The sequence below is a fragment of the Rattus norvegicus genome, chromosome 1, assembly GCF_036323735.1.
Source record: "Rattus norvegicus strain BN/NHsdMcwi chromosome 1, GRCr8, whole genome shotgun sequence".
Classification (NCBI taxonomy): Eukaryota; Metazoa; Chordata; class Mammalia; order Rodentia; family Muridae; genus Rattus; species Rattus norvegicus.
Genome location: NC_086019.1, coordinates 163,090,136 through 163,204,565, shown reverse-complemented (window position 1 = coordinate 163,204,565; position 114,430 = coordinate 163,090,136). Strand labels below are relative to the sequence as shown.

At 50.9% G+C, this 114,430-nt stretch overlaps 3 protein-coding genes, 1 long non-coding RNA gene and 2 other non-coding genes across 13 annotated transcripts; 4 read left to right on the top strand and 2 right to left on the bottom strand.

Moving 5' to 3' along the window:
- Window positions 1–8,680: 8,680 nt before the first annotated feature.
- Window positions 8,681–14,090, top strand: Rps3 (ribosomal protein S3). 2 transcript variants are annotated; one of them, NM_001009239.1, is made up of 7 exons: window positions 8,790–8,831; window positions 9,761–9,891; window positions 10,104–10,197; window positions 10,692–10,786; window positions 12,872–13,059; window positions 13,472–13,668; window positions 14,019–14,090. In NM_001009239.1, exons 1-6 carry the CDS (start codon window positions 8,802–8,804, stop codon window positions 13,663–13,665), a joined length of 732 nt encoding a protein of 243 aa, NP_001009239.1. In that variant the 5' UTR covers window positions 8,790–8,801; the 3' UTR covers window positions 13,666–13,668; window positions 14,019–14,090. The 2 variants fall into 2 exon arrangements, with proteins under 2 accessions (XP_063126321.1, NP_001009239.1); XM_063270251.1 differs by having other exon boundaries at window positions 8,681–8,831; window positions 13,472–14,088.
- On the top strand, window positions 9,518–9,665 carry Snord15a (small nucleolar RNA, C/D box 15A). The gene has a single exon (XR_005500004.1). It is a non-coding gene; the product is annotated as a small nucleolar RNA SNORD15 (small nucleolar RNA).
- Snord15b (small nucleolar RNA, C/D box 15B) lies at window positions 13,228–13,372 on the top strand. Its single transcript, XR_005500003.1, has one exon. It is a non-coding gene; the product is annotated as a small nucleolar RNA SNORD15 (small nucleolar RNA).
- A 4,812-nt stretch (window positions 14,091–18,902) lies between the features above and the next one.
- Window positions 18,903–31,755, bottom strand: Klhl35 (kelch-like family member 35). 2 transcript variants are annotated; one of them, XM_218953.8, is made up of 6 exons: window positions 23,627–31,755; window positions 22,391–22,575; window positions 21,726–21,844; window positions 20,872–21,060; window positions 19,919–20,107; window positions 18,903–19,212 (listed from the first exon to the last, which is right to left on the bottom strand). In XM_218953.8, exons 1-6 carry the CDS (start codon window positions 24,508–24,510, stop codon window positions 19,024–19,026), a joined length of 1,755 nt encoding a protein of 584 aa, XP_218953.4. In that variant the 5' UTR covers window positions 24,511–31,755; the 3' UTR covers window positions 18,903–19,023. The 2 variants fall into 2 exon arrangements, with proteins under 2 accessions (XP_218953.4, XP_038957028.1); XM_039101100.2 differs by lacking the exon at window positions 20,872–21,060.
- On the bottom strand, window positions 31,007–112,722 carry Gdpd5 (glycerophosphodiester phosphodiesterase domain containing 5). Of its 6 annotated transcripts, XM_017590190.3 has the most exons (19): window positions 112,042–112,181; window positions 107,054–107,139; window positions 81,909–81,990; window positions 69,068–69,244; window positions 55,528–55,631; window positions 51,977–52,070; window positions 51,286–51,345; window positions 45,089–45,187; window positions 44,727–44,820; window positions 44,229–44,374; window positions 41,593–41,675; window positions 40,198–40,348; window positions 39,348–39,566; window positions 38,717–38,874; window positions 38,293–38,440; window positions 36,386–36,468; window positions 35,912–35,926; window positions 33,920–34,032; window positions 31,902–32,847 (listed from the first exon to the last, which is right to left on the bottom strand). In XM_017590190.3, exons 4-19 carry the CDS (start codon window positions 69,182–69,184, stop codon window positions 32,699–32,701), a joined length of 1,833 nt encoding a protein of 610 aa, XP_017445679.1. In that variant the 5' UTR covers window positions 69,185–69,244; window positions 81,909–81,990; window positions 107,054–107,139; window positions 112,042–112,181; the 3' UTR covers window positions 31,902–32,698. The 6 variants fall into 6 exon arrangements, with proteins under 6 accessions (NP_001102622.2, XP_017445679.1, XP_006229876.1 ...); NM_001109152.2 differs by lacking the exon at window positions 35,912–35,926 and having other exon boundaries at window positions 31,007–32,847; window positions 112,042–112,722; XM_006229814.5 differs by lacking the exon at window positions 107,054–107,139 and having other exon boundaries at window positions 112,042–112,183.
- Window positions 65,297–66,498, top strand: LOC134483762 (uncharacterized). The gene is made up of 2 exons (XR_010060700.1): window positions 65,297–65,466; window positions 66,190–66,498. It is a non-coding gene; the product is annotated as an uncharacterized LOC134483762 (long non-coding RNA).
- Window positions 112,723–114,430: the final 1,708 nt, after the last annotated feature.

The following is a 114,430-nucleotide window of genomic DNA, read 5'->3' as shown; positions in this document are numbered from 1 at the left end:
TATCACCCCACTACTTGTCCTCCAGGGATTGGCGGAGAATGAATCACCCCATTAGCATGGTACCGCCCCTCATTAGCATATTAACGGTCAACTGACACTTGGTGCAAAAACCGCACATGTGCAGTACCGTTGTTCACCACTGGAGGGCGCCGCTCTCTACACCTCCCTCACTTACTCCTTCCCTCCTAGCCAATCTTTGTTGTTCTAATTCTCTTGGTTGTGTGGCCTGCCCTGGTCCATGGCTCACCTACCAGAGGTGAAAGAAATAGCATCTTCCCTTCATGCTGGTGAGGTTGTTGTATGACTTGAGCTTATGCAGGCCTTCCACATGTGTGACACCCCTATCCACATGTGTAGCTGCTCTGCTGTGCCTGGAAAACACTGTTTCTGGATGAAAAAGGAGAGAGAGAGAGAGAGAGAGAGAGAGAGAGAGAGAGAGAGAGAGAGAGAGAGAAACGGGACAGTGGACTGTGCCAGGAAACTTGGTAAGGTTGGGAGGGTTCAGAGTCCCCAGCACCCAGGCACCTACCTACTCGAGATGGTAGGAGGCTCCCTGCTCCTTGTTCCCTACCAGATGCCTGGCCTGGAACACAGGGCACACTTTCCACATAGGAAATTCTACCTGTAATCGTGTAGATCAGAACGGAGTTCTCCATGCTAATGAGGTACCTAGAGGCCCTGAGGGTTTAGCTAATAATCACCCCTTCTTGGATACTCTTCCCTACAAAAAGCATTTAATCTCTGGTCCACCCTGAGGAGGTGGTATGCACCCATTTTTTATGATGAACAATTAATAAACAGTTTGGAACCAAGGACTGTCTCTTTGATCAAGAACCACCGTGAGAGGGGGTTGGGGATTTAGCTCAGTGGTAGAGCGCTTGCCTGGGAAGCGCGAGGCCCTGGGTTCGGTCCCCAGCTCCGGATAAAAAAAAAAAAAAAAAAGAACCACCGTGAGGAGCATGGGAACAGTCTTCACCTATAGAGCTGCACCATCTCAATCTCCCATAGAAGGCCCCTCTGTACTCCCAGACAACTGCCACTAAGCTAAGGACTTGCCAACCCTGAGCTACCACTGAGTGACGCCCCCATTCCACTCCGGGCTCCTCCTCAGCCCTTGAGCCTCTTCTGTTCTCTGCTCCTCCGAGACTTAAGAGACTTACAAAGATGGCTGGATGTCCAGGAGTCTGAGAAGCCCAGCCTCTGTTCCTCATCACAGGCTCCTGGACCCCGACCCTCTGTTTCCAACTCCTCCTCGGTTTCCAGCAGCGACTGGATGCCTGGGAGTCAGGGAACCCCAGCTTTGACCTCCCGCATCTTAGGCTGTGTTTTCTCACCCCCTGAGCAGTGTATAGAGCTTTCCTCAAGCCCAGCCCCCACAGTGGTTCAGGATAAATGTACTCTAGCATCTCCACATCCTGCCTGCCCACAGCCATTCCCACCCCCCAGCGGTAGGGCAGAATGCAAAACCACAGAAGAAAAGGACTGACTGTATGGTGGAAGACAAAGTTTATTGTAGATAAAAGGGAGAGCATAGGAAGAGACAGGGACATTTGGGAGAGTTCATAGTGGACATGACCCTGTCTGAGCTGGGCCATGTGAGAAGAGCGGGGAGGGAAAAGAAGAGGGAAGAGGAGGACTAGGTATAGTGGTCAAGAATGCAAAAGTACAAGGATTTGAGACCTGGTAGTTGTCCATCACCTCCAATCTTACACCTCACCCCCACCTCTTCTGGTGTGTGTGTGTGTGTGTGTACTGGGATTATAGCTATGTGTCACCTAGTCCTTTGGAAGGCATTCTAGATGGCCCCAGGCAAGGTTTAAATCCATATCCATTAAACCAAATCTATTTAAATCCAAGGATTTAAATTGACTGTGTGCCCTGGCTTCCTGCCAATTTGGTTCTGGAAAACTGAACAAGGCCAAGGGACTGACATCACTGAATTTACCTTTACTCATTCACTGGGTTGGCCAAACTTCAATTCATAAAAGAGAAGAGGAGTGGGTATGGGGAAGGGCTCTGGTAGTCTCATCTCTCCAACTCCAAGGCTCAGTGAATGGTCCTGGATTCCCCTTAGTCAGCTTCCTTGTTTCTTCTACATGGCTTGTCTGGACCAAGGTGAGATCCCAGGAATTCAACCAAGCAAAAAACTCATTTTCCATATGGTATAAACAAGATTGATATTTTTAACTTTATTGTGGTTGTTGTTGTTAGTGGTGGTGGTAGTGTGTGTGTGTGTGTGTGTGAGAGAGAGAGAGAGAGAGAGAGAGAGAGAGAGAGAGAGAGAGGATGATGTCACAGGTGAGGCAGGCACAAGATAGAAGGAGCCTGTCATTGGGTGAGAAGGAAAGATGGGCGGGAGAGAAGTTTGAAGGAAGAGGAGGAGACTAGGACAGAAAGGTAGAGACAGGAGAGAGGAAGGAGAGGGAGAAACCGTGGCAGGACGATGGAGGCTGACGTAAAGATCTCGCTCTGTGTATTTACAGGTTGTTATTAATGTTCTCAAGGAATGGATGGTACCGGCTTTGTATGTTTAAGTGGGCAATTATATCTTACCAATTGGGTCAAAGGTTATTGTGTTGTGTGTTCTTTTATGTGACGGTTTGAGTGTAGGAAAGTGTGTGGCGGCAAGAGACACTGGGCCGCTGAGGAGTGGGGATGTGTTTCTGCCAAGATGTCTAGCAGATATCTTGGGACACCGCAGCGCGGACCAAGCGAGGTAAAAGACAACCAAGACAACCATACTTTTTTATTTTTGTATTTTTACAACAACTGAGAGAGAGAGAGAGAGAGAGAGAGAGAGAGAGAGAGAGAGGAAGAAGGAGGAGGAAGAGGAGGAGGAGAATTTTGTTGAGGCAATTCTTTTCTCCCATGTTTCTGTAGGCTCCAGGGTTTGAACCCAGGTTCTAAGGACTGTGCTGTAAGTGCCTTTACTAGCTGAGCCATCTTGGCAACTGCACATGACTGGTTTCTGCTGTTATTGTTTGGTTCGGTTTTGATGCTCCTCAGAGCCAGGCTTGGTGGTGCTTGTCAATAATCCCTGCACTGGAGAGATGGAAGTAAAAGGTTCACAAGAGAGAAAACCAGGATGTATGTATTTAGTTGGGCTAAAAGGCATCGAAGGGCTACATTTCTGTGAATACTCTCAGTCTTCCCTGCAAATAGGCAACACCGATTTACACCCCACTGACAGCATGAGAAAGTCCCTTCCCTCACTCTTGCCCACCCCAGAGCTTAGTTTTACCATAAGTAAGGAACTCAGAAGTGTCAGTCTTTTAGCAACGATAAACACTATCTTTTACATTTATTCCATGGTCTTCTTTTATTCATGTGCAGAGACTCAACTTGAGACTCTGAGCAAGTTGACGATCAATTTTAGTGTAATCAATGATTATCTATGATGTCATGATGTCTGGTTGTGGTATTAGGTGCTCTCCTGGGGACAGATGATCCTTCCATGATTCAGGTCTTCCTCCAGGTTAAGCAAACACCCCTGGTTCTTTAGTTGAACCTCAGATAAAATAGTGCATTTCTCAGGGTTCTCTAGAGTCATAGAACTTATGGAAGGTCTCTATATATTAAGGGAATTTATTGGAATAACTTACAGACTGAAGTCCAGCTAACCCAACAGGTATCTGTCAATAGGAAGTTTAAAGACCTAGTAGTTTTGCAGTTCCATGAAGCTAGGCATTTCAGCTGCTCTTCTTTATAAGCTGGAATCCTGGAGAAGTTCCAACAGATGTGCTGGTAAGTATGTTCAGGCAGGTGAGGAAGAAAGAGTCTCCTTCTTCCTTTGTCCTTAGCAGGCCTCAAGCAGAATGTATGACTCAGATTAAAGGTGTGTACTACCTTTCCTGGGCCTAAGCTTTTCATGGCCACTATGCCTCAAGATCTGGATCACAGGTGTGCCCTCCATTTTTGGATTGTAGTTCATTCCAGATGTAGTGAAGTTGACAACCAGGGACAGCCAACACAAGTAGTTCGCTTATTCAGGAGTCTTGCACAGAGCAATGCAGGAGCAAAACACGTTTGAACACTGTCCGGGCTGGTCTTATGCCAACTCGGCACAGGAACCAGCGTTTTCTGAAAGGAGGGGACCTCAATTGAGAAGATGCCTCCATAAGATCCAGGCTGTAAAACATTTTTTTTCTTTTTTTTTTTTCTTTTTTTTTTTTCTTTTTTTTTTTCAGAGCTGGGGACCGAACCCAGGGCCTTGCGGTTGCTAGGCAAGCGCTCTACCACTGAGCTAAATCCCCAACCCCCTGTAAAACAGTTTTAAAAATTAGTGATCGATGTGGGAGGGCCCATCCCTGGGCTGGTGATCCTTGGTTCTATGAGCAATCCATGACAAGCAAGCATCATGGCCTCTGCATTAGCTCCAGCCTCCAGGAGCTCCTGGCCTGGTTGAGTTCTGACCCTGAAAGTGTAAGCAAATAAAGCTCTCCCTCCCCTACTCGCTTTTAGTCATGGTGTTTCACCACACTGATAGAAACCTTAAGACAAACACTTAGTTCTGCTCTGGTCACCCCATGAAAGCTCCAGTGGTAGGATGAGGCCACACAGGATGCTGCAGAAACATCTAGAAGAGGCACAGACTAGAAAAGGGTGTGTCATGGTGATCATGGGAGCACTGAGGGAGAAGAGCCAGGATGAGGGAAGATCCCCATAGGGTGATCGAGAATGAGAGAAGAGCAAGTCCTTAAGAAACAGTGGACACAAGCCAGAACACAGAAGAGAGGTTGTTCTTGCCTGGATCATCTATTTGGGAAGGGGACAAGGGACTAATTAGGAAAGGAGGTTGGCTGCTAAGAATAAGGAGTGAGGGGGCTGGAGAGATGGCTCAGCGGTTAAGAGCACTGACTGCTCTTCCAGAGGTCATGAGTTCAATTCCCAGCAACCACATGGTGGCTCACAACCATCTGTAAAGAGATCTGATGCCCTCTTCTGGTGTATCTGAAGACAGCTACAGTGTACTTATATATAATAAATAAATAAATCTTTAAAAAAAAAAAGAATAAGGAGTGAGTATTTGGGATTCAAGTCTGTCTGTCCTCCTCCTTCTCCTTCTCTTCTCCTTTTCTCCTTCTCCTTCTCCTTCTCCTTCTTCTTCCTCTCTCTCTCTCTCTCTCTCTCTCTCTCTCTCTCTCTCTCACTCAATGTATATGAGTATACTGTAGCTGTTTTCATACACACCAGAAGAGGGCATCAGATCTCATTACAGATGGTTGTGAGCCACCATGTGGTTGCTGGGAATTGAACTCAGGACCTCTGGAAGTTCAGTCAGTGCTCTTAACTGCTGAGCCATTCCTCCAGCCTCCCGCCTCCTCTATTGTTTTGTTTTATTTTGTTTTTGAGGCAATGTCTCAAAATGCAGTCCTGTCTGGCCTTGAATTCAACAGGTAGCCAAGGATGATCTTGAACTCTTGGCTTCACCACCCAAATGTTAAATTGTTGTGGGGAATTTTTCTGGGATAAGCCCCCTGACACCAATGAGAGTGGAAGAGAGAGGCCACCAGATGGACAGAAGCCAGGAGAGATCCTGAAAGGCTTTGGTTCCCAGGTCCACTTTGCATTCTCGTTTTATACCTTAAAACACAAGGTCCTTACAACACAAGGTGGGGGCAGGAACGCAAGCAAGATTTCACAGAAGCGTACTTGACAGTTAGCAAGTGAAGTACAATGACCCATTGCTTCATTCCACTCCAAGTTGCAAGTGAAGTCATGCTCGGCAAATAGGCAGTGCAAGCAGTGCTTTAAGTAAGTCACTAAGTAAATCTCTAAACACATATCTAATAACAGGTCTTTTCTACCTTATGCTACTTCAAGATTACAGGCATGATCTACCTTGCCCAGTTCAGAGGTTCAACTTTCGACCAGGATTATATTAGAGGGCTCCACTTTGCCTCCTGTCAGTCAGGAGGTGGGCAAGCCCCTCCCACATTCTCCTGCCACTGTAGTGTCCTGTTCAAAAAATGGAGCACTCATATAAAATGGGCCACACAAAAATGTTACCTCAGCATCAGAGGTGGAGACAGGCAGGTCTTAGAAGATTGATGGCCCAACTGAAACGAAGAGCCTACATTTGGTGGTACATGCTTTTAATCACAGCAATCAGGAGGCCAACAGAGGTGGGTCACAGTTGAGTTCAACTCCAGCCTCCATCTACATACTGAGGCCCTGTCTCAAATAATGATTGTACTAATAACGTGGAGTACAGTAGAGGAAAGCATTGGTGCCTCCACATGTGCACACACCTGCAGACACTCATGCACATACACCCTCCCACTGTACATAAACAAGTGAGTTATAAAGATTAGGCTAAGGTTGTTTTGGGTTTCTGGGATTATTGCAGGTGTGAATTAAGGAAGAGTATATCAGACCGTGAACCCCTGGAATTTACCTAGGACTGAAACAGGCCACTGTGGCCTCAGCACGCAAGGTCAGGTGGCCTCCAGCAGTATTGACATCCAGAGTATCAACGGAGAAGTCACGCTAACCATCAGCACAGTCATTTTTAAATTTTTATTTACTTTTATTTCATGCACGCTGGTGTTTTTCTTGCATGTATGGGTGTGTAAGGGTGTCAGATCACCTGAAAATGGAGTTACAGTTGTAAGCTGACATGTAAGACTGGGAATTGAACCTGGGTCCTCTGGTGGACAAGCCAGTGTTCCTAACCACTAAGCCATCTCTCCAGTCCTGGCTCTTCAGTGAGAGGTATCATTGAATTTTCTGAGCTGGAAGGACAGATGTTTGAGGAACATAGAGAAATGGCAAACAGGAAGAAGAAGATCTCCACAAGGGTGTTCACAGGCACCCACCACTGACACCAGCAACTCCAGACGTCTTCAATTCCACTCAACCTCAATTTTGTTGTCACAATTAGGACCCTGACTCTCTTGTCTCTTTGGTTCTTCTATTTTTCCTCCTCCTCTCTGGTCTCTTTGCTCAGCTCTCACAGAACATTTATTTTTCAACAATTTTTTTTTGGTTCTTTTTTTTGGAGCTGGGGACCGAACCCAGGGCCTTGCGCTTCCTAGGCAAGCGCTCTACCACTGAGCTAAATCCCCAACCCCATTTTTCAACAATTTTATTTTACTTTTTTTCTCTCTGTTGGCAGCACTGTGATGTGAGGAGCTCATGGTCATGCCTAGAGCACTACCATCAGGGCAGCTGGTACAGGTCTTCAGACACAAGGAGATAGTTATAAGAAGACAGCCATAGCTGTGGTGCACTACAAATGGAGAAACATCTTTGTCAGGTGACAGAACAACTTGACTCCATCCAATAATTAGAAGCCCTCTTGTAACAAGGTCAAAATAAGTTCATTCCTGTTTTTTGTAAAACTTGGGTTTGACCCTGTCGTCAACCCATTTTCTGGAATTTGACATGTTCCATACTCTATACCCTGATTCCACCCTGATAAGATGTTCTGCTAAGTTCCTGCGTAGCCAACATTCCTCTAGGAAATGACACCTAGTCTTGCAAATTTTGAGCTATATAAATTTCACTTCTATGTTTGATGCTATTCTTTAAAACCCCACTTTAGGGAGACAGCCCTGTCTGATAGAAAATAAAGCTTGCTTGTCTCAAAGAATTTAATTAATGGTTTTTACTTTTGTTCGGTGGGATTAATACAGGGTGAATCAGAGTCCTCTGGAGATGACTGAGCCACAAACACTGTAGTACAAGTTACACCGGCAGGTTCTGCTTCTGGGCAATGAACGATTTGCTAATGTGGACATCAGGGTTCGTGTGAAGGGGAGGTCCTGTAGCTTAGATTTATACTATTCAACAGTCTGTCCCTGAAGCCCTGGTGGTTTATTACTTTGACAGGTCCCTGCTGGTATCCCACCCTGTTTCGAGTCCAAAACGTTCATAGGTCCGTGTGGATGTGCTCACTACCAGAAACCCTACAAAAAGCCCATCTCATGGATCAGGGTTTACCTTTGTAATAAAGATCGTAGGATTTTAATATTTTAAAAAGGATGTGTGTGTAAGCTGGAGAGATGGCTCGGTGGTTAAGAGCACCGACTGCTCTTCCAGAGGTTCTGAGTTCAATTCCCAGCAACCACATGGTGGCTCACAACCACCTGTAATGAGATCTGATGCCCTCTTCTGGTGTGTGTGAAGACAGTAGTGTACTTATATATAATAAATCTAAAAAAAAATTGAAAAAAAAAGACGTGTGTGTATGTATGCGCGCGCGCGCGTGTGTGTTATGCTTATATATACGAATATACGTCCATGGTTTTTGACAGTCTGTAACTTACTGTGCCATCCCCTAAATACATTTCAATGAAAGTTTTCATTAGTATAGATGTGAAGGAGGCTAAAATCTGTTATATTTGTTAGTGTGTGCTTATGCTTGTGGTTTGCATCTCTAGTCTCAAGGTTTTTCTGTTCTAAGTTTTTTTATTTATTTACATATTTATTTTTGAGTTGGAAGCTCTTACAGCCCAAGCTGGCCTCGAATTCGCTACATATAGTCAATGATGACTTTAAACTTGTTGTGATCCTCTACCTCTTTAGTGCTGGAATCACAGGTGTGCTCCACCATTCTACGTAGGTACATTGATCATTTTCAGACCAGAATTAAATATGCACTTCCCGTTCGGCCCACACTACAGGTTGCTAGGTTACACTTTTTTCCTTCCTTTACGACTCTGTAGACGCAAAACTTCACTTCCCAGGAACACTTGCAAGTGTGTCCGTCGCGTAGCGTCGCGTCATTGCTCCCGCCCTATATACCTACTTCCGCCCGCGAGCCACTTCCTTTCCTTTCAGCGGCGCGCGGCAGCAAGATGGCGGTGCAGATTTCCAAGAAGAGGAAGGTAAGCGTCTGGGTTCTGTCCGGGAATCCGCCGCGTGTTCTAAAGGTGCCCGGGAGGCCCATGGCTCCGTGGTCGGTCCTGAGGAGCGGCTGGGCCCTCCTGCGGTCTCTGCGAGCCGCGGATGGCCGTAGATTGTGTGCTGGGCCGGAGCCGGGCGAGTGCAGTGTGTCTGGGGAAGGGAGGCACAAACTCGAGTTCTGGACCGACACGAATACCGGGCGTCTCCAGTTCCGGACTAGACAGCTTTGAGCGTTTCTTGGTCTGCATAACTAGTGATCCTGTGGCACAATTAGAGGGCCTGCGCCATCAGATCTAATCCAGTTTCTTTGGTAAGTGAAGTTTAGCAGTCCCTTGTTCTCTTATCCTTGTCATCCTGCAAGTGGCCATAGTTGAAATCCTATTGACTTGGCTTGTTCACTCGGGACTTGAAGCAGCAGCGTCCCCTGGTTTTTTCGTTTTTTAAAATCATTCCATGGGGGAAAAATGCACAAATTGTCAGGTTTAGAAGTAGATGGCCTGTCGTGTTTGTGCTTATGCACACTAATGGTAAAGCTGTTGTCCACAGTGTTGTTTGGAGTTAGGATTCCCAGGTACAACTTACACAGCCCCAGCTGTGCAGAAAGAACTGTAAATGTGCTACTTGGGGACAGAGTTTGTCTTTTGTGTGTAGATTATGTGGTAAAGCCCTTCGATGAAGAGGTGATGACGAGTCTGACTAGGAGGTATTTGTCTTTGCCCAGGATGCCTCACTGCGCTGCGTTCTGTGGCACAGTTGTGAGCACTGTGGTCAAAGAAACTTCCTAAAGATGACCAAGAGGCATTTGTCTGAGAAGGGTTGCTGCACTCCTGCAGGGCCATTGGGCTTGCTCTGGCTAATGAGAACTCTTAGCCCTGTTTAACTTCAGAGTTAACTTGTTTCTTTGGTTTAGTTTGTAGCTGATGGCATCTTCAAAGCTGAACTGAATGAGTTTCTCACTCGGGAGCTGGCTGAAGATGGCTACTCTGGAGTTGAAGTCCGAGTTACGCCGACCAGAACAGAAATCATTATTTTAGCCACCAGGTAAAAATACCATTGACTGGTTATCCCCTCTAAATACTGTGTGTATTAAGATGCTATGTAGACCAGGGCCAACTTAAGTAGTAAACCTTGTCTTGGTGAGTGTAGCTACTTTTTAAAAATTGCATTTGAAAAGATTTCCATTTAATGTGTGTACTGATCTTGTAGTAGATGGCAGGTGGGATTTTGAGTAAATTATAACTTCCTGTCTACAGAACACAGAATGTTCTTGGGGAGAAGGGTCGTCGGATCAGAGAGCTGACTGCAGTTGTCCAGAAGCGGTTTGGCTTCCCTGAAGGCAGCGTAGAGGTGAGTTCCCCTGCTTTATTTACCGGGACTTTAGACTGAAGATGTGGCTTCTGCTATAGAATGGTACTTCTGAGAACCTGACATAGAGCTCAAACACAAAGAAAACCTGACATGGCCAGTGAATACAGGTGGATTGGTGCTCTGCCAGTTTCCTTAAAAGCAGAGTGATCGCCATGCGTGGCAGGGCCACATCTTTATCCTGGCACGCAGAAGGCAGGATAAGGGCAGTGCAGAGCTAGTCAGGGCTGCCCTGTGAGACCCTGTCTTAAATCAGAGACAGTATGATTAAGTGTGTGGGATATTCTGGTGAAGTATTTTACATTCCATTTGGATGCACAGGTGGGTTTGCTGTCCTTACTGTGTTGTGGGGAGCCAACATAGAAGGGCAACTCAGCTGCCTTCTGTGGGGAGTGGGAATACTTTAGTATCTAAGGGATATCGCAGTGGCTTAACTGAAGATTGGTGAGTGATGGAAATGTACTTTTTCTTTAAAGCTGTATGCAGAAAAAGTGGCCACAAGAGGTCTGTGTGCCATTGCCCAGGCAGAGTCTCTACGCTACAAACTCTTAGGAGGGCTTGCAGTTCGAAGGTAAGTGTTCTGAGACTTGGTGGCCATGCCCTTCTGTGGATCAGTGTGTGTCTGACATTTTTGTTGGCAAATAACTTCATTGACAGAGTCATCTTTTTGCTGGTGTAATAGGGTAGTCCATGGGCTGGAGAGATGGCTCAGTGGTTAAGAGCACTGACTCCTCTTCCAGAGGTCCTGAGTTCAATTCCTAGCAACCACATGGTGGCTCACAACCATCTGCAACACAATCTGATGTTCTCTTCTGCTGTATCTGAAGAGAGTGACAGGGTACTCACTTATATAAAGTAAATAAAATCTTTTAAAAAAAATAAGACAAATTATAAAAAAAAATAGGGTAGTCCATGCCCCCACTGAACCACTAGGCTAACTAGACTGGTAGGCTGGTGACACATGTATCTATGCTAAAGTTGGAAGACTTTGATTTGGGAGGACCAGCCTGGGCTACAGGATAGACCCCTAAAGAATGGTCAGTGCTATGATGAGATGCTGTGGGTATGTTGAGAATGAAAGAATATATAGAATCCTACAGGGAGGGACATCTGCTTTGTGAGGTTTAGTGAGGACCCTGGATGGGTGAGCAGTAACGCCTCCTTCCTTTCTGCCTGTGAGGGAGGACATCTGAGTGCAGCTTTAGTGCTTCCGGACAGCACAGGTTTCCAAACAAGCTAGAAGTCATGTGACTCTGGTAGTGCGCCCACGGTGGGAACTATAAAGAGCCGTTCTGATGGGAAAGCCTCCAAACGAGACAGTTATATCAGTGATTGGCTAGGTGCCATTGCCTACCCTTACTCAGTGCTGAGGGTAGAAAGTCAGCAACTCAAATAGAGGCTAGTCTGGGGGGGAAGCTTTGTCTCAAAAAACAAAACAACTTTTCCTGTAAGTTGTATAACACTGAGGAATGATGTAAAGATTGTCTAAGGGTTGGGACCCCTGCCTCAACTGTAAAGTTATGTTTTTAAAAATTATACAGTCAGGTTGGAGAGATGGCTCAGTGGTTAAGAGCACAGACTGCTCTTCCAGACATCCTAGTTCAATTCCCAGCAACCACATGGTGACTCACAACCATCTGTAATGACATCTGGTGCCCTCTCCTATCTGAAGACAGCTACAGTGTACTTGTATATAATATATCTTTAAAAAATCGTACAATCTTGCTTTGGTTATAAGGATTAGATGTTGAAAAGGTCAGTTTGCTTCTTTGTCATTGAGTCAGGATTTCACTGTAGTCCTACATGATGGCCTCCAAATCAGAGATTGCCTGCTGAAATGTCTGCCACTACCATACCTCTTGGTTCCAACAGTATTGTGTTTCTCTGTATGACCCTAGGCTAGGCTGCCCTTGAACTCAGATCCTCCTTCCTCTGCCTCCCTAGTGCTGGGATTAAAGGTGTGGGCCGTCACCCCCAGCTTTCTAGTGTTTCATAGGCTAAAGGATTTTTTGGAGGTGGTGGTGCACTATTAGTGCTTAATTTGCTGGTGGGATGGATTCTGGAGGCAGAGGAACATTTCCATGACCTGCACTGAGGGGCTTTTCGTGTGCTTCAAAATTAAGGTGGTACCTGGTTGCCCACTCCTGCCAAGTGTGGCATATGGTATTGCATACTCTTAATCCAGGACTCCAAGACAGGCTGGTGGATCTCTGCAAGTTCCAGACCAGCCAGGACCATGTAGTGAGACCTCGTCTTCAAAAAACCTATCCTGACAGCCTGAGTTTAGGTCTGTAAGAAGGGAACATGGCTCCATAGTTGTCTTCTGGCCTCCGTGCACTCACATCCCGTGCATACTGCATGGTAATAGATTAACTAATACGAGCTGTGGAAACATACCTATGTTGGAGCTTGGCCAGCGCAGATAACTGACTTGGAGAAGAACCTGGGCATGGGGGTGTAAAAAAAAATTTAGAGGTGATTCTAATGTGCAGGTCAAGGCTGAAAGTCATGTGGTCAGTGGACTGCTGTTTTGGTATAACTTGTGGTTTCTTCTGTCTACCATTGGAGAGTTATTACTGTGAAAACCAAACCGGGGTGGGGGATTGGTAGACAGGTTGTGTTCTTGGTAATAACAGATGAATCCCTTCTTCCAAAGGGCCTGCTATGGTGTGCTTCGGTTCATTATGGAAAGTGGGGCCAAGGGCTGTGAGGTTGTGGTCTCTGGGAAGCTCCGAGGACAGAGGGCCAAGTCCATGAAGTTTGTGGATGGTCTGATGATTCACAGCGGAGACCCTGTTAACTACTATGTTGACACTGCTGTGCGCCATGTGCTCCTCAGACAGGGTAAGTAGCTGTGCACGGAAGGGATCCAGGGTAGCTAAGAATGCCTAGGGCAGAGATTAGCATTTCTATAGGCTTTCCTTCAGTTAACGCTACTATGGAAGGAGTTATGTATGGATTGGCTTCTGGAGCAGGGAAAAGTTGCATTCTTAAGCCGTAGCCTTCTGTGTCCTTCGGTGATGACACGATGACGAGTCAGAAAGGCCACGTCTTGCTCTTGGGCCCTGTCAGTGCCATGTTCTGTGGTGCTGTAAGTGCGTCCCTTGGCAAAAGTGTCCTGCATACTGATTGATTTAGAGGCATTTGTCTGAGAAGGGAACAGAGCTCAGTGCTTTTGAATAGATGCTGCTCTCCCCGCTGTCCTCTTGTGTGGTGGGAGAAAGCCCAGTTCAGTCCTAACCCTGGTGTCTTTTAGGCGTGCTGGGCATCAAAGTGAAGATCATGCTGCCCTGGGACCCAAGTGGTAAGATTGGTCCCAAGAAGCCTCTGCCTGATCATGTGAGCATTGTGGAACCTAAAGATGAAATCTTGCCCACCACCCCCATCTCAGAACAGAAGGGTGGGAAGCCAGAGCCACCCGCCATGCCTCAGCCAGTGCCTACAGCATAACAGGTACGTCTGCAGAGACCTTCCTGGGCCAAACTTTTTACTGGTTTTTCCTCTGATGTTTCAGTGTGTAAATAGGGTATTTTTAACTTAATGTGGGAGAATGCAAGTTGGGATGTGGTATCTGATTGACCCACAAGTCTGTCAGTGGGCAAACACCCACTTACTTCATTGCCTTTGCTCAAGAGTTTCCAGCTCCTCTTCTGGGCATTCTGCCCTTCAGCAGCCTTATAAAGGTATCAGGCCTTCATGCTGGTTTCTGTTAAAGGCAAACTGAGTGGGAGTGTGTGCCCATGTAGTAAATGAAGGTGCTCAGATGTGTTTTTCTTACCATTGTTTATTTTATTTGGTTTCAGGGTCTTGGCAGCTGCATCTGGAGGCTGGATGTTGTCTTGTAAAGACGTTTAATAAAATCTTGAACAAAGACACAAGGCCTGACTGGATTGTGTCCAGTGTTCAGCTGACTGTTATGGTGGCCTGTGGAGCAGTGCTTGTTCTGTTGGTTTAAGCTGTAGGGCTTGAGTAGAGCTGACCAGAGAAGTCATGGGTCCATGAAGTTGGCTACAGGGCAGCATCCTGACCGTGTTGAACAACCAAGGGTTAGAAGAACAGTTTGGTTTGGTGCTCGTAATGGAACCCAGGTCCTTGGACATAGTACATATTTATAAGTAAGATGGCTATGTCTCCGACCTGGAGTGGTCTTTTTTTCTAAAATGAAAGAAGATAGCTCAGGGTAAAAGGTACTTTCTTTTTTTTTTTTTTTCTTTTGGAGCTGGGGACCGAACCCAGGGCCTTGCGCTTGTTAGGCAAGCGCTCTACCACTGAGCTAAATCCCCAACCCCTAAAAGGTACTTTCTATGAAAGCCTGTGTACTGTATATACACTATTCATTATACACTACCCTGCACGTAGGGAGTAAATTGGCCTCTGTTTTGCCGTGCTATACTGTTTTACTCTCAGCAACCCAAAATAAAAAGGGAATTTCTGATACCATTTGAGCTTGGAAGTTTGAGATGTAAAACCTGTTGTTAGGATCCATATATTTCTAAATTCGATACTTGGATATTGTTTTGGAAAGTTCAGAAATCTGTGGCTTCTTTGCTGTTATGTGTTTTGTGGGAAATTAATGTTAATGTGGGAATCCTGTGTTGTTTGAGAGCATTAATGAAGCTGTCAAGGGCCAGGGTATAGCCTGGCTGGTGCCCAAAGGCTTCATGAGCCACCGATGCTCTTTATTTCATTGTCTTCACCAGTGTAGCTCTGCATGGGGTAAGGGCTTAATTTATTCATGTTGGGTGCACCCTGACTGTCCACAACCCATTTTTTTTTCTTTTTTTTCAGAGCTGGGGACCGAACCCAGGGCCTTGCGCCTGCTAGGCAAGCGCTCTACCACTGAGCTAAATCCCCAACTCCTGTCCACAACCCATTAACCAACTCGTACAGATGTGTCTTTTTTAGATTTGTCTATAAGTACACTGTAGCTGTCTTCAGACACATCAGAAGAGGGCATCAGGTCCCATTACAGATGGTTGTGAGCCACCATGTGGTTTCTGGGACCTCAGGGCCTCTGGAAGAGCAGTCAGTGCTCTTAAAGGCTGAGCCATCTCTCCAGCCCCAGACGTACCTTTTTTTTTTTTAAAAAAAAGTTGTACTATGTAGCTCTGGCTGGCTTCTGCTTTAGGTATTGTGAATAGGGTGTCCAAACCATAAACCATTCATGGATATATGGCCAATTATTGACATCTGAGGTCTCTAGTTATTTTTACTGGGCTCTGGCTAAGTGCTTGAGAGACCTCATGAGAACAATTGGTTGCTCTTCCAGAGGACCCAGGTTGGATCCCCACACATCTGTTAACTCCTAGGACTGAAAGCTCTAGTCTCTGGTTCTGACAGCCTCTTCTGACCTCAGCAGACACATAGACAATGCAATTATAAACTTAGAGCAGAGGGAGGCTGCAAGCAATTCCTCAGGGCCAGTCTGTCCGGGACTCAGAGTGGCACGGTGACTGGTGTCCACGGGGTGTCAGCTTCTGAAACTGTTACCCCACTCTTCCTTTTAGGCCACAAAAGCAAGGCCTTTTGAACTGATGGTCTGGTACATCAGTCGTATGTATTCTGTTCTTCTTTCCCAGTAGGTGGCACTGTATACCAGCATTGCTGTAGAACAAGTAAGATCTTAGTGGATTTGCCCCTCTGGCCAACAGGAATCTCAGGGCTGGGAAGGAAAAACCAAAAACAGGACTTGAACTTGGAAATAAGGTTGCTGGCAGCATGAGCTCAATACTGAAGTGTTTTAGGCACTTTGTTAGAGGTGGTGCTGGTGAGGCTTTTGGTTTGGAGATAGGATTACATTCCTGGCTGGCCCAGAGCTCAACACCTACCTGTGATTGTTTCTTAGGACTATTAGGATTTGATGGTAAAATCAGCTTATCTGATTTTCACCAAAGCCATAGTCTGAATGAGGTGGCATTGTAACCCTAGGTCACAAATAATATTGAGTATCTCTATAACAGACAATTCCATCCTCTCTGTCTAAGGGGATGTACTGAGGGTTTACCACAAAATCTTCATTTCCAGGCAGAGAATGTCTTCGCTGCTCTCAAGACCCCCCTTGTAATTACAAATAAAACTGCAGTGGTAGCTATGGAACACGAACATCTTGGCTGTTTAAACTGGGGCAACTGTCCATTGGGGTTGGAGGGGGCACTGCTATAATGGATATATCCTGGCTTCTGGTAAGCTACCAGTGCTTCTAACAGCCCTCTGTGTAGATAAGGGTATGGCTGTTGCCTGGGATACCTTGAACTCAGCATCCTGCCTCATGAATACTGAGAAGGATTTTCTTTTTGTCCGTTTCCCCCACCAACCTACCAGGAAAAAATAACACTGGGTGCAGTGAACAACCCCCCATCCCCTCACTGGTTTTTGTTGGGTGCCTTGAGGCAGGCTCTGCATGGTTCAGGTTTGCCCGGGTCTCACTACATAGTCTAGAACTAATGTTCTAAGTGAGCAGCACTCATGCAATTAAATGCTCATGAGCTGAACAATAGGTTCCAGATTTCAAGCCTGCAATAGGCTCTTAGCCCCATGGCTCTCAGCCTGTGGGTCATGACCTTGGGAACAAACAATCCTTTCACGGGGATTGCCTATCCGATATCTACATTAGGGTTCATAAGAGTAGAAACACTAAAGTTTCATAAAATGGATGGGGTCACCATGAGCTCACAGAGTTAGGGTTGAGAACCAGACTTCTAGCTGCCTGCTCTGCTTTGGAACTCTTATCATTAGTTGTGGAAAACATTGGTAGCTCCCTTTGTCAAAGACTTTGTTCTACAATTGAAACAAGTTTGTAAACATCAGTTACAATTACTGTAGCTTTATGAATTCTGCACCTCAGTGATAAAGGATGCCACTTTGGCATCCTTGAGGTCCTGGCTTCGGTCTCTAGTAAAAATAGTGCCAGAAGCTTAATTCCCTCCAGTCACCACTTTGCAGAGGACAAGGGTCTCAGGTTGTCAGGTGGCAGTACATCTTTACCCACTAAGCCATCCTGGGTTTTCTTTGTCTTAAATTGTTCTTACCTACTGAAGACCTTGCCAGTGTGATTCGTTTGGCTAGCATGGGGCTGAAGTGCTGCTCTGTCCCCTACATTCATTTGATCTGACAGATGAGTGAGATTTCCTGTCAGTTTTCCTGCTACAGTGGGTAAAAAGAGATTGTGAATCCCACCCGATGTTTCCAGGTTAATGAAGGATATGCAATCCTGAGAAATGAAGCAAGGAAGAGGCAGGGTGCTGTGATGGCCCCATTGTTCATATCCTAGGCTGTCCCAGTCTTGCATGTTCTTATCTCACTTGCCTGTGTCCAGGCAGACACAGCATGCACAGAATCGTATCACAGAGTGAGTGGGAAACGGGGTGACTGCTTGGTCCTCAGGAGGTGTCTATCCAGGGGAGACATCCACATCCTTTAGAAGAGCTTACACCCTGGATGGGCTCCTATTGTTTCTGGGTAGACATGTGATAGGTGCCAGTGCTTTGTCCTGTGTCCTCTTGGGTTGGGAACAGGCAGGATTCGTTCCCCCACTCCCCATCCCACCACTAGTCTGCTGTCATTATCAGCTGTGTCCAGATGGTCACAGTTCCCTAATCCATGCTATTGGGAGCTCAGCTGGGACCATAGCCTTTGTGCCTGGCTGTGACAGGGCAACCCCAGCTGGAGAGACCCTGCAGACACGACCCTCGGGCACTGAGGATGGGAGAGATTGGAAAACAAACAGGCTCTTCAAAAGGCAATCTGAGTGCAAATGAGTGTCTGCAGCTGGGGCTGGCCATCACCCAGGAGGACTGCAGCCTCAGCGTTTCCAGTGTGTTTCCCCTTTCTCCCATCCAGCAGTCTCTATTCTGGAGGCCAGGGCCATGTGGAGTGTATTGTGGCATCAGAGTTGTGCCTCACGTTGATGCTGGGGATCTAGCCAATCCAGGTACATCCCGGCCTGTGGCTGTGGTGCTTTCTAACCTGAAACTGCTGAGCCTGGAGGGGTGGCTCAGTGGCTAAAGGCTCTTGCTGCTAATCCAAGTGATTTGGGTTCAGTCCCTGGATCCCACATGTTAGGAAAGAACTAATTACCACAATTTGTTCTCTGACCTCCACACAGGTACCATGACACAAGTTTTATTATCTACAGTAACAAAAGTAAACGGGGTAATAGGTGTGCTAAAGGTTGAATATAAGTGTTCCTCCAAAATCAATGTTAGGACCTAATATCCAGTGTCAGCACTGAAATGGGGGCTGGTGACATGGCTCAGCTGGAGTGTTTGCCATGCTAGCCTAATCCCCAGAGCTTACGTAAAGGTGGAAGGAGAAAACTGACTCCACAAAGTTGTCCTCTGACCTCTGTATGTACTTCATAGCACATGTGCACACACATAGAAATGGGACCCTTGGGGAGATGAATAAGTCACCTTATGGTCCTTAAGTCCTTTTGGGAGGTTGAAGGAAATGTCTTCTGCCAAGTGAGAATAAAGGAAAATTCTATTTCTAAAGCAGAGCCTTTTCCAAACAGAATCTGATGGCACCTTGCTCTTGGCCTCTCCAATGTCTAGAACTGTTCATATATTCATATAGTGGTCTAAGGTGAGTATGGCTGCTTGAGTGGCCCAGGAGTCCTGGCAAGCTGCAAAAGCAGGGAGAGAAAGCTGGGGATCCTTCTCTGGGCAAAGCAGGCATGAGCTGGATCACAACTTTTGAAAAAGGTTTTATTTCTATAAGAGGGGAAATAAGTTAAAGGGCTGTTCACATGGAGGTTCCAGCAGGGGGGCCAAGTGCCATGCCTCCTGGCTGAGGCTGTCCCAGTCTGAGTCACCTGCTCAGGCTCTGGACGATGGTGACACAGCCATGAGAGCTGGTGCAGCGCTGCAGGGACGGCTGGGCCTCCACCTGCCCACTGCCAGGGTCAAAGGTGAAGACACTATTGGTGCTTTCTCCATGTTCGTCGCGCCCACCAAGGATGTGGACCTTCCCATCACACACTGTCACGCCACAGCTCTCCTGAGTAACAGACAGACAGTTAACTGGGATGCACCAGGGACTTCTGCTATGTGGCTGAGCCTTGCCCTACACACTGACCAGGCAATCTGGACGGCAGGGAGACAAGTCGACTGCTTAAGTCTCATCTGCGCAGTTCGGAGAGTAACTGCCCTCTGGTGAATATGGCATACCCTGTATTTGGTCTTAGTCAAAAAGCTAAAGCTATGCTTGGAGATCATACCCATCCCTGGAAGACTGAATACACGGGAACAGTACCACCATCCTACAGTCTTCAGGGAAGCTGGAAACATCAGCTTTGAATCATCCAGGGCCCAAACTGACAGGAACCACCAATCACCTAGTACATAGTTTCTTTGGAGTCCTGGGGCAACAGGTGGGTGCAGGGGCTGTGGGAGTCACTGAAATCACTTAGCAAGGCCCTTGCCCACTCTTTGCTAATTGATACCTTTGGGACAGACTAACCCCCCTACTCAGTTGCAGCATTTGAATTCTACGAACTGTCTTACTACAACTCAATTGATGGCCCTGGGCCAACCTCTTTAAGGCCATTCTCATCTGAATGACAGGTGTTTGTCACTGGGAAGACAACCAAGGGGACTAAGTGAAACCATTTACAGTGGAGGCACACAGGACTTCAAACCTGGGAGCTCCAGAGCCCTGGGAGTGACTGGGCCAGTGCAGGAGCTTGCCAGGGAGCCCCACTTACCACAGGGCTGGGCAGGTCAGCTGCCTCTCTCCAGACATCCGAGCCAGGGTCATAGGTGAAAATTTTGCTCATGAGGCCTCCCACCACATAAATGGTGTCTCCCAGGGAGACAGCCTCAAGACACCGCTGCAAGAAAGGTGCCGGTGACCGCAGACTCCACTGGTCCTCCTTGGGGTCAAAGCACTGCACCTGCAGGAGGGAAGACAGTGGTGAAGGAGCCTCACCCGAACTTCCTGCTTCTTGGCACAGCACCCTAATTTTTATCCTGCTACGATCGGCTTATACAGTGCTGAGGATCAAACCCAGAGCTTCCTACCTTCTACCGCCCCAGCTTTTAATAGATCATCATCTTTCTAATAGAGGAAAAGCTTTTTAACTAGGTCTACCTCTTCCTAATATTTAAAAATATTGGTTTTTTGTTTGTTTGTTTGTTTGTTTCTGTGTGTCTAAGGGTAACTGCTGAGGCCAGAAGAACCTGGAGCTAGAGTGAGAGGCAGTTGTGAGCCACTTGACACGAGTGCTCTCGTCTTTTGCAAGAGCAGCCAGCACTCTTAACCGCTGAGCCACCCCTTCAGCCCTGATCTTTTCATTTTTAAAATCTATGAAACCCATATGTATGGTACTGATCGAAAGAATCCAGGTGTTCTGCTGACTCGCTGAGTAACCTAAGGAGTGCCCCTTCCTCTCCCGGTTTTTTTTGAGACAGGGTTTCTCTGTGTGGTGGCTGCCCTGAAATTTGCTCTGTAGGCAAGGCTGGCCTCAAACTCACATTCACCTGCTTCTGCCTCCCCAGTGACAGGATTAAAGGTATGTGCTTGGCTGAGGTGAAAATTCCTCGAGTGCTGACAGGATTTAGAAAATAGTCTGGCTCACACCAGATCTAGCCTGCACACAGTAGGCTACGTTGTTTCCTGCAGCCTCTCCTGTCCCCTAACTACAAAGCCTGAGCCCACCTTGTCAGTATTGACACCGTCCTGCCCGGCGCCTCCAATCACGTAGAGCTGGCCAGCGCAGGGCGCCACGGCTGCAGAGCTCACGGCCTCCGGCAGGGGCGCTGTGGCCGCCCAGGTGTTGGAGAACGGGTCATAGCGCTCCACGCTGCGCAGGCGTCTCAGGCCATCGAAGCCACCCACTGCAAAGAGCTGAGGGCGAGGACAAAGGCCAGGGCCCCTCGTTCAGGGCTACAGACGACTCCAACACCCCCACTGCTTCAGTCTGTGAGCCCACCAGGGGCGTCCCAGCACAGCTACTGCCTGGCTACTTCCTCTCTCCCTAGTTCAGGAGCCCTTCCCAGTTCAATGCAGGTGACAGGAGGCTGGCGTCTGAAGGAAGAGGATTTCAGCTGCAAATGATGCTTAGTGACAACCCGAGTGGTTACTAAGGGTTCACCATCGATCACTTCCTGTTTTTGAATGCAGAATGATATTTACAAAGATAATGATATTTACAATGATGTTTATTTTGTGGGAGAGTCAAGATTCAAAACCTTGTCTGTTTGGTACCTACGCTTAACTAAACCTTTTGACACTGTATTCCTCAGTGCTGGTTATTTATCTGGTAGGGGTGGTGATGTCGAGGCAGGGTCTTGCTCTGTAGCCCTGACTGGCCTAAAACTCATAACCTTCTTGCCTCAGCCTCCCAAGTACTGAGATTATAGGTGTGAGCCACTAAGCCCATCTGCAGTGATGACTGTTAACCCTATTATGGGATCCTAAGCAAGTCTTTACCCTTTGGGGTCCTCCGATCCCTCCTACCCCAGACCCTCTCTGCCTTGGATCCTAGAGCAGCAGCCACAGCATGTGCCTACCTGTCCCTGCAGGGCCACCATCTTGTGCCTCCACCTGCCCTTGTGCATTGAGGCAACCTTGATCCAGGTGTTCAGATGGGAGTTAAACATCCAGACATCACGGCTGTTGATGTGACCTCCTATGGAGAAAGCAGCAGCTGTCCTTCCCTTGCCCTCTTACTAACACCCAATGCCCCCAAAGAACCATAAACACTCCTGAATCCAAAAGGACAGTCCTGAGATCCAGGGAGGGGGAGGTAATGTTCATCAGGTGCCTGGCTGTGATACATCTTGTGTTCAGGGAAGCAAAGAAGCAGTGTCGCCAAGACAGCCATTGTGGATGTGTGCTGGGCCAAGGAAAGCAGAATGTCTGCACAGTTATGGAGTGGAAGGGGGCCCAGCCATCTTTCTTTCCTAAAGCTTTACTCATTCCCATCCTAATCTCTCTGAGGTCTTGGATTATTATACTGTCTCCACATAGGGAAAGAATGGTCCACTGAATACCAGGTGACCTTTTGTCAGAGCAAAGACTAAGGCCTCTGGCCTTAGCATCAACACTCCCATCGTGACTAAGCTTTGCTGGGCCACACAGTTTTAGCCACTAACCAGCCCTCATCTCCTCATTGGAGGGACAAATGAGGAGGTGGGTGGGAAAGTAGAGGCTGCTATCTCACATGTACACTCACCAGAAACGTAAATGTCATTTCGAAGTGCACAGGAGGCAAATTCTGAGCGCATATAGCCAGGCAGGCTAGGCAGTGGGGTCCAGCGCTGACTTTCTGGGTGGTAAGCATCCGCAAAAGGCAGTTTCAGGAGCCCCTTTCGGTCACACCCGCCAATGACCACGATCACTTCAGCTAAGTCCATGAACCTGGGGTGGGGATAAACCCAATACCACTAGATCCACACCTACAATGCTGCTCTCATGCGTCCCCCCACCGCGCCTCCCAAACGGTGCTGGGGTACTGAACCAGAGTGCTAGTGCGCTTTGCCTCTAAGCTATATCCCTAGCACATGGCTATGTTTTTTTTTTTTTTTCTTCCTGTAGCCTCTGTTCTTGAATTCCCTATCCTGTTTCTGCTTACTCAGCACTGGATTTACAGGCCTCCTGTACCAAGCCCAGTTCCTTTATGCCGTTTTGATCACAGCAGACGATGCTGCTGCCTTTCTGCCCACTGCGGCAGCTGCCACTGGAGCTCACCACTTCCATCCTGACTCTGGTTACTAAATAGTCACTAAATCTTACCCCACTCTGCTTGCCTCTAAGTTATGGGGGAGGGCTTTTCCTTTCCTTCAGACGGTTGTTAGGATTATTGTCCCTTTTACAGAGGAGAAAACTGAGGCTTATGGATTATGGCCTCTCAAAGTCATGCTTAGTTTTGAATATGAATTCTCTGTCCCCAATGGCTAATGTACTGTATCCTTTCCCTAGCCACCTCCTAATAGGGAATTGCAATGAGCAAGATAAAGCAGGCTTTCGCCAAAGCTCTCCACCACTGACCCTTTGGGCTCCTGGCCCCATTAGGTTATCCAAACTCTCTGGCTAGTGCTTTCCTAACCCATCTTGTGTGTCCGACCTCATACTCAGCATTAGAGACAGCACAGTCCCTATCTTCAGTCCTTTGGGTATGAAGGGCCATTGTAGACTATAGTTTCTGGGTCTGGCATCGCACGGGTGGAGTGGGTGTTCATATGACTTTGTATGTTCAGTTGTCTTACTAGCCTGTGGGTCCCCAGAGAACAGATCCCTACAGGACCTGTTTGTGAGACTGGCAGATGGGGCATGGAATGGAATGCATTCCTCCTTCACAGGCGCCGGGTCTTATGAAGCGGCGACATTTCAAGATGGGTAGTGAAGGAACCAGTGCTGGGAAGACACGAGGCCTCGCTGGGGCGCAATGCAAGCAATCAGGAGGCCATACCTCCGCGGCCGGGCCCGCAGCGCGCCTGCCTCGGGGCCCAGGATGAAGCAGGCACGGGCCTCAAGCAGCAGTGGGCGGCAGTCGCCGCAGGCCTGCAGCAGCTCATCCGCCTCCACCTTCTCCAGGAAGTAGGCGGGCGCCAGCAGCGGCAGGCGCACGTGCTCCAGGAGGCGACGAAGCTGCCCGCGGCGGGCCGGCGCGTCGTGGCGCACCCAGCGCATGGCCGCCTCGAACACCGCCTCCTCGCGCGCCACGCGCAGCGCGGGGTCGGCCAGCAGCGCCGCCACCTCGTCGGGCGCGAGCTCCAAGAAGTCGGCATGGCGCGTCACCTCCACGAAGGCCTGGCGCAGCACGCGGCCGCAGCGCTCGGCCAGGGAGGCGAGGGAGAAGGCGGCGGCGACCCGGCGAAGGGACAGGCTGTTAGCGGCGCGCAGGCGGCCCTCGAGGAAGCGCGCGCACGCCTCGCGCAGCCCGGCCACGCCCAGCCGCTCGGCCAGCGCAAGCACGGCGGCCGCCTCGTCCTCAGCGCGCAGCCGCACGCCCGCGCCGTACACGTAGTCGAGCACCACAGCCAGTGCTGCTGCCGTCCCCGGCGTCTCCGGCCCTACCGGGACCACGGCCGCCGTGCGCTCTGGCAGGCCGGCCGCGAACAGGCCGCGGAAGTGGGCGCTGGCCGCGCTGAGCGCCGCGCGATGGCACGGGAAGTCGCGGCCTCCGGCGCGCAACACCACGTCGGTGAGGGTGCCGCTCCGGCGGTACGCGTTGAGCGTCTGCAGGATGCGCTGCGCGTGGCAGGACGCGGCACACGGGGCCTCCATGCCCGCCTCCGACTCCTCGCGCCCCGGGGACTCCCTCATCCTGCCGGGAGAGAACACAGACAGCATCGAAGATGGGCCTGCTGGTGGACATCCCGAACATTTAGGCTTTCCCTAACTAGTTCATTCACCATTCACTTCCGGTGCACTCACCATGCACCTACCAACCCCACCACCCCATCTAGACTCCTGATGGCCATGAGCCAGCCCTGCCTTCTGTGTCCAGTCTTCCTCTCCAATTGAAGCCATATTGCCTTTTTCTGTTCAGGTTTGGTAAGCTTTTTCCTGCCAGGCTCTGCAGGAAACAGATGGCAGACTCAAGATAATTTGAGGAGAGTTAAAGTGAGGGGGTGGAATGATTTATACAAATCTAGACTATGCAGTGTTTAGGGGTGCCAACTAGGATTGAGTAGTGTCACACGGCTACACGGCTACCACCGACAGGAAGACTACTCCCAAATTCTGAATGGGGAACTTCAGGAAGTTGGCTGGAACCTGGGCAAAATGTCCGTAGAGAGATGGTTTCTTTGCACGAGCTGTAGTCTCTGAGTAAGGGATTCAGGGTACCCTAGACACGTGTGTGTGTGTGTGTGTGTGTGTGTGTGTGTGTGTGTGTGTGTGTGTGTGTGTGTTTTCCTCTCACTTAAGTGTTACCTTTAGATCTCCTGTAGGTACTTCCCCTTGACCAAACTCTGTTCTATTTAGACAGCACAGTAGTATACCAGGAGCTCAATACTTACTCAAGGTCAAGTGCATGTGTTACTTAAACTGGTGTTTATTAAATATTTATTTATTTATTTACTTATTTATATGTAAGTACACTGTAGCTGTCTTCAGACACACCAGAAGAGGGTATCAGATCTCATTACAGATGGTTGTGAGCCACCATGTGGTTGCTGGGATTTGAACTCAGGACCTCTGGAAGACCAGTCAGTGCTCCTAACCACTGAGCCACCTCTCCAGCCCTAAACTGGTGTTTATTAAAATTGGTGTGTGTGTGTCCTGAACAGTCATAATCTCTGCCTTTCTGGAGCTCAGAGCTTGGGCAGAGGTCCTTTGAGAGAACTCAGGAGAATTGGAGGGAGCTCAGAAAGAATAGTAAACACAGTTGGAACAGAGCTAGGAAAGAGATTCATGAGATGGGCAGAATTAGCTGTGTAAAAGCAAGAGAGTGAGACATGTTTCTAGTTTCCAGTGGAAAGATCCAGGCTCTAGGGACCACGTGGGCTATAATCCTCCTTTAGTCTGGAGTGATCTCACCAGGGCAAGTCACTGGCTCCATTTCTGAAACAATCATAATACCTAGCCACAGAACTGTAACTATTAGATGGGGCATGTAAAAGTGCTGGGTTTGTAGTATGTCCCAGTCATTTGCTTACCTTTTTACTGCATGGGGTGTGGGTAAGTTGACCCTCAGAGGAGTTTGTTGTGAGGAGGCAGTCTGGAGGGAGCCTGCCCCTCAGATGTTTGCTGTGAGGGTCAATGAGATTGCAGGCCATTCACCCTGGTTAGCATTTGGTCCTTCCTTAAGAACACAGAGCCAATACTTGGCATGTTCTGAAGATTGGCGGCGTTCTCCTTTCTGTGGGAACTTAACTCCAAGACTCATCTCTGTCTCTGCCTCATTCCTTTCCCTACATTGTCCCATCTACAGATCAGCCTGCCTTTCATAGCTTATGCAGGACTATGCAGTGCATCCCCTGCCTCAGAGACACAAGAAATTAGCTCCCGGTGGACAATGATTGTTGCCCATATAAAGGTTACCAGTCCCAACCCACCATGCACTGGGCTATTAAGTCTCTCCTCTCTAGCTCTCACCAGGGGGGAGGTGTGTCCTCAGGGAACACAGGGATCTACAGAGGGGAACGAGACAGGCCATCAGAGTGCAGCAGGGCTGTCCTTAGCTAGCACAGGACACAGCTACTCTCTAGGCTGAGCCCCAAGAAGGTAGGTCTCAGCATAAGGAATCTGCCTGCTAGTGTGATCCTTAAGTTCACCTCCTAGCAACTGTGCGGATACTTACTCATTCTACTGCCACCTTTTCTGTCCCAGGCTGAGGGAACTGTGGACACACAGTAGTGGAGACTCAGTTTCCACCATGGAGTCCTATAGTCTGGGAGCCCAAGGACACATGGGAAGTCAGGGATTCCGTCAGCATTTTCCCATCTCACAAAGTCACGGACTGAGATTCAGCCTGTGAAGCTGTCCCAGTGAGCCACTATCCTGCACCTCCTCCCGACACACGCACACACCTCCACCCCCACATACACATTGACAGCATAGGCTCACACTTCGGGTGGATGCTCCCCAGAGCAAGACAGCCCTTTTGCCAAACCCTAAGGTACTTGGCTCTTACCTGTCCACACCCTCTTCCTGGGACTGGGAACTGCTGCTCTGGCGGAGACAGGAGACCTCTCCTGCCTGTGCCCACCGCTTACTTGCTGGCTTTGCCCGCTAGCCTAGCAGCCTGAGCTGATTTTATTCTCGCTTGCCTAGACTCCCACTTGGGCTCAGCTGTGGGAGGACAAAGGGTCTGTCTGGACGCCAGGGGGGAGGGGAGGAGAGGGAGCCGGAGGAGATGGGCACTGGGCTTTTGTTTCACTCTTGGGCCAGTCTTGGAAGGGAGGAGTGTGGATAAGCATGGAATTGACTGCGTGTTGTGGTGGGCTAGGGTGTTTTGAGGACTGGGGGTGACTGGCGAGGGTTTGTATGGTCTGTGTATGGGGTGTCTGCCTCGGGTAGATGGGGTGGTTGTCAGTGTGTAGGTGTTTCTAGAACTTATATGTGTGTGACTATGTGGAACACAGTAACTATAGTCCTGGGATGCCTAGGCTCTGTGGACATGTGACTACGTGACTTCGGATGTAACCAAGAATGTGGCTGCCACTGCTGTGGATTCAGTTTTCTCTCCTGCTTCTTTGTGATCAGCTCATACATGTTCCTGCCTCACAGCATGCCTGTCATTGTATCTGTGACTGGTCATTTACATGCCAGGAGCCGTGTGTGTGTGTGTGTGTGTGTGTGTGTGTGTGTGTGTGTGATGAGTATAAGGTGCCTGTGTGGACAGATACTCATGCAGATGTGACCAGGATCATCTGTGCTGTGTGCGTTGTGGGGTCGGAGTGGAGTAGTGTGGGCCTCACGGAAAGGACACAGTGGAAGGACATCATTTTGGCACTGAGCAGATTGAGTTGGATGGAAAAGAGAATGATGGGACAGCTCTGAGTCTACCTGACCTTCTGGAGCTGGACGACATTTGGAGGTTGGCATGTTGCTGCCTCTGGGAAGGACTACAGGGCTTGTTAACAGGAACACAGCAACCGGTGGGGGCGGGGGGATGGCTTCCAAGAGAGCCTGTCCTCTTGTGTCAGGACAGTGTCATCAGCAGGGGGGTAATGGTGAGTCTACTGTTTGTGTGGGGTTGCCTCTGTGTGTTAGAGCCTGATATTGCCAGGCCCAGGGAGGCTGATGGAAGATGGGAGGTATTATGGTTTGGTATAGAGTGTCCCCAGAAAGGCTTTGAGATGGCTCAGAGATAAAAACACCTGCTTCTATGCCTGAGGAGATCTGAGATCCACATGGTCGAAGGAGAGAACTCACTCACGCACATGCTTGTAGCACACAGGTGCCCAATGAGCAGGAGACAGAAGCAGGTGGATCTCTGCAAGTTCTGGGACAGCCTGGTCTACATAGTGAATTCTGGGATAGCCAGTGCTACACAGTGAACCCCTGATTCTAAAAGAATTTTTTTTTAATCTTTAAACCTCTACAAGTTGGGACTTTGGTCCCTAGGCTGGTGGTGCTTTGGAGAATTGATTAAGCACCTTCCTAATGGGTTTATCCATTAACGGATTAATAATTTGATGGTATTATTGTGAAGTGGCAGAGAGTAGAAGTCGGGGTCTAGTTGATTGGCCCCATATTTTCTTGATCTCCGTCTCCTGCCCACCACAGAGTATGCCATTTTTTCTGCCACATGCTCCCTGCCACCATGGTATTCTTCCTAGAAGCAACAGTTAAGTTACCAAGTATTGAAAAATAAATCTTACTTCTTATTACATTGTTTTGCTCTGGTACTTTGTTCCAGTAGTAAAAATCTAACTAATAAATCATGTATTCCGAATCCTGGCTGAGGTCTGTCTACCGACCCTGCTCGTGCTGACTAGTTTATGTCAACTTGACACAAGCAAAAATCACTTGGGAAGAGAGACACTCAACCGAGAAAATATCCCCACATAATTGGCCTGTGGTACAGTTTCCTAAATTGGTGAATGATGTGGGAAGTCCCATCCCACAGGGGTTGGGAGAAGGGCAGGTGGTCCTGAGTTGTATAAGTAATCAAACTGAGCAAGCCATGAGGAGCAAGCCAGTCAGCATTGTTCTTCCACCGTCTCTGCTTCAGCTACTATCTCCTGGTCCTGTCATGACCTCTGTCCTGACTTCCCCCAGTGACCTGAGAGCTGTAAGGTGGAATAAGCCCTTTCTTCCCCAAAGTTGCTCTTGGTCGTGGTGTTTATCACAGTAGAAAAGTAACCAGGACACCGTTCCGGGAAATGGTAAACTGCCCTTATACTGGGGGAGGGAAAGAACCTTTCAATATAGCCATGAAAGGGTGTCATCAGGGCCAAGGAGATGGCTTAGCACGGAAAGGCGCTTGCTGCCAAATCCCATAGCTTAAGGTCAACCCGGGGTAGGGGTGTGTGGCTGTCATAGGTAGTTCCAGTTATTAACCTGATACAGACCCAGGGTCACCTGGGAAGATGGAGCCTCAACTGAAGGATTGCTTTGTGACTGGCTTCTGGCTTGTGGCCATTTTTGTTTTGTGTGTGTGTGTGTGTGTGTGTGTGTGTGTGTGTGTGTGTGTGTGTGTGTTGATAATTGATGTAAGAAGATTCATGGGCAGTGTCATACTAGACAGATGGTCCTGGGCTTCATAAGAGGCGTGTGAGTGGGGTTGGGGATTTAGCTCAGTGGTAGAGCGCTTGCCTAGCAAGCTCAAGGTCCTGGGTTCGGTCCTCAGCTCCGGGGTGGGGAGGGGGGAAGAGGTGTGTGAGTGAGCCAGAGGGAGGCAAACCAGTTAAGGTGTTCCTCCATGGTCTCTGCTTCAGTTCCTGCCTTGAGCTCCTGCCCTGGAAGAACTAACTCTGATGAGTTGCCCATCTGTTCTGTGACATACACACAAACATACACACGAACATTTAATTAAAAAAATGTAAAAGGATGAGAGTGCTTGGAGACCTTTATACTTGGGAAGGAGCTGAGGGTTCACAGAGGGCTTGCAGGAGATAGGGGGTCATCTGAACAGGAAAGGCACTAGAGAGGAAGGAGTGAGGCACAGGGGTGTCCAGAAGGTAAAAGAGACTCTTTTCTGGGCAGTGAGGTGTCCTCTATAGTCAAGGGGATCTATCGGGGGCTTTAGCAGAGCAGAGTTTTCAGTAACCCCTAAGTGTGGGAAGAGAAGCCAGGGTGCAGTATGGGCTGAAGGCCCACTGGAAAATGGAGATAGAACTGCCATTCATTTTCGGTGACAGGGAGGTGGCCTGACCATCATTGGGCAGGAGAGGATTGCAGAATCACGTTCCGATGATGATGGGGTGCAGCTGGTGATTCTGAATGGGTGATTCTGCACCCTTCTTTATCCACGTTCCCGAAGATTGCAAGGTGTCTCAGGTGCACCAGCATGGCCAGGAGCCTTGAACACCCTATCCAGTTGGCCCAGGGGAGTTGACTGGACAGGGAGAGGATTCCACAAAAATGTGTTATCTTTTCTGAATGGCTTTCCACAGGCTGGACAGTAGCCGTGAAATCATATGAGTAGGACTGTGCACCCAGTGTCCAGGGTCAAGCAGGGATGATCTCTTCCACAGAAGATCTTGTTAGATGTTCAGTAGTGAGAGAAATGGTGGGCAAATCTCCCCATACTCTGAAGGGGCCGTGTAGAGAGGCTAATGGGGGACCACTGAAGGTCTGAATTTAGAAGGGGTTCGTTTCCTTCCTCCCAAGAAAGTGACCTCAAGTCTTTCATATATCAAGAATTCACTCTAGAACATCCACATTTGGAGGTGAGACAGTACACTGTCTCTTCAGTGGCATTAACTAGTGTAGGCTGGGGCAGGGGTTCCGCCTTCTTTCCTTCAGGATGCACTCAAGACCATGCAGATTTGGGCAAAGCCTCAAGAGTTAAAGGCTTTCCCTGTTTTCCACTGCTGACCCTGCCCACAGAGGGCAGAAGGCAGAGCTGGGAACACTGAAAGGTGAGAGGGGACACGGACACCTGTGTTCCCTGGGCTGTGTTTGACTTCCAGCCCGGGTTCCCTCTCTCATGCTAAGCAAGGGTCTGAGCCTGCCTCAGCCAGACCCACAGACAAATCTCACCAAGGGGAAGAGGCGTCCCGGCACTCAGGACTTGTCCTCCATGTCACCACAAAGGACCCCCAACCCAGGCTCTGTAGCCTTCACTCTGCTTTGCCGTTCCTAGATGGTTTCAAGAGGTGCATGCAGGCTGGATGTGAGGTCCTCCCCTCTCTCCCCTCCCTCTCAGTAGAATTGAAGGGTTTTTTTTTGTTTTGTTGTTTCGCTTTTTATTAAGAGCCAGGAATGATGGAACACACCTTTAACCCCAGAACTAGGGAATCAGAGGAAGGCAGATCTCTGTTCAAGGCTAGTCTGGTCTACATAATGAATTCCAGGACAGCTTGGGCTATACAGAGAGTCCCTGACTCAAATTATTTTATGTAGAGTGTTTGGCCTGTACTGTGTCCATACCACGTGTGTGCAATGAAGGCCAGTTGCAGGCAGCTGTGAGAGTTCTGGCATTGGGTACTGAACTGTGGTTCTTAACTGCTGAGCCATCTCCCCATCCCACTGGAGTTTATTTTTCTAGAAAGACACTTTGGGGGCTGAGGGAAGGCTCAGTGGTTAAGGACCTTGGCTGCTGTTCTAGAGGACCCGAGTTCGGTTCCTAACACCTCTATCAAGTGGCTCACCACTGCTTGTACCTCCAGCTCCAGGAGATCAACACACTCTTCTACACTCTGAGGGTGCTCCTCATGAGTATGCATACCCACAAATACAAATACATACTTCTTAAAATTCAAAAAGGTAATTTAAAATAAAATCACGTGCCACCACCCCACACCCTAAAAGACATTTTTAAGCATGAGAGTTAAGAGTGTGGATGTGGGCTTCTTAAAAAGAGTAGCCCTGGCTTTGCCTATGTGACTTTGGATGGTCACATTGGCATCCTGCCTCCCATAATGCAAGGGTGTTCATTGGTTTTACAATCCAAGGGCTGCTGAGGTCCCAGAATCATGGCGGATCAAGGGTAGGACTCAGACATCCAGTCGTTTTTACTTTTATCTGTGAAATGGCTCATCCTCAAAACCCAGGGCCAACACCTGACCCCAACCCCTGCTTGCTGGTTCCCCAAACTGCCACTGACAATTCAGAGACAACACACATCACGATGGCAGATTTAATTGTTTTTGCCCTTAGGTTCCTTCTACTATAGGCAACTTTGGCCAGAGGCCCATGCTTGACTGAGCCCAGAGCGCTTTGCCCAGGTGGCCCATTGCCCTGTGGCCACTGCTGTGGGAACCTGAGGTCATATCAGTCTGTCGTTCACCTGGTCCTCAAGGCTTCTTCTGCCCCTGCTGGACACCTGGGTGTGAGGCAGAACAGCCCTGAGTGTGTGATTCTGGTCATCTTTAGCTGCTTCTCAGGGACAGAGAGGCCTGTGGTGGAGGGAAGCTAGTTGGGAGGAACATGTCTCCACCGCAGCCACTGGTTTCTCCTGAGATGAACTTCCTTGTGCTTTGAGATAGGTGCCAAGAGTAGAGCCCCCAGGCAGGGGTGAGAACAGTTAGTCATCTTACAGCACAGACAGATAAATAGGTGTGGGCACAGGGGGACATCCACGTCCTCCACTTGCATGGGGCACATGGCACAGCCCAGTGACTCACCAAACCTTCCAGGCTGGGAGGCCAAGGATGACTGAGTGGAGAGCAGGCCCTCATTTCCTGGATGAAAAGCCCCAGGCCTGCAGGGGCATCTGAGAGGCTGGAGTCCTGGTCCAGCCTCAGTGGAGAGGGCTCCCCTGGTCCCCACCACTCATGCAAGAGAGGCTGGAACAGACAAAAGAGCTGGGAGCACACAAGTGGGTGCCAGCTCCCAGGCACTCGAGGTGCCGTTTCTGTCGTCAGTCCTTCCTCTCTTCTAGATTCTACCTTGGGTACAAGTTGGGTAGACAGATCTTCAGCTAATGCCCACCCTGCTCTGTGAAGGTCTTGGCACGGCTGCCAGCACTTTGAGGGCCCATGGGGGTGACTGTGCTGTTGGCATAGGTGTCGTAACTGCTGTCTGAACATACGGAGAGCTCATCAGAGACTTCCACACCATCACTGATCTCTGTTGGACCAGAGGAGACAGAAAGTGAGTGAGGAAGACTGGCTCTGAGGACAGGGAGACAGGCAGAGGGGAAGGAAGGCATTCAGAGACAGATGTAACTACTGGTTCCAGTTAGCATTGAATCCGTGGGCACTGAGCCTGCCGTTCAGGGGCCTCTTTGGTCCCTCCTAGGTCCTTAGTCCTCTGCCCTCTGGAACTCCTGTCACAGAAAACTAATGCACCCTCAGGTGCCTGTTACCTGGTGTTTACTTCCCCCCAACCCCCAGGCATTTGCACATGCTGGCTTCTCTCTGTTGAGTGTCTTCTCCCCCCAGCATCAGCTCTTTTCCTAAAATCTGCCTCAAGCCTCCGCGTCCCTGGTACGTCAGCCTACTAGACACCTCCTCAATTCCCCAGGCTAGGCTGGGACCTCCTATTTCAACCCAGGCTGGTTCATCCAGCCCTCTCACAGTCTGCAAGGGCAGGGGCCTGAGCAGAGCCCCTCAAGGACACCTGTGTCCTAGTTCTGGGAGCTGACTAGGCAGAGCCAAGGTTCTGGAAGGTGGTTCTGTGGACAAGCAGCGCAGCCTTGGGGCACACCCGTTTCCACAGGAGCACTCTTGTGCCTGACCAAGCTGTTACTCAGGCACCTCCAGCCATCCTTCACACCCCAGCTACATCACCACCCCAAACCTTCCTTGCCGCCCCAGGGAGCTCTGAGCACACTTTCTGACTCTGTTCTCCCTCGAGGAGCTGCAGTGACACCCAGTTTTGTACACATCTTTACAGCTACCTTCATAGACTGGTAATGTCACTGAAAAGAGCACAGTTGTCACTTGTGGAAGTCATGTGTGAACCAAGGAAAGGCGTTGGGCTTTTAAACAGGGTTTAAAAGATCTGTGTAGGGTTACCCCACACTCCAGCTTGTCACGTTCGCTCACCAACCAAGGGCTAATGCTGCGCCCCAGGATCTGGAGTTGTGTGATGTGGACACTCGTGTGTGCGTGGGTGTGAACCTCGAGAGAGGATACATCCACCTGTCCTTGTATGTTACATGTGTGCCACTTAATCCGGGGCCCACGCAGGCTGTCACCTGAGAAGATGAGTTTCTCTTTCATGATGCTGACATCCCGGCTGGTCCGGCGTACGGCGGCACTCAGCATGATCTGCTCTGGGTTGTAACTCCGTATACCACCCAGGCGCCACCTGCAGAGACGGCCCAGTGGGCATTAGGTCCTCCTCAGCCTCCCAGGAGCAGAGACCCTGCCCGTTTCCAGAGCCTCTCCTGATGTGGCCTGAGAGACTCATGATACAAATGGGGAAACTGAGGCCCAGAGATGGGTAGTCTACTGATTCTAGCCTTGGCTCTCCTGCCTCTCTTCCCCCTCCTTCACCAGCCACCCTGGCCCTGAAAGGCAGGTGGTTTTTTTCTTTTTTTCTTTTTTTCGGAGCTGTGGACCGAACCCAGGGCCTTGCGGTTGCTAGGCAAGCGCTCTACCACTGAGCTAAATCCCCAACCCCGAAAGGCAGTTTTATATGTTATTCCCTGGCTCTCTTTGAATGGGACAGTCTTGGGAGGAAAGAGCTTAGCAGATATGACTCTGATGACCTCCTATAAACCAACTAACACAACAGGCTGAGCTAAACCAGAAGGGGCCGAAGAAGTCAGTGATGGTGAGGTTGTTAGGACTGGTCCTCACAGGTCCACAGACAAAGATGTTAGAGGAACGTGGTTTGTAGTTATCTGCTTAGAAATAAGCACCCCTGATTCCCCAGAGATGGATCCCTGCTGTGACTGGAGGCAACTAAGACTCCATATAAAACTCATTGTGAGGTTATAGATGGGCTGACACAGCAGAAATGGACAGACAGGGTAGTAGGACAGGCAGACAGTGGGGGAAGCAGGAGGCTGGAGGGGAAGGCACTGTGCCTTGGTTGGGCCAGTGCTTGGCCAATTCTTGAGGGCAGTGCTTGTTCCTCTGGCTCCTTGGCCAGCCCTCAGCACCAGCCCCAATGCCGGGCATGTCGTGAGGTTAGGCAAGTGCTTGTTGAATCAATGAATGAAAGGATGAGGCCCACAGAGAAAGTATCTGTCTCCTGATTTATCTCCATGGCCCCTCTCCTCTCTCTGGCTATTCCTGACCCTCCTCTGCTGGGTCTGGGTCTGATGGGCTCGGTACCACACAGGCAGCCCCTGTGGACTCTGCAAATGGAAAAAGGATGCATGAGCTCAACTTCCTGCCCAGAGTTCAGTCCTGTAGTCAAGGTCTAGGTTCTCTTAGGCTCAGACCTAGAAGCTGGTCAACAAAGCTGCCTGACCCAGCAGGTCTTAAGATACCTGACCATCCCTAATACTAAGGTCTCATCTAAGAATTCATGTTAGAACCCACTGGGGGAAAGTATCAGTCCAGGGTCTCTACAGCCAGGTACATCAGGGTCAGGAAAGCCACCGGGGGTTGAGGGTGGGATCAGTCTCCCCAGGGGAAAGGAAAGGAGAAAGGAGCGAGGGTTTGGATGTAGATAGCAAAAAGGACTGGCTGTAGGAGAGACACAAAGAAACAGCCTCTGGGAAGGGAGGCCCAAGAGACAGGAGCCAATGGAGCAGGAGAGAAACAGAAATCTGGGCTTTGCGCTGGTGGCAAAGGGCCCCCTGAGTGCTGGACTTGGGGAGCCCTCTCCCCAGGGGATACACTGAGGTGGAGGGAAACTGGGTCAACACCCACCAAGAAAACCCTGGTCTACACCTGTAGACACTGCAGTAGGGACCGAAAAGTACAGCACACATAGCCAGACAGGAAGAAGAAATCCTGGCACTCAGGAGGCTGAGGCAGGAGGATCAGAGGTGGGAGGACAGCCTGGGCTACAAGGTGAGACTTTGTCTCAAAGGAAAAAAAAAAAGAAAGAAAGAAAAAGAAGGAGTGGAAAGGAAGGCGGAGGGGGACGGGAAGGAGGGCCTGCGCTTCAGGCAGAACCGGGCAAGGGTGACCCAGGCTTAGGGCTCGGTGCACAGCAGCTTTTCAGACAGACCTGGAAAGGGAGTGGCCAGAGGGGAGAGAGGAGCAGGAGGGGAGCACACCAGAATTACCTGATCAAGTGATAGCTGTGAGATGCCAGAGTGCAGCAGAGAGGGGGAGGGGAGAGAGGAGGGACATGCGCCATCAGAGCAGGATGGGACAGAGAGAGAACGTCAGTCAAGAGCCAACCCCAGCCCCTTGGTTCCTGGTTGCCTAGGGCCCCAGGCTGGCCCATTATCTTCCCCTCCCCAGACCACCCATTCCACCCATGACAGCCTCATGCCAGCTGTCTTAAAGGGTGTGAGGGGTTTCAGCTGGCAGAGTAGCACTCCGCCCTACTAGGAGTGAACGCTTGTGCTGGTTCACGGTGGGCAGAATGGCCACAGAGGGGGCAACATCCACCAGATACCACACAGCAGATCAGAGCAAGGTTTGGCTCTGAGCCCTGAGCTGGGAGCTCATTCTAGAGGCCATCTGGCTTCTGCTGAGGGTGGAGCTGGGCCTGCTGGGGTAGGCAGGTTATGGAGGTGTTGGGGTCTACTCACTTCTGGAGCACGAAGATGCCAATGATGAGGCTGAAGGAGATCAGGTCAGCAGTGACCCACATGAGGCAGTACTCATCTGGGGGCTGTGGAGAGATGACCCAAGAGCGACTTCCAGTCACAGCTCATCTATAACAAGGGGCCACATACTGGGGAACCTCTTACGAGGATGGGCAAAGGAGGAGGCTCCTCACTGTTTTATTTCACAAGAGTGGGCTCTGGGCATAGTGGGTTGTGTGTGTGTGTGTGTGTGTGTGTGTGTGTGTGTGTGTGTGTATGTATGTGTATGTATGTGTGTATGTATGTATATGTATGTATATATGTATGTGTATGCAAACATGTATGCATTCGTGCCTGTATGTGTGTGTGTTTGTGTATGTGTGTGCATCATTGAGTGTGTGTGTGTGTGTGTATGAGTGCATGTATGTGTGTATGTGTGTATGCAAATATGGATGCATTGATACATGTATGAGTATGTATGTGTGTATGTGTGTATATGTGTATGTGTGTATATGTGTATGTGTGTATTTATGTGTATGTGTGTATTTATGTGTATGTGTGTGTTTGTGTATGTGTGTGTATGTGTATGTGTGTGTATGTGTGTTTGTGTGTATGTGTGTGTATGTGTATGTGTGTATTTATGTGTATGTCTGTGTTTGTGTATGTGTATGTGTGTGTATGTGTATGTTTGTGTGTGTGTATGAGTGTGTATTTATGTGCATGTGTGTGCTTGTGTATGTGTGTATATGTGTATTTATGTGTATGTGTGTGTTTGTGTATGTGTGTGTATGAGTGTGTGTATATGTATATGTATGTATATGTGTATGTGTGTATTTATGTGTATGTGTGTGTTTGTGTATGTGTGTGTATATGTGTATGTGTGTATTTATGGGTATGTGTGTATTCAGTGTAGAGGGGTATGATGAAACTCAGGTGTGTATAAGCCTACAGAAGCTCAAGGCAAGTGCCAAATGATGATTCATGTCATGTAAGATACCATGTGCCAAGCAGACAGACATATGACCCTACAATTAGGTCTGGGGCACCTGTGTGAGGCAGTAGGACACTGATCACAAGGCCTGGGGGGAAGACGAAAGCCCACATATGTAGCTCAGTATCCTTAGACTAATAGGGGGGCACTTTCTTCTCTCCATCAACTCCTGGGCCCGAACACTTCTGCACTCTTCTGCTCCTGCTATTGCTTATTTCGTGTCACCTTAGAGGAGGTGTTTAAGGACCATGGGCAGATGGAAGCTGGAAAGCAGGGTCTTTCAGGCCTGGCAGGGTGCATGATAAGTTGTTGTATGAGTCTGAAGCTCACGGTCTCCATAGCCTCTCCATGACTACGGCCCTCTTCTGGCCTTGCACACACCTCTCTTCCATGAAACCCTCAGTAATGTAGCTGACTTACCAACACTGCAACCCTCTTAGCTATGGAGCCTTCTACCTGTCTTTGTGTCCTTGGGGACATGGCAAGGAGCCTCTGCTTCATTCCCAGGGTTATCTCAGGGGCAGGAACGGGAGCTCAGCTGGTCTCAGATGCCCCAAGACTGATCCCCACACACTCCTCACAGGCCTCTGAGTAGACCTGCCCTGTCCTCCAACCTCTTCCTGGGAATCTTAGGAGGAACCTGTGACCCAGGAAACTGTTAGCTTCTTGAGAATCCTAGGCAATGTGATCTTTCCTGTGGGTCAGGCCCAGGGTCCCTAGCACTTCAATGCAGACCCCAGAAGCTGTGACAATTCCATTCTGTCTTAGCCTACTCCTCTGCCCCCCACCCACATACATACACCATGGATGCCACCAACCCCTGATGCCCCAGATTCTCTCTGGGGAGAACCCCACAGGTAACTGATAGTCCTCCTCATCAACCCCTATATGTCCCCAGGTCTCACAATCTCCAACTCACCATGATCCAGAGTGGAGAAGGCACCCGAGAAAGGGTATGGGAGTTGTCGGAAGTGACAGAGGGGACCCCGGCACACCACAGCAGGGAGAAGAGCCACGGGGCATTGACAGTGTAGAGGTTTACACTCAGGTTCCAGGATGCATAGTCCCTGGGCAGGGGACAGAGGTTTTTAGTGACTCTGGAGGAGCACCCCCTGGTAGCCAGACACCTTCATAGCCACCCCGGGAGGAAAGTATCTTTGTGTCCAGGGGGTTTACACTCAGGCAAGCCCAGCTCTGCTCAGTGCTTCTCACTTCCAAACCCTGTGTGCCCAGGCTCCCTGTGTACTCTGCCCTGTGCCCACATGGGCTTGTGGAGGGTTGAACTGGGAGATACACAGTCCCTCCCTCCTCCAGGGCCACTCTGGGTGGCATAGGGCAGGCACCTGAGCTCCTGGTGGGACACCTGAGTATAGTGGAGGTTGAGCTTCTGGATGTGACCTCTCCGTAGGCTGGCGATGGCTTCTTTAGACCCAGATGTTTGCTGGAAGCCAGGAGCCATCTTCCGTACCAAAGGCCTCTGCCTGTTAAACAGCCACATGACCTGCCGGCAGGAGACAGGGTGGTCAGGCCAGTCAGACCTCTCATCTCCAGATTCAGGGAGAGGGACCCTAGATCTGCTAAACCCTTCAAGGATCAAAGAGGGGACTGTCTGTAGCAGTGGAGCCCGTAGAGAGCAACTCGGGCAGCTTGCCTGGTCAAGACAAGATAAACAACTCCACACTCCCCTCCTCTGACCACAGACAATAGCACCTAGAGAACTGTGTGTCACAGAGTGGCATCAGGTTCCCAAACGGTCACACCACAGTGATTTGGGCCAGATCCCACTCAGGTAACCAGAGAACATGGGCCACCACCCTCCTCTGAGAGATTCAAAGGATTGGTTGTCCCCACAATGGGCCAGTCAGGAAAATAAGGTGCACACAGCCGTGTTTCGCCAACAGGGAAACTGAAGTCTGGGAAAGGGAACAGGTCTTGTTGCAGGGGGCTAAGCCGGGGTCCTCCACTGGACTTCACCTGGTGCTGTGGAAAGCCTGAACGGAGCACGGCCTCCAGTGTGATGTTGAGGAAGCTGCCACGGTACGGGTGATCATGGGGTGGGTCCCGAAGGTTGAGCAGCAGAGTAGCGTTGCCTTTGGCTAGCTCCAGGAGCTCTGCCAGGCTGCAGATGGACTGGTTCTCAACCTCCCTGTGGTCGGAGGGTGACAGGGAGCTGGCTGTCCAGAAGGGGTCAGTCTGGCAGAAACAGGGACATACACATGCTATCATTAGTTCTTCGGAGCTTTCAAACGCCTTCCTGGCAATGGGGCAGGGAGACCCAGGGCTGACAGTGACCGAAATTATGTTGGGCAATTGATCACTGTGGCCCAGCAGGCGTCTTAGGGGTGCCTAACATTTGCCTCTATGACCCCCTCTCTGGCCCAGCCCCTCCCTTGCTTCCCAAGTGAATCCTTTGCTTAGAGCCAGCCCAGCGTGGCCTTGAGTCCATTCTGTAGTCAAAGATGACCTTGAATTGTTCCTCTTTACCTCTATCTCAATTGCTGGGATTATGCTACCCCATTAGGTTTATGTGGGGCTAGGGGATAATCCCAGGGCACACCTGGCAAGCATTCTGCCAAAGGAGCTATATCCCCAGCCCTCTATCTACAGCTTCAACAAGCCTATTAAGGATCAGCATCCTGGAGAGAGAAAGCCAATCACCAGAGACCCCAAACAAGCAGCGACAGCTACGGGGTCCAGACGTACAAGCCCCGAGGGGGTCACTGGCTAGCCTAGTTAGGGTCATCTGAGCTGAAGGCCACCTGCCTCCTTCTTTAGGAGCCTTCAATGTCTCCCATGCCTAGGGCAGGCCCAGGTACAGGCAAACCTTGAGGAACCACTGGCCGGCATTGAGCCTCTGCAGAGAAGTCCAGTTGAGCATGGCAGCAGGCCTTCGGGCAAGCTCCGGGAACACCTGCTCCACATTGGTGGTCCGCCTCAGGGTAGTGTCATGCATGAGAAAGGGCACACCATCCAGGCTGCAGGAGAGGGCCATTGTCACCATCCACTTGGAGATGTCACCTGGCCCCCCATCACCACCCCCCTACTCCCCACTCTCAAAGGACACAGCTGCTCTGTTCCCATCTCAGCTACAGACTCCCCATCCTCCCCACCCGCCGGGGCCAGTGGGGACCTCAAAGGGTTCAAGGGACAAATCCTAGGCTCTCTATGGAGGTCAAGTGGGGAAGACTGCTAAGGTGGGGAGGGCTGGGGAAAGTGGGTCTGTGCACTTAGCAACAATAGAAGGTAAGTACTGCTTTGCTTGATAATGGGGAAACTGAGGCTAAGCAGGAAGCATTTAGCCCAAGGTTCAAGGCCACTATATGGTGGAACCTGGCCTCCAGCCAAGTCCTTGAAATGCCACATTGATAACAGTGCCAGCACAGGCCCCTCAGACAAAGTCCACACACTTCCCTCGTCCCAGGGCTGGCCACAGCTCACAGAGCTCCTCGGTGTAGAATAATAAAGGGCTCCCTCACTCCCTGATCCTCAAGGCATTTTATCAGCTCCTTCAGAGTGGTGCGGGGAGTTTAATCTATGCTGTCTACACCAGGAGTGGTAACCTCACGCACGTGGTAAAGCTATATATTGTACACCCCGTGGAGTAGTATTTGGTGACCCTGGCTTCTCTTCTCCTCAGGGTAACTTTTGAAAGGTAGGGATGGGTTTCCCCCGGCGACATTCATACTAACACATATGCTGTATCTAGAGATGGAAATGTGCACTTCACTTCTATATGGTTTTTATTTTTAAGTTTTTTGTTCGTTTTTGTTTTGTTTTGAGGTGGGATTTCTCTGTGTAGCCTTGGCTGTCCTGGAACTCACAGAGATCTGCCTGCCTGTCTCCAGAGTACTGGGATTAAAGGCATGAGCCACCACTGCCTGGCTTCTTCTATCTAGCAACCATTGCATTTCTCCGTCCCTGCCTGCTTCATTTAGTACTCTACCCGGCAGAGACTCACAGATGTAATTTTCCACTGTGTCTGTGGCAGGGTTCTAAGTCCCTACACCTAAACCCTACCTGAACAAGAGTCTGTTCTCTCTACTCTGGAGTCTGGCACAAACCTCATTTGCACTAAAAGGTGTCTGGCCTGTTGTGGAGCATCCAAACTTCCACCCACCCCACCCCCATCACCAAGGCAGGGGCAGGTTTTATAAGGAGACCCATATGCAGAGGTGGGGTTGGGTTGGGGATGGCCTCCACCCTTCTCCAACATGCTAACCTGATGGTGATGTCAGCTTGCAGCCCATACAGCTTCTGCTCCAGGGCCTTCCGGAAGGACATCAGTGTGTGTTCTGGAGCCAGCTGGAGAGGAAAGACAAGTGAGGGCAGAGCTAGGGTCTGGTTGATGACCCTTCCCCAGACAGTGGGAAGTCTCTCCTGCTGGGAGGTCTGCCTCTCATTCTGGCTCCTTTGTGGAGTTGCTATGGGAACCCCGGCACCCACATAGCTGCTTCAAGGTCCCATTCTTTCATTTGTTATGATATGCATACTTCACAGAGGTTTGGAGGGGTGAAGAGGCAGGCAGTGTGTTAAGTACGGACTCATATGAATGCCTGACACAGCTAGGACTTAGCAAATTATAACTCTGACCATATTGCCCTAGCCATATTATAGGCACTGAACGAGACCCTGGAAGCAAATAGCCTTTTCCACAGGCCTGTGGCCCTGGGAAGCCTTAGGCAGAAACTGAGTGCTTGGTCCCTTCTGGATTAATCTCAGAGCCCAGGCCAGGTGGAGATTCTGGAGGGGGAGGAGAGAGCATGGGGTTGCTGTGGTATGGTAGTTCCATCTCTATAGCAGTGACAACATTCTCTCCATCACCACACTGGTCCACAGACTAAAGTTAATATCTGACGCCCAACTTAATACGTTTGCAACCCTACAGCAGACCACCACCCAGAAGGTTGGTTCCAGCCACTGGGCTGCATGAGCCTGCTTTGTAACCCTGGGTGAATCCTCCCTCCTAAGGACCCACCTCCCCTTCTGACCTCTGAGGATATGGGATCACTGTTCTCTGTGGGTATTTAGGTGGGCAGTGAGCTGAGAGTCTCCTTTGGTGCCGTGCAGAGTAAAGTGCCATACCTCTTCCTACCACTAGAGGCCAGGGCCAAACCAGAGATTGGATTTAGACCAGGCAACTCGAAAGGCTGACAATGATTTGAGAAGCCCTCAGGAACACACATTTGGTGACCCTGGACACAATTATTCACAGTGACATGGAGAGAGTACTGGCTCCCCCCTGCCCCCGCTGCCAAAACAGCACTAAAACATTTGCAAGATGGCTTAGTAGGTAAAGGTTCTTGCTGCCAAACCTGACAACCTGAGTTTAATTCCCAGGACTGCATGCATGGTATGAGGAAACTGACACCTACAGAGTGTCTGCTGGTTCTCCACACGTGTCCTGAGGTGTAAGTTTCAAAATGCCACATTTTTTTTTAAAAAAAAAAGCGTTTGAGACTTGTTTGTTGTTGTTTAAAGTTGACTTCACAGGAGAAAAGAGCAGAGTAGTGATCAACAGAGGCTAGGAGTGGGAGGGCTGGTTACCAGGTAGAGATGATGGGCAATGTGAATGGGTTCTAGCATTCTACAGCAATAGGGTGGCTGTGGTAACTTCCTGTGCATTTTGAAACAGGCAGAGGAGAGGACTCTGGATGTTTCCACTACGATGAAGCAGTGTGTGAGGTGACAGGTGAATCACTCTGGTGTACACACATTTAAGAACAACACTGAGACCTGCAAATGTGCACCATTTTTCCTGTGTCAGGTTAAAAAAAATAAACATAAAATGAACACCACGACCAGGCACGGTGGCACACACCTGTAACCTTAACGCTCCGGAGGGCCAGACAGATGCTTTGTGAGTTCCAGGCTATTCTGGGCTGCACACTGAGACCCTGCCTCAAAGACAGGACGACAGATATAATGTGCAAGCCACCACAGGATGGAGCAGCCAGACGCACAGCTTGAGAGGCTGCCTAGAGACAGCTTCATCAACAGATAAATAGCACAGAGGAGACGGGGGAGGGGCTGTCACAGACAAAGTGGCACTCGGGAGACATGTGTCAGGCAGATGGGCTACATGAGGTCATTTGGATGGTGATTTTAAAAGTCTGCTCGACAAAAAGATATTTTTGGAGACAAAAGAAAATAACTATGATATTAGGTCATATTAGATAATTATTAATTTGGGGGCTGGGGAGACGGCTCTGGCTGCTCTTCCAGTAGACCTGGGTTTGATTCCCAGCACCTGCATGGCAGTTCACAACCATCTGTAATTCCATTCAGTCCCAGGGGATCTGACGCCCTTTTATGGCCTCCCTGGTGTCAGGCAAAGCAACCATACACATAAAAGTGAAAATAGTTTTAAACATTGTCAATTTGGTGCTATAATTATCACTGTGTATCTGTGTGTGTACGTGTGTGTGTATGTACATGTGTGTGTGTGCATGTGTGTGTACGTGTGTGTGTACGTGTATGCGCATGTGCATGTGTGTATGAGTATGCACACGCAAGCTTCAGTGCACATGCAGAACTCACAGGACATCCTCTCCTTTGTCTTTATTTCGGTTGCAGGGATTAAACTCATGCCAGGCTCTCATGGCAAGTGCTTTCCCTGCAGAGCTATCTCCCTAGCCTGCTGTTTGTTTTTTTTAAGTCCTTATGTCCTGATCATGGTGGCATATGCCTGTGATCCCAGCACTCAGGAGGCAGAGGCAGGAAGGCTGGTGGTGGTTTAAACCCCAGCTTGTCTCAACCAGGAAGTCCTTCTGTGCTGGCACAGACAGGACGTTCACTTCCCACGGGCTCCTCTCCTGCAACGGCTGTTGCCCCATTCCACCCTCCGGGGGTACTTACCATGGGAGCCCCTCGGTGGCCGATGAGGGCAGGTTTGGGGCCCAGGTCTTTTTTCTCCATGATGCAGGGAGAGGAGATGGTGAGAGGGACCAGGTAGAAGGTGAAGACCACGGCGAAGAAGGTACAAAGAATTGTAAGCTGAGAGGCTGCAGACACGGGCAGTAGGAACATCCCATGAGCCACTGTGTGTCTCTCACCAGGCCCAACCATGCCTAGCCAGCCAGACTGGAATCAGGACTTGGTGTTCTGTGGAGTGGCCCTCGCTCTGACAGGAAGTGAACCCCACTTATAACTTATGCATACATGTACATGAAGACATGGGAACCCAGGGCAAGAATCCAGAGCATCCTCTGGTAGCATCAACAAATGGCCTGGAGCCAGCCCCTGATGGCCCACCTCACACCCAGACCACCCAAGTAGAGTCCCAGTGGGGACAGTCTAAGCTTGCCTTGGGATTCATGGAGGTCAGGACAGGTGGGCCCTCTAGGGGGTACTCACAAGAGCGCTCTGCACGGGCGAACTGTCCGGCCACGATCCAAGAGAGCGCAGTGATGGCCACCAGGGCCCCTATATGCAGGAATGGTGCTGTGCCCTGGGTGTGAAGAGAGGCAGGAGGGACCAGGGACTCAAAGGCAGGTTCAGACCCTCAGGTCACCAGCATGCTGCTGACCATCTCTACCTACAAGACAGGCAGTCAATCCTATGTCCATTTGCCAGTTGAGGACACTGGGAAGCCTGCTATGCAGACCCCTGCCTGTTCCTCTGCACCTTGGTGCGGAGAAAGAGGAGTGATAAAGGCTCTGCCTGTCGTGAGGGTCCTGGGGGAGGCAACATCCCTGTCCCTCGCCCACCTTACTCACCTGCAGGGAGATCAGCAGCACCTCCCACTCATCCTCCCATAGCTGGGCCACTGCAGACATGGCCACCACTGTGGAGGCCAAGATGACCACCAGCCCCATCTGGAGAGGAAAGTACCAGACAAAGGGTCAGGGCAAGAATGAGGGGAACCTCTGTCTGGGAAGAGGAGGAGGAGAAAGAAAGCAGAAATGCACACAGGCCGGGCAGTGGCAGAACAGCGCCTTTAATCCCAGCACTTGGGAGGTAGAGGCTGGTGGATCTCTGTGAGTTCGAGGCTAGCCTGGTCTATAGAGTGATTTCCAGGATAGCCAGGGCTATACAGAGAAACCCTGTCTCAAAACAAAACAAACAACAGAAAAGCAGAAACAAAAAAGGATGAGGAGGAAGAGCAGGAAGAGGAAGGGAAGAGGATGTGGGATGAGCTGAAGGCAGTGTGGATGGTGAGAGGCCAGCCAGAGACAGAGGCTGGAAGGTAGGCAGATCTCAGAGGAAAGAGACATGGAGAAAGAGAGGGGAAGATGGAGACAAGATGAGAGGAGAGTGGAAAAGAAGGGGCCTCTACCAGGGCAGGAGCCTGTGAACTGTGCAGTGGGAGGGGCTGGGCTCACACCAGAGGCTACTACAGCAAGAGCCCTCACTGAGGCAAGCTCAGCTCACGCTGTTGTCTGCTGAACTGGGTGTCTAGGTCTCCTGCATTTGGCTGCTTTGCCTTGACATCAGGTCTGGTGTAGCCTTGGTCTCCCGATCCCTCTGCTGCTTCCCCAGGGCTAGGATTACAGATGTGCATTAGCAAGCCCAGTTTATGCTATGCTGGGGACTGAACCCAGAGTTTTGTCCATGCTAGATAGACACTACCAACCGAGTTACATCCCCAGCCCAGCTCCTAATACGTTCCACTGGAAGTGTGGGGCACAGCTGTGGTGGGCATTGAGGTGCCTTCAGGGACAAAGATCTGTGGTGACCGGCACCCAAAACGCCAAACTAAGTAAGACTAAGCCAGGGTTCCCTGCTTCAGTCCTCTCTGGAGTCCTAGAATTCTTCATGGTCCAGGCTCTTCCCTCATTAACAAAGGCCCCTATCTGTGGTGCTATGAGATGGGGTGGTGGTGGGGTGAGGGGGGACTCTAAGGAGCTCTTTCTGAAGACATCTTATTACAATAGGAGGCCGACAGCGGAAGTCCTTGCAATAAAACTGATTCCCCATAATCCTAATACAATTAAAATTCCATCACAGTTTTATAGTCGCTGCTGTGGTACTCATCATGCAGGCTAGCATTATTGAAATGTTCAGGAAGGGACTCTTCCCCACGGTGTCATTCAGCTACAGGAATAGCAAAGGCTTGCAACATTGTGACCCCTCCCAAACCTAATGTGGAAGGATCCATCTGAAGGCCTGGGGTAGACCTGGTGTAGCCTTGGCATTTCTGTTCTTCTGGGCTATGACTCACGGTGGCAAGGGAGGAATCCACTCATTCATTCATTCATTCATTCATTCATACATTCATTTTTGCCTGTGTGCTGAGAGACCCAAGGAGAGTTGGAATCCAGCCCTGTAGATTGGTCAGCCTCTGGGCAGAGTCTTGGGTCTCTACACCTGAGTCACACCCCTGGGTCAAACCCTGCTGCACCGGAGGAGGGTAATACCCTCAGGGAACAGCCCTGGGCAGGGATATAGGGATGGTGATGAATGCCTTCCAGGAAGGGGTTTGAGGCATAAATAAGAACATGCATGTAAGGTGCTTTGCACAGTGGCTGTCACCAAAAGGAAGTGAATAGGAGATTCAAGTGCTGCCATTTTGAATAATTATAACTGAAAGGGGGACAGAGAGGAAAAGGACACCAAGTACTCAATAAATGTTGCTTAATGCTATTATGACAAAGAGGGCATCTGGCATTCTGGAAGTTCTCAATGTGCCTTCCTTTTCTTTCCTTCCTTCCTCCCTCCCTGCCTCCCTCCCTTCCTTCCTTTCCTCCTCTTCCTCCTCTTCCTCCTCCTCCTTTTTTTTTTTTTTTTTTTTGGGACAGGATTTCTCCATGTAGCCCTGGCTGTCCTGAACTTGCTCTGTAGACCAGGCTGGCCTCCAACTCAGAAATCCTCCTGCCTCTTCCCCCCAAGTGCTGGGATACCACTGCTGCCGGTCAAATGTGCCTTTTTAGAGCGCAGCTAGAAAGACAGAAACTGGTGCCAGAAAGAACTGTCATGAGCACCAGCGTCTGTAGAACAGGCTGGGTTTACAGTCGGGGACTCAGAAGACCCCAGTCCAGCTCATCTGCACCTCCTGCGGCCGGGAAGAACCGGCTTCTTTCTGGGCTTCAGCCTGGGTGGTTGATAGAACCCTCCTGGGTATAAACCTTGAACCCCAGCTGCTGCCTCCCTGGGGTGGGGGAATTAGGAGCATAGGCAGGAGCAGGGTAGAGTGCTCAGAGCACAGCATCCCTCAGAAGAGGTATTTGAGATGGCTCTGAGTGGTGGCTGGGCACAAAAGTCATTTTACAGAGGGGCCTTCTGTTTGCCACAAAGCAGTTCCCTAAAATGCCGGACTTTCCCCACCTCCCAGGCCCCTCACAGGCCAGAGCTCTGGGCCGCAGTACTCACCTCCCTGCCCATTCCCAAGCCTTTCTGCTGTCCCCTCCTTGGGACTCAGGGGAACCAGGGACTCTAAATACAGACCAGAATTAAAATGTCCCATAAAACTGACATCTTCAAAGCAATATGACCCTGGCAAAAGACCAGAGGGATAAATGAAAGCATGTTCAGAAAGAGATCCGAAGGCATTAAAGGAGCATAAAGGCATCTCTGATGCAGAGGGGAGACCGCTGGGGATACTGGGAAGCATCTGTGAGCCTGGGAAGATCGTACCGGGGCCCAAAATAACTTCCAAAAGATTAATGAACATTTAAATGTCAAGGAAGCAATGCTATCAATGCTGATTATTGTGATATAATCAAATGATATCATAAAATATCCTCACAGCATCTTGGAGTGAGAAGGACCCTTCTAAGTCTGACCCAAATCCAAGGGCCATAAAGAGATGATAGACTCAAGGGTTGTTTGTTTATATCCTGAAACTCGTTTGTAGACCAGGTTGGCCTCAAACACATGGCGGTCTACTTGCCTCTGCCTCCCGAGTGCTGGCACTGAAGGAGTAATAATTGTACCCAGCCAGATATAAGTATATTATTTTCAGAATTAAAAAAAAACCCTACAGCACAAACACAATAAACAAAATCAAAAGATGAAGGATGAACTAGGTAAAATTATCTGCAATTCATCAACCAAAGGGTCAGCTTCGCAAATCTACAAAGAGCTCCCGCAAATTAACAAGCAGACCCCACAGCAAAAGGACAGGAGACACAAAACTCCGGTGACTTGGGTCTGTGAAAACTGAGCCCAGAGGAAGTGCAGGCTGGGAGTACTTAGGGGAACCTCTGACCTTTTGGGCGGGTCTTTCCCAAGGGATCGACTCCCACCTGAGGGCAAGGGGACCTGCTGGCACAACCATACACTGCCCAGGGAACGTGGTTGGCTCCATGTGCCAAAGGGCATTTGTCAAGATCAAGATTATGGAAGTATACCTTCTTGTTGGACATGCTGGCACAGGTCTATAATGTATGCTCTCAGGAGGCTGAGGCAGGAGGATGATAGTTTAGAAAAAGCTGAAAGTAGTGATGTACACCCTTGATCCTAGTATTCAGGAGGCAGAGGCAAAGGGATCTGCCAGTGTGTTCTATAGAGTGGGTTCTAAGAGGCTACATAGTGAGACCTTCTCTCAAAACAACAATAAAAGAAGAGAACAAGTGATCTTTTCTCCTGGATCACAGCTACTCGGCCCCAGAAAAGGACTGAAAACAAGTAGATTTCTAACAGGAGCTGGGCTGATGACTCGGGAATGAGAGGGTGACAAAAGCAAGTGTCAGGCATCAATAGCCATGGCCTTACTGTGTCCAAGAAGACACTCCTGGCACTTTTTAAAAAGGGCACGGTGAGGTAACTGTGTGTGTACAAAGAAAGGGAGAGGGCTGGAGAGATTGCTCCCCCTGCGGGGGACCTCAGAACTGGAATTCCAGCTCTAGAGAACCTTACACCCTCTCCTGGCCTCTGGAGGCGTTGCATACACATGTGTTATATGTAAATAATTGCAGGCAAAACACCTGTGCCCATAAGATGAATTTAAAGAAAAGGGGAGACCGGTGAGATGGCTTAGCATGTAAAAGTGCTCGGTGCTAAGCCTGATGATCTGAGTTCGAGCCCCAGGACCCACATGGTGGCAGAAAAATATCTGACTCTCAAAAGATGTGATTTGACCTCCACATATGTGCTGTGGTATGTGCATGCACATGCACTCGAGCGCAGACAGACAAACGACAGACACACACACATACATACCACTCTCAAGTAATTAAAATAAAAAGGGAGTGTATCTAGGAAAAATTTCATCGAGTATGATTTTTCATGTCTGAATTTTTGGTCGCATAAAAAATGAATTAAGATATGGCAAGCAGACAGAAATCACCAGGATTCCTTAAATACAGCCGTAGAATTTCCAGGCCCTGTCCTAATACCCAGAGCCTTGAAGCCAGGCCAGCATGGAAACAGATCCAGATTGGATCATCTGTGTTTGGCAGGCCCTTCTGCTTCTGAGATCTCACAGGACAGTGTGGAAGGAAGAGAAAGGGCCTGGAGCGGGAAGCAGGTTAGCTGAGGGACTCTCGGCATGGACCCTCCTGATCTGGCTGGCTCTGTAGCACTGCAGGCATCTCCCTTAGGATCAAGCACGTGTGACCTGACCTGCTGAGAGCCAGGCACAGCTCCAGGAGGTGACCACAGCATGTGTGCCCCATCCCCAGATGCCAGCTGACTCCCTCTTTCAAGTGTCAACTATGTATCTGAGAGAAGAAAGCACCTCCCAGAGGGGCTGAGGAAGTCCCAGAGCAGTCCTCAGTATGGAATCGTGAGCAGGGACTGTTCTCTTCCTCCCTGCAAGACTTCAGTCACCGAGGCATGGCTCCCAAGGTGCCCCCCACAACTCCATTCGGCACGCCTAACCCAAGTTCATCTGCGCCTTCTCTCCCTCTTTGTCTCCCTGCTAACTGGGTCAGTCTCATGGGTCCTGCATGTTTCCAGACATTCTGCCTCTTCTTAGAATGTGTGTCTACTCCTAGCCATGTTGTAGAGAAAGTGATGACACTCCCCACTACACACACACACACACACACACACACACACACACACACACACACACACACATCTAATCCTCCATACCCCCTGGAGCTCCTGAAAGAGGACGGCTTTACCTTGGCCAGGACTGGCCCAGTTCTACCTACACTTGGGATAGGAATGTGTGTGTGTATGTGTGTGTGTGTGTGTGTGTGTGTGTGTGTGTGTGTGTATGTGTGTGTGTGTGTGTGTGTGTGTGTGAGAGAGAGAGAGAGAGAGAGAGAGAGAGAGAGAGAGAGAGAGAGAAATGAATATTGCAACAGAGGGAGAAGCCATCAGTGCCACTGTAGTCTTCAAGGATCACCAAATTAGAGTGGGTTGGGATCAGGCACTTGATAGAAACTGATAACACAAATGTTGTAAAATACATCTAGGAGGGGAGGCTGCCGGAGCTGAGGAGAAATCCCTGCTTTGGGACATAGGCTGAACCGAGAGGGTTCAAATACAGGAAAGGGGCTCAAAGAGAAAGAGCAAATGAGGGCCAGTGGGAGGGGGTAAAAGTCAAGGAAAGGTGGCCATGCCAAGGGTCGGAATGGCATCTCCCACAGCAGAAGCTGAGGTGACTGTCCCATGGTGGTAGCAGAAAGTCCTCAGAACCAGACCAGGACAGTCTGGGCCACTCCAGGCACCATCACCAGAACTACTAAAGACAGTAGAGAAGGTGGGAGCCAAGGCAGAGCTCGTGCTATTGAGTGAGTGAGCAGGGCAGAACCCTGGGCCTCCCACTCGCCCTGTGAGAGAGACCATAGGCATGTTGACTAACCTCTCTGGTTTTCACCCCCGCAGAGCAGGGTGGTAGCAGTGCCTACCTTGTAGCCTTGTAGGGCTGTAAGGGTTAAAGGGGTGAATGCAAACTGGGCAGGATGAAGAGTTCAGTGGAATACCAGAGCAGTTACAGAGGTGTCCTAGAGGAGGGACCACCCAGGCTACCCTCTGCTTCCAGGCCTCTGCTCCCCTCCCCCTTGGAGCGGCCTTCCGTTACCTTGTGTATCCAGTGCAGGTTCATCTGCTGCCCCACAGCGATGTGACATAGTGCCAGGACCTGAAGAGAGGCCCAGGGGGCCAGTCAAGCCACGTGTGCCTGGAAAGCTTGCTAGCTCCCCAGAACCCTGCTCCAGGCTCCTGCCCTTGGTCTGACCCTAGGCAGGCAGCACACCCTCCCCACAGGCACCAGGAATGTCCAGCCCAGCCCCGTCCAGGCCTGACTTCCTTCCATATTACCCCAGGCCTCAAGCCTCCTCTTCTGGGAATTCCCCTGTGAAGGGTCCCTGGGTTTGGCGGCACAAAAACTGCCCAACTTAACACTTCGGCTTGTTGGGAGATTTCCAGGCCTCAGCATTCGGAAGCAGATCTGAGCCCTGTCCCCAAGGAGCTCCCGGTGCACTGTGCTCAACCTGAGTCTCTCACTGTGGAGGACACTGGGGGTAGACAGCCTAATCAGTTTCTGGAAGATGCCTGAAGTAGATGCCGAAAGCCAGAATGGGTCCTCTGGCCTGGGGGGGGGGTGGGAAGGGGCTTCCAGAGGAACAGCCAAAGGAGACCTCCTCCTTCCAAACAACATCCAAGGGGTCCAGGCAGGACAATGTCCCTACCTCCCATAGACCAGTAGAGACCAAGCCTGCCCCTCCTGGGAGCAGACCCACATGAGCTTAAGGGAGCCCCTCCATCCATACCAGGAGTCCTGCAATGTATGTGAAGGCCGCAGCTGTGGTCACCAGGATGGGCACAGACCAGTCGCTCCAGTAGCCCATGCGGTTGTAGAGGTACCTGGTGGGAGAAGGGCAGAAGTCAGATCTCCGCTGAGCCACTGCCCAGCCAAGGATCTAGGGCAGTCTTAGCTCTCAGGAAGCTACAGGCAGGGAACCACAAACGGCCCTCCCTGCCTTCTATTGGCAATCAGTGTATCCTTTCTCGACAGTCATGCCTACTTCTGGTGGGCACTCAGAAAGCAAGAAGCAGAAGAGCCCTGAGTCACCATTCTGAAGGCCTTCCCATTGAACCCCACACTGCACCTTTATACGTGTGTGAACAGCGGATCTGGGATAACCACCCCAGGGCTGCTCTCCACCCTGTCATCCTCAGGAGCATGGCCAGCACAGCTCTGAGGGATGGACACACTCTGGCATCTAATCCCCACACTGCCTCTCGCTGGCTCAGGACCTTGATGAGGTGACAGGCATTAAAGATCCCAAGGTGCCCTTGACTGTGCCGTTCATCTCAAGTTCAATGGCGAAGTGTGGAAATGGGGAGCCTTAGAAGTGATGAGCTGGGCCACTCTAGGCCACTCACCTGTAGGATGGAGATAATAGAATGCCCTTCATGGGGCTTCAGGGAGTGAAGGGAGGGAGGCTTTCGACAAGGACATAGCGAACTCTTCCTAACACGAGCATTCACTGGAACCAGTAAAAAAAAACGCTGAGAAAATGTGATTTTTTTTTTAAAAGCAGCATGTGGTCTTCTTGCACTCGTGCCATATATAGCAGCTTCCCATTAATGGCGCGTCCTAGCTTGCAGTGATTCACTGTATAAGCTAACAGAGATGAGAAGATGGCTACGTCTCTTTGCATTTCTATGTCCTTGGTTGTGTTGCTATAAACAAATGGGCGGGGCAGAGAGAGCAAACTTCTTACTGGTCCTGGAGGCTGCAGCTTAGCTACTCCCCAGAAAGATGGCTCACTCTCACATAACCTCCTTGTGTTAGTGGGGAAAGAGGCTCAAATGGTGAATTAACTCACTCGATGTATTAGAGTCTGAACCAGTGCCAGGACACTTAGTGGCAGCCTTCTTGGAGCAGGGAGGTGATATCAGGAAGTCTCCATGAGGCATCCGCCTCCCCATCCCCTCCCAGGGCCTTGCTCTGAACCTGTGGGGAGGCCCACTCCTCAGAAGGTCACAGGGTAGGCTCACCTTCTTGTATGACTTGGGAAACTGAGGCCCAAAGAAGGGAGGGGATTGACCCTGGACCAAAAGATCTTCTGGTCCCACTGGCCACATGGAGCAAGGACACCTCCAGGATAAACACACAGTGGCCTACCAGGTGTGTCCAACCTGCAGCCCATGGGTCATATCCGTGAACTTTTGTAAAACATTGCCTGACTTTTGTTTGGGTGTTTTTATTATTTTTTTTTTAAGATTTATTCATTTATTATATATAAGTACACTGTAGCTGTCTTCAGATACACCAGAAGAGGGCATCAGATCCCTTTACAGATGGTTGTGAGCCACCATGTGGTTGCTGGGAATTGAACTCAGGATCTCTAGAAGAGTAGTCGGGTGCTCTTAACCGCTGAGCCATCTCTCCAGCCCTGTTTTTATGATTTTGTTTGCAATCCCAGTGTACTCTCTGGCATGAATTCTGCAGATTGTCCTGTCGTCTCAATGGCAAATGGCTGGACACTCCAGGCCACACGTGGTGGTTCTCTTTGCCTATCCCCATTCAGTGCCCGCTTGTGGATCTTGCTTACATCCGTGTGTGTGTGTGTGTGTGTGTGTGTGTGTGTGTGTGTGTGTGTATGTGCACTTCAGATTCCCAAGAAGCAGACAGTGGCCTCTGTGGCTGCCTTCAAGGCAGGGTGGACACTCACCTGTTGAATTTCCCCAGTGACGGGGAGCTATCGAGGGTCAGATGTCTTTCTCCATCACTGATCCATCACTAACTTGCTGTGTGACCTCACAAAGGTTCTTTTACCCTCCTGGGACCCTCATTTCCCCAGACTACCCTTGACACATGTTCTTGACACCGACCGGCTGTATGATCATGGGTGAGCATCCTTTCTTGAACCCCAGTTCGCCCATATATTACAAGGTATGTGCATCTGTCTAGGAGTTGCCACCGAGGCTGGCAAGCACTGTTCTCATGCATCCAGAGTCTTACCCATGCTTTAGGCACTTACAAAGATGCATGATTGACCTGTGATATTTAATAGAGACCAGGGCCCAGCTCCGGCACGTGAGTGGGCCTGGCTCATCTTGCTGGACTACAGCGCAGATGGAGGCAACAGTGTGTCCTTTACTGTGTCCATTAACGACAGCGTCCAGGCAGAGTGTGACAGTTCATATTGTCAATCTAGAATCACCTAGGAGGTGAACCCCTGAGGGAGCTTCTAGATTGGGTTAAATGGGGGTGAGGAGACCCATCTTAAACGTGGGTGGTGCCATCCCATGGGCTGGGATCCTGGATTGACTACAAAAGAGGAGTCAAGATGAACCCCAGTCTTCATCTTCCTGGCACAACATAAGTAGCTGCCTCGAGGTCCTGTACCAATGACGGTGACAGGTTGTACTCTGGAATGGGAGCCAAAATAAGCCCTTCTTTTCTGAAGTTGCTCATGTCAAGTATTTTGTCACAACAATGGGAAAGTAACTAACAGGCAGGAAGGTGGACAGCAGGCTTCATGTCCCTTTAACAGAGTCCCAGGATCCTAGCAGAATCCTTGAACAGCAGTCCACAGGAAGCTGTGGGTCAGCGGTTCCCCCTCCTGGAGACTCAGCCTCCTGGGAAGCAGCCCTGTGTCCTGCCCCAACTCAGCCCCCATGTCCTGGTAAGGACTTGCCGAGGCTGGAGTTATCCTACCACAGAGGGAGAACAAAACCCAGAGAATACCAGAGGCTTGCTCCCTAGCCATGACTCCCCATGCTGAAGTTTTCAAAATCTGTTGGTGGAAGACTTCTCCAGAACACAGAGGGTCTTCCTCCCAGCCCATGCCTTTCATTTGTCAATGAAAGCTGACTAAGGAGAATGCGAGGGAGGGCCCTGCCCTTGGACCTGCAGTGCCCCGAAAGGAGGCACAGCTGAATCAGACAGCTGCTTGCATGAGCCAGGGAGCCTAGGCTAGGGACAGCCTCTTCTGCCCAGGCTCTGGTCTTTCTGGGCCTTGGAGCTCTTGTCTACAAAGGGGGCTGGTGACCTTCCACCTCAGGCTGATGCTGCCCTGCCTTCTGCTCCTACTCCTCACAGCCTGGACCTACAGAGGATCACCATGTCTCCTTGTAAACTAGCTCAGGCTAGTTCCCATGTCTCCTCCTCCAGAAAGCCCTTCTGAAATCTCAGGGGCACGGAGCTCTCCCTGTTTTACCAGACTGTGACAGGCCCTTCACTAGAGGCCTGCAGATACACAAGAGTAGGGCTCCGATGGGCCTTGCTCAAGGCCCTAGGGTAGAACTCTCTCAGGGCCGAGCTGTGCAAGGAGGCTCCAACTTGAGCCCTGGGACTCCCCCCACTCACCAGTTGAACTCATCGTAGTCGTTGTGGACTCCCCACCAGAAGTAGAGCCAGGTGAGCGTGAGGCTGAAGGTGCAGACAAGGAGCAGGAACCACAGGCGTTCCCACTACAAGAGCAGAGCAGAGGGTGGCGTCAGTCACATCGGGCAGTTCTCTCCCTGCCCTCCCTCCCTGAAGCCTCAACTGCCAGGGGCTGAGACTCAAAGAGGTCCAAACCTGCCCAGTGTCACAGAGCCAGGTTACAGAAGAGTGGACAGCCAGGAACAGATAGGGGTCCATGACAGAGCTGCAGGCTAAGGTCTTTCTGCTGCATCTGGAGGCCTGCCACTGTGTCTTAGCCTCTTATCTGGGGAGCTGTTCCCTAAAAACCTCTCACAGAGTTTCCTGCAGCCCAGACCAGCCTTGAACTCCTATGTAGCTGAAAATGGCCCCTTGATCTCCACTTCTACATGCTGGGATTATAGGCATGTACCCCTAGGCCCAGTTATTTTTAAGGTTTATTTTATGACTACGTGAGCGTGTGTGCATGTGTGTGTGTGTGTGTGCGTGCGTGCGTGCGTGCGTGTGTGTGTGTGTGTGTGTGTGCGCGCGCAGCTCTGGAAGCCAGAGGCATTAGGGATCCATCTGGAGCTGGAGTTCTAGGCATCTTTGAGATGCCCAACATGGATGCTGGGGAATCAAACTCGGGTCCTCTGCTAGAGCAGTGTGTGCTCGTTACCCCTGAGCCAGCTCTCCTGCCAGCCAAGAAGTCTTTAAGGCAGTGCTGAGTATCGAACCCAGGGCTTTGTGCATGCTAGGCAAGCACTATCAACTGAGGAACACCCCAGCCCTTTCCTCTCTCACCCTCCATCCTTTTAGGCCCACACAGTAGGCACAGCTTCCCACTTCTACTGACAGAAACACTGATGTCCGTAAGACCAGCCAGCCTGCCAGAGTCACTCAGATAGGTAGCAGGCTAGGAGCAGTGAGTGAGTTCTCTGACTGGATGAGGTGTAGTGACTGCCTTCTCCCTCTGGGGCTGGGGCTTTGGGGCTGAGCTGGGGTGGGGCGAGGGGGTCACACTTTTTTGACTCCAGTGGAAGTGGGTGAACACAGACCCGGCCATGCAGCTTCTGGGAGCCTGGGCTCAGAAGCTGCAAATGCACCTAGCCCTAGGTTTTCCCCTCTTCCATCTCTCTGTTGATCTCAGCAGCACACACTGGGGCAGATCATCTTGCTGCACCCTAAGAGAAGCTGCTGAGGTCAACAGAGATGATTTGCAAATGAGATGAGAGAACTCAAATTAGTCAGCCAGGAGCGCTGAGTCTCCAGCACAGAGCAGCCAGCCTGGCAAAAGTGTAAAGAATTCCAATTGGCTAACTTCCTCCTGTTCCTCACCGTTCAGGCCTTCCTTCTGTGTGTGACCCCTGACCCCCAGCTTTACCTCTTCAACTGAGAAGGACCACAGGCTTGGGCTTTCTACCCCAAGTTCCTATTTCCTATGGAGGACCTATGGAGTTGGGTCACATGCCGCCCCCTCTGGGAAGCCTTCCTGGATTCACTTCTACTCCCTCAAACCTATTGTGCTCCTCAGTACAAATGCTTGTCTTTTCTAAATCCACCCTGTGCCCCCAGAGCATGTGGGATCTGTTAGTATTGATGACTAGGAAAGAGGGTGCCAGGGGAGAAAAGACATTCCCTAGCTTCCTGGAATCCTTCCATCCCTCATCAGTAGCTAAATATTGTGTTTGGAGCCAGACTACATGGGAATCTCAAATCCCCATCTACCACTGACAGGCTGTGCATCCCTGGACAGTTTACTTAACCTCTCTGTGCTCTCTGTGTGCACATGAATGACATACAATAACAGCACTCACATCACAGGGTTGAAATGAAGGGCTCCTGGCCACCATGCGGAAGAGGTTCTCAACCCAGAAAAGTTATGGCTCGGTGCACACTGACACCCTCCTGCCAGCATGAGTCACTCAAGTTGGTGACCCATGCTTGAGTGAGCAGTTGCCACCACTCATAGTCATGTGCAGAACCAGGCTGCTTGGCCTAACCCTGCTCTGCCTGTGACAGCAACAGTTCTCGAAAGCCTAGTCTCCTGCAGGTTCAGAGGTGGGATAGTCTGGCCCATTGCAGGTTCAGGGGTGGGATAGCCTGGTCTGCTGCAAGTTCAGGAGTGGAATAGCCTGGTCCACTGCAGGTTCAGAGGTGGGATAGCCTGGGCTACTGCAGGTTCAGAGGTGGGATAGCCTGGTCTGCTGCAAGTTCAGGAGTGTGATAGCCTGGTCCACTCCAGGTTCAGAGGTGGGATAGCCTGGCCCACTGAAGGTTCAGGGGTGGGATAGCCTGGTCTGCTGCAAGTTCAGGAGTGGGATAACCTGGTACACTACAGGTTCAGAGGTGGGATAGCCAGGTCCGCTGTAGGTCCAGGAGTGTGATAGCCTGGTCCACTCCAGGTTCAGGGATGGGATAGCATCTCAGAGAAAAGTCTGCCTGTGTCTGCCCCACCTGGGCACGGGCCAGCATAGCCCCAGACTAGGAGAGAGAGAGAGAGAGAGAGAGAGAGAGAGAGAGAGAGAGAGAGAGAGAGCCCTCGCTAGGACCAAGGCAGGACACTTGTCTTCCTGTGTGGACTGATCTCGGGGCTGTCCAGATGGATGTCATAGTAAAGGAGCAGAGTGAATGGTACTCAGTCTTCCTCCCCACATTCTGGCCCACATGCTGCATGAGAGACTGCACCTCCTCCATCCCCCCACCAGGCCCAGGGCCAGTCCTTTGGGGGTTTTGCCTACTTGCTCATGGAAGACTTGTTTCTTGCAGTCTCACTGACATCTGACTCCCACTCAGTATGGCATATACCTCCCTATCATGTTAGCACAGACTCCCACTAGCCTCAGTTCCACGGCCTCCAGCTGGGAATTGACAAGGTTAGAGCCAATAATAGGTAGGCAAGGCACCTGGGCAAGGTGGGAAGGGCAGGACCTCGGAAACCAGGAACTAGGAACCTCATTTTCAGAAGCTAGGGCTGGGAAACCTAGTGGTTAAGGTCCTTTAGAAACTGGAGGTCATTAGGCCACAGGCAGCTGATGGAGGGGAGGAAGAGAAAGGCACGTGGTTGTACCAAGAACAATCAGAGGGAAAAACTGAAAAGCAGGGATTGGAAGAAAGAGGACGAGGAAGGAAGGTGAGGAGCGGGAGAGGAAGTGGCCTTCCACTGATAAGAGGTTCCCAGGGGCACTAATGGGCTTGGTCTGGGAGAAATGCCTGGGCATGCTCTCTGCCCATTAGCAGGGTCTGGCTCAGCTCCTGTGATGTGTAGAGAGAGGGCCTGCTGCCTCACCGGTCTCGGAGGCCACACCAGTGGACCTTGAGGCCCTGGCCCTCTGCCTCTCCACATTCATAGGAATGTGCCGGAGCACGTGATGATTCAGAAAGGGAAAGATCATCGAACCACCTACGGGTGAGCTACTGAGCCCTACCATTCGAGGCAGTTACCACGCAAGTGTAAGTTTATCATGACAGTCATCTGTCAGACAGCAGTCAAGGCTTCAACATGGGCAAGAGGTCACCAAGCAGGGGAGGAACGTGGACCCCAGGAGTTTTGAGATGCTCGCCTGAACCTGTCCTACCACTCTGGGACTCTGTATGGCAACCCCCCGCCGAGGTTCTGTTCACCCTTCTCTTTCTGTAGGCTGTACCTCCAGGCCTAACCTCTGGCTCCTCGGGGACACCATTGTGTCCCTGTAACACCTGACAGCAACCTCCCACCTCTGAACAGCCTGTGCTGGCCCTTGGCACCCGGCAACCTGCCCTCCAGCTGCACGTAGCTGCAGAGATAGGAAGGGTGTCTGGGCTCCAGCTCTGTAGGTTAGGCTGTGGGCTTTAACCTCAGAGCCTGGAGTCCTCACATATAGGATGGGAATGCGAAACCTTACCTTGGAAGGGTGCTGTTGAGTAAGCTAAGCAGCTTCCAGTGGCCCACGGTAGGGGTAAGAAAAGGGAAGGCTCACCGACTAGGTTGTATATTTCTTGGGAGTGCTGGAAAGAAGTGTGGTCTGGGTCCCCAGGGCCTACCTGCACACCAGGACACAAGGTGGTACTCTGATACAGTGTGAGAAGGCAGGAAAGGATGGACTCGAGACTGAGACTTGAGGAGACTGGGTTCAGACTAGCAGACTAGCCTCAGGCCCAGGGGCCCACTGAGGGAAAGAAACCATGTTTCCTTCTGAGCCTGGGCAGCTGGGGCTGCACTAGGGACGACCCCTTTGTTGATTGGTAGTTCCAATGATCCCACAGTGGCAGGTAGCAGCATCTCCGCTGGGAGAGAGCCCAGGCCTGGTCAGGCAGTATCTTGTATCCCCGCTCCATGGGATGGATGCTGATGGCTGATAACTGACAGAGGATCCCTAAAGTTCCAGCCCCACAGCCTTGTCTCACCTCCTCCCAGTCTTGCCCTGGCCTCCCAGGACCTGAGACCCTTTGTGGCAGTCAGGGCTACAGGACTAATTTCACCAAAGGTCATGGTTCCTCCTCCCTAGCTCCTGTAAATGGTTATCCTCCTTGCCTGACCCCCACACCAGAGCACTCTCCCACGCTCGCAGAAGAGTTCAGTAGCAGTCAAGCTCTAATAGTCCCCAAGCCCAGCTGGACACAGGAAGTATGGGCACCAGATGGGGTGGGGCGACTCTGCTACTGTTGGCTTCCACTCACTGTCAGCTCCTGTGTACCCCCAACTGCCACGGGGATGCATACAGCCACCCATCACTGCTGGTGTAGTCAAACAGAGCAAAGTCCACCTGGCTTCTGAAGTCTATGATCTCACAGTGCTTGACAGGAGGTGTAGGCCCCACACCGGCAACATGGAAGACTCAGACTCATACGCACTACAGCCCGAGATGTCACCCTCAGCTCCTGCTTCCTGTATACTGCCCCCCCCCCCAGACTGAGGGTAGGAAGTCAACCTACTTCAGCTCAGGCAGCCTCAGCCTGACCAGCAGTTGGACTCGGACACACAGCCATGCTGGGTTTGAACCCTGGGATGGTCAGAGCTGAGTAGCCTTGGAGACATCCAACCTCTTTGAATGCCAGCTTTCTGCTCTTAGAATGAGGGCAGGTATAGTGTGTCACACAGGGCACTGAGAGCTCTCCTGCAGTGTGGCACTGGCCAGGCAGGGGAGCTGTCCCCTTAGGTCCCTCTCTCCTGCCTCCCTACCTCCATCCAGGGGAGCTCCACTTTGGTGGAAACCATGCAACCCATCCAGCCAAATGGGTCAAACAATACTGGGGTTAAATGGGGGGAGGGGAGAGAGAGAGAGAGAGAGAGAGAGAGAGAGAGAGAGACCACACACACACACACACACACACACACACACACACACACACGGACAGACTGAGGGGAGGGGGATGGGGAGACTCGAAGAGAGAGAGAGAGAGAGAGAGAGAGAGAGAGAGAGAGAGAGAGAGAGAGAGAAAGGAGAGAGAGAGAGAGAATGAATACCACATATCACAGCTGGGCTTTAATTCCAGCCCTTCTACCCACCGGCTGGGTGGCTGTGGGCCAGGCATTCAGCACCTCAACCCTCAGCTTCCTCCCTTTTCATGGGGATGACGTCATCACGAGCTCACAGGAAAGCTGTCCCAGTGATTACACATGTAAGCTGTAAGTCGCCAGATCCACCATGGTTCCTATAATTACCATGCGCGTCTGACAGCCCTTTAATTATGTGAAGACAGCGATGAAGTCTTCACCCTCCCGAGCTCTACACCGAGCCTTCCTCTAGCTGCTGAGGACAGCAAGCCCATTGCCTGCACCTGGCCCAGGCTGGGCACCATAGGCAGCCAGACAAAGAGATGGCTCAGCAGGCTTTGGACTATGGGCCCAGGAGCAGGCTGAAGGGCAGGAGGCTGACCGTGAAAAGACCCTGGCGTGGGGCTCTTCAGCCCCTGCCTCACACACAGGCTTCAGCCTTCACGTTGGGACACAGAGGGCTGCGGGACTCTTCATAGCATTGGGGATCCAGCTCTCGACCTCCTCCTCCCACAGTGCCTCAGAGCAGATGGAGTCGTCTCGGGAAACTGAGGCTTAGACAGGGAGAGTGGCAGGCCTAAGGTCACAAAGAACAAACCCAGGTCAGCCAGAATTGGCAACCGGGCCTGAGTCCTCTGTGGTCCTCAACTGTCTCAATGAAACAAGGACCAGGACGTGTAACCAACCGTGTCTGGCCACAGAGCAGCGGGTGAAAAGAATTTCGGATTTCACCATCTCTGAAGAAATGGAGACACTAAGAAGCAAGGTAAAAAATGGCCCAGAAGCATGACCGTGGGGCTAGGACACCAGCAAGGGACTGCAGAGCAGTGAAGAACATGGCACACGGGGTTGGGATGCAGGGACGTGCACTCTGAAAAGCTCCCTACCTCACACCCCACTCCAAGCCCCACCCCCACCACGACTCTCTTCCTGTCACTCCTCTCAGGGCTGCTGAGCCTTTCTTTCCCTGTGGAGACCCAGCAGTCTGCAGCAGTGACCAGGGACACTCGGGTCCTGGGCATGAGTGAGAGCAAGAACTGCCTAAAAGCACAGAGGACAGTGGGTTTTACTGTCTGCTCTGGGAGAAGGACACAGAGGGCTTCCTGGAGGAGGAAAGAGGGCTGGAAGGGAAGGGCTTGCTGTGAGGACAGGGCTGGGGAACCACCATCTTGGCAGGAAGGAGCAGATGATGCAGACGTGGAGCCGTCAGGTCTCATTCAGGGAAATGATGTCTCCTCTTAATGGTCATTTATTTTTATTTAAAAAAATTATTACTGGGCATGGTGGTCCATGCTTTTAATCCCAGCACTTGGGAGGCTGAGGCAGGTGGATCTCTTGAGTTCTAGGACAGCCAAGGCTACACAGAGAAATCCCATCTCAAAAAAACAACCAACCAACTAACACGCACGCACGCACACACGCACGCACGCACGCACACGTGCTCAGATGCCATGGTACCTATGTGGAAGTCAGAGGATGATTTCGGCAGTTGGCTCTCTCCTTCCACTGTAGGTTGCAGACTTGGACTAAGGTCACCAGGCTTGGATGACAAGTACCAGCACCTGCTGGCTATCTCACTCACCTCCTCTTATTTTTTAAGCCAAGGATGACTCTGAACTTCTGATCTCCTGACTCTACCTTGCACGCACGTGCTGGGATTACATGGTGTTAGAAACGTGAACATCAAATTCATCAAGGCTGGCACATGCCAGGCAAGCACTCTTCTTACCGAACTACACCTCAGACCCCCAATTTAAATTTCCACATAGTCAGGTCTACCTGCCCCTTTTACTTTCTTCAGTGCCGCCTCTGTGCTTGAGGAAAGCATCTGAGCGCAGACACTACACTTAAGCCATAGTTACAGCAGGGAATCACGGCTGTACCTTCAGCGCGGAGACCCACCCACCCTCCAAGAGGGTCTCCAGAGCCTGCCTAGAGCAGAAAGAAAGCCTCGAGTGTCTCTCCATTTACATCTTTACAAACCCTCTGACTTTCTCAACAGTTTTCTCCATGCTTTCTAGATAGAAGAAAAGTTTAAGAGTAGGGAAGACACATTTCAATCTGTCTGGAATCTATTCTGGTGTGTGACTTGGCCTTGAGCAGACTTTCCTTTGGCTTAGCTGCCCCCAGTGTGTGGTTCAGCTCTGCTTGGGAGTCCCAGAGCATGCACATCTCAGCATCCAGTGACACTCTTGTCCCATCCTCAACTCCTGTCCCATGCTCAACTCACCGTCCCATGCTCAACACCAAATGAGGGATGGGGGTATGTGGGCTGGGAAGGGGCAGGGGTTCCCGGGAGGCAGAGATGGGCATACCCTGGCAGGATTATGCTGGCTCTGGCCCAGGAGATTTGGAGGAGGAGCAGCCAGGCAGGGCTGAGATAGACAACAGCATTAGGACAGAGTTGGGAGGGGATTATTAGAATCCCACTGCCAGCCAGTTCCTGGCAGCCTAAGCGGCTGGATTTATTTCTCCAGGCTACAGAAGGCTGGGCAATTAGGCCTCTGTCTGTCCTCGCTTCTGCCAGGGCGCCCTCAGAGCAGCTCATTAGGTGGGAGGAGGGTCAGCTTGCAACTCCTCTTTCCTCCTGCCACCCCTCGGGCACAGAGGAGCTGGAGGACCCTCAGGCCCACCCGGTTTTCAGACCCATGCTGGAATAGTTCACATGGCCTCCCTAAGGGGTGGTCCAGCCTCTATCTACTCAGGCCCAGGGGCTGCCAGTCCCGTTCCCAGAGGTCTTCTCCTGGCTTCTTCCTCACACCCTTCCACTGTAGAAGGAAAGGATGAGGCCCAGAGGACCATTCCTAATCCTTCAGGGTCTGTCCCTGTAGCCACCAAAAGGTGAATGTCATCATGGGACACCTGTAGGAAGGGCACACTTTTTTCAAGGTTAGAGCAGGGTCTCTTCTTCCATGGATAGGAGGCCCATGGGTACCTGCCACCTAATACCCCATTTAACTGGCAAGCAAGCTGAGGCTGAGAGACCTGGGGCTTGCCTGAGGGCCTGGGCAGTATCAGAAGGAAGGAAAGAGTTGGAGACATAGATGTCTGGCCAGGACTGCCCGTTTGTGTGTAGCTGGATCTAACCATATCCTGGAATCTGTTTTAAGGGGCTTCATTACCAAGCCAACCCTGCAGTCTTTCTTCCCCTACAAAAACCATCCAAGACTCAAACCACAGGCTGCCAGGACAGGAAGCTGGGAAATTCCCCTCGTCCACCTGTAGAACGAGCCAATCTCAGCTTCTAGGGTGGCCTGGGAAGACCCAAGGCTTGAGTCAGCATCCTCCCCTTCCAACCACAGCCAGAACCCAGAGAGGCAGCCTGGAATACAGCAGGCCCTCTATCATAGGTGTATCTTCCTTCTCCAGACCCTGGCACTCAAGAGTTTAGAGGTTCCACCCCAACATCGGTCAGCAAAATGCCAGGCACCCCCCCAGGCAACATCCTCAGTCACTGTCCACTATCCAAGCCGTTGTCTATCCTCTTAGCACCACCTTGCCAAGCCTGAGTCAGGCCTTGAGTCCACTGGGAGGACCAGAAACCTTGTCCTTATGGCCAGCACTGGACCAAAGGCTTGTGGTTGTGAGAGCCACATGATGGGGGAGGAGAGTGACAGCTTGGTTTGGTGGAAAGTTCTCAGTTAAGTGAAGGGAGAGAGGTGGGGGTTGGACAGTGGGAGCCATACCTCTGTGGTGAGAGGACGAGGTATTCAGGATACAGAGAACCGCTTGGTGTGGTCAGCATGGTTTGTGTGGAAGGGGGAGGGAGGGAAGCACTCATCCACCCCAGGAGGGAGGCCCCTGGGACTGAGGACACTGACTGGTCTGTCCATTCCCAAAGGCTCACTCACACCCTCACAGTACAGTCTGCCATCTCTACAGTGGCCTCCAGCTTCCTGGACTAAGAGTTATGGTATGAGAGGAACTCTTTCCAAGGCCCTGCTGGGGTCAGCCTGTGATTGGACCTTCAAAGTGTCTGTGACATCCCTTCTCTTGCCTACACTTTTGCACATGTGCGTGTGTGTACGAGCACATGTGGGCATGCAAGTACGTCACCTCACCAAACTCTTCTGGCTCCCTGGCTCTCCTCTCAAGGGCTGTCTGGTGCTCTGCACAATTTAACACCTGGGACCTTCGCATAGCTTGGCCCAAGGCTAAGGCCTGGGCTGCTCAGCACAGTTGCGGGCTCAGGCCTCCCTGTAACCTATTTTCCCTTCCCCAGATGAGGTGCAATGCCTTTCAGCTCCCAAACATGAGTCAGTAGCAACAGACACCTTGCCCCATACATGTACCACACACTCCCAGCATTCCCGGGACCTGGCTTTGATTTTCCTGTATGTCTATTCATATCTGCCCTCTGACCTTTCCCAGCCTGGGTTCTCTTTCAAGGGAGGAGGAGAGAAGCAGGTCGGACACAACTGTGATCTGTGAGTATGTACCAGAATAGGTTTGTTGATCGAATACATAAATGCCTAGCACACTGGAGGTGGAAGAGGGGAGAAGATACAGGCTGGGGTGGGGGGGCGTGAGCAGGGGGTGTGCACTGTGCCAGTGGCCCCTCGGTGTGAATCAATCATTCCTATTGGAGCCCCATTTACAAGCTGGGAGGGGTCAATTAAGGTCATAACAAGCTTTTAAAAAGCAAGTGCAGCACAGATGTGCAAGACAGCTGATTAGCATACTCTGCTGGTTGGTGCCTAGCTAGGAAGTTCCTCCAGGCCTCTGACCTAAATCCCTCTCCGTATGGAAGTTGGTTTTGACACTGCTGCCTTCAGGGGACCAAGGGATTTATGGGGCTGGTGGGGGGAAGGGGGCATTGCCAGAGGTGGGAGGGCCAGGGACAACCAGAACAGTACTGTGTCACTGAGTCCTTAATTGGCAGTATTAAAGTAATGACTCGCAAACAACAGCCAATTAATTATTCCCAGTTATAAAAAGCTCTGCTTCCCTTCCCTCAGCCTCACTGCTCCACACCCTCAGCTGGGGGCAGGAGAGGCCAGTCCATCTTCTAGCTCCCTGCCTCCTGCTTCCATATGGTGCGCCCTGTGAACAAAGGCTTTGGGAGTGGTACCGAGGCCGACGTGGGTGGGCGGAGAGTGGCCTTCGTGGAGGAGTTCTTTTCCAAGCTCTGGGATCTTGCTCATACCCAGGGACTGCTTGGAAGCCAGTCAGGCCTGACGAGACTGCCACTGGGGATCCCAGCCTGGCATCGGAGAACCACCCCGCCTCGCCCAGGACCCCCGCTCCTCAGTCACAACTTCCTGACTCTGCTCCTAGCCCCATTCTCCATGAGCTCTCATTATCTAAGCGCCAATGCAAGCTGTCTTTGTGTGCCTCCAGCCCCCAGCAACCATGGCTGCAGACCTGTTGTGACCTCCTGCACATCTGCTCTGTGTCTGAATTTCTCCATCTGTGAAATGGGTGCACAATTAAATGTGGCCAGCAGGGGCGTTGGAACAATTAACCAGGCATTGTTTGTAAATAATTTGCTCCCTGCATGCTAGTGGGTGGCTCTACAATGCTAACTCTTACCATGACTATCTGCCTTATTTCCTAGTTCCAAGGATGAGAGGGGCACGGCTCAGCCACTCACTGTCTCCCATTGCAAGGTGAGATATGGAGTGGGGGAACCCTTGCAGAGGCCTCTCCTCCCTGCTCCAGAGTCAGCAATAGCCTCTACTTGTCCAGCGGGTGTACCTGTAGCCCCAGGTTCTACACCAGGTGCTTTTGGTTTGTTTTGAGGCCAGGCCTCAAGTAACTCAGGCTGGCCTGGCACTCTCTGAGTGGCTGAGAATGACCTTGAACTTCTGATCTGTCCGCTTCTACTCCTGAGTGGTGGGACCATACACACAAGCCGTGTACCCCCATGCCTGGTTTATCCAGTGCTGGAAAGCAGACCCAGGGCAAGCACCCTACCAGCTGCCTACGCCTAGCCTGTACCAGCTGCCTGAGTCCACAGACCTCTGTGCCCTTTACTGCTCCTGGCAAGAGCGCTCAGCATAGCCTCATCACTGCTGCCAACTGTGGCAGAAGAGGATCGGGAGAGAGGAGGGAGAGGGAAAGAACATTCACTTGAATAGGAGAGGAAGCAGGCTATGAGCCTCAGAGGCTCAACATCAGCTGACTTTGGGGTCCCCTGAGGTGAGCTCGCCATCTGCAGAAACGGAACAGACTGAAGTCTCAGCCACTCCTTCAGTCCCAGTTCCATACCCAGCAACCCAGACCCTGGTGTCCCTACAACCTGAACCACCGAGGCTCCTACTCATGACCTCGCCTGCCTTCTCCACCCCTCAGCTCACCGCAGTCAAGCCCCTTCCCTTCCTGACTCATGGCCTAGCAAGGCTACCTAGCCGGTGGCCTTTCTATTAGGAGTTTGGCCATTCCTCAACTGCTTCCCACCCCCGAGGTCTGCTTGTTACCACTGGATGACCTTGCTCTAGCCCCTGGCTTCTGCTTCTCCATGTCCCCTATGTGCTACAGGACTGGAGCCTGTCAGCACAGCACTGACCCACAGAGCAGACAGGGTACCAGTCACAGGGAGGCTGGGTCAAAGAGGCCTGCTGTCTGAGGCGGGCAGACTGCTATGGAGCAGAGTGAATGGCCCATAACGCTGAAGTCACTGATCCGACCGCTTCCCACTCAGTGAGGGAGCAGCTGAGGCTTGGCACCTGGAACGACCTGTCCTAACGTCTTCTCACAGGTGGCACCATGCTGATCCCTCACCAACCCTGCCCCTCTCTCACATGTTGGCCCATGAGAGGATATGTTACCATCTCTCCGTCGCAGGTGCGCAGCATACAGTCACGGGCTACTAGTGGAGGAGGCACCCGTGACCCTTCGTCTGTCAGCTCTGGTCTGTGTCTCTCCCTGACAGATAAATCCCGTCTACCCAAGAGAGAATGACCACACCACGTAGTGCCCAGGACGCCAGCCCGACCGTGGCTACAGTGGGAGGTGGGCTCCATCCCGGCACTGCCAGGCCACTCAGTGGCCTTGGCTATGTCCCTTCCTCTTCCTCACCCCTGCTTGTTTAGTCATGTTCCTGTGCTGGGAGTGGGGACACCGTAAGGAATCTGCTCTGGGTTCACTCTGATAGCCCATGCTTCTCTTGGAGGTCATAACCTAGGCTCCTAACAGTTTTGCCCACACTCCATCCCTCTCCAGCCCCGAGGAGAGCAGGCAGGTAGGCAAGTACCCTGTCCTCCCCCATGCCTGGCTGAGCCTACGACCTCAGCTCAGCTGCTGTATCCTTGCCCTACAGCCTGCTTGGGGCTGGTGAATTCAGAGGCTAGCCTCTTTGTTCAGACAAGCAGGAGGGAGGAGAAAAGCTGTTCTCCAGGCAGCAAAGCCTTTAGATAAACACCACAGAGGAATTGGGTTCTTTCAGAGAAGAAACCAGATCCACCAGCTGATAGCGCCCTGGGGACAGGAGTGCAGTTCAGTCTGGCCGGGAAGCCAGTACTAAGGCCTCTTTATCCAGCTTAGCACCTGCTGCTGGCCCTGGCAAACCAGTAACTCAGGTGACTGGGACCTGGTCCCAGACAATGGCCCCATCAGCACCCAGGCTCCAGGATGGCCAGACCCCACCTCCTCTCCCTCCTGACATCCATACCTAGCCTTTCAAACCTATAAGAACTGTGAATATTTTTCTTGAGGTGACCCCTCTTCGGCTCTCATACACACACACACACACACACAACACACACACACACACACACACACACACACACACACACACACACACACTCCTTCCTATGCAGGCCCCTAGAGTGGCTGTCCCCACCACCACCAGTAGACAGTTAATAAGTATCTACATCCACACAGACAAGCACCTTCCTATCTATTCCACCTGGCCAGGGGCCTCAGGAAATCACTATGACCCAACTTTTCTGAGGAAGAAACTGAAACCTGGAAGGGTAACCGGACTGCCCAGAACAACACAGAAACAGCTGAGCCCTGATTTCCCTTGACTCCTGGGCCCGTCACTGGGCTTTTGGATGCCTTTGGCTCCATCCCAGGAAAGCTCACCGGAGTTGTGTCATCGTGTGAGCGTTGGTAGCGCTTCCAGCGGCAGCCATAGATGCCGGTGAGGCACGAGAGGCACAGTTGGGGCTCGTAGTACTGCAGGGGCTGGTGTCTCACCATGCTCGTGCCCGCAGCCCTGGTGCCTGGCCCTCAAGCGCCCATGGAGGCCACTGGCTGGTGCTGTAGGAAAAAGCACAGGTTGTGAGTCAGGGCAGGCATGAGGAGTTAGTCCTGCAGAAGTCACCCCAACCTAGGTCAGGGAGGTTATCCTCTCTGGAAGCCTTCCTGGACGTCCTCGGTCCCCAGGATGTGTCCCTGCCGACTCATCCTCTGACTTCTTTCCCTCCAGTCACACTGAGGTCTTCAGTGTTTGCTACTCTTACTTAGTACGGTTTTGTTTCCACTTCCGTTGGAAACCTGCACAGCCCCTCTTTCTCTTTCCTTCCCTCTCAGCTCATCCTCTGAACCTAGGCTGGCCCTGGACTTATGACACCCTAACCTCCGGAGCGCTGGGTTGATGGTGTGCACCAACCTACTGGGGATGGGGTGGGGCGTTTGTAAGACTTTTCCAGATGGCCTTCTGAAGACCTGGAGCCCCTCCCCCACTCCCCAAGCTCCTTTCCCTGTTCTCAGCTTTTTTTCTCTCAGCCACATTGTTCAATATAAGGTATCTGCTTGTTTTGTTTGTCTGCCTGCCCCACTGTAAGTTCCACAAAGACGAGGAGTTTTGTCTTTTTAATTCTCTGCTGTCTCCCCTGTAACTGGAACAGAACCTGGCAATAGCAGACTTTCAAAATAAACATTCTACAAAAGCCATTATCATAAACACTGACAGGCGTGGAGGGACTGAGACTCGGCAGGTACTAGGGTGTGCCACACACGGTCATGCTTCCCTAAAGTGGCAGGTACCCTGTCCTAACCAAGGCTCAGAGGGAGAACAGGCAGTGCCTGCCCTGTAAGCACACCACATGAGGGCAGCTGAGGAGGGTCTGCCCCAGCACCCACAAGCAACCCAGGCCCAGGCAGCATTCAGCGTCTGGGAACTGTAGAGACCTAGACAGTGGGAGGTACCTCGAGGGTTGAATTCCTTCTTCCAAGTGCTACTTGTCCATTTGGACCCCACTCTACTCCCCCAGGACTCGGCCTCCCAGGACTGGCGCTGGTCAGATGTGACCAGGGGACCCCAGCATCATTCGGTCTTCAGCCCCACTCTATGTATGTCACCAGAATGGTGGTTCCAGTGTGTGGATGAGGGGCCTGCCCTACTCTATTGCCTCAAGACTCAAAACTGTAAGTCCCCCACCAGATCCTGAGATGACGGGGCTCAAACTTGGACTGTGCTACCAGCATCTGCAGGAAGGAAGGGTGTCCCACTTTTTATCAGAAAACACTTTGCATCTGTAAAATTCACCCTGGCGCAGCACGTGCTGCGGTGTTCAGGGTGCATTATCTTTAGTGTATCCAAGAAGCTATGCTTAGCCCCTAACCACGACTACCCAATACCACAGCACTTCTGCCATGCCAATGACCACCCCAAAGCCCACTGGCAATGGCACCCTTATTCCCCCTCACACACCCCTCAGGTTTGGCAGCTACCATGCCACTTTCCGTGACTCGATTCACCAGTTCCAGACATTTCCCATCTTGGAAACCAATAGCATTTTGAACGATGCTGCTTTTATTTAGCAAAATGTCTCCAAGGTTTATCCATGTCATAGCACGCATCAAAGGCCATTTTCTTCTTTTCTGAGCCAAGGCCTCACGTAGCCCAGGTTGCTCTTGAACTTAATAAGTATCCAAGGCTAGCCAAGGACTCCTGACCAGTCTCTCAAATGCTAGAATTACAGGCATGAACCACCATTCCCAGCAAATACATACACAATACATATATGTGTATATGTGTATATGTATGTATTATACCATTATGTACATATATGTGTGTGCATGTGTGTATGTATATATATACATACACATATATGTATGTGTGTGCATGTGTATGTATATATATACATAATACATAGATACATACATATATGTGTGTGTATATAATGTCTATATATACACACACACATATATATATACATACACATACATACTATATATAATATATATACATACATATATATATTCCACCATTCATCGGTTGTAGTACACTCTAGGCTATTACTGGCTTTTGCTTGTTTTTGTGTGGACATGTATTTTCATTTCCTTTGGATACAAACTTTGGGGGCCGATCTGTAGATTTAGTAACTCTGGTGACTGACATTTGGTACTTACTTGAAATAAACACGAAACATTTTTCCAAAGTGGCGTACCCTTTTACGTTCCCAATGCATTATCTCAGCCCTCCCCATTTTATACATTAGAAACCTGAAGTTCAGAAAGACCAAGCCCCTTATAAAGGTCACAAAGCAAAGCTAAACATTTTATCCAGGCCGTCCGGCTCCAGGGGACCTTATTCTAACCCACGGCTTGGCAACCATAGCCACTGGTTTGCCAAATCTGACCTGTTTCCTACTTTTTTTTTTTTTTGTACAGCTTGAAATCTAAGAATGTTTTATATATTTTTAAACCACTGGGAGAATGAACTTAAAACAAGAATATCGTGTGACACATATAAAAAAAATTCTATGAAAGTCAAATCCCAGCACCCATAAATAAAGCTTTATTGAACATAGTCACGCTTGGCCTCTTTGCACGAACAGTTCATGGTTGCTTTAAGGAGAGCTGTAGGCCAAGTGGGCTGCCACAGGGGACAGCGCGTGATTGACTTCTCAGATGCCAGCCTCTCAGAGAAGGTGTCTTAGGGTTTCTGTTGCTCTGATACGACACCATGACCAAAGACACCTTGGGAAGGAAAGGGATTGATTATTCCAGTGTACAGCTCCTGGGTCACACTCCATCATCGAAGGAAGTCAGGGCAGGAATAATTAACCCAAGAGGGAATGATCCCAGTCAAACCCAAGCAAAACCAAACTCCAACAGTGTAAATAACGCAGTACCCAATGTCTGGGCACCACTCCCTCTCCTCTGGGTGCTTAAGGGCCTTGGCAGCAGCAGCACTTACTCAAGTCTGACACCCACAGTACACAGGGCTTGTCTCCCAGGCTCAGCCTAGTTCTGTTCCACAACTGCTGTTGCCCACGACCCCAGCTTCTCCAAAATTCTGGGGATGCCAATGCAACTAGGCTGCATTTTCACCAATAACCTCTGCTGGACTTCCTGGACTCTTCCTGCTAAATGGTACCAAACCTCAACTTCTCTCTATGGTCCCTTCTCTCATGGCTCCAAAACCCAGGGCTTTGACTGTGACTAAGGCTGTACCTTCACTAATGGCTTCTCTCCAGGGACTCCAGGCTTGCCACACAGTTCTCCATGACTCCTTCATGCCTTCAAAACCTGCACCACCTAGAAGACTTTTACCCAAGTTCACCTCCCAATACAAAATACAGGCTGGTCCCCAAATATACACTCCCACATGCCCATTTTCCTAGAGACGGTGGAAATGGACGCCACGGCCCAGAAGGCAGATCACCCATGCAATCTCCAACATCTTGGGCTCCACTATCACACCAGCCACCACATCTGCCCCTGCCTCCCTTCTGGGAGGCAGCACCTACCATGTAGAAAGAAGTCATGGCCACTGACTTACTCTGTGGTGGGGCCATTCCAGGCTCTTCCCTGGGCTCCAGGCTCTGGATATGCAAAACTGGGCAACAGGCTTTGCTTTGGAGATTATGGGGCAGACTCCATGGACTACTAGGCTGAGGTGGAGGAGGGGCACCTCTTTGCAAAGCCCAGCAGGTGGATCCAGGAGCATGGTCAGGACTCCCCTACCCTTGACAGCTGGCCTCCCAAGTCACCTCACTCAGATCCACACCAGCATGGAAATGAGGGCTCTGTGAAAAGACAGCAGGGAAGGTGGTGTCCTACCTGGAGACTCAGTGATTCTGTGTTTGGGCTTCTCCCTGGCTTCAGGTAAATGTTTATCCTGCTATGGCTGAAGGAATCCTTCTATTCCCTCTGTGTGTCCCCAACAGAGGTTATCTCATCCCCTCCCAGTTTCAGTTACCAGGTGGCCTAAGCCTGCGACCAAGGCCACCTTGTCTCTGCCTCTGATGACAGTCAGTGGCTCTTGCCTTTCTGCAGGGGGGTGTCTCCCAGGCTCCGCAAACCCAGCTCTATCACACTGCCTGCTTCTCAGGCCTTGCTTTCATGGCCTTCTCAGCCATGCTTCCTACCCTCTAGCCAGGCCTTCTCTCTTCCTAACCTCCCTGATGTCAAAACCGCACTAAAGCTAGTGTACACTTTCACCAGCCCCCTGACCAGGACCTGCCCTGCCAATCCAGCCTGCCCTCTGTCCAGGCTGGTTTACTCCTCCTAACCCTGGTAGTCTCCAGAGAACCTCCCCTGAACCCTGGCTCAGTCAGAGTTCTCTTGGACCTACAAGAGCCTACGGGTCCTGCCAGTCTCTGTTGTGTGTGCACTGCTGACATGTGACATGTGTGCCTCCCTTGTGTGGCAGCTGACTATCCCCATAGCCTTCCATCTCCCTAGAGACCAGCACAGAGCAGTAAGAAGAGAATGTTCCAGAAGCTTGCTGGACAGAGGAGAATCCAGTTCTGCTCTCAGAGCTGTGGCCCAGAAACTAGGCAGCTGATACTTGGGTCGGCTCTCACAGACAAGGTTCTTTCCACCTGTCCCCCAGCCTGTCACCACCCTCCCCTTCCAGCAGGGCCAATGGCATAACGGTTTCCTCAAGACAGCTCCTAAGATTGTTCATACCAACCAGGTACCTGAGAGAGGCCCTGCCAAGAGTCTCTGCCAGCTTGGGAACAAGAGAGGCGTCTCCCCAGCCCAAAGACCTGTGTTGTCTCAACACCTGACTCAACTTCTATAGCCTTCTGGTCTCACAGGGGATGTTCATGCCTCCACGAAGAAAGTAGCTGCTATGGAGCCCCAGGTACACATGCCCTAGGTATGTGGGTGTGCATGCCCACCTCCAAGGTCCTCTGCCACCCTAACCTCCCATCCGGAAGGTGCCTGACATATGTCCCCACTCCTCCCATCTATGAGGACTAGCTGTCAAGCCAAGGCATAGGCCTCAGACTGTGATGATGCCCAATCTCTATTCTGAGAAGTGAGGGCCTGGGTCTTTGTATGGTCTCCCTCAGTAGACTTGCTACATGACTTTGCAAGTCATTCTCTCACTCTCTAAGCCTTGCTTTAATGTCATGGAACTGAAGATAGACAAATAATAGAGGAGAGTGCTCATGCCTGCGATACACAGCAGGGGTGTAAGTGACAGGTCAGTAGATAGAGTGCTTCTCCCGTAAGCATGAGGGCCTAAGTTTGATCCCCAGAACCCACAGAGAAAAGCTGGGCATATGAGCCAGTGAGATCGCTCAGTGGGTAAAGGTGTTTGCCTCTGAGCCTGATTATCTGAGTTTGACCATCAGAACCCACAAGGTAAAAAGGAGAGAACTGACTCCCACCAGTTTTCCTCTGACCTCATAGGTGTGTTGAGAATCATATATGCATGTACACGCATGCGTGCACGCACACACACACACCATATCACACACATATACCACATCACACACACCACACCTCTCACACATACATCACACACACACTATGTCACACACATCACATCACACACACATTACACATATCACAGACACACACACACCATATCACATACATGTACCACATCACAAACACCATATCTCACACACACACACAGACACACACACACACACACCATATCACACACACACATTACACATAAATACCACACCACACATATCACACACAGAGCGAGACAGAGGGAGGGAGAGGGAGATGGAGAGAGGGAGAGGGGAGGAAGAGAGAAGTAGAGAGGGACATTGAGAGGCAGAGGGGAGGGAGGGAGGGAAGGAGGGGGAGAGAGAGAGAGAGAGAGAGAGAGAGAGAGAGAGAGCCAGACAGTGTTATTTGCACTTAGAATTCCAGATCTGGGAAGGTAGAGGCATGCAGAACCGTGTGGCTCAGTGGCCAGTCAGTCTAACCTAATTGGTGATTTGCTGGCCAAGTCTCAAAAACAGGATGTTGGTACCTAAAAAAGAGCATACACACACCCACAAGAGAGTAAAGCATGGGTACTTGATACGCAAATGTATCTTGAGAATGGAGCCTAAATATAGGAAGCCAGTTAAAAAGGACCACTTGTTTTGTGACTCTATTTATAAGGCTGGCTGAGGCAAAAAGACCGATTAATGAACACCAGGGTAGGCGGATTAGAGAGGGACAGAGCGTCTGACTGTGGGTCTGGAGCTGCTTCTGGAAGTGATGAAAATGTTCAAGAATTAGTGGTAATGTGTGATTATGAACACACAAAAACCAGTGGGTTGTGCTCTTTAAATAGGCAAGTTGTAGCCAAGTGTAATGGCGTATGACTTTAGTTCCAGTGCTTGGGAAGCAGAGGCAGGAGGATCTCTGAGTTTGAGGCCAGCCCGGTCTACACTGTAAGTTCCAGGATAGCCACATAGTGAGACACTGTCTCAAAAACCAAGCAAGCAAGCAAGCAAGCAAGCAAGCAAGCAAGCTGCACCAGGCGCAGTGCACAGGTCATAATTACATCATTTAAGACCCTGCTCTACAAATTCCCAGGCAAAAATAAAACAAGGCTGGGCATTCTTAATGCATTTTTTTTTTAAAAACCCCAGCACTCGGGAGCCCAAGGTGAGTAGATCTTTGTGAGTTCCGGGCTAACCTGGTCTACATATTAAACTCCAGGCCAGGCAGGGATTTATAAATGAGACCTGTCTCAAACAAACAAACAAACAAACAAACAAACACCGAAACAAAACCAAAGAAACAACAACAATAGACAATTTGTATCTTATATCCTAAAACTGTTTCCTTTTTGTTTGCCCAGGTCTGAGAATCACTGTAACAGAAGGTTCTTGCTATACCCAGTCCCTCCATTTCTGCCCAGGCTGGGGTCTCTGGGACACTCCAGTTCTGATCACTGTCCTGTCTTCTGCTCAAATTGACTGAATTAGGTCTATGGTTTGCCACCCAAACCCTTTACCAGGACACAGGTGTTCACAGTGACCCCAACTCTTAGCAGGTTTTAAGCAGTGAACAAGTGCGCTGCAGGAAGAGCAAGCCGGCACAGGGACAACTTAACTGCTGCTTGTCACAACTGCCATCGGCCGGCTTGCCTGATGTACGATATGGCAGGCTTGTGAGGATGAGGATTCGTAGGTGTGTGGTGGACACAGGGGCCTGAAGAGTCTTGTGGCAAACACCACAGAGATGGTCCCCATTAGGTGATGTGTTGGGCGCCATGACGGTAAGAGCTTGCTGGGTGCTATGCTTAGTACTGCCTATGGAACGTGTAGATAACAGCCCTACCACAGGAGACCGAGACTACAAACTGCCTGAGTGAAGTAGGTGAAGGATGGTGTACCACACAGTTTAATATTATTGAACAATAAAAAGAAAGGAGCAACCTGGGTATGCTGGCAGAGACCTGTAACCCCAACCCTGGAGAACTACACTGTGAGACTGTCTCCGAGAAAGAACTAGCAAGCCACACAAGGACAAGAGGAAACTTGGAAGCATAGCGGTGGGTGACAGAAGGCTTCTCTCTGAGACATTCTAGAACAGACAAAGAAGAGACAACAGAAAGATCAGTGCTCCCCCGGGGCTCAGAGGAAGGGAGAACCAGGTGGAACCCAGGGATATTAGAGCAGCCACCCTATTCTGTGTGACCCAGGAAAGCCCCACCGGTCAAATATTGGGGGATCTGAGCATGCAGACCCTCACTCTGATCAGTAACAATGTAATGACACTCATTCATCAACTGTCCCAACTGTAACATAGTAACGCAAAATAGAGAGTAACAAAGAATACACTAAGTAAAGAGTACAGAAGAGGAAAGGTATCTGGGAGGCTAGAATGGATATTAATCAGGCATGTGTGTGTGTGCGCACACACTTACACACATAGACACATACACAGTCAACAAAGCTCACACAGATAATCTCAGAAGAGTCTATCTGAAATCAAGGTGCTAAATACAATCTAGGCTACATTTGCAGTAGCCCCCAGATCCAGGCTACCTCTGCAGTAGCCCCTAGGGTGGGCCAGTCCTCAGTCTAGTCCTGTCTACATCCCTGTCACCACAGGAGACAGCAGCCTGTGCTTCCCAGTGCAGAGCACTGTGTTTTGGTTGGCATCAGGGACGCCAAGGCCAGGAACTGGAAGAGGAAACCCTCGAGGGTGCCAGGGCTGGGGGTGGGGCCTGGCCTTCTCCATGGGCTGTCAGGCCCTAGGGAAGGAAGGACACTCTGGGAAACGTCTCCTCCTTGGTCTTGGCTGCATCTACTGCAGCTCAACCCAGCCAGCTCCAGCACTGGTGGTCTGTGGTTAAGCTTGGCCACCTCCATTTTCTATGTGACCACATCTCTATCCTTGCTTTCTTACTGAGATCGTGGGAGGCAGAGACTCTCTCAGACAACCTCCAGAGATGTCTTCAGCACTCAGTTCCTAACGCTCTTTCTTCATCCCCAGCTTTCTCTTCATCCCCGGGACACAGCAGAGCTGTGGCAGCTCAGGGAGGACAGGACATCCAGTAATCAATCCTTCCTGAGAGTGGAGGGAGAGCTCCTCTGCTCCCTAGGCTAGGCTTAACCGTGAAGAACCACAGGACTGTGAGTTCTCTCGCCTGCAGGCTTTGAAAAGCCCAACTTCAGCAAGGTGACACTAACCAATGCCTGCCAGCCTTGCTCTCTGCCTGAGGTGGCCCTAGGTTCCATCAGATGGCCTCCGTCACCATCTTCCTGTGTGATCTCTGGTGAGATGCTCTGCCTCACTAGATCTCAGAGACAGCCCTGCACTAACTAGACCTATGGCAGGAAGGAAATCCAAGCCCCCAGGCAGTGGTAGTGGGAGAACCTGGCAGGCAGCCGGAAGCTTGTGGGAGGTCTTCCAGGTTTAAAAAAGGCCAGGTAGGCTCCACCCCTTCACACCTGCTCTCTGTTTGGGGAGAAGCCAGAGCCCTCAAAGAACTAATCATGCCATAATTAGGGTCATTAAGAATCTTCTGCATGGTAATGCCAAGACCTCTTGTTTACCCAATTTTTCTGTCACCCAGAGACTGGCTCTTCTGGGAAAGAACTGGCGGCCAAGGAAGAGTCAGGTCTTCCCATATGTGTGCACCTCCAGGCCAAGCCAGGCCTTCCTATATGTGTGCACCTCCAGGCCAAGGAAAAGCCAGGCCTTCCTATATGTGTGCACCTCCAGGCCAAGGAAAAGCCAGGCCTTCCTATACGTGTGCCTCCAGGTGAGCCAGTTTTCCCAGCTCCCAGGCATTCTTCTCTCCTGCCCCTTTTGTTACTGATAAGGGTGGCTTTCTCCTGAGGCATCAGCCTGTCCTGCCCTCAGGTTCTGAGCTCTGTTACTGGAACTTTAGAAGCTTCCACTAGGGTCTGGTGTGGCAGCTAGACAGCTAGAGATTCATCACTATGGCTCTCCTTCCCTCAAGATGACTTCAACGTTGCAAAAGCAGCTCTGATCACAAACACAGGCACAGCTCTTTACAGTTTACAAAGAGCTTCCATGTGCGTCATCCTGGTGAGGTGTCTCACTAACTTTGCGGGTCTCACCATGATCTTCATTTCATAGACATCGTCAATGAGAGAGAGGGGAAGTCACCTGGGGCCTCAGATGCTGGGACTCACAGATTCTGGAGTGGGCAGAGGACTGTGTCCGCAGTCTTCTCCCTCAGGAAAGATAAAACTTCGTGTTTGGGAGACATTCAAGGCCATGGGTTTGACAGGTTCAAGTGCTTGCCTAGAAGCCTTGGATTCTCTTGGGTCCCAAAGATTGCAGGGACCTGGCTTTCTAGGTCAGCAGTTCTTAATCTGTGAAAAATATTTACATCATGATTTGTAACAGTAACAAAATGACAGTTATGAAGTAGCAGTGAAAATAATTTTTTAGTTGGGGATGACCACAGTATGAGGAAACTATATTACGGGTTTTCAGCATTAGGAAGGTTGAGAACCATTGTTTCAAGCCACAAGCATAGGACTGAAGAGTCACCAGGAGCCTGGTCTATGTTCCAGGCTAGCCAGTTACCTAGTGAGACGCTATCTCAACAAAAGAATGACTAGTCTTCCCCAGAGAGCAGAGCTTTTCTTCACAAAACCATAGACTTCAGTCCTTGTATGCCCCAAACCAATCTCAACATCAGCTCACTCAGCTGAGTATATCCCGAGTTCTCAGTAGGCCAGGATAGGAAGAACACGAGTTTAAGGCCAGCCTTACCTACATAACAAGCCCCTGTCTTAAAATAAATGAATGAATAAGTAAATGTTTTTAAAAACCACTTCCCCTAAGATGCCCACAACCATAGAATTCTAGAGCAAGCTGACTAGGATTTCAGGACCAGGAAGTCACAAAATATCAGGACCAATGAAGTTGTAGTGTTGTTCTCTCCAGTCTCTCCTCCAGGTTGATAGATGGCCCTGTGCAGCAACTAGTGCCTATACGGGCTCCGTAGACAGCCTCGTGTGGTGGTCCTAACTCTCTGGAAACTTGGGCAGCCGCTCCAAGCCATCAAGACTGCAGGAAGGTTGTCTTAGGGAGAGTTCCCACCCGCATCATGGCTCCCCTCTCTCAGAAACACTGCTAGCTTCTCCCTGAACAACCATGACCTGTAAGCATCCTGAAGACCTTTGGCTGAGACTTAAGGGCCATTGTGTGTGTATGTATGTGTGTGTGTATGTGTGTGTGTGTGTGTGTGTGTGTGTGTGTGTGTGTGTGTGTGTGTGTATGGTCTGACTCACTACCCTCTCATCTACTCTCCCGTGGATGTTCAGGGCTTTGCTCAACAGCCTAGAGATTCAGTCACAAGGCTCGGCTGGCTTTCTCATTCCTCCCTCTGGAACCCTGAGAAAGGGGACCACTGGCATGAGGTTGCGTAGGGGAGGGAAGCTAGTTCTGGCAGAGATTTGGGCCCTGTAACCTCTCTCTACCTAGTTTTTGTCCCTTAAAGGAATGGGGAGCAATGATTTGCTCACTTATGGAAACTAGCAGAGTTCTTACACACACAGCTTCTCCAGTCCAGCCCAAGATGGAGAGAAAAGCAAGTCCTCCCATTTAAGGGCAGCTCTCCTGTTTCCTTCCCTCCAGTCTACCAACTGGGAAAGTCTCCATCCCCTCCTCCTCCTGCACCAGGCAAGTCACTGACCACTTTATTACCTCTGTGCCCTGTGCCTCTCCCCAGCTCCCATCCACACTAACACACGGCCTGTGCAAGCCCTGGGATGAGCCACCCTATCCCCAAGCCACTGCCTCAGCTTTCAAGTTCACACGGACTGGCCAAGCTCTTGAGAGCCATTACTGACCTCAGTATTTGGTCATTGGCTACTTCTGTCCAGACTCCAGCCTCTTGTGACCACTTGTCTGAAGCCCCAAATGTCTGCCACCCTGAACCCCACGATAGGGACACAAGACACCACAGACTTCTCCCTGCCAAGGAGTCACTGGATTGGAGGACCTGGGTATCACCACTGGGTTAGGCATCAAGCAGATGCCTGTGTATTTTCCAATGGGAAAAACTGGTTAAACGTGCAAAACAAGGAATGAGAAAACCAATCAGAGCTTTTTAAAATCACACAACTAGCAGGTGCAGTGGCCCACATGAGCAGAATCTCAGCTCATAAGGTATAGAGTTCAAGGTTAGCCTGGGTTACATGACAAGATTCTGTCTTTAAATAAATAAACCGCACAGCTACTGAGCCATTCCTGAGTCTAAGCTGAATCTGAGTAATAATAATTAGTTGTTTTCTGACTTACAGGGAAAGAATTACATTTCAAAGAAAAACAAACAAACAAAAAAACCCACCCAAAAACAAACAAACAAACAACCCCAAAACCTCAAATTAGGCACTTTTCTCCTATAATATTTTTTTCTTAAGCTTCTGATGTAGATCTGTATGCTTCTGTACCAGTCTGGTGAGGGTGACCTCAGGCTCCCCTCCCCTCCCCTCCCCTCCCCTCCTCTCTCTCACCATCTCCTCCCCGCCCCTCCCCCATCCTCCTCCCATTGTTACTGTCTCTCTCCCTTTCCCACTGCATTCTGCAAAGAGAAGCAGTCTCTCTCCGCCTAGACATGTCTCAGAACATGAGGCCTAAACCTGTCTTCACCTTGCTCAAAGGTCCAACGTTCTTTTGGTTGATTAGAGAGAGCCTTGATTACTGCTCAGGAAGAAATTCCCAGGAGTCAGCAGGTCCACCTCAGGGCTCAGGGCAGTTCTGTGGCGCAGGCCTCCAGTCCCGCCATTTGCCACTCATTCCCTTGACTGAAGCACAGCCTTCTCTAGGCTCTCTGTCCAGAGGAATCCTCTCTGAAGCCGTGAACCCACTAGAAGCCCCAGAGTGGAGTTCAAAGGATCAGCTAATATGAGCACAGCGGCTGGAGACAAGCCTACACTGCTTAGGTTCAAAACCCAGAGTTCCTACTTATTTAACTGGGCAAGTGACCTAATGCTTCAGTTTCCTGGTTTATAACAGGATAATGGCATCAGCTGCATGGGCTGTTACAAGGATTAAGTGAGCTACTACATCAGACAAGACCTAGAATGCAGACCCTGTATGAGGCAAGAAACCCCTTTTCCTGGCACTGTACTTTCCTTAGCCATAAATGGGACAACTGTCCTGTTTCTCCTGATTCTCTTCAAAAGCTGTAGAGTTCTTCCCCCCAAGGGAGAAGCAGACATTGTTTCAGAAGCAGCCTGTTTCTACTTCCTTGCCCTCATCCCACTTCCTCCCATTCTCCTTTCTTTACCTGGAAGAAGATCCGGTGGCTAGGGGCTGCACTCCAGGGGTGTCCTATCCAGAGAGATGGTGATGTCACTTCAGTCGAAGAGCTGAGGAGACAAGGCAGCAAACTCACTGAGCCTTCCGCTCCCACCCACCGTCTTCCCTCCTCACCTAGCTTGTACTGCCCCCCCATGCTGTGCTGAAGGTGGACCCGCAGAAGGGTAGGTAGCCCCTAGACCCAGGCGAAGTGGGGAAGCTATAAAGTTAGTAGCTGATCAAATCCTAGGCCCTAAGACAAGAACACATGGTTCCACTTCCCTTCCTGCAGACCAAACCCAGAGAACTTGCTCCTTGAACACCCATGCCCCTTGCCAGGCCCCAAGAGAAGAGGCCACAGGTGCGGCTATGCTGGGACACGGATCTTCATGTTTCCTCACGAGCTGTGCGACCAGCTGTTCTTCCAAGAAAGCTACCAGGGGAGGGCTGGTGGGATCTGGGGCACCACAATTATGTGCCTGGTTCTGACTCATGCATTGTCTCCCCAGCAGCTCCCACAGCCCACCACCATCCAACACCGAGGAACTATGAGGAGAGACGGGAGACTGGCTATACAAGTGGAGGGTATAGGAAGGAGCCTCAGACCAGCATTTCAAGCTTTAGAGGACATTGCCATCTTGCCTACTCAGGGACACCAAGCCTGGCAGGGCCAAGGCCTTCCTGTGCCACAAAGGGCAGCAATGGCTCAGGCCTGGGCCCCTGTCGTTTGACAGCTCTCCCCCACCCACTCAGATCTTGGAGCCGGCATGAAGTACACAGTCAGCCAGCTTCAAAGTGCGCAGGCAGGGTTGGGTCCAGAGACAGCATCTAGACACAGAAACAAATACTCCCCCTGCCTTCAATCCTTGGGATGTGACGTACTTTATAGTTTACAAAGCACTCTTATTGACACAGGCCTGTCAATGCAAGCCTGTAAACCTAGCTAGTCAGGAGACCAAGGCAGAAGGATCGAAAAGTTCAAGGCTTACAGAACGACTCAAGGCCAGTCAGGACAACTTAGTGAGATATCTCAAATATTTTACAAGTTAAAAAAGAAGGCTGGTGATACAGCACTCACCAAGGCCCTGAGTCCAAAGCCTCCCACCCTCCAGAAAAAATGGGACAAGTAAAGAAAAACATTTATTCCTTTACTACCTCAGCGATGGATCCTCAGGCCTGAGACAGAAGGATGTAAGCAGGGTGGCTCAGACTTGAGAGTGCCAGGGTCTACCACGGGATCCTGCTGGGAGCTGCAGTTGGCCTCAGTATGTCTGGTTTGGGCCTGGGGTTCTGCATGTCCATGCCACTAATGAAGCCTGCTCACTAGCCTGTGTGTGGCAGGAGCTAGCTGCTGTGTGTAAAGCACCCAAGTGAAACTCATTAGATTTAAAACAGAGGCTCTGGGGGCTGGAAAGCTCAATGGGTAAAGGCATCTACTGCTGAGCCTGCTCACCTGAGTTTGATCCTGGTGACGCTCAGAGTAGGAGACGACTGACTCCATAAGTTGTCTTCCTACCTTCACACACACACACACACACACACACACACACACACACACACACACACACACACACTACATCACACATGCATACTACATATACACATCACACACATACTACACACACATGCACACTACACATAACATATCACATATACACATATGTCACATTATACACACACATATACACAACACATCACACACACACACACTACACACTACACACTATACATAGGCATACATGCATTAAAATGCAACAAAATGTTCTAAAAAATAAAGCAGAGGCCCTAGGAAGTGGGCATACCCAGCAAAGTGGCAAAGTTCAAATTAACCCCCAAATACAACCCCACCTTCTCTTTTACTCTACGGAGACAGAGTCTTATGCAGTGGCCCAGAATGATCTCAAATTTGAAGTCATGCCTCAGCCCCTTGAGGGCTAGGGTTATAGCAGCAAGTCAGCCAGACATCCTTTCTCATTTTTCCTTTAATGTTTTTCCCATTGTGCCATTTTGCTATGTGGAGTTTTTTTTTTCTCATGAACATAAGTGTGTGTATGATGTATGTGTGTATGGGTGTTCATGTATGTAGGCACACATTTGTGCATGTACATGTGCATGCTTAGTTAACATGAGGCACAGTGTCTTACTTGAATCCAAACTTGCTGATGTGGCTGGTTTGGCTATCTTGTTCCAGGGGTTCGTCATCTCTGCCCCCTGAGCCCTAGAATTACAGGCAGGCCACCATGCCCACCTGCCAGGGTCACATGGGTCCTGGGGAGTCAAACTCCAGGCCTCACACTTGCACAGCAAGGGCTTTATCCCCTGAGCCACTGACCCGGTCCTTCCACTTGATTTGACTCCTCACCCTGTTACTTAACTGTTTAGAGACTGGGTCTCACATGGCCCAGCTGACCTCAAGCTCCCTATGGAGTTCTGATGATCTTACACTTCTGGTCCTTCTGCCTTCATCTGTCAAGTGTGCCACCACTCACAGTGATGCAGTCCTAGGATTCGAACCCAGGACTTGGTGCATGCTAGGAAAGCACTTTACCAACTGAGCCCCACAATCCATGATCTCTCGGGATAAACCCTTTAACACTGAGTTGCAGAAAACATCATTGACAGCAGGAGACATTGGACACACTCGGTTATGGAGGCACAGAGAGGGGCAGGGAACTCATGTGGTCACCAGAAAGTTGTTATTAGAGTCCAAGCATGGAAGAGAGAAAGTGGGATGGACCCACACCGAGGTGTCTCGACTGTCTCATAACCTCCACCAGAGCTGGCGGCTACCAGCAAAAGTAGATGAGCAATGACTGGATTCGGAGTCTGCCCTCATGTCTACTTTGGTCTCCCTGGAGCCTGTGCCCACCAGGCAGACCAAGACAGAACAGTCTCGCACCTGAAACAGTCCACTTCCCACCACGGACCGAGCCATTGTCTCAGTCTCTGGTCACCCAATTCGGGGCCAGGCTAGGGGCGACATGCCCAGGCCTGGCTCCAGCCCCACCTTCCCTTGCCAGCACAAGGACAGTGAGAGCCAGTGAATCACTTGAAGGAAGTTCTGGGCCCCAAACAGGAAGTGGTTCTTCAGTTCAAACCCCCTCCACGGCCAAAGCAGTGGGGGAGGCTGATGGCTGAAGGGGAACAGCTCGGACCCAGCAACACCTGCTAAGACTTCATTCAAGCTTCTCCTCCCTCACCAAGACCACTCAGGTCCCTGACAAACCTGAAGAACCAGAGGTGTGTCTTCCCAGACGCCTGTCGATCATCTGCTGAGAGAAATACATGCTGCTACTGCTGGTGTGCATGTGTGTGTGTGTGTGTGTGTATGAGCATGTACTCATCTGTGTGTGTGCCTATGTGTGCCTGTGTGTGTGTGTGGGTGTGTGTGCTCATCTGTGTGTGTGCCTATGTGTGCCTGTGTGTGTGTGTGTGCTCATCTGTGTGTGTGCCTGTGTGTGAGCATGTACTCATCTGTGTGTGTGCCTATGTGTGCCTGTGTGTGTGTGTGTGCTCATCTGTGTGTGTGCCTGTGTGTGAGCATGTGCTCATCTGTGTGTGCCTGTCTGAGTGTGTGCTCACAAGTACATGTGTCTCTATGTGTGTCTGTGTATGTATCTGTGTGTGTGCATGTGTGTGTGTGTGTGTGTGTGTGTGTGTGTGTGTGTGCATGTGTGTGTATTTTCTTCTAGTTGCATTTTACTCATGGGGTGGAACTGTACATGGTACCCAAGGAACATCTTACAATATCTAACAATTTCCACCGTGCTCATACAACAGGAAATGAGATCCTGGATTCGTACCCCCACCTGTGGACCCCAGGGATTAGAGCTATGCAGCACCACACTTGTCTATTTAGTCAGTTTTAGGGGTGCTACATATTAAACGTAGGGTCTCGTGCTTCCTAGGCCAGCAATCTCCCACTGAGGTTTACTTAAATTTTGGCTTGCTCCGTTACCCAGGCGTTCATTGGCCATGTGATCTTGGTCTTCAGCCTCTCATAGAGTTGCACTTGGAGGAACTAGCCAGGATAGGGAATCTAATTTTATAATCTTGTACTAATTAGGACGTAGGTGGTTTAATTATAACAAACGTATAATGACAAGTTCTGCAAAGATAAAATAAATTTTCTTGTATTCACATTCACCCTAGTTTACATTTTTGACAGAAATATCAAACTTCACACGCTGTGTGTGACTAGCACTGGTGGTGGAGACCAAAGCCTTGCGCATGACAGGTAAGTGCTCTGCCACTGTGCCACACCCCAGGGCTCACACTCTGTTGCCTTTGCAAGATAACTGTATCCTGTTTTTAATCCTTTAAATCCCTGCTGCCAGAAGAACACAAATCTATGAGGCCCTTGCTGAAGCGAAGAGTAATATGCTGTACGAAACGAATAGAAGTGAAAGGTCAATCTCAGAGTCCTCTCCCTAACCTCAGCAGGCCAGCAGAAAAACACTGAACGCGAACATGAAGAGGCCTAATCTGAATTTAAATACTCTCATTGATGCTGGCTCTTGCCTTGCATGGGAGAGGACCTGCGTTCCATCCCCAGGACCTACATAAAGCCAGGAGTGGCAGCAGGTATCTGTTCTTATGGCTCCCCTGATATGAGGGGAGGTACGGTCAAGAGAATCCCCAGAGGCTCACAGGCCAGCTCTGCTGGTTGTACAAAAGTGAACTGCAAAAAGAGACAGTGTTTAATTAAGCAAGACACTGCTTGAAGGTGAGGACCAATATCCACGGTGTCCCCCAACCTCTGTGCACACGCACACTCATACATGCACACACACACACACACACACACACACACACACACACGGAAAAATAAATGAATACAAACACTCACTATTTTGACACTCTAAGTCATGAAACTGTCGCTTTATGCATGTAGTTCAGTTCCTACAAGGAAGACATGCTTGCCGCAGTGGGAAGGCTGACTTTTTAACACCCCTAATGGGCCAGAGACATCTACACACACTGTTTCTTCACCCCAAGGCGGAAGGGATCCTACTGGCAGTAGGTGACGCTGCAACAGGCAAGCACCAGTGGTTCACCACAGAGCGAGTGGCCGACACACATTACCAGAGCTTTCCTGAGTAGCCCGTGGACTTATACACAGACTGGAGGAGCCTGGGATAATAAAGGAGAAGGCTTTTGTGTGATGCAGGAGGTGTGCTGAGGGGAGGGAGTGAGAGGTCTTCTTGCTGGGGGTGGGGGTGGGGTGGGGCAAAGCTGTCCCACCTTGTCTTAGTTAGAGTTTTACTGTTATGAACAGACACCATGACCAGGGCAAGTCTTATAAAGGACAACATTTAATTGGGGCTGGCTTACAGGTTCAGAGGCTCAGTCCATTATCATAAGGGTAGGAACATGGCAGCATCCAGGCAGGCATGGTGCAGGAGGAGCTGAAAGTTCTACATCTTCATCTTCCATCTAATGGAAGACTGACTTCCAGGCAACTAGGGTGAGGGTCTTAAGCCCATGCCCAGTGACACACCTCCTCCAACAAGGCCACACCTCCTAGTAGTGCCACTCCCTGGGCCCAGCATATACAAACCGTCACACCCATCCTCAGCTCCTGCCAATCACAGGGCTAGACCCACGTAGGAATCAGAAGACTTACTCCCCTGGGCACCCCAGCGCAGCTCCTCCCACTGGCCTCTGGAGGTGCTAGACATTTTAGACTGTTTCCTCCTTGAGGCCACTACCCTAGGTCCAAACACACACACACACACACACACACACACACACACACACACACACACACACTCATACACACACAGGGGTGAGGGATGGGATGAAGGGTTCCCAAGCTTCAGGGTGGGTCCCAGCTTTGCCTCAAACTGGACATGAACCCCGCTGAGGATGAGAGCAGGGCAAGATCCACGAGATCATAGATTCTCTTACAGAGGACAGTAGGTCCTCTACAGCAGGTATGAGAGGACCTAACAAGCACAAAGCAGCATGGGGCACAGGGTACGGTCTATCCTCACTTCCCAAGCAAAGAGAGACCATGAATGGGGCCAGAGTAGAGCTGAGAAGGTACAGGCCAGGTGCCCGGGGAACTGGCCATAGAGCTGAAGCAGGTCTTGGTGCTCTCACCTCTATCCTTCTGCTGTGTGACCCCAGGCCAGTCACTTCACATCTCTAGGCATCAGCAGTGACAAACAGGGATAATTAGTACCATACTAAAATCATCTGACTTTAAATAAACATTTGTCCAAGTTTGGTTAGGAACCCGAGGCAGACTCTGAGGTAAAAAGAAGGAAGGAAACCTGGCCAAGGTCCCACAACAGGTAATGGAGTCGGGCTGGACTAGAACCTAAGCCTGTGCTCTTCAGGGTCAGACTCTCAATGGCCTGAGTCAGGAGGCAAAATTGTGGGTGACATCACCTGTGATGTCACGGAGGATAGGAGTGGAGTTAGGGTGGGGACCATTGAGACCAACCCAGGCTGACCTCAGCAGTCTAAAGTAAGATTCTTGGGTTTAGTCAGAACAGGATGGAAGGACGACTTTTCTATTTGTTCCTTCCTGAGACATGCTAACCAGCACGAGTTCCCCAAGAAGGAAAAGCCAAAGGTAACTGAGGAGAGACCAACCAAGGTCCTCCATGGCCCTGACATAGGTGAGTGATGTCCTCTGGGCTGGAAGGGAGTGCCACAGCCAGACTGGCAAGCTCCAAAGCTGTTGCCAGTCCTCTGAGGGCGTGGGGTCACCTCGAGGCTGGATTCGAGGAGAGCCAGGCTGGAGGAGCAGCAGGTGTGGCGATGGCCCTGCTGACTGTGATCCTGGAACTCCCTTCCTGCACCCTGCTTAGGATCTGTCACTCACAGGGCCGAGTCCTGGACAGTGAGTATCCCATAGACCTTATCTCCTAGTCTGGTCTCAGAAGTCAATACCCGCCCCCCTTCCCAGAACTCTTTACTGGACCATGTCAACCTCCTGATGGCAGGGACCTGGCTTTGGAAGTCCAAATTACTCAGAACTGATGGAATCCCTATACCCCAGGGCACCACTGTCCCCCAAGGCAACTCTTTACCAATACTGTCCTTGGTCCTAGAGGGTTACCACGGTGTCTGTCATTGTCTCCCAATTGCCTGTTGGACTGAGCCAGAGTCCCTGCGTGGGACTGGTTGAGATCACCTCTCCTCCTCCCCTCCCCTTAACAGTTTCTGTCTCACTAAAATTCCTGAAAACCATTCTCACGTGGCTCCTACATCTGCATGTGACCTCAGACACCTAGGGGTCCGTGCCATTGCAGAGTTGAGAGAACTGAGGCATAGAGGTCACCATCAGCCAGGCAATAGAATATGAACTCTATCTGAGGTCTCTTCTAATGACGGCCCAGGCCTTGGCCCCTCCGCTTCTCTCTTCCCGTGGCTTGCATCATCTGGATGAGTCGATGTCCTCACATGCTGCTGCTGTCCCTCCTGTTCCTCTAAACTCACTTCCCTACAATTCTCTCATCGCTAGAAAGAAAAGGAAAGACCCTATGGAAGGTCCAAGGAGAATGATTCAGTCCTCAGACTCCTAGCTGGCTCTGACCCTGTTTTTTTGGTCAATCCTTGTGAATCAGGGCGGGCCTGACATTCTGGGAATGCAGGGAGACTTCAAACCAACTCCATGAAAACAAGTTGTAAAAACACTGGCCACGGCTCAAAGCTCTATGTCGGATGATAGGTTTGGCTCCCGGGCCAGGGTTGAACAAGTTCATCAGGAGGGAACACACAGGAGGAGAGACATAGGCTAGACTTAAAGGAAGAACTTCCTAGTAATTGAGACCTAGGACCAGGGGTGGGTCTGGGTGTGGTCTCCTTGCAAACAGGCAAATCAGCATTTTGACCCTTCCAGGACCTAGTCTGAAACATCTAAAAATCAGTCTCAAGCACTGAAGAGGCCAGCCACACATATTCCCAGACTCCTCTCCTTCCTGTGCCAGGTTCAGGAAAATCCTGGGCTTCTCCCAGCTTGCTGGATGCTGCTTTATAAACCTGAAGGCAGATGAGGGTCTGGAGGTGGGCAGTGCTTTGGGCAGAATAAAAGCTGCCACCATGATCCTTCCTGGGCTTCTATACACCACACTGTCCCTACAGAAAGGGACTCCTCCAGTCATCCTCCAAGCCTGCCACTGAAGACCACAACTGGTCCTTAGGGTACCTGGACTCCCCACCCCTAACCCACAGACAGGTTCCTTCTCGCTGGGTCTGGATCTGCTCCTGTCCCCACGCCACTTCCTAGCTGTGTTCTCTAGAGTCATGGCTCAACTCCTCTTTGTAGGAAGCTCTGATTGCCCCCCACAGACTTCACTATGTCTTTAGCTGTTTGCAGACAGCTTCTTCATGCCCCGCCGAGTCTAGAAACACCCAAACGAAGCAGCAGCGTGTCAGAGACTCAGACTGGCTCCTGGAGGCAGCCATCTATCTGTGTCTGCTCTGACCCTCAGCCCCCAAGGACAGATGCCTCCCTCTGTCTCTGCAGGAGCCCTTTATGAGTCACACCACTTCATTGCTACTTCCCAGAGCTTCCCCACAGAAGGTGCCCTTTACACATACATCCACAGCCACACACAAATACAGACAGACAGACAAAAATGCACAAGGCATGCATGCAGGTGAATGTTCCCACTGAGGAGACAAACTGGCACCAGCACATAGGTTTATGGAGCACAGAGATGGGCCTATAGGACATGAACATCCTGGAGACCGAAGAGACCTGGATCATGGTTGTTCTGAAGTCACCAGTTAGGGGGAACAGTGGAGCTGACCAGCTAGCTCATCAGCCACCCCTGAAGGGCCACCTGGTCTGTCTGGACCCTGAAGGGTGAAGGAGAATCGATGAAGAGGAGAGGGCAAGGGGCACAGGCCAAGTTGGAACAAGGGAGGCTACATGGTGACTTCTGGCCCCATGGACCCTTCCACCAAAGCAGGTCTCATCCCCTACAGTGGAGCAAACTGAACAAGAAGGTAATGAACGGGGTCTGATCTATTGGAAGGGGAGAGGAGAGAGCCAGGGTACACACATCACACTCAAAACTCACAGGAACAAACATGGCATGGGCCCCATCTGCCTGTCCCTTGCTACCCTGGCCCCTCCCAAATCCTCCTGAATTCACTTCACAAGGAGCCTCCCCACTATGGTACTGCAGGACTTCACAGCTTCTCCTGGTACCTACAGATCAAGACCAAACACCGTGTGAAAAGTTTGTCTCAGCCTGGCCTCAATTCACCTTGCTAAGTCCCGCCCTCTGTACCTGAGGGAGCCACCCACCTGGAGCTGTGTCCTTCTCTAGGGACTCCATTTAGCTCTGAATTTCCTTCCTGTGGAACATGTGTCTATGGTCTCCACTTGATGAACTCCTATAGATCCCTCAGTACCCACACGGGAAGTGCCACTGTTTGTGGGATTGGCTTCAGTAGTGGCAGCCGGGTTCCATGGTCCGCAGGGCACGAGTAAATTGCATATGGTCAAAATCACGCCCGGCTATATATAGCTCCGGCTTATACGTGATGCCTAGGCATTGTTCTAGACATTTCCTGTTTTGACTCATGTAGCCCTTATGACAGGGGCAGATTGGATTTCCAGAGACATCTGCAGCAGCACAGCCCATCCCCCACAACTCTCTAAGCGTCACTCTGATATTTTCCCTCGGAGAACTAAGAACTGTGTACCCATGCTCAAGGGTGGTAGAGCCTGGAAGTGGTGGCTGAGGGGACACTTGGACCCTCTCAAGGCAATGTCTCCTAAGGGAACACAGCTGTCTTTCCCCTCACTCCTGAGCATGCTCCTGCCGTAAGCCTTTGTAGGTGCTTTGTCTACAGCCCACTATGGGGGTGCTCGACCAGGTATTTTAGCTTGTTTGTTTAGAGACAGAGTCTAAGTGTATGGCCCTGGCTGGCCCAGGGCTCATTAGGTAGACCAGGCTGGCCTCAAACTCACAATGATCCACCTGCCTTTGTCTCCTGAGTGCTGGATCAATCACCATGCCCAGCTCTCAACTAGGCTTTTGGACAAAGGAGGCCCTGAAACTATATGAAGGCAAAGAGAAGCCCCCGTCCCAGTGGCCCAGCTCCTTGTTCTTCAAGTCACATGCACCAAGCCAGGAGCTGCTTGCCTGAGCCCATCTTAAACCTCCGATTTGTAAAATGAAAGGCAGTTATTTGTTTTGTTTGTGGGAAATCACTATGTAGTCAAGGATGACTTTGAACCTCTGGTCTTCTTGCTTCCACCTCCTGGGTGCTAGAAACATACATCTGTACCACCATGGCTGGTTTTAGGAAGTGGAAGGATCAAATGCACGGCGCTAGGTAGACTAGGCAAATACTCTCAAATTAAGCTATATTCCCCTAAAATGGCTTTTGTGTTAAGTCACGAAGTTTGGGGGTGATCTATGTGTAAAGTAGAAAGTCTCTCTACTTTAAAGAAGAAAGACATAGGGCACAGAGAGTTTAAGCAACTTGCCAGAGGTCACACAGGCAGTAAGCAGCAGAGGCAGGATTTGAACCCAAGCAGCTTCAGCCCAGAGTCCACACTCTTCCTGCCACGACTATATTAAGTGCCTCCAGGTTTGACTGGTCTTCCACCCCCACCGCAGGTCTCAGGGGAGTGGTTACTGAGTGAAGAAATATGGAAGGGGAAGATGGACAAACGAATGACAGAGTAAGAGGGAGCAGAAGCAGTGTGAGCTCCCAGGTTCAAGATGGGGACTTAGACCAGCCTGTGTGGTACAAGGGAGTCCACCCAAGCCTTGTTGCTGGGCCAACTTCATTATCCACAACCCTGAGCGGCCATGGGGTCAGAGGTGCCTCCTCATGAGCTCACCCTGCTTCTTCCCGGTGGGATTACGCACAGGCCACAGGTTGCTGATACTCTAAGGCAGAAGTTCTCAACCTGTGGGTCACAACCCCTGCGGGTAGGGGGTGTCTGAACTATCCTTTTACAGGTTTTCCAAGATACAGACATTTATCTTAAGATTCATAACGGTAGCAAAATTACAGTTATGAAGTAGCAATGGAATAATTCTATGGCTGGGGTCACCACAACACGAGGAACTGTATTAAAGGGTCACAGCATTAGGAAGGGTGAGAACCACTCACTGCTCTAAGGCCTGTGGACTTCAGGCATTGCTAGAGACCTGGATTAGATCTCAGCATAGCCATTGTTCAGCTGTGTGACTTGGACAAGCCCCCGACTTTTTCTGAGCTCAACTGACAGACACACAACCACCATTCTGGTTTCATGGGGGTACAGGTGACATATGGATATGTCTGTAACCCACAGACAGAAGGACATGGGCTCAACAGGAAATTAGATACTAGGAATGACTTCTGCCCACCACTCAGTGTGAGCTTGCTGTGTGTCGGGCCTTTCTACATGCAGGTTTCTGCTCTACCACTGAGCAGAGCAGTCAAAGAGGAAGGACTCAGACTCATAGCAAAGGTGACACTAAACATGAGGTCCAATTCAGGCCTGTTCAGAAGTCCCAGTCCTGTCCTAACAGTCACGATCTAGAGGCAGCCCAATTATCCATGAATGGGTGAGTGGACAAACTGCAGTATGTCCACACAATGAAATATTACTTTGCCTTTAAAAAGGAAAGCCTGACACTTGCTATATAACACGGACAAGCCAAGAAGGCATTACCCGAAGTGAAATAAGCTACTCACAAAGTGAGGTACAGGAGGATTCCATTTAATAAAGCATCTAAAGGAGCCAAGTTCATAGAAACATAAGTAGAGAATGGTGCAAGTGAGTCTGCCCAAGCCCTTGTTGCTGGGCCAATTGCTAGGGACTGGGGTAAGGGGAGGGGAAGGGGAAGGGTGAGGGGTGGGGAGGGGTGGGAGAAGGGGAGTAGCAGGGAGGGTTGTCTAATGGGTATAAAGTATCAGTTTTACCTGATGAAAAGATGAATTCTGGAGATGAAGCTCAGGGGCAAAACACTTTCCTCCGTGTATTAATACAAGGCCCTGGGTTCTAAAACAACCACTCTAGGGTCTCGCTCTATAACAATGCAAATGTAGTTGCTACCATGCAGCTGTGAGTCGAAATAGCACAGATGGTGTGGTACGTAATGTGTTTCTTTTGTTTTCTTAAGACAGAGTCTCTAGAGCTGGAGAGGTAGCTCAGTGGTTAAGAGCACTGACTGCCCTCCCAGAGGTCCTGAGTTCAAATCCCAGCAACCACATGGTGGCTCACAACCATCTGTAATATACATTAAATAAATATTTTAAATAATAAAAAAAAAAAGACAGGGTCTCTGACCCAGACTGGTCTCAACTCTCTATGGAGACAAGGATGACCTTGAACTTCTGATCCTCCTGCCTCCACATCTCTAGAGCCGAAATTACAGGCCTATGTCTACCATGCCTGGTTTGTTAATGTTGTGGCAAGAATTAAACCCATGGCATCATCCAGTCATGGCAAACATTCTATTAAATGAGCTACATCCCCTGCTCTCTGTGTTATGAGTTTTAAATATAAAATTAAATTTAATAAAATGCTCCCAGTTTGAGGGGAGACAGGAGCCAAGGAAGGGTACTGGGGAGGAACATTCAGGAAGGCCTCAAATTCGGCACAGGAATACTTCCGTGGTCAGGATTTGGATAAACACGTATGGGCCTGGGCCCTCTGGGTTAAGGCTGGATGGACCTCTAGCTGACTCCAAGCCCTGAGGTCCCCAAGGTAATGCTCTTGAGGATAGCAGATCTCGGTCTTCAATAAAGAAGGGATTCCTTGACTACCTACTATGTGCTCCTAGGCCTACTTACCATATGTCCTGGGCCCTCCTGTCCTAGGGCCTCTATCTTCCTGAGTGACTCAGGGTATCCTTACAGTTCTCAAACTGGAAATCAGTGGGTTGGAGTGGTCACTAGAGGCTTGCAGAAAGGAGAGTCTAGGACAGGGCTTGGAGGGGACAGCAGTGACCTGGTGCTTTGGTCTCATGGCCCTCCGCAAGCAGCCTCTGTCCACTTTGTGGAAGGGACACTGAGACTCAAGAGGGTTTGATTTAATTCAGACTAAATAGCCCAATGCCTGGCCCTGAGTTGTATATGACAGGGCCTCAATTCCCAGCCTCAGGCCAGGAGTTCCACACAGGATGCCAAAAGTAGAAAAGACTCAGATACATAGCAAACCATGATTCCCTATAGTCCTAAGGATAAAATCTTCCCATCCGGGAAGCTCTATCAAAGAGATCTGACTCTGGTCCCTTCCCTCAGCTCTCAGCAACACCCTCCTACAAAAGCACAGGGTCGGTAAGACCTTGGTTCCCAGCCCTAACTCTGTCAGGTCACGTCAGGGCACTACACCAAGGATCCTCTGTATAGTCATTGGGTAGGTTAGATGAAGCCAGGGTACCACATCCTAAGGCCAGGAGTGACATACAGTAGGCGCTCAATAATAGCCACTACCCTCAATTCTCTCCTTTCAGACAAAAAGACATTTTTATTGATTGGTTCGTTCCACTCAAAGGCTGGTTTGTTTGTCTGAATCGTCCCAGAAGACATTCCCCCAGGACACTATGAGACTGGGGGCCCAGGGGAGAGGGAGGTGGGAGGAGCAGCCATACTGCACAGAAAAAGGAAAAAATGTCATTCATCCCCTGAGACCAGACCGTGAAACTCTTGTCAGCTGCCCCTCCACCCAGGAGAACCCAGGGTGGCCCCAGGTCCTGCTTAATAAGCTCCCTGGTGCCGGGCGGGAGCTGATGTACTAGGCTGTGCTTAGATCACCTACAACTTCTATTCTTAGCCAAACAGAACCTGCCTGGCGCCTGTCCCGCACTGCCAATCCCAGCTGGCCACTCACAGCCACTGGGCATAAGCGGCAGCTCTGTGGCCTGAATTGAGCCAGGTCTCGGGAGGGTGTCAAGGTGGCCCAGGAACCCTTGGAGGGGCCTCCCTGGACTGGGTCCAGGTTTGGATTCTATGACTTCTAAGGCCAGTTCCACATTACAGCTTTGTGCGGCCAAGGCGCTAAGATCCCATGAGCTGGTAATCTCTAGATCTGAGGGTAAAAGATAGATGGTTCTAGAAGTGTAAGGGTCTCAGAGGGCTCGGAAGACGGGCCCTCTTGCCATACATATCTGCTCTTCCCCAGCCATCCATGGAGGCAGAGGCTGTCATTGGTCTCATGATCCTGGGCCCCCTCAAGCAGCCCAGCACAGTTGGTAGACTCCCCTCTCTCCAACCACCCCAACCTGCCAATGAACTCCCCCCCCCCCATGACCATCCAGCACTAGACACTGCTGGGCAGGGTGACAATCAGTGTCTGTCCTCTGCCTGTAGGGCCAGCACACCCCGTCATAAGCAGCAGTGAATGGCCTGTCACAGTCCCAAAGTGGAGGGGTGGGTGGCTCGGTGCTTTAATGACACAGCCTCACTTTTGGTGACAGCTTCCTGGGACCACTTCTTCAAACACCCTGCTTACGATGGGAAAACTGGGGCAGAGACAGGAAGATGAATGGGGTGCTCAAGGTCACACAGGGGGCTGGAGGCTGAGCACAGCAGAATCCTCCCTGGGTGTCCTATGCATTGCCAATGGGCACACCTTTGCGCTAGTGCCTACCATCAAGCCTTCTCTGGGCCCTTCCTTTCCATCTGCCCCAAACTGGGGCCCCTTGGGCATGGCTGTCTTCTGTCCTCTAAGTCCCCAACATAGTAACTCTACCATAAAGTCATCTGTGGGACAAACTGAGAAGCAGGGGATGGGACAATGAGTGGGTCATAGCCTCATGCCCAAGGCTGGCTCCTGAGTGCACGTGTGGTCTGCTGAGGACTGACCCTGACACGTGTAGGGGACACTTGTCAAGCACACCAGCAGCTAATTAACCAGCTGCTCCATCAACGGACGCAAATGAGGCTTACACAGCCCATCCTCACAGCCTGGCTGTCACCAGGACCAGGATGCCAGTCATAGTTGCAGGAGCCCCTGGGCTGTACCCTGGGGCTGTGCCCCCAGGGCCTCACAACCCAGTAGCTTCTGTTTTCCCTTCAGTACAGCATATGGAGAATGTAGCATGTGGTTCCCTGTGACACAGGAACTAGGAAGAAAGGGACTCCTTAGATCACCTGGTTAGCCTGCAGGGCTGCCTGGTGCCCCGAAAGTGACAGATGCTGGGGTGATTTGAAGTGACAGGTGCTAGCATTCCTTTACTGTCGCTCCACCCCAGGCCCTGTGGAAATGACCTCGTTCTTGCTGAGGGAGACCACAGATCAAGTATCTAAAGCCTCTCTGTTTCTTTGCTGACGCCTGGAATTGGCCCTTCCCTCCTCATAGGTGGCTTACCATGCCCCCTGCTTGCTTTGACCTCAGCTTGGCCTGAGATCAAGCCACTTCAGCAACCCTTTTCAATCAAGGTCAGAAAGGCAAGCTGCAAACTCAAGGGTCAGCAGGCACAAGTGTAGAACCCAGGACAGAACCCACTGTCTGGCTTTTCTAAGCCAGAAAGACAGGAGGCAGATTAGAGACGTGACTCAGTGATAGAGTGCTGACCTAGTATGCCCAAAGCCTTGAATGCAGAAGGCCCTAGATTCCATGACAGGACTGGGGAGGGTGTGTGTCTTTTCTCTGTAACCAGCTTAGGTTACATTGCTATGCTATTCCATCCTTTCAACTGCTGCCACCCCTAGGCCTCTCCTACCCACCAACCCAAGCGTAGGGAACATCTGGACTGTCTCTGGGGACTAGCCTTGCCAGCTGTCTGCTCTCCACTCTGCTCTGATGGGGCCAGGACACCATCTGGGAGCTGTAAGCACAAAGGCATTAGGAGGGACCCTCAGAATTCAAGAGAATGCTGGGTAGACCCGGCTCTATCCCTTGAGACTGCACCCTGTCAGGGTGCTCTGACCAAGCACACTGTGTTGCCAGGTTGCTGGTGCCTGGAGTGGGTACCCTGAGCTTTAATAAAATAAAGCAGTAGTCACCCTGGAGACCCTCCGTTGCCCTAATGACATCTTAGAAACCAGTAGGAAAAGGGGGGTGATGTTAGAATGGCTGTCCCCTTCTGTCCTTCAGGTCCTATGCTACCAGCCCCAATCCTTCACCACTGCCGGCTGCCCGGGGCCAGACCATGCCCTATATGCAGGCAGGTCCTGTGGGCCCAGCCTAAGCAGTGTGAACAAGTTGAGGAGAGTTCCCGATGCGTGCCTCCCTCCTGTTGCAGAGGCCAAGCCCTCATCCTCCAACGAGGTAGCTGAGAAGAGTGGTGTCTGGTCCCTGAATCCAAGAGACAAGAGGGACAGCAAGGCATCTGTCTGTCTCTGTTCTGTGCACACTAACACACAGTACTGGCCTGTGTGAGCAACTTGTACATAATTCACAGAGACCTATTACTGTGGCCTGAATGAAACCCACACAGCAGCGGAAGTCTGGTAGGAGCCAGTGATCCACTACCAGTGCAGAGATGATGACAAGTGAGCCAGGAGCCTGGGGGGGGAGGGAAGGGGGGAATGCCAAGTAAGTAAAACACACTATGATGATCACAGCTGGTTAGGGGTCGGGGTCTGTCTGTCTGTCTGTCTGTCTATCTATCTATCTATCTATCTATCTATCTATCTATCTATCTATCTATCTATCCTTCTTTTTTTAGACAGGGACTCATCTATCCCAGCCTTAACTTGAAGCTAATACATAATTCTAACTTATGATCTTTCTATCTCTTGAATGCTTGGATTAATTGCAGGTGTGTGCCACTGTGCCTGACCCACTGTTGGGGATTGAGCCCGGGGCTTTCCAGGCAAGCACTCTACCAACTGAGCTACACCCCAGCCCCTGAGTCAGGTTATAATACGTCTCCATGTTATCTCCCTGGATCAGCACAAATGGCTGGTGTGGGAGTCATTATTACTGTCCTCATTAAACAGAGGAAGAAACTGAAGACGAGAGAGACTGGGGAGTCTTCCATAGTTCCTACCCCAGACCAATTGGCATGCACCAAGCCTCCTTCCAGCCTGGCTCAACTCACCTCTCCAGCACCTCCCTACTTTGTCATGAGACCTGGGACCTTAGGGGAGCCATTAGAGAAGTGACCAGGGCTACCAACTGTGGAAGCAAGGCAAAAGCAGGGGTACAGTTAACGGGTAAAGGTGAGGCCTCATCCCTCCCAGCTGGGGCAACCTGGAGGACCTCAAGACTGGAGGGAACTTGAGGATGCTCAGAACTCCTGAGAGCCTTCAGCCATCAGAAGGATTTGCCAGTGGCCTTGCCTAACCACAGTAAGAGAACCTGAGGCCCTCAGAGGAGAAGGACCTGCTTAAAGATCCAGTAGTCCACACATGCCAACTGGGCACTGGCCAAGTGCTGGGTACATCAGGATGAATTTACTTGGCCCTGATCAGCTAGGCATCCACTCAGCTGGTCCTTAGACATCCTGGTCTACCCAGCAGCCTCTCTTGTCATTTCCCTCTGCTCCCATTGTCCAGGGTCCCTTCAAGCATCCCTGTGTACTGCAACCTCCACACCTATGCTCCAGATGTTGCTTTGCTGAGAACACTGGACCCCACCCCACCCCACTCTCCCCTCTCCCCTCTGTGGCACCTCACTATATATATATCCTCCATAACAAGTCCAGGCCAATGGGCCTCAGGGGGCAGCATCCTGTGCTCTCTGCCCTCCCCCTCTTCTGAGCTTCCCTAACTCCACTTGACTCCTCAGACCTCCTGCAGCAGCTGTGAACTCTGCCCAGGGTAATTGGTCCTCAATAGCTCCTAGGAGATCTGACACTAAGCAGGGCCTAGGTACAGTTCCACGGCACAGAATAAATGTGTCACCCGCCCACCCACCACCACGACCTGGAACAATTAAAAACTCGCTTCTTCCTTTTAAGGCTTGGATTTGTCTTTCTTTAAAAAACCCTTAGTGAGCTGGGAAATGAAATGGAAGATTCTTAGTCAGACGTGTCTTGGCATTTCCCGGGGCTGGCTGTGTGCCTGGCCCACAGTCGGTGCCTGAGACAGGTCCTTTTGGTGGATGAAGAATCCAAACATCTCTACCTTCCACGCATCCTGCAGCCTGAAGCTCTACCATTGTAGCCAAGTCTTGCCTCACACCAGTGTCCCCGAGATAGTCTCCGGAACACAAGCAGTCCTACGCCAAGAAATGAGCCTCTCCCTGTGGCTTCTTGTGACAACCAGGTAGGCCGATGACAACTTGCCAAGCATTTTGAAGCAGGTTCCAGGCATGGCATGACAATGCACACCTGAAATCACAATGCTTAGGAGGTAGACACAGGTTGACTGGAATTCAAGGCTAGCTCTGATTATACTGGACTTTGTCTCAAAAACAAAGCATACCACAGAAGCTCACAAGTTTGGGAAGAGCTAACGGTACACTGCAACACAGGAAAAGCCCCAGGAAGGGTCTTAGTTACATGGTATATGTGGCACTATGCTCTCCAGAGCCCTGTGGGGATGAATACAAGTCCCTGGCAGGACAGTGTGTGTGTGTGTGTGTGTGTGTGTGTGTGTGTGTGTGTGTGTGTGTGTGTGTCTGTGTCTGTGTCTGTGTCTGTGTCTGTGTCTGTTTGTGTATGTCTGTGCATGTGTGTGTCTGTGCATGTGTGCCTGTGTGTGTATGTGTCTGTGTATGTGTGTCTGCGTGTCTGTGTGTTTGTGTGTGGTCTCTGTATATGTGTGTCTGTGTGTCTCTCTGTGTGCATCTGTGTGTCTGTGTGTGGTCTGTGTCTGTGTGTAGATGTGTCTGTATATGGTCTATGTGTGTCTGTGTCTGGTTATGAGTGTGTCTTTGTGTGTGTGTGTGTGTGTGTGTATCTGTGTGTGGTCTCTGTGTATGTATGTGTCTCTATGTGTGTCTCTATGAGTGTGTCTGTGTGTGGTCTGTGTCTGTGTGTAGATGTGTCTGTATATGGTCTATGTGTGTCTGTGTATGGTTATGAGTGTGTCTTTGTGTGTGTGTGTGTGTGTGTGTATCTGTGTGTGGTCTCTGTGTATGTATGTGTCTCTATGTGTGTCTCTATGAGTGTGTCTGTGTGTGGTCTGTGTCTGTGTGTGTCTGTATATGTCTATGAGTTTGTCTATGTGTGTGTGTGTATCTGTGTGTGGTCTCTGTCTTTTTCTGTGTATCTCTGTGTATGTGTCTGTGTGTGGTCTGTGTATGTCTGTGTTTGTATGTGTGCCTATGTGTCTGTGTATGTTTATGTGTGTGTATGTGTGTGTATGTGTGTGTCCAACCTCAGCCTCTACCACCAATCCTTGGTGACAAAGAAAAAAAAAAGGTGACACTATATAGCCTGCAAATAGAGGACAGAGGAAGGAGATGGCCAAGGATGGGCAGAGATATGAGCTAGCTGTGGGACAGAGATTTTGCCCACTGGGCTAGGCATCCATTGTTAGCAAAGTGTGGCTGAGATTCCTCCCTAGAGTGTTGTGGAGATTCAGGGTGGTAAGACAAGTAGAGGCAGAAGTCAAGTTCCAGTATTCGCTCTGTGCATCATGATTTCCCTGTCTTCTGCCAGAAGGGTGTGGCCATGCCCTGACCAAGCATAGCCACTACAGAAGTCCTCCACCAGGATAGATGGAGTCTTAGCAAGGCCGGGGCCTCCAGAGGCTGACTGGATAGGAATGAAGGAAGGCAGGCCAATAACAGCCACTTAGTAAAGACACTCAGGCAAGCACAAGGGGGAAGACGGGTACTGGGATGCAAAGGGCAAGTTTGTGGACAGCGGGATGAAGGGATGGGGAGACTAGAGCCAGAACACAGAGTTGAGCAGATACAGTCATAGGAGCAGGCACTTGGCAAAGCTGGCAAGTTCCGTAAGGCCCATCCCTGCAAGATGACCAACCATTCCTGCCTTGAGCAGGAAGTGAAGTAGCTCCCTATCCCAGGTTTCATACAAACTACACAAATGGTTTTACTGAGCAGAGGAAGCCTCTGAGCATGACTCGGGCCTTCCCTCTCTGGAAGATATCTTCCTGCACGTACATCACTTGGCACACTCACGCACGGGACAGTTTGAAAGTGCCTACTGTGTTCTAGGCACTGTAGAGAAGAGGCCACCGCAAGCCATAACATTGCACAGAGTAGGTTCTGAGTCAATGAGGCAGCAGGTTCACTTGAGGGCAGAAGCAAGGTTTTGTAGGAAAAATAAACAAGTCCCCACAGACTGGAAGCCTGGAGGACGAAACCACACCGCTGAGTGGCCTCAGGCAGTCGGTCACCTTTCTTTGACTCTCCACCCTTTCGTCTGGAAGGTAAAAACCACAAAAACTGCACCAGGCGCAGGCAGGACAAGCATCCTCTCACTTGGCTCACACAGCCAGCACGTGGTCTCTAGCTGGGCGTGTGAGTAAAGATCGCCCCTTCCCCAGATGACCAATCTGAGGAAGTGGAAGTCAAGGTGGAAGCCTGGGCAGGTCGGCTTCCAGAACCTACCCTTGTTGCCTCCCTAACAAATGTTCCTCACAGAGTGCAGCGAACTCGGAGACATCAAGCTTCTGATGCTTTGCAAGAAGGTTACCCTGGTGTGTGTCCAAGGCAACAGGAAGGAATCTTGAGTCCCCTGTGATAGCAAACTGCTTAAGTTCCCAAGGCTTGCAGAACTGGCCTGGTCTAGAATGCCTGCATTTCTTGGCTAGGTGCCTCCCAGGGAGAGTAAGCCATACTCCTGGGGTCCCTGCAGACCCTCCCCCACTGCCCACAGAGCAGGGTTCTGCCTAATGTCCAACTCCCTAGATGGGGCCACTTGGTCTACAACCACCTGCCTATCCTGTGCTCTGCCTCTGTCAATCACCTAGAGAGTCCTGTTTGGTCTGAATGGTGGGGAGACTCTCCAGGGTCCCTCCCCAACCTCCCGCACAGATTGTGGGATCTCTCGTCAATCCTTGTACTAGCTTCTCTGAACCTCTCTCAGGCTTCCCACTTGCAGGGATTGAAGGGACTGTAGATAGTGCAGTTCTCCTGAAGGGAGCGTGCACACGCACTCCGGAGCCTCTGTGAGAAGTTAGCCTGGTCAGGCCCAAGAGCACCATTGCCTGGTCTGAAGAGGGAAACATTACTCCACCCAGAATCCCATCAGGAACCCCCACCTGACCTTAAACACAAGGCCATCCCTGGAGTCTCAGCCTGAATAATGAAGTATTCAGATCCTAACCACCACACCACCCCCCACCTCCGACAGCCACCAGAGAACCCTCACCTACTCTATGCTCAGGTTGTCTGGGGCCCAACAATAAGAAGATGGCAATGAGGCTGAATTGCGTGTCTTCACTAGGAAGACCTAATGCAGATACCCTCTAGGCCCTCTGTGGGCGAAAGAGGTTGCTAAGTAGCCTCAAGCTGCCCTTACAGTAAGACAGGCAGCCACAGGATGCAGGCTTCTAGCTTAGCCAAAGGCTCTCCTCTGCCCCAGAGACACACCTTTTGGAGTGTGAGTAGTTAAGACAATTCCCACACAAACCCTCCATCCTGGCTCTGCTATTGACTTCTGGGACCCCAAGCTCCAGGGCGGAGAATGTCAGGCTCTGTTCCCTGCCTGCCTGCTCAGTTCCCTGCCTTGATGTAGTTACTGTTGGGCACATTAGGAGGGAGGATGGGCTCACTGCCTCTGCAGTCTCCAGGCAAGATGACAGGGAGTCCGGCTGCAGAACAATGGACTTCAGTTAGATGCAAGAAAGAACTTCCTGGAGAGGCATTAAGGGTGACATAGAGAAGGAGCTGGGTGAGGGTGGCTGTAGAACTTCCTGTGAAATATAAGACGCTGTCTTAACCATTACGTCATTGCCTTTGGACAGCCTGGATGGTAAAGGTTGCTCCACCGGACTCATGGGTATGAGGATAAGGCTCAGTCTAGCTTCCTGGTGAGCCCAGAGCCTTTCAGTTCTGCTCAAAGAGGCAGAGGTGGGACTGGATGTGAGGACAGACTCTGCAGTCCACATCCCTCCCTCCACAAGACACCTCCCCCCCACTGAGCACTGACACACCGCTCCTGTCACCAATGCTCAGGTGTGAACTATGAGTGAGTCAGTAGGAGGGACAGGATACAAGTGCTCCCTGTTGACTGGCTGCAAGGACTCTGTGCTCTAGGTCTGTCAGGCTACACTCTGTAGACACCATCACCATCTCATGGGACCTCCCAGAATTCCATGCTGGGTGCCCAGCCACATCTCCTGTACTATCTCCTAGCTCTTAGCTAGGCTCCTCCCAATCCAGATTCATCCCTTTACACCCATTCCCTGCTCAGAAGTAGCCCCACATACTTCCCACATCCTCCACCAATGATGACTCTTTACCATAGCCTATAGGGTCCATATTCCCTCACTGGCCTTCAGGAGACTGGGGGCTCCAGAGCCCAGGGTAGCAAGGCCTGAATAAGGGTCAGAGACTAACGGTGGCACTTATCAGCTTTAGGGAACATTGAACATAGTCACCAAAGGGCTGGCTTTGAGCTGGGCATGCAGAGGCCTCTGTGTACTTGCCAGCAGCATCTTCATAAACTTTAGTCACTGAGAGATAAAGCAAGGCCTCTCTGGAACCTACATTCATCCCAACTTGCTGGGAGAGGCAAAGATGGAGAGGCGGTGGCCCCAGAACCCTGTCTCTGAGAGGAATGCAATAGCCAGGTGCTTTGGCATGGGGGTCCCCAGCTTACTACGCTAGCTGAGCTTGACTCCCCAACACTCTTCTTCACACAGGAAAACCATGCTCAAAGACAAAATTACTCACCCATTGTCATCTCACAGTAAGTGAGAAAGCTGAGGCTAAAAGTGCAGGTTCTGGTGTCTCTAAACCCACTGGCTTCTCTGCACTACAAACATTAGATTGATTCTGCTGTCAATACAGGGGGTTGACTTCAGTGGGGTCACCTGCTGGTGAAGGCTCACACCCTCCCCTCACTGGAAAACAAAACACCCCTCTGACATTCTCCGGTTCTCCCAGGTGGGACCAGGGCCTGGTAGGCGGGGCAGTGGGGTGTCCGGCTTGGAAAACAAGCAGACTCAGACAAGGCTCTATTGTTATAGGGAGCCTGACACTTTGGCCACTAAAACAAAACCAAGCGACTGGAGTGCTGACTATCGCTTACGGAAAAGGGGGGACAGTAGGGTGCTGGAGAGATGGCTCAGTGGTTAAGAACACTCCCTGCTCTTCCAGAGGACCCCAGCTCGATTCCTAGCCCCCCTCATAGCAGCTCATAGCCATCTACAATTCCAGTCCCAGGGGACCTGACATCCCCTTCTGACCTCTGAAGGGACTGGGCATGTGCAGACATACAAGCAGACAGAACACCCACAGGCATAAAATAAATACAATCTTTCAAAAAGAAAAACAATGGGAAGAACCCTAAGTCTAGGGACCCACCTTCCCAACCCAGCCCCCATGCCTAGAAACCAGGTACAAGCACCAGGGACTGAGTCCAGCCAGGCTCTGCTGCTGCTGCTGCTGTTGCTGTGACCTTTCACTGCACACTGGTGACATGACGTGTCAGACACACACATTCCATGCATGGCCTCATCTTAGACATAGATTATTTCTATCCCCATTCCTCAGATGAGGAAACTGAGGCTGGAAAAAGACACCAGGGGAGCAAAGTCTGTCAGACTGAGGGTCTTCCCACCTGAGACAGTGTGATCAGGAGCTGTTCCTCAAATGGGCAGCCCTGTGGGATGCTCCAGGCAGCATGTGAAGGCCACAGGCAGGTCTCAGATGCCTCATACTGAACCGTCCTGAAGCTCTGATTACTGAGTCCAGCCTTTGCCTCAAGAACAATGAGCCCAGGCTTTCCCAAGCTGCAGAGAATTTCCTCAGAAGGTCAGGAGCTACTGCAGCCAAACCCATCCCTGGAACCTCTTTAGGGACCGAAGGGACTTAATACTCTAACCCCATGTTTAAGGGGCAGAGTACACTTAACCTTCACAGCCAATCTTAAGGCAGACAAGCACCAGGGTGTCCTAACCCTAGGGTGCCTCTGGGGGAATTTCTTTAGGATGCTTGGGGGCAGGGAGGACCTGACTCCCTTTAGGTAGGAAAGGGCTTTCTCTTTGAGCCTCTGGTGGGAGGTGAGATGTTTGGGGGAGAGACACCTTTTCTTCTTCTTTTGTTTTTGGTATTTTGTTGTGTTTTCATTCTTTTTTTTTTTTTTTTTTTTTTGGTTCTTTTTTTCGGAGCTGGGGACCGAACCCAGGGCCTTGCGCTTCCTAGGCAAGCGCTCTACCACTGAGCTAAATCCCCAGCCCCGTGTTTTCATTCTTTTGAGACAGATTTCTCCACAGAGCACTCACTGGTTGTCCTGAAACTCAACTATGTAAGCTGGTCTTGAGTTCACAGGGATCTGCTTGACTCTGTCTCCTCTGAGTGCTGGGATTAGAGTCACGGGCCCCAGGCCTAGCAGGGTATTTTTTTCAGTCTACTCATTCACAAGCTGGACAGCAACAGAGGGAAAGCCAGGGACCCTCGCTGTGACTGGTTCCTCTGTGTAAGCCAGAAGATAAAACAGCTCTGAGCAAATCTGCCCCTGGCTTGGGAAAAGCTAGGCCTCTTGGGTGAGTGGCCTACACTTCCTCCTCACATGCCTTTTAGCACTCCTGTTGTGGATGGAGGGAGGACAGCCTACAGAGGTCAAAGGTCCTGGCTACCCTTAGGAAGAAAGACAGAAGCCCAGCTCAGGAGTGCTGCCTCCAAGAAACCTTCCCTGATCTCTGGGCAGCCCAGCCCTGGCCTACCTAGTGACATTCTGCACTGTCATTGCTTCTGTGTCCTCTCCCTACCAAGCTGTTCATTCATACTGCAGAGCAACTGCCCTCTGCCTGGGACCTATTCCAACACAATCCTTGAGCACCTGGTCCCCCTCAGCCACCTGCTTGTGCTGGTGACACGACACCGGTTTACCATTCAGATTGCTCCTGTGTGCCTGAACTGTGTGCGTGCATGCATGGTGCCAGTGACTGGACCTAGGGCCTTGCACATGTTCTCCACCTCTGAGCCATCCCTTCAGGCTGTGCCGGGCCTGTTGAGCACCTTATATAGGGTCTATGTCATTCTCACAAGAGCCCTGGGAAGGAGGTGACGGACTTGTAATGAGTCCCATTTTACAGAAGAGGTGACTTTCCCCAGCCATATGGGTGGGATCAGCCCGGCCTCAGGAAGTCACTTTCAGCTTGGAACTTTTACACCCACATGTTTACCTGTGGTCCGTATGTTTCCTCCACAGCCCAGTCTCCAGTGGTGTCACCTGTTGTCGGTGGATGAAGAGTGTGGAAATGCTACCTCTCTGTTTAAAAAAAAAAAAAATCTGTGCTTGTTCTGCAGCTCTTGGCTGGATCCCCAACGGCTTGTCCCAACTGGGTCACTGTTGCTGCAGTGTTTGAGAGGAGACACCTAGGTCCCTAGACATCTCAGTCCTCCTGCCTACCCCAATCCCAGTTCAAGGTTCCTCCCAGGCCAACTCTCTGCTCATGCTTACATATGGCTGCTCCCTGGGAGGGGCTGGGAGCAGCATCTCCCAGCTAAATTCACTCAAGAGCCTCCTCCAGGAAGTCCTCCCTGCCATGCCCTAGCTCTTGTCACTGGGCTCAGTTAGCTTTTTACAGAGCCATTTATTCATGAGGCCAAAGAGAGAAAGGCAAGAAGGTTCACTGAGAGAGCGCCGGCCTGTGTGCCAGACCTCAGCCGGTACCCACTCTCTGTATCTCACTGAGCCTCATAGATTGTTATTATCAGCTCATCTTATAGATAAGAAAACAGATGCCAGAGTTGAAAGACTTGTGCCAGGGGCCACTTGCCTCCTCTGTCCTAGGATAACTTTTTTGTGCCAAACACAGTGACAGCTATTCAGGGGAGGGGTTCTGCAGGTTGGCCAGCAAGCAGACTGATTTATCCTCTCCCTAGGCTAGTCAGTGAACTGGGGGGTCATGGGACAGCAACAGAGGAGGACAGGGCTCTAGCTGCTTGAGGGGAGTCCTAAGGGCTTCTGGGAAGAAGCATCTCCAGGCTTAGAAGGATTCTACCAATCCTCCCCTAACCACAACAGCACAGCAAGCAAGCCATGGCCCACAAAACCCTGGCGCCCTACAGGCAGCAAAGCAAGGAGAAGCCAGCTGCCCTGCCAATGACCCCACAGTGGCCGGGCCAGCTGGCCTCTAGTCCTGCCAACCTGGCCTAGCCCCACCAGCTCTCAATCATAGCTAATGACCATGCTGCCTGCAGTCTGGGCCACCACCCTCCTTCAAGTGACCACAGTGCTCCTGGCCCAGATATCAGCCAGGCCAGAATCACAGCTGCTGTCCCACCACATCCTTCAGCCCTGTGCTGTGGCCTCTTCTTTATCCCAGGGTCATGAAGGACACTGCGGAAGACCTAAGATATGGGATGCTGGGACACTAAGAAGACATAGAGGGGCTGACTCACCACAAGCAACAGACCTGCCAGCCAGCACAGAGCCCAGGGCCAGGGTTCCTTCCTGGACTCTTTATTCAGTCCGGCACAGCCATACCCCGGCCTAGGGAAGAAGGCTTGAGGCTAGGTTTGTCACGTGCAAAGAATGCTTTCGAGGTACAGGGTGGAGTTGAGGACAATTAAAACATCTCCTAAAAGCTGGCTAAGTGTCCATTCAGTGGCACAGAGGAGCACAGATTTCCAGTTCAAATAGATGCAGGCCTGACTCTCCGTTCCCTCATGTTTAGCTGTAAGATTTGGGCAAGACAGAGCACCTCCATGCATTCCAGTTTCCCGGCAAAACCAGCCGTTTTGTAGTTACCATGCCGGACGGTGTCTAAAGTGCTTGCACGTGGTGCAGCCCTTCCTAAGCAGTAAGAGCATCTGCTCTTACTAACATCGCCATGGCAATAGAAGTAAACGGACGGGCACTTCCTAAACGGTAAAAGATTATGACTTTTATCAGTAGATGCTTACTGTGATGTGTTAAACATTCACAGACAGCACTCCAGGTGGGTGGGCAATCTAGGAACATTTGAGGGTGGGATTGGTGACCCAACCCAGGCAAAGCAGATAAAGTGAGAAGGGAGGGGGCAGGGATGTGACCCAGACTGTCCCACAAGCGAAAGGGTAGATAGGTGGCCACATGTGGTGTGTTAGGTAGACAGTGATGAACAAGGAGCCTGAAGTCCCATTAGTGACTGACTATGGCTGCCAAGGCCACACCCAAGGCCTGGCCTGCTCTCACCATCACAGAGGGGCCCTAAACAGAACCTCTGTTTCTCTTCCTCCTGTGCTCAGCCCTCTCTGAATCTGAATCTGAATCACTACCCCAGTACTACTGTCCCAGAATTCTCCTCACCCCTCCACCTACTGTACCATTTCATTCCCCAACAGACACTGATTCCCCTGTGTATTCACCTGAAGCAGTCCCTTACTGACTACCATGCCTGCCCGACATTTTGCTCGTGTGACCCTATTAGGGTCACCCATAATGAACTTGAGAAGTGAGCCTATGCTATTTAACAGAATTTAACATAATGGTGGCCATGCACGGTCAGGTGTCTTGGCCCGCAGTCTCACTGTGAGCAGGTGGCACAAGCAGAATTCCCTGAAGATCTCCCTGGCCACCCCCACTCCTCCCCCACCCACCCCCAGCGCCCTTCTCCAACAATGGAGTGGAATCAGAGACCTGCAGCTTGATCCTAGCTGAGCTACTTGGCTACTTTGGCTGCCCGTAGGCACCCCTACCCACCTCCTCCAACAGTAGAGAGCTAGGAGGATAATCGGTCCTTCTCTCCTCATCCTGTTCTACACACACACACACACACACACACACACACACACACACACAGCACAACCCAGACTGAGGCACAAACAGGAGCCCCTGGCCTCTGGTGGGGCGGAAGCACAGCAGAGAGCAGCTATTTCCCTAGCCTGCCTCCCAGTGGGGGGAATGATAAATTATTCACTGTACCCTGTGCTTAGGGAGGCCAGACAATGGGCCAAAGGGAATGGACACCAGCTCCTGCCCCACAGGAAGCCACAGTGGGCGTGAGGGCTGTTAGAATCCAGGGCCCCTTCCCAGTGTGTCCAAGTAGATTACAGAAGGCTTTGTAACTATGGGAGGAAGCACAGGGAGCCTGACCTGCCCAGGAACCCGAGATGGACATGTGGTTGAAGTTTCTCAGCCTGTGACTGCCACCTGTGTGTTCTAACCTCAAACAAGTTTGAGGATTTCCCAGACTTCCTGGTCAAAACTCCAGTTTCCTTTCTTCATAGGGAAGGAAATGGACGGTGGCCAGGCACTGTGTATCTGTAGCTCAGTTAGTCTTAGTGGGAGAGCCATTACATTCTCATAAGAAAGCTCAGAGGGTAACATGGCTGCCTGTGGATCAGGAGGCAGAGTAGCTTCTTCATCACCGCACCGACCACTGGCTGCTTAGGCTCCAGTCTGCCCCTTAGCAGACTGTATAACTTCTCCAACACTTTACAGTTGACACTCAAATAGCTCCTGAAGCAAACTCAGCAGCAGGCCTGAGTCAAAGATTTCACCTCGAAGAGCCTCAGCTTCCCACACAAGTTAGCCTCAAATAGCAAGCTCATATTGGGCAAGCTCCACGCTGTAGCACTTAACAGTTTGCCTATGGGACCCTCCCTTTCTGAGTGCTCTGACCCCATCTCCTCAGAAGGAGGCTTCCCCCGTCTCCGACTCTGCCTCACCGAAGCTTCCCGGCTCTTTCCAGCACACGGTGAAATGAGATCACAGGTGTGAAATTAGTTCATCAAAAGGGAGCTCTGCGTAGATGCAAGGATTATTTTAAGGATTTGAATCCTCAGGCAGAGGTGGGGGAGGGGGAATCCCAAGCCCCTTAGACACCTTCTAGGCTGCCCCAACCCCTCCAACCCCAGGAACAGGCTTCTAGTCTTAAGACCCTGCTTCATCTCCCAGGGGTTTTCCAAGGTAATTTCCCCAGACTCCAGGGAGCCCAGCCCAACAAAGGTTAACTAGTCCCAGCCAAGGCCATAGTACCTAGACCAAGGCCATATGCCTCCCCATTCCCACCCAGAACAAGAGCCCACAGAGTCCATGCCAAATGCTCTTTCACAATACTCCTCTCCTACAAAGATCCAAAGGCAGCGGGAGGAACTTCTGCCTGGGAATCAAGACACCTGGACTGTGTCCCCAGACCTGGCAGCCCTAACCTTAAAGGGAGAGGTTCTCCCCTGGGCCATTCTGCACAGAGAAACTGAAGTCAGGCTTATCCGAGCTCCAACTCCAACCACACATGCTTGCTGCTACCTCATACATGTTCACCTCAACCTCATACTGGGGTGGGGAAACACCTTAGCCACAGCTCTCCGGAAAGGTGTGAGCTGGGAAGGGAAAAGGACCCCTTGATGGATGTTTGGAGATCTCTTTCAGGTCTGCTTCTCTCTCAACCACTCACTGACTTTAGGACCTGGGGTCACTGTGCTCCCCACAAGTCTTCAGTGTGTCCCCATTAATAATGTTGAGGGAAGGCGGTTGAGTTCTGAGGGACCATAGCTCCAGCTTCCACGTGGCTGTGGCTGGGGGACCAATATGGTGAGTCCCTTAACAGATAAAGAGTACTTCAGTAAACTTGGGGACACGAACTATGGGAAGCAGGTTGTTCCTCCAGCCTGGACCCCGGGAAGAGATCTTTTGGAACTGAGAAGCTCTGCCCTCAACGTAGGTTCACCTTTTCAGGGATGTGGCATGTCAATGAACCAAGACTGGCAGATATGAAGGATCTCTTCCGCTTCGGGACCAGTGCTTGGATTTCGATGCCCCAGAGGCCCCACCCTGACAATCTCTCGCTTGCAGGTTATCCACTTCTTTTCTTCTCCCCCACCCCTCCCTGGCTCTTTCTGTCTTTATCTTCTCCTTTCTCCCCAGTCTAATCCTCAATAAGGCAGAGGACCTCAACCCTGCCACACCTCAGTTTCCCCAACTGACGGCGCCCATCAACAATACACAATAGCTTTTATCTCAGGGGTAGCTCTGCGCTTTGGATAAGGAACGATTTGTGCAAGGGCGGGGCTCGGACCTGCACACAATGGGCACTCAATAAGTGCGGGCTTCTCTCTACTATCTTTCGCGCGCCCTCTCCTTAACAGTTGACTCTCCGCCGGCGTCCCCTCCACGCCCTCTGCTGACCCGAGCCCTGCCTCTAGGCTCCGGGGACTGCTCCCAGCGCGCATCCGGGGCTCTCACCTGCAACCTCGGCTCTCTGGAGACTGTGGCAGGAGAAACCCCTGTGTTCGCCTTGGGGCAAGCACCTCCAAATCCTTTGCCTAGGACGAAGAAAGGTGGCAGCTTCGGTTCGCAGCACCAGTCCAGGGGTTCAGTTCGACTGTCCTGCCAGCTTGGGACCCCTCACTGTGCGCTGGACCCGGGCGGCGCCAGTACAGTTTCAAGCAGTTCGGTCCAAGGCAGCTCAAGATTTGGTTTTCCGGGAGCTGGAGGCCGGTGGGTGTCCCGGCTCCTTTACACTCAAGTCCGAGAGCCCGGGCCACCTTGCGCCGACCCGGGGGCGGAGGACACTCCGGCAGAGATGGGTCAGTATGATGGGGCCGAGAATGTCCCGTCTCGGAGCTCCGGATCAAGGCCGGGGCTCGAACGTCCCAGCAGGTTCGGACCACGGGGCTGAGAAAGTACAGGCGCGGAATGCGGGGCTCGGACAAGCAGGGCAGGGCAGGGCAGGGCAGGCGGGGCGCCAGCGGCCGGAGCAAGACGAAGAAGTCTGCCCAGGTCCCGACGCGGCTTACTCTGCAAATCTGGGCGGACCTGCCCGGCAGCGGACTCCGGAGCTCCGGGGGGCCGCTCCACTTCCTCCTATTACCGGCACCGCGCTCGCCGCTTGCTCAGCCCCGCGCCGCAGCCTCTACTACCGCCGCTGTCACCCTAGCCGCCCACCCCCACCCGAGCTACAAACCAAGCCAAGCCGAGCCGAGCCGAACCCTACCGAGGCAGTTCCCGAACGCCTGCGAGCCTGGCCCCGCCTCCAAGGGTGGGGCCAACAGAACCCCCGCCCCTGGCCGGGCCGCGAGCAAAGGCGGGGCCAGCGGGACACTGTTAGGCCGGTCCCTGCGCGGTTGGGCAGGAAGAGCCAATAGGAGAGTAGAAAGGGGGAGGAATTTTGCTGAGCGTGGTCTGGTGCGGCTAGAGAAGGACAATGAAAGCTGAGCGTAGCTGGGGAGCCTGCTGCTTGGGGACCAGGATGGTGGGAGAGGCGCGGGGGCTTAGGTTGACTGTGACTGAGCACGAGGCCAACAGTGGGCGAGGGTGAAGCGTGAAGGAGGCGAGGGTGGGGCTGGGATGTCCCTGGATGGGGTAACCTGGGTCATAGGTCCTCCCTGCTGCTAGGGCTCCTTGCACTGAACAGCATTTGAGAGCTGTGAAAGGTTCAGATTTTAGGAAGCGGCGCATAAGAAGTTTGTACAAATAAAAAGCAGATCTGTTTCCCGCACTTCCCCTTTCCCAGCGTTCAGCGGCTCAGAGAGGAAGGTTCATATCAGTTTCAAAAATAAGAGCGGAGGTGTGTAAGGACAACGCACTTCGAATCGTGACTTTTGTGGGCTGTGCACCTCCTTCCCCACCCCTCCCTACTTTTGAGGTCCCAGCGTCCTGTGCCGGACACTGAACCGGAGTGAAGGGTTTTAATGTATGAATGAATGTTGTGAGCGCGCGTGGGCGGAGCTTATATCATTAATTAGCTTGGGGAGTCCTAGGATGAGGCAGCCCAGTGCAGACTCTTCTGTAAGCTTCAGATCAATCTTATGCGTGGGAACCCCTTGACACTGTTGTGGACCAGGACTGTTGGGGCCACCTGGTGTTTTCCAAATTGATGTTGCTGGTACAGGATTCTACCCACCAACTCTGTGACATTCTTGGGCCAGACTGGCCTTGGAAGATGACTTTAGCCTCCTACGGTGATGCTCAGTCAGTCCAAGGTCATCCTTGACTACACAGTGAATCGAAACCAGTATGAGCCTGTCTTACAGGACATAATAATACCACCTTAAAGAAACTCAAGACGCTGCAACTTGACAGGTAAGCGAGTGAGGAACCACGTGGGCAGTGGTCTTAGAAGACTGAAGGAATGGCGATCCGTTCCGGACAGAAAGGACAGCATATGCAAAGGACACCTCCAGAGATCTCTGCCTTGTATTGGTTGGTTAGCAGGTGACAGGCAAACTGAGGTCAAAAAGAGTTAGCAAGGATAACAGGAAAGGACAGTGGTCCTGAGAAATCCCCGCAGCAGTAGAGCAATAGCCAAAGTGGGAGGCAGGTAGTAGGGAGTTCAGACTTATCCAAAGGACCAAAGATCTCTTAAGATCCTCTTGAGCCCACAGCCCAGCCAGATGTCGGTGAAGTCAAGCCAGGAGGAGCTTGGAGTTTGGATTCTGTTGGCAGAGGGCTTCGAGAAGTTTTCAGTGCACTGTCAACATGATGGAGTTCTGTAGGAAAACAAGTGTCCTTAAAACACAGAGCCTATGAATAACAATGCCAACCAACCAGAGCTTCCAGGACTAAGCCACTACCCAAAGACTATACATGGACTGACCCTGGGCTCCAACCGCATAGGTAGCAATGAATAGCC

Excerpts from the sequence above, each read along its gene's own strand:
- Gdpd5 (XM_006229814.5), bottom strand. The coding sequence starts at position 69,184 with ATGGTGAGACACCAGCCCCTGCAGTACTACGAGCCCCAACTGTGCCTC. Across the intron at positions 44,375-44,726 it reads CGCCCGTGCAGAGCGCTCTT|CCTCTCAGCTTACAATTCTT; the intron begins GTGAGTACCCCC and ends CCGTGTCTGCAG. Across the intron at positions 38,441-38,716 it reads GTGTCCCACCAGGAGCTCAG|GGACTATGCATCCTGGAACC; the intron begins GTGCCTGCCCTA and ends TCCCCTGCCCAG.
- Rps3 (NM_001009239.1), top strand. The coding sequence starts at position 8,802 with ATGGCGGTGCAGATTTCCAAGAAGAGGAAG. Across the intron at positions 8,832-9,760 it reads AGATTTCCAAGAAGAGGAAG|TTTGTAGCTGATGGCATCTT; the intron begins GTAAGCGTCTGG and ends TCTTTGGTTTAG. Across the intron at positions 9,892-10,103 it reads ATCATTATTTTAGCCACCAG|AACACAGAATGTTCTTGGGG; the intron begins GTAAAAATACCA and ends TCCTGTCTACAG.
- Klhl35 (XM_218953.8), bottom strand. The coding sequence starts at position 24,510 with ATGCTGTCTGTGTTCTCTCCCGGCAGGATGAGGGAGTCCCCGGGGCGC. Across the intron at positions 21,061-21,725 it reads TGGTGGCCCTGCAGGGACAG|CTCTTTGCAGTGGGTGGCTT; the intron begins GTAGGCACATGC and ends CCTCGCCCTCAG. Across the intron at positions 20,108-20,871 it reads ACGGTGTCAATACTGACAAG|GTGCAGTGCTTTGACCCCAA; the intron begins GTGGGCTCAGGC and ends TCCCTCCTGCAG.